We start from the raw sequence: 144,179 nt of genomic DNA, 5'->3' as shown, positions 1-144,179 counted from the left end.
AAGATATCCTTGCCAAATTTTTACCAATTATAAACAGGACTGTAAAGATTGCAACTAACTAAGGGATTTCAGTTGTGATATGTTGATTTGCCACAGGCAGTGATCAAATTTTGCTAAATTGTCTAAACCAGACCCCCCTCCAATTAGATTGGCAATTTTGTCATAAATGAAAAAATGTTTGACAGTTCATTGCATAGAGTAACTATCACTTATCATTTTATCAAATTACAAAGGAATAACTGCTTATCTACTGTCATCAGTTGCTGTCACAAAATGTTTATACTTTCAGTGAGGACATGAAGGATTTGATTAATTGGTAATTTTTCTGTGTAAGCCCTCCTTTTGTGATAAAAAATGCTATATTAGCAAGATATTTTATTCTGAACTTTTAATGGTAGCTAGATATTACACAACTCTTAGAGTGACCTTAACAATAACATTGAACTCTTGAAAACACCCTGTTTCTAAAGCCCACTAAAATGTGCACCATGTAACGTGCTGAATCCCACCATATCCTCTTTAAGTTACTTATTCTATTTTAATATTGTATATGCATTTTAAATGTTATAAAGATCTAACTCCAAAACGTATTCTTCAGAAACAATGCTAAACTAAATAACTTCTGAATGCCGATGTCGTGATTTCAATACCTACTATTAAAGTGGTTTGAAAGGGAAAGTTCATTTTCATTTATTTATAGTGTGGCAATCTATAAGTAAACCTTTTTGAGCTTTTCAGGTCCATCTACTGTTACATTGCATTTGTTCCTCTAGTTATTCTGAAATTATCATCGAATAAATAAAACATTAAGTAGCAATGCTGACATTTCCTAGCATCCAAACATCAACATGGTGTCTTCCATGCACAATTTTTCAAATGGGTTCAGAGACAAATTCTTTTCCAATGGATTTGTTGAGAAGCAATTGATATACCAATTCAAAAGATCTCCATAAATACATCTAGTGTCAAATTATGCTTCTATCTGGACTTTTCTAGAAAGTGTAAGATCTACTAAAATTTTAATTTGAAAACGCCGCCATTTCTTTACGTAAAACACCAACATGATGACTTTCATGCACAATTGGATTGAAAGGGAAACAATGGATTGATTTATTTTTCTATTGATTTATTTACACCACTCAAAAGATGTTCTTCTGTCTATCTGGTGTCTCAGGCATTCATCTCACATGAGAAAATTCAGGTGGGTCTGAAACTCAGTTAATGAGTGCATATGTAAAAAATCAACTAACAGCAACAACTAACAACAAAATGCTTCTTGCCAATCCATCAGTTGTGTTTCATGAAAATTTGAGCTGTTCAAATGAGAAATACAGTGTTGTTTGAATTTAGCTATTTTACCTGACTTGTCATTGTCGAATGAAACAATACTCTTCCAGAGGCCTTGTGAGTTGAATTGTTGTTCATTGTTTGTTTTTTCATAATACTAATCTTCCTATTTTGAATATGCCAGCTAATTTTTTGATAGTTGGTATCTGTTATGTTACAAACAGTCACTCGCTTGGCCAATCTCTTGGAACAAAGTCAACTGCCAATACACAAGTTGGATCACAAATTTCTGAAAGTGAAATCAGTGTTGACAGACAGATGATCAGATGATTGATTAATTGACCCAACTTAGAGTCATTTCAAAAGAGCTCTACCCTGCAACTAACACAAGCACACAGATCCCAGTTTATTGGCGTTTATTTCGAAAACTTAAGTCTAAAGGAGCCCAATCAAATACTAGATCATGGTCAAGAGGTAAAACATAAATTTGAAATTATTTGAAATATCTTTTTTCTAATTGAAGGTTGTTTTTGGATACTTTTGGGGTCTCGGAAAATCTTGAAAATAGAATTTGAGCCACAGGCTGAACTAGAAGCAGCAAAAATATCCAAAAATATCAAATGCTCTTAGTAAGTAGAACTCTATAAAGAGACCATTTTTAGGAACGTCAGCTACAATCAAAATTTTCATGGTTTTATCCACTGTATTTCTATTCTAGGTACCAAGACAGAACACAGGACAAAAGATGCATGCATTCAAGTGAACGACAGCCTCCTGTCAAATTTACTACCAGTTTCTAGCCCTGTATCTGCTTTGAGTACCAATTTGAGTCCAGAAGCAGGCACTCAGAGAATTTCATCTTGCAATGCAATGAGTGGGTACCACCTGAATCTTCAGCATCAGAAGAGGAAGAATATGTTGAGGCTATAAATACTACGCCCGTTGAATGGAATGAGCGAACATTAATAGTTTTTTGAATCATGTCTAATGCAGTTTGCTGTTTGTAGTTTGTGTCTTGCACCTGTTATTTTGATAAACAAATTTTTATCTTGGTCCATGTTGCAAATTCGTTCAGAGTGCCTAAATGGGCATGAAACAAAGTGGATGTCACAACTGCTTCATAATCAGATGGGTCTTGGTAATCTGTTTATTGATGCTTCATGTCTCTTTTCAGGATCCCATTGTTTCAAGCTGCTTTGTTTTTTCCACCATCTAAATATACAATCAATTGCAATCCGTAGATACAGTGACATACAACCTGCCTACTTGATACCAAAAGTAAATGCAGTATGGGCAAAGTGTTAACAGGAACTGTTTATAGTTAGGAAAAACATGGAACTTTTACTCTGAGGGGATGCAAGGATGAACTCTCTAGTACAATCTGCAAATTATGGGTCCTATTCTCTAATGCGCCTTGGCACTGATAAGGTCATTGATTTGCAGTTGGTTCAGGTAACTATATCTGTTAATTATCTGAATACTTCCTGTTAATTATTTTCAAAATTATAGGAAATATCATGTTCAAAGGCAAAAGCAACATTCTCAATACGCTGTGTGACCTGATCTTATCACTGATTGGTTCAAATTGGTTGCTATGTGTTACAAAGTAAACAAGCCTCCTCAAGGCGAAGTATTAGTAGGAAGTTTAAACGTCTGAGAAAGTTAAAAAATGCCAAAATATTGCTGCGTTTATGGGTGTTCCTCAAGCGGATATAAAGCCAACAGATCATTTTATCCCTTTCCAAAATCAGATTTTTTGAAAAAAGAGTTGACATCAAGAATAAGAAGAGCTGACCGGTCACCTAGTTTGAGTTCAGTAAGCTGTGATTTGCATTTTGCAGAATCGGATTTTAAATCTCTGATAGCCAAGTCAGATACACCAGTGGGATTTCAGAGGAAACGTCTTTTGGCACATGATGCCGTGCCAAGCCTTAACTTGAGTCGCCAAACGGAAGCTCAAGTGAAACAAAGGAAAAGTCCTTTGTCGAAGAAAGCCATGGAGCCGCTAGAAAGCATAGGCCAACCCTCGTTTGCATCAAATTGGACTGATAGTCCTTCTACTTTAGGCATATTTACTAATGAAATGAATCTAGAACTTGAGTCTGATCCGAAAGATAAATAAATTGCGACATTAAAAGAGGAACATGATGATGCTATAAGGAAACTTAATGTTTTAACTCAAGACTATGCAGTAACGAAGATAACTAATTTCAGTGACCAAAGAATGCCTGATGAATTATTGCAGATGTATACAGGGCTTTCCAACCTATTAGCTACTACACTGATAAACGAATTACATCAGTATCACTAAAAGATCAGCTACTCTTGTGTCTTATTCAACTCAAGAAAAATCCAACTGATTTTGATTCAGCGTTTAGATTTGCATTTTCAGGGAAACAGCTCACAACATTTCCATCACTTTTCTGAATGTCTTGTATAAATTTTTGTACATAGCAATCATGAGTAGGAAAAGACCTACCCTGCAGCAAAATAAATGCAGTCTACCTGGTTCATTTGAAAAATTTTCATCATGTAGAATGACCATAGATTGCACAGAAATCAAGGTACATGTGATACAGAAGGTCTAATCTGGATGCTATTGCCGAAACCTATAGTAGACCAGGCGGAGAATGAGGTAGGGGTAACCTGGAGCCGAACTTTATAACATAATGTTTTTCTGGTGTAGAATTTTGTGCTGAATAAGAAAATCTTTCTTAAACTTACGATACCTGCTGCGTTTACCATATATGGGCATCTTTCGAACCGGGGGTATGGAAATCAATTATTTCTCGAAAACATATCTTCCTCGTGCTAAACATCATTTTATACCATTTTAAACACTGTTTGGATGCCTTTAAGAAGGCTTGTACAGTGTCATCGCTGACCATCTGTAGATTCCCCCCCCCCCCCCCCCCCCCGTCTGTCTGTGCTTCAGAAAGAGAGCCAAAAATTCAAGCAGTCTAAAGTAGGGCCACGAAGTCTCCAATGGTACACCTCCAGCACTTCCAGACTCTCAGGTTTTTCAAAACTTTTTTAAGGGCATTTGTATCTACATGAAAGAGCAAATAGACTCTAGTTAGATATTGTAGCATGTGTTTCTTCAAGAGAATCGATGAAATCACATGAAGGTTTGGAGGCATATAACCAATTTATATCCGGATGGGTTGGCAAAGTATTGCTTTACCAAAGAAGCAGTAACAGCATTTCAATTCTGCGAGCTTCTGTAATGCACTCCCAGCATCTCAATGAACAACTGTTGCAGCCATTGATTATATGCAAAGAAAGACAGATTGGTTTTTATTGAATGATCTTAATTTTTGTTAAAATATCTATTCTAGGTTGGGAGAATCTTGATCTCACATTTGAGCAATTCTTTTCAAAATAGAAGCAGCAGTGAGACTCGGCTACACAACATTAGCAAGCACAGATGTTTCTTGCAAGTGGGATGATGAATTTGTTAATAAAATAGAAGGAACTGAATTTTCAAAAATAAAACTCCATAACAGAACAGAAGTAAAGAGACCTCAAAAGAGGTGTTTTGCTAACACCTCTGATGCTGAAAGGGATGACTTTTAAGTAGCCTAGTACAATTACCTGCTAAGGAACAGCCAGTAGGCTTCAGTCTTTTTAAAAATTTCTGTTCTGCATTCATTCATGAAGCTCCAGTTCCCAGTAGGCCAACACTGCCAAGATTACTGCGCGATTATTTCTGCCCTCAAGCAATGTCATCAGAAGAAATGATTAAAAAGACTGAAGAAATTTACGCTTTGAAAATTTCCTCTGATGAAAGGAAATTTGTTGAGCACTCAACAAAGTTGCAAAGTGACTCAATTTCCTGGAAAGAAATGCGACTTGGTAGAATAACAGCTTCTGTTGCCCATGAAGTTTTATACTGCAAGAGGAAGGGCCGCCCAAATCACTGATTTTGAAAATATGCAGGTTATCTCCCCTCTCAATGTCCCAGCTGTTTCCTGGGGAAGAGAGCATGAGGCAGAGGCAATTAGATAATATGCGGGTCATCTTCAAAGCAGCCATGTTAATCTGAAGTTGGAGAACTCTGGTCTCATGCTTGATGATCAACATAATTCCCTTGATGCATCTGCTGATGCAATAGCTTCCTGTGCCTGCCATGGCAAATTTCTCGTTGAAATAAAGTGTCCCTCCAAACACAGGGATAATCAATGCATTGAAGAATGTTTCGAAGACAAAGATTTTTGCATTGACAGTTTAATGAAAATTAAAAAAACCCATGCATCTTGCACCCAGATTCAGATGCAAATGTACATATACAAGATGAAAGTAAACCACCTGGTAATATACAGACCAAATTTTTGTAGGGGGTTTAATTGCTGAATATGATGAGAATTTGCTTTCATAGGAAGTTCATTGGACCAGAGCTAATCAAAAGAAGAACAGAAAGTGAAGTCCCTGTTTCAGGGCGAAAAGATGGTCCTCAACTCTTTTGCTATTGCCAAAAGCCATATAAAGAAGGGGATAAAATGGTTGGTTGTGACAACTGTAAATATCAGTGGTTTCATTTCCAATGTGCCAAAATCAAAAGTCAGCCAAGAAGCAAATGAAAGTTATCTTCATCTGATCACATCAATATTGGTGACAATATTTTATATGCATTTTACTGAACAATAAAGCAATTTGATGTTTACTTTGTTAATGTTCGCTATAAACAATCGCTATAAAACAGGTTGTTAGATTAACTAGGGCCGCACAAACCACTACAAGTTTATCAATATTAGGTATTTCTCCAGAAACTTCATTATTTAAAGATTTAATGAACGTTATTGGCAGAGTTCCTTGTAGAATGGCAAACCTTTTCTTTATTAGACCAATCACCCTTTCCACATGAATCCTTACATTTTCAACCTTTCTTGTTGTTTCAACTTCATTAGCAGAAAGTTGTTTTGCCATTTGTAAATGCAGGAATAACGATGCTGAAAATGTGAAGTCATTCAAAAAGTGAAGCCATGGAGTCATTCAAGATCAAATCGCCTATTATGACATGGCTTGATGTGATAAATCAGTATGAATACCTTTTGGCAATTTAGTTCGCATAATTTTATCATTTCAAAACTGTAGCAGATTTCTGAATGAAAAGATAAAAAAGATAAACCTAAAAGAACGCTTTTGACAATCTTCCTTTTCTTCGTTTTAGTAGCTACGTACGGTACGCACACTGCTGCCCATTTTTTGGTTTTGCGATTGCTGCTGGCTGTTCCTGTTCTTCATTGGCATCAGAATCGATGGCATGCGAATACAAGTAAGCGTTGTTGTTCTTACGTGTTTTCGATATTACTTTTTTCAAATGATTTTGTGCTCATTTCGATGAAATTACACTAAAAACCGGCTGCCAGACCCCCGCTGCGAACGAAAACTTTTTACCTCTTCTCGTGGTTTTGTGCTTAAAGGAAACTGGATTGGCTTTATTGCAATCAAAGTATGAAGAATTGTGGTAGATTTTTCCTGCTGTTTATTCTTGATGCAAGAAAATTTGATTTTCATAGGAAACCCGTTGTAATGCGAATTGTGTAATCCCGCCAGCCCCCAACTTTTTATGCCTATCGAGAATCCTTTGCAGCAACTTTTCCTAACCGCCTTCCTTTTTTGTAGATAAACGATCGGATTCGCTGACTTTTTGGTTCAACAAGTGAGTATTTTTCTATTAAAATTTCACTTTTTGTGAGATTTTCCCACTGAGAATGAGATGGGATTTGTCTGCCTCTTGAGTGACAATTATTCTAGAAACCATTTCAAATGACTTTATGCTTATTTGGGTGAAATTACACTAAAAACCGGTTGCTAAAAGGAGTCGCTAGACCCGCCACAAACGCCTTTCTCTTAATGTTTTACCTCTTCGTAGTTTTGTCCTTCAAGGAAGATGGATTTGCTGTATTGCTCGCTTCACAAGAACAAGTTCAAATGATTTTATGCTTAGTTTGATGAAATTTCACTAAAAACAGGTCGCATAAAGGGGTGGCTATACCCTCGGGGCGAACCTTTTTTCTGAAATTTTTACAAAGCATTATGACTATGGGTTTCCTTAAAAAGTGCTTTCATTAACCATGGAATAACATCTTAATTATTTGTGATGTTCTTCATCTAGATCAAAGATCGTTTCAAGCAATAATTATGACCCAGACGTGATTCTTGACTGTGGAGAAAAGGACTAAAGTTATATAGATTAGCTGTTGTCCGTAAATTGTATTTTGTTAATTTGTTGTTGGAGTAAGAATCATTTCTGATGCACGAAAATTTGGCTGTTTTCTATCTTTCCATTTCTTAAGTGCTTTGTTGCTGCAGTGTTTCAAAAGCTTATTGTGACGAAGATATGATATGTGGACCTCAAATGTATAGAACTGCGTAATAACTTTATAACTCTTTGGGGTTTAGAAGAGGTGTTTGATTCAGAATAAACAGGGAGCTTTGAGGGTGGCCCGCAATTATGTCTAAAAACAGCATCACAAGTGAACAAAGATTGAACGAAGTGCTTTAAAATGAACATTACAGCTCTAAGAATGACTTTAGAAAATATTTAAAAACGCCCCATAAGTCGACGAGGGCTAAGAGTGTATGATTGGAAAACTTAAAAATTTGATTCTGACTAAATAGGAGAACCTCTAGGAGTAACCCATGAAAATGTGCCAACGAGCATAAGGAATTGGTGGGACTGGCAGAAGCAGGTTGCTGTCAAGTTTAAAGTAGAATTCAGAATAATAAACAAAGCTTTTAGATAAGCCTGCAAGATATTTAAACGACCATCACGATACACCGAGAGATAAAAGAAGATGGAAACTTTGAAAATTGCAATTAGAATAAGCAGGAGAATTAAAGAGGGTAACCCGTGAAAGTATTTAAACGAGGACCCCAATTAGATCGTGGCTTACAAAATGTATTGAAGAACTTTTCTGCCTTGCCTCGATATTGCAACCGTTTATGTATCAAATTGGTGTGTACATTTTAATAAACGGAAGAGTAGCTCCCAGTAAATCCCGCTCTGCGGGCACCTTAAGGACCCCGGAATGGAATAGTAAGATTAGCCTCTGAAAGTCAAGAGTGCTATTAACCTCGATTTCAAAGGGGTTCAGATGGTGATGAAAGCTATGATATTGCTAATTGGTAATCATAATAATCAAGGAACTACTTATTGGATTGATTCTATTAGGAATTTCGCAAGTATGGGTATCTGGAGCCAGCAAGTAATTAAGTTTGGGTTTACTTTTCTAAAAGGATTTACTGAATTACAATCAAGGTAATAAAGCATTATCCTCCTACACGAAAATAGCTCTTATCTCAATAGGGTTGTTGCTGCAAGTAAATAATACTTTGTCCTCATGCAATTATTTCCTGCTCTTGCCAATAGTACATGCTACTCACAGTAGGCATGACTATGGATTAGATTAATTATGTTTGCCTTTTGTCACGTTTAAAGTATCCTTGCCTGCTTGCTGTATGATATTACACTTTTTGCTTGCATTCCTTATTAAATTGAAAGAATGTAGGAGGACATTGTGTTTTTATTCTGATTTTCAAGATAGATTCAACTTTAATTTGATTTGTCAGAGGAGTAAACAGATAAGTAAGGTTGGGAAGTCTTAACATGAAATCTTATGGAAAATTAAAACAGGAGACTTAGGGGGTAACACATTAAAATATTTAAACGAGGAACACGAATAGACCAGGGCTGCAAATATTTTGAAGCAACTTTCAGTTAACGGAAGACTAGCTCCCCTACGAAGCCCCTAGGAAGGGGGGAGCCTCTACCCCTTCTCTATTTCAGGCGACCCCCTGACTAGCGATAGTCACAGAAGTGCGAGTAATTTTTTTATCACGTGACCTGTGCGGAGCCAATTTTTTTCAAATCGAGTTTGATACACCTCTTGTCTTTTCCGAGGCTAATCTGCATACTCATTGGGGGCTTCGAAAGAATTCTTGTCTTTACCGAGGCTAATTTTATTATCATTCACAGGGGGTTTTAAGAAAATTCTTGTCTTTTCCGAGGCTAATCTATGTACTCTACCGTAGGGTCACTGGCAAGCCCGCGTAGCGGGCTTCGTAGGGGAGCTATTAGAGTCTAATTGTCTCATTAAAGCATCTATGTTATCTTGGAATTTATTTGGATTCATGGATTTAATTTGTTTAGTTGATCAAAATTTGCTGAAGGTTGTCTTTTTAAAATATTTCCTGACAATTTCCCACTGGGAATTTTCTATTGGTAAGTGAGGGGTGGGGTTAACACAATTGGGTTCCGTCAACAAAATGTGTTTGGTGTACATTCCCTTGCCTAAGTGGAGTGGTCTATTTTGAAGCTGTTTTTGAGAAAACTTGGCAAGGTATGACTTAACAAAGTTTTATTTTTGAATCTTTCATAAATATGCTGAGAACGATCCCATTTTTCTTACTAAAAGGGAGTTAATCTAGGGCTCAATTTTTAGGAAAGTATACCTTAAAAATCAACTAAAACTTGAATTTTACTCTTATTTTTCTGCCAGAAAAAATTGTTATTTTTTCCAACAGCAAGGAAAATATTGAAATGTCAATATACCCGTTTTCAGTTTGATTTCCTCTTCTTTGGTATGGTCTACCAATTCTATCTTTCAAAAGTGGTGCAACCATCTTTAAATCCGTCTGGTTTGTGAGAGCACTGTAAGCAGGGTGGTTAGTGACACATTTTATTTCATCTATGGTGCCATCAAAAGTAAGTTTTCCGACTGCCTCTGCAATGTCCCAGCAGCAGCGAAACTCTCTTCCACCAATTAAAAGATCCACTTTGCACTCATTACAGCTACACCAACAGGTTTTAAAAACTTTCAAATACAATTTCTGTAGACTGAAATGCTTACTTTATCAGGGAGTAACCTGTTCTTACTTAGAAAACACTTCACAGTGTAAGACTGAGAAAATATAAGGAGAACAATGGTATTTGCCACTACATGGAAAGATACAACACATGCAGGACAGCAACAGCCCTTCTCCAAATAATAAAGGTCGTAAAGTGCAAATTTTCAATATATTCTGTGTATTTAGAGAGATAATTATGCAAAAATTTATGATTTTACTGTAAATAAAGCACCCAGCTAAGGTAATCCGCACAAAAAAAATTTCTTGAGTATTTTACCGCAGACCCCCTTTTTGCCCCCCCCCCCCTAAAATAATTATTCCTCTCGTAACAACACGGTTTTGAAAGGTTTAACCTCAAATTTAACACGTTGATCTCAGTTTGCTTAGGCCCACTGTTGTAAACTTGCATTACCAACTGTTTCTTTTCTAACGCCAGATTTAGGCAGAGGCCTAAATTACTGTGTGGCAAATTATATTTCGTATACAATTGCTTACCATGAATCAACAGCTTCGGTTCGCCGGAATCTTTTCTCTAACGTTGTGTAGAGGATTCCATCTTCGTCTGCTTCAATATTTTCGTCACTAGCATCATCATCTGAGGAGGAAGCTAATGGCTCCCCATCATATGGATCGACTATCGTTAATATTTCCCCAATATCCTCTCTATCTGATGATTCATGACTTGAATCAGATGCTGATGTGTCTTGTTCACTTGCTGACATCTTTTTTGACTATGTCCCTCAAAGTTTCGCGAATTTATTCTTTTTGCACTTCGACAACTTGCTCAACCCCGTACAACCGTACAACCACAATGTATAGTGACTGTTGTTGTTCTGAACTGCAAACCTTTCAACGTCACTAGTGCTCAGATCCCTAAAAGCCTAGGTCGCCAAGAGCTGCCGACATTGCAAGGCTAAATGCCGATAATGCAGACGGAAGATCGCAAAACAAACTATACCATGTGATAGAGCAAGGTTTAAACCTTAGGTTTTGCACAAAAAAATATTATCAAAAATTTTGTTGCATTGGAGCTTTAACATGGATGTAAAAATGCCGAAATTTTCCAAAATGAAAGTTTATAAAAAAGTTTGTTTTGGTTGCGGACGATTCAGGATGTTTCCCTCCATGATATAAAACTATAGCATCGATGCGAGATCATTAAGCGCCAACTTGATTGTCATTGCGGGTCGTTAAAAAAATGCCGTTGTTTAAGGCCAAAAAACTCTAGCTAAGGAACAACCTTCACTCAATGAATGAAATCCGCCCATACCAGATTTCCCAATTAAATATAACAATTTTACCACAACTAGATTAGACAAGAAATCACATTTGTTAATCATGCAAAGAACCATCAGTAATTCGCCAAGTAGGGAAATCTTGACTCCTCTTAATGATAATGATGAAGAAAAATGAAACCTGGCAGCAATATTTCCCTCATCACTACTCTATAAATGAAACCTGCCCATACGAGATTTCCCAATTAAAGCCAATGATTTTGCCACAACTAGATTACACAAGAAATCATATTTGTTAATCATATAGCAAAAGATCAAGTAGCGAAACCCTGACCCCTGTTAATACTAATGATCAACAAAAAATAAACTTCAGAGCAATATTTGGGTCATCATTCTCACGGAAGAATATAAAAGGGGAAAACTGAACAAAGATTTCACTTCTTCTTGAACACAGCTTCTAAGACGTTGATACAAACTGAACTCGGTAAGTATCTTTAAATATATACTTTTAAGTTCCTTTTCAATCATATTCATCTTTATCTCAAGATTAATCTTTATTGAGTTGTTTCCTTCACAACACATTGATTTCGCCACCTCGTAATTTACCATATAAATTTACCTCTGATTCCTATTTTTAACACCAGATTATTGTGCTTCTTGTACTATACTAACGTTCACAACAGACGCCTTAAAATTCGAACCCTTTTCGCGTAAGTAACTTTTTCTTCCTACCAAAATCCTATTCTCAATGCATTTTGGTATAGACGAATGAATCTGACTCTTTCCTTCACAATACATTGATTTCGTCACCTTTAAAATAACTCAAAGGATAATGTGGCTAGGACCAGATTAAGATGTCATAAACCAGTTTGCTTATAAGATTTGCAACCCTTAGCAAACAATTAGAATTTGTATTTGTATGTATGCAAAGATTTCTCAGCAATTTGGGCCTAACTAAAACCTACAGCCTATGATATTAAAGGGTTGAATCGAAAACGACCTATCGGAGGTAAGAATAGTAAAAGCCCTTAAACAATTACACAGAAATGTCGCGCTAGTGCAGGCTGGGGATTTGTCAAAGTTCGGAACTAGAAAATACTTACAAAAATCACTCGTCAAAAGTGGGCGTCTTCTTTCGAAAATCACTCGGCAAAAGGGGGCGTGAAATGGTCTCAATGAAACGAAAGTGCACACTGCGACCGTAATCCGCCTCGTATTGAAACTTAGTGGAAAAGAACTGTGAACAATAGAAAGGTACAAATCAGTTCAGGGAACAAACCCATTCACGACACCGGTAACAAAGTTCTCCTTTTCACCAAAATCCTATTCCCAATGCATTTTCGCATATATGAATGAATTTGGCTGTTCGCTTCCTGGCTCTAGACGATTAACTTTCTCCTTGTGTTCTTATCACAACCAACACAACCGAAATTTTCTCAAACACCGCCATGCAAATAAACAGTCTCAAACTCATGATCAAATGCTTAAACCAGGACCTGAGAGAACAAATAAAAAATATGGAGAAACAACAAAAAGAAATAACCAAAATGAAAGGCCACATCATGTCTGCGGAGGCGAGAATCACCGCTGTAGAGAAATCTTTAAAAATCTTAAAAAAGGAATTCGAAACAGAAGAGGCGATGCTCTCCGATCAAGGTGACACCAGTAAAAATGAGGAGCTTTTATTTATGGCAGAAATGGAGGAGTCAGAGGAACCTCGCCCCGGCCCTTCTTCAGCAACCGAATAGCTCCCTTGCTACTTAACAGATCAATTCCCAATAACTTCTCCATGAAAATGTATCTGGTTTTCTGCTGTCCTTGCTTTTCCCATTAACATCAGCTCCTCTACCTTTATTTTGCCTCCCAGATCTGTGAGCATCTCCAACCCTCCTACCATCATTTTGTGCGCACTATTGTTAAATTCATCTTTAAAGTGTAACTTTTTATGCTACTTATAAATTCCTCCTTAAATAACTTGTATATTTAGTCTAGTTTTTCCCACTATCTTTAAATTCCTGCTTAAATAACTTCCTTTATTCTCTATATAGTAACACTCCTTTGACTAAGATATCTCGCGACAGACCATAAAACTATGAAATACTTGCACCAGTTATCAATTCGTCTTTAAATAATTTGTATATTTAGTCTCATTTTGGCACTATCTTTAAATTCGTGCTTAAATAACTTCCTTTTTTCTTGATATAGTAACAGTTCTGTTCTTATAAATGTACCCATTCACAAACATTTATTTCCTTACAACAATCTCTCACCACAGTCCATTTAACTATGAAATGCTTAATGAATGGAAAAAGCCATGAATAGCCGACTTCAATTTCTGAGACGGGATATGCTGTATTTATTCAAAATGTGAAACATAATCCAAAAAACCAGCACTCAACCTTAAATCGAGACCCAAACAAGTGTGAAATCACTCAGCTTAAAAAAAGAGAATGCAACACACTTTATCAAAACGAACACGATCTTAGACCATGTAGAATTATCTCAATTATTATCTCTAAAAATAGTCTCATCCAGGAAAATCCTCCACGTTACCAAAAGTGTGATTACTTCCAAATTGCTATTATTTGGCAAATTAATAACTTCATTTAATCTCCGCATTTACACACCCACTATCCGTACAGTAACCAGATTCCAAGATTAAAGTGGATAATTTCCCTAAGCCTACGAACACTGTATTCGAATCCCAAAGCTGTCAAGTTTTCCGAATCCAAAAAGTGGGTACCATTTTCAAATTTTTACATATTTTTATCAACAAGACAGCCAATCTTATCAGCAGAGTGATGATCTATTTCTGAATCTCCTTTCACTTTTTCCACATACTTTAAATTATTTCAATCTTTAAAAACAAGATTTACTTCCTCATGAAATCTATTTTAATACTCCTCCTTTAGCACATCTTCAAACGTCTACTATTGCTACTACAATTATCATATCACACTCCCAAGAAAAACTCAAACTGAAACTTTCATTTTAACCCCTTTCTAGATATGGCAGAATACATTACCATCGTCCTTGGCTACAACTCAAAGGTTTGTATACAGTAACCCTTTCCTTTCATTCACAAAACCTTTATTGAGCATCGAAATTCACCCTTCCATCACATCTTTACCTTTTTTCCTATTTCAAAAAACCAAAATTGTTCCAATTATTGATGATAACCATATATTCCTCCAACATCATTTTTTTAACCTTTAATTCACAGCCAACATTTCCTTATTTTAGAAAGTTATTTGGAAGCCTGAACCAATGGCTTCATTGAAAAGAAGAGTGTCGCGGCTTTTAAATTTTAGCAGAACAACAGCATTCTATCTCGCCGACAGCGAAAGCAAACCCCTACATAACATCAGGTAATATGAGTTAATGTTAACGCACAACTTTTTATTCATCGACTATCATTGTAACCAACGGAAAACAACTATTGTTTCCCTTCTTCCACCCCCTGCGCATACAAAATTCTCAATTCATTTTCACCATCTTTTTCATAGACCGGGAACAACCGTTTACATCTGTCTGAAAACGAAACAGATAAGAAAAGTCGAAACAGGCAAAAAAACAGAAAAAGCAAAAGGACCCACCATATCAATAAACTGTAACCAAGGGAATATTTATTTTTAAGTGTTACTATATAGATATATTTCTATTCTTAGCCTCGAATAAATGACAAACAAAGTTGTAACCCATTGTCTATTTTCATTAATCATTCCAAGTATTTTCCCATAATTACAATCTGGAACAATATTTCTCACAGAACTATTATATAAGAACAATAAGGGAGTACCAAGCATATTAATTCCGCATATTTTCATGAATAAGTATCGACACAACTACCCAATTAGAAAGATATATACGTTATACATTAATACTTCCTCAATCATCTACAGCCACCATTCCGAAACACATTTAATCACAATATCAATAAATCTCAAAGCAGCTAATTAAACAAAGCATACAACCTATATCTATCTTATTTTGCAATTAACAACGAAAATAAACCTAAATGTTTACCCCATCACCTACAACCACGCTGCAAGGTAAGAATATATAGAGTTGCCAGCACCAAACTGATTCATTCCTGATCGAGAACATTCAAACTCACACTCAAAGTGTCACAAAACACAACCAGGTAAGTTTTTAATTTAATACTTACTTGTATACCTTTAAATATTTCTTTCTTTAAATTTAATGCCTTTGCAGTTTGATATTTACTCTTATTCCCAGTAAACATTTTTCTATATATTTTCCTTCAACTTCATCGCATATTTCCAGAATTGACATTCTTAGAATTGACATTACTTTTTTCGCCCCATATTCGCATGTTCCCTTAGTTTTTGCTACCTACACTTACCCCATAATTCGCAAACACAAAGTTGATACCCACTTATTCCCCTGTTTTCTTAACCAGATAATCGCTATTGGATATACAAATCGAAATTCGCATAACCTACCAAATTGGACTCTTATTCCCAGTAAGCATTCTTTCATATATTTGCCTTCAATGCCTGAAAACATATCTCAGATCAACCATGGGCCAAGAACGGCTGAGCAATTTGGCACTACTTAGCATCGAGAGGAAGTTTTCAAACAAAGTTTTGAAAAGTGACATGAATGCGATGATTGATACATTTGGACATAGAAAGGGTCGGCACTCACATTTCTTTTGACTGTAGTCGAATTCAAGATTTAATAATAGTATTTTAAGTGATATTAAGTAAAATATTGGAAAATATTATACATTGCTGCCCTTATCTATGAGAAACTTAGATCAAACTTTTAGATCTGAACTGTAGACATTATAGAAGAATCGATAAGGTTTGCTCTACTCTCAACTGACTATTTTTACTTTAGATATTTCGGTGATAAAGAACTCGTAATGTAAATACTCCTATGTCAAGTATACTCGGGCAAAAATCCTACTGCCCCCCTGTAAAAATTCCACCGTACGCTTATGGTGAGGATGATATCATGTCACTGTATAAAGCATTTAGTAAATGTAAAGTAAAGCCTGCAGCACTGAGTCGTGTACACCCATATGCCAATTCATTTATATGGAATAGCAGTGGCATTGCAACAATTGCCGAACTTTTTGAATAGAAGTACCTTTCCTTTCAGTACCATGATCTCATACAAGCCTACTTAGACATCCATGTTACGATCTCAAGTGAAGATGCAATGCAAATTGAGTTGGATACAAGAAACCAGGCCAAGGGCAGTGGATTTTACCATCATAGAGCAGGAAGAATTGGTGCATCCATGAGTAAGTCAGCAAGTCACTCAGGTCCCAGCCAGCCATCTCAATCACCGATAAAGTCAATTTGCTATCTAGAAATTTTCAAGTTCACAAATGCTTACACTGAATATGGATGTCAACATGAGAAGTCAACAATTAAGCTTTTTGACATTGACATGAAGAAGAAGTATGTTAATTACAAAGCAATTCAATGTGGCATGTTTATCATCAAACACAGCCCTTTCATTTACGCAACACCTGATTTTTTATTGACATGTGATTGCTGTGAAATTGGATGTAGGGAAGTGAAATGTCCATATTGTATTGAAAGTATTGATTTTGACGGATACTTCGAAAATCCAAGCAGCTGTTTAAGATATCGGTGATAAAGTGATCCTGAAAAGAAGCCATCAATATCTTTCCTAAGTGCAACAGCAGATGTTCACCACAGAGCTTCATTTTTGTGATTTCATTGTCTTTGGCTTTGAAGTATCACAATCTGCTTTAATTCATGAAAGAAAACCCGTGACCAAAATCACTGGGGCAGAGCTTTACCAAGACTGTCTCAGTTTTGGCAATATTGTGTTGTGTACTCCCAGAAATTCTTGGTTGGTGGTACACACGAAAGTGCTACTTGTTGAAACTACAACTGATTAGTGGAACAAAGATATGTTTTTGTGGTGAAGAGACTGGGGAGGCTACAGTAAAATGTCAGAATATGGACTTTTCAATCTCATTATATTATCCTTTGTGTCTTAGAATGACAGAGTTTTTCAATAACTGGCATTGTTCCCACTGTCAAAGATTACCTGACTACAAAAGACAGCCCAAAGCAAAAGACATTGCCACAACAAAAATTGAATTGAACCTAAGAAGGATAATTTCTACAGCCATCTAGACCTCAAAGTCCAAAGGCAATTTGTCCCCACCCGCCTCTCAACTGCTCTGCTGTTATGTACAGGTTGCTAAGAAAACTGGAATTTTACCACAAGCTTATAATTTACAGACATACTATGAACAAGAACATATTTTTGTTTCTTGTTTTAAGTATTTTTCTTCAATGTTCCTTTGGTTTTTTACTGAATTGCTCAAACAGTCAAATTCACATAAGCTAGATTTGCCAATAGTTGATTATTGCAAATAAAGAACGAGATGTTGTCACAAAACCCCTAACTTGTTTAGGCTTGACGGTCTTGAGCTATTTTAAAACTTGTTGAGAAATATATATTTGGCATGCACTAGTGCAGATTACAAAATCTCGCTTAGCCTTAGGGCAAACCTTCTGCTGGATGGATTATTTTCTTAGTTCTAAGAGATCAGACTTATGTGTTTGGCTGTTTTGTCTAGTCAAATGGCACAATTGAAGGACAAAGATTTGTTAAAGTAGCTGTCACACATAAGATTTTGTAAATGAGAGGGCTTTGACTTTCGCTTGAACAAATAGATAGTCAATTGGGAGTGTACTGTGAAGGATTGTGTATTTTCTGCGCAACAGTCGTATCACTTGTTCTACATGTCTCCTCGCATTTGCAATACCCCTAGTTTTCTCAACATCAATAGGGTCAAGCTGATCTTAACCTCGTCTAAATGCTGGGATAGACAATTCTGCTTGATAAAACAACAAACTTTCTTGTATCATGAAGCCCCTGCCTGCCATCACCAAGTCTGCTGGATAAAGAAAGTAGCTTTAGAATCCCACAATTATCTGTCAGAAACTTGTCTGAAGTCCGTCCAACCCAAAACTTATTGTACCCTGTGGAGTAGTACCAATTAGCACTTTGACAGTATTTTGGCTCTTGTAATTAGAGTATGTCTGTGCTGTTACACTTTTGCCAAAAGAAAACTGGAAACACTTGGGCATAGTGCGCCACAAGTCTTCTCTCTCAGGCCATGAAATAATCGCATTTGGTTTCTTATCAAGAATGTTTATCAATTTCTTTACTATTCTTGAAATTGTTGGCACAGATACACCAAATCTGTAGGCAAGATCCTGATGGGGGTACATTCAACCTCAATTTCATCAAAACTAATATGAACTGCTGGAAGCTCTGCAATTTTGCTGATTTTCCATCATCAACAACAGGCTTTACAAAATCAAAAGTTGTCTGCAGAATATCATGTGATGGCAGTCCAGTGTAAAACCTGACCTTGGAATCATCATCAATGAAGCACTCTTGTGTAAAAGGTTCTGTTTTGATGGCTAGGCCTGGGAACAAATAATTGAGCTCATCAGTATTTGTTCCAGCATCACATCTAGTTTCTTCAGCTGGTTGAATACATTGGCCAGAATCAACAGCAACTCCCATGTTGTTGCTTCATTGGATGCGATTTCTCCCTTTCTTGGCATTGGTTCCTTTTGGATAATAAAAATGCTGGCCAGTAACAGGCCATTATCTTCCCTTATTCTCTTCACTTTCACACTTACAATTATCATTCGAGAATCCAGATTTGGCTTCCTTTCTCCCAGTCTCCCTTTTTAAAATTATCTTCCTGTTTCTCCCTTTAAATTTTCTCCCTGTAGATTTTCTCCCTGAAGAAGTTTCTCCTGATAATTTAATGCCATTAACTGTTTGTTCAGCACAACATTTCACAGCTTTGATGTTTATAGAATTTAACAAATGCTAGTGATCTCCTGTTTTTGACAAAATTCCCTTCATTCTCCCTTAGACAAAATCTGAAATTCCAAGGTTTTGGGAAATTTAGGTAAACAGGTCTGAAAGTGTAAAGAAGTGACTGTAGTAGGCAAAAACATATAATTCATTATTTCAGAATGAAAATTTGAAATTAGGTTGGCAATGTTTTTCTCCTGCATCAAAAGCATCTTTAGACTAGGGCTTAACCATGTAACTTTTATGAAACTTAACCCTCCATAGGCTGGAGTGTTATCATTACGAATGAGAACCTAACTGGCAGCCTATCTAGGGTATCTTTATGTTCTGCATTTCAACAAAAAAAGCCTAATAAGGAAAGCTTCTTTGTGCGCATAGAGAGGGAGATAATTTTTTGACCAATTACAATACATTGTTAGAATATTTGAAAAATCATATCTTGTAGTTACAGGACAATTCCTTCCATGAATCCTTGGTTAGATCCATGAAATTTTGTCTTCCTTATGGCCTAGCTTGGGTACAATTTTTTGCACAACTTGCACAAAATATTCCTGTTTTTGTGCTCTGTTGATTCAATGCCATGCATCCAAAATTGTTTTTTAAGATTAGTCATTATTCTATTTTTGTATTCAACCTTGCAACCGTAGCTGCTCGGCTTAGGTTTCCTTTTTTATGGAATCCTTTGCTTCCATTACAAATAGTCAATATGTTGTGCTAAATCTGAGTGTACCCTTTGTCAGAAGTTTTAGAACATTCTAGAGAAGCTTACCTTTGATATTTGCTGACTGATTATGACATTTAAATCTTTATGTAAACACGTATATAACAAAGATTATCCTATCCGTCATTTAAGCCAACCTTAATTTAATCGAACTTCCTAGTCAACCTTGTTTTCATATTTAGCCTCGTAATAGTTGTTCTAGCTCTTTCGGGAGGTTTCTAGCTGTAGTAAATTTAGATTCTTATGTAATAGGTTGCTAACGTCATCATGACAGAGCTTTCAGGTAAATTCTAATTATAGTTTTGTGGACTCATGCTTATAATATAGGTTCTAGAACTTTCCATTAGAATCGTATATATACCTGTAAACTTTCGGTAGGACTTGCTTACGAATTAGGAATCATCATTGAGAGTTTAACAAAATTGTGCCAGACCCTGCCAGGACATTGAACAAGAAAACAAGCTGGAAAAACACTAGTACAACAAAATGGCAGTCCAGAACAATTTTCAAAGATAATTTTTACTGAAACAAATACTTCTGGAAGAAATCTCGGAGAATTTACAGTCACAGGACATCGAGGAAGTGCAGTTATCGTTGGAAAGAGTGACTCAAGCAATAAAAGAACTAGAAACCGGCAAGGACAAAGCAATGAACTGCATTATGGAAACGGAAGATCTAACCATTGAAGCACTATGAGAATGGTCTCAAAAACAAAAGAAAGAAATCAACCCATTCAAAGAGATGAGAACTCAACTGAGAGAGAGAATAAACGTGATACAGAAAAGGGAAAATGAACACAAGCTCCAGGAAGATCTCGAAAAACAGCGACAGATGATGGAACAAGCAGCAAGGCTTACAAAACAGCAACAACAACAACAGGAAGAGGCAGGCGAGAAGCAAATACAAATGGAAGAAAATTGGATGCGCAGAAAACTACAAATGGAGCAAGAAAACGCCAAATCACACAATATGGAACTAGCCCAGAAACAGCCAACAGTGAAATTGCAGAAATACACAATAACACCATTTCAAGGGGATTTCAAGGATTGGCTTTGCTTCTGGAACCAGTTTACAGTAGAAGTGGACGGATCAGGAATAGCGGAGATTAGCAAATTCAACTATTTGATGGAGCTAGTGCAAGGAAAGCCCCGTGATGACATTCTTGGATTGCCGCACACGCCTGACGGATACGAGGAAGCGAAGAGGATACTGGAGACCAATTATGGAAAAGACATCAAAGTCAGAAAAGCGCTGATTCAAGAACTTGTAGGCCTGGGGCAAATCGTTAACGTCAACCAAACAAGAGATATACATGAGTTCTACAACAAACTGGCGAGGATTGTACGAACCTTGGCGACAATGAAGAAACTACAGACAGCACAAAGTCATGTCTACACCGTTAAAAGAGGCTTGGGCCGGTAAAAGAGGCCTTGGTTTCTAAAGACGATGACTGGGAGGAATGGGACTTAGAGCAACTCGTAGAGAACCTGATAAAATACGTGGACAGACATCCAGTAACAGCAGAATCCAGTTTGTTAGCGAGCAGGAGGTCAGCAGAGCCTAAGAGAGACTTTAAGGGCAGTGACAGGGTGATGTTGGCCAGCGCATCGCAGAAGAACTTCCGAACTATCTGTGTTTACTGTGGAAAAAACAATCACCGTAGCAAGGACTGCTTCAAGGTTTTAGATGTAGCACATAGAAAGGAATTGCTGAAGTCAAAGAACCTATGCTTCAACTGTACAAGTGCGGGTCACGTGGCATCAAAGTGCAGATCAAGAGGGTGTATTAAATGCGGAGGACCACATCATACATCAGTTTGTGACAGCAGCAGCCCATTCGGAGAAGAACAGGCCAGTAGTTCAGCATCATATCTTGCCAATGAGAAGGGAAAGAGAGCAATGGAGGAAACCACGACGATCCATGCAACACTGATGGCCAAAGTAAATGGCATAGATGCAAGGATAATGCTCGATAGTGGCGCTGGAAGCTCTTACATCTGCACAAATCTAATTCGACAACTTAACATACGCCCTTCAAAACCGAAAGAAGAGCAATCGAGCAGATGTATGGCACGGTAGTCAAACAGGTGGAACTGTATCAAGTGACAGTAGCATCCAACGCAGTAGAAGGTTTCACTATGGATCTGAAGTGCATCAATGGAGAAAAGGATGTGTTGACATTCCTGACAAATCCCGGCATCAGTGAACTCAAGAAGAAGTCAACTGGGAATTCTATTCGAGCACAGGGCTATCTACGCAGAATTCCCCACAATGTGTCTGTTAAAATTTTCATGATAAGTGCAAAAAACTATTATTATTTCTTTCTCTGTTACATATTTTTTGATTAATTTTATACTTTTCATTTTAGTCGATGAAGAAGAGAGTATTCAGTCTGATGCAGGAAACTCTATGCACTCTTTGTCCTCTGCTTCTCTCTCTTTCAGGATTTGCATACTTCTTCTCGAAACTTGGAAATTATTTTCAAGGTTGTAAACCCTCCTTTTGATCCATTGAAAAGCTTGTCTTTTCAGGGATCTATGAGCAAATATCTTTATTTCATGCTCATGAAATTTCTCCTTCTCTTCTCCAAACATGAAAGACATGTTTTTGACCTTGCAGCGAAATCTTTTTCCTCACAGCAAAAGAGGCTTTGAAACAATTCATTGCCAAAAATGCTAGAAACCTCTTTTTTGGTCGTAATAGAGACAAGCCAGTTTATTCTTTGAAGACTAATTCTTTATTCTGAATAAATATGATGATCTACCAATAATTGTACATCATTCTTTCTCAAAATTTTCTAAGGCTTTAATAGGATCTAAAGACCTTGTTTATGATGAAATTCTTCCAAGAATTTTAGAGGATCTCTACTTCACTAAGATCAATGGCAATACTTCTTGTGTTCCTGGTGGCATCAATGCTATGAGCAAAATTTCAATGATAATTTCTTTTATAAGGGTGTGTTTCGAGAAATTCGGACTTTTCTGAAAAATTGCAAGTCTTGCAAAACAAACACTCCTTTACCAATGACTCAAGGATCACCTCCAGTACCAATAAGATCATTCTTCCCTCATCAAAGAACACAGTATGATTTGATTGACATGGCAGCAAGAAGAAAAGATTATTTATGGCAGATAACAAATGGGGGTTCCGGTATATTCTTAGCATTAAGTGCTGTTTCATTAAATTTTGCTGGCTCTTTCCTCTTCAACACAAGACAGCTCTCAGTGTGAATAAGCTTGCAAAATTTCTTTTTGATGTTGAAGGACCCCCGAAGGTTGTTCAATCAGATAATGGAAAAGAATTTGTTAATCACCTTATTACTAAACTAAGCAAAGATTATGGCTTTGCTTCGGTCAGGGGTAAACCTTATACTCCTAGACATCAAGGCCAAGTTGAAAATTTAAACAAAACTGTCAAGTCATATCTTCGCAAACTTTTACAAAATTTTCAGCAAGATGAACAAGAACAAGTTTGGCCACTATTTCTTCCTGGTATTGGTGATAAGATTAACAAATCGATGATATCCCTTTTCGAATCTACAGAAATAGATATGTGGATTCCATCGGCTACACAATAGTGCCTGATGACATTTCCATTTCCTCTCAGATGAGTCCAGCAATGGACTTTAAAACTCTTGATTCTGGTAATGAAGAGGTATCCTCATCTGACGATTGTTATAATGAGGATTATGATTATGATGATGATGAGAAAGATATCAATAAAAATGGAAAATCTTTCTCTGATGATTCCCTCTCCACTGAGGATGTAATGCAATCTTGTTTAGGATCTTTCCTGTCAAAGTCTTGCTTTGACGGCCAATTATTAATGTTTCCGTTGCATACACTGAGGATAATGTTCATGTAGAAAAGGAGTTTAGTTCCATTTCTTTTCAACAGTCCTTATTTTCTATTGCAACAAATAACTGCATCCGGAAACTTCACACATTAAATTCGTTAAACGTTGTTGGAGAGGTAGTTGAGGTTTTGCCAGGAGGCATGTATAGATTAACCTTATCAAATGGAGCTGATTTCTATCAAAAAAATATTTTTGAAGGGGAAATGGTTTTGTTCAAGAAAGCAGCGCTCTTGTCAAATGATGCAGCCAAAAATTATGTGGTGAAATCTAAAAAAAGCTCTTCTTGACTCGATTTCTGACTTTTCTTTACAAGTGAGACGTGCTATGTATCGAAAAAAGTTCAAAAGGTCAAAGTCTCACATTCCAAATTGTCATTCTCTCTTCCAAAAATACTTCGAAATTCTCGACTATGGGGTTCTCGCAGAGCATTACAAAAACAGTGACCAATCGAAACATAAATATATGCATGAGCTGTACACATCTGGGTTGTTGGAACTTCAAAAAATTAGCTTTCCTTATTTTCTTTATGGTTCTGTTGCCTGGGAACGAAAAAGGAAAGTTTGGTTGAGTGATCAACTGATGGAATTTCTTGGTTGCGATTCAACCCATAGCTGTCTTTCTTGTTTTGAAGATCTGTCTTCGATTTGCAGTCATCCTTGTTGTCAGCAAAGGGCTCTTAACTTTGCTGAAAGATGTAATTTCCAACTTCATTCTTTGAAAAACGGAGATGCACCAAGAAATTCTCAAATAGGTAGCAAACGAAAGGCAAAGCGAGAAACATCTTCGACAAAAAAGGCCAAATTTGACAAAAAGGTTGAGCCTGTGAACATGAAGTCATCAGTTGATTCAAATGATCTGTCCTCTCTGTCTAACCAGTCTAGTTTTTCACTGCCTCAAAATATAAGAATGGCTGTTTCTAATTGTTCTCGTAAGGTTTGTGACATGCTAGCTTCAAAAAGTACAAGTGATGAATTGCAATTGCTGCTTGAAGCTTTTAAACAGAAACTTATTGCCATCAGCCAGCTGCAAGTGTCAGATTATGACACTGTTCGCCAAAACTTGGATTATTTCCAGAAAGTTGCTTTCACTAGTTCTTAGTGTTGGAGAGGGCAACTTGAAAAAATATCCTTATCTGTCAACGGATTTCTTTTAGAAATCCAAATGCAAGGCAACACAAATATGTGTGGCTTGTGCGCATTAAACAACAGTATTCTAGGCACTTTTGTTAGTCGAGAAACTTTAAATTATGTTGCTGACCTTACCTGGCTTCAACAGGCACTAAATTCTGGTCTTTCAATTCAACTTGAAAAACAAAGATCTACTCTGGGTGATTGTAATTTCGACTCAATGCAAATAGCAGCACAGAGATCAGGTTTTGCATGTAGACGGGTTGATAATCAGTTGGCATCATTTTTCAATAGTGCAGACCCAGTTGATATTGCCAATAATCCTGAAAATTTATACAAACAGATGATGGCAGCTATTTGTGTTACTTCTGGTGATCGTGTTTTGATGAGTGATACATTAGATCATTATGTATCTGTGCTTTTTCAAGAGAAGTACTTTGTTGTATTGGATAGCATGAAAGGGCCTTTGTTGTACAACACTGAAGACGCTGTAACTTATCTTTGGCAACTTGTTTATGACAACAAGTTCGGCATGTTCAAGTTCTTTCCGAATGTCATAACTATTTCAGATGATGAGGAGGAAGATATTGAGACATCTAAAAAGTCTTATACCATACCCGAAATAATGTCTAGAACATCCACAGTTGACAGCAGTGAAGAGATTTCGGAGGTTTTCAAACATGTTACAGCTCATGACTTGCGTTCGTTGACCGAACCAAACTTTGTCAATGATGGCGTTGTTGCTGCCATTTGCCAGGCAATAAATGATCATTATTGTGATGTTATTTCTATTGATCCTCTCTTGGGTTCTAAACTCTTATCATCAGAGCCACAAAAAAATTCATTTAGCAACAAGATGAAAATTGATTTTGCTGCTCATACTCATTCCACTAAATAAAGATATGCATTGGTGGGTTGCAGCAATAGACCTCTCCTCGGAAACTTTCTCTGTTTTGGACTCTCTAGGCATTGACCATGGCAAGGAGTTAAAAACAATTTTGAAAAGTCTAGCCCATCTAGGTTTTGAATCAGCCCTCTCATTTTCGGAAAAAAAGCTCCCCAATCCGAATCAAGGCAGCAATAGAACGCAATGTGGTTTATTTTGTGTATGTGCTCTTGTTTCTTTAGCAGCAGGCCAGCAACCAAATTATACTCTTTTTGATATGCACAGCATCAGACAGCGAATAGCATGGTGCATTTTACATGGCCAGGAAAACACTCTTACCAGTGTTTCATTATGGGAAGGTAGTTATTGTTTTGAGTCACTTTTTTATAATATAAAGATTCACAATTTTGATAAACATTTTTACGTATTACACATTTTACATACAACTTGGATGTGTACTCTTTGTGGTATAATTTTGAGGTAATCTTTTTCATATAAAGCCCTTATTTTTAAAATTCTTTGGCTCTTTAGACCTTATTTGTTTTAGAAGACTTAAAATAACTCAAATATTGAAAACAAATAAGTTTTCAGCCATAAAGCTAAAACCCTTATCTTAAATCATAGATGATTTGAAAGATGATGCCATGAAGACATATTTTCAAGCTTGCACCCGGACTTTGTTGAAATAGATGTAAGTATTTCACTCTACTTATCCTTATTAGTACTGTAGCCTTGTTAGATGTAAGTATACCTTGACTATTAGAACTATTCAAAATGCCATTCTAAATGATCCTTGTTATCTTAACTTCCCTAATGATTGATTTTTAGGAAGAGAATCTTCTACGAATCCATGGTGTTTCAATTATTCTTCTGCATCTGAATACTGATGTGAAGAGGTATATTTATTTAAAGAAGAAAGAGGGAAAGTCATTTAAGGAGGGCCATCATTTCTTGGCATGTAACCAAAAAGAACTCAGGGAATTTCAGGACTGGCGTGACAGGATTCTGACAATTTCAAGACAATTTCAGAACTGGCGTCTTGTCTGTTGAAAAATTGGAAAACATTGCAAGATTCGTAAAAATTATATGGAAACTGCCCCCTTTCGACGAATTTTGACATTCAAGAGGACTTTCTAGCAAAATGCCCGTCTTGTCTGTTGAATAATTGGAAAACATTGCAAGATTCGTAAAAATTATATGCAAACGACCCCCCTTTTGACGAATTTTGACATTCAGGAAGATTTTCTAGCAAAATGCCAGTCTTGTCTGTTGAAAAATTGGAAAACATTGCAAGATTCGTAAAAATTATATGCAAACATTTCAGTAGAATGGCTGTCTTCACTTTTTCGACGAATTTTGAGACTCAGAAATATTTTCAGTAGAATGACTCTCTTCACTTTCTCTATTGAAAAATTTGAAAACATTGCAAGCAAGCTTTGAAGAAATTATTTGCAAACGCCGTCTTCTCATTTGAAAATTTGTAAAATGTTACAAGTTTGTTGGGAATTATTTGCAAACGGCCCTTTTTTGGTCGAAATTTTACACTTTGCCTTTCTTGTTTGTTTAAAATTTCAAATTCCTTGCAAGACCGGTTGGAATGTAATTTAATCTGGTCAGATTTTACCGAAAAATGATACTTGAACAGATATTTCAGTAAGTGGCTTTGTTTCTTTTTAATTACTATTCCCTTGACTATTTGGGAGCTTGATTTTTAAAAAGAATGTTTTCTATTTAAAAATGCTCTGGATGCCTGGTCCTAAATGAAGTTCTTTCGAATGAAGTAATGGTAAACAAAGTAGAACTTCCCTTACAAAGCATTACTTTTACACCCCCGTCGCTTAGACAATAGCTGTTATGATAAAGCTCCGTCAGTAGCCTCGTGACCTTCGGAGGAGCCTGGCCCTAGGTCAGGAATGGTTTAAAAGTATTATGACGAAGGCTGTCAGCTTTGCCACGCTGGTCAGACCTGCCATGGCACAGACAACGATATGCCAGGGAAAGTGAAATAAAAGTTGGTGATCATGTACCAGTAAAACAAGATTGAAAGAACAAGTTTTCCTCAAGATTCAACAATGTGCCAGATGTCAAAATTTCATGCGATGGTACCAAAGAGATAGCAGAAAACGCCAACCAGCATCAGATTACTAGAAATGTTTCGCATTTCAAGAGATTTGTAGCAGGATAATACAGGCCAGATGTGGACAACAACTATGACAGTGACAGCTACAAGAGAACACAAAATCGGAGCAATGTATGTCATGCAGAGCCAGATCAAGAAAACCAAACCCAGAATAATCAAAGAAATCAATGTCTTCCAAGAGTCTCAGACAGATTCGGTAATCCAATACTGTCAGAACTTATAACACTAACAATCCAATACTGTCAGAACTGTTAAGACAACAATTCAAAAAGAGGGAGTGATGTTATAAAGTTAACCTTTATCATTATTATGTATATGCTGAAACCTTGCTTTGGTTGACCTGTGCACTATCGTTTTGTAATGCTTTATTGTGTGTTATGTAATTGGAGTGAGTTACGTTTTGGATTGGAAGATAGCAAGAAAAAAGTGCCTTCTATATGATTTGGCCTACTGAATGCCACACTGTTAATGTGACGATTCAGAGCAGAACTACCTCCCATGCAAACACATGTTTGCGGCTATGATTCATACCCCGAAACACCCAGTTGACAGCATTTGCACAGATTTTCGCTCTATTTCACACTTGACAAAAAATTTTTTGCTGATACTCAGATACAAGAGGAGGGGGCAACAAACCATCAAGAAGGAGAAGACATCTTGTCACCATTTTAAAAACACAAATCATCCCAAGATGAGCAAGAAGAGGGAGTAAAATGAAAATTCTGCAGACCAATCCAACACTGAACTAAATGCATCTAAAACCACTGAAGGGGTCTCATTTAAGTATCGCTTCAAACTGCAGATGCTTCACCAGATAAAGGGTCTTACGTATCTAATTACAAATGTTAATGCAATGTCAGCATTGGAGGATAGTTTGAAAAAGATACTTGAAGAGCTGACAGAAAGTGCAGGAGAAAGGATTTGAGAAATAGAGGTACAAAAAGCGATTGTGACAAGGTGCCAAATGTCACGATTTTTGTCAAAATCACCAGTTCAACCAAAAAGACAACAAAAATGAAGATACAGAGAAAGATACGAAACCTGGTTAGAGTCGAAAACCCTGGATGTATAAGAAGAAGGAGAGAAATTTTGTAAGCAAAACAATTTAGGCAGCCCTTGGATTAAACACAACTTTGCATTTGATCTATTGTGCTCACTGATCTATAAAAAAGACTGGATCGAGCTACTTATTGTTTTCTGAGACAAAGTTTTGAAGCCAATCAAAATCCCGGCAGCCATCTTAACTCGGTCCCAAAAAAAAGCGGGAACCAGTTTGCCTGATAAACATGGAGAAACAACGAGGTACGCAGTGCTGTGCATATGGATGTACTAAACGGAAGAAGACAAAGGGTGCTACGTGTAACGACCGAAGCGATAGCGAGGGGAGCTCAGACGAAGAAACAGAAATAAAACGGCAATATTCACGGACATTTCACACGTGAGTTGCACTGATGCACTGCCTATTTCGAAATTTAGGCCATACTAAATTATACGAAGAAAAGTCACCTATACTTAGCACAACAGACAAACTCAAACCCTATCTTTGAACGCGCTTTAAATATTTCTTATTACTGAAAGCTGGATAAAATGCTACTGTTTATCATGGTTATAATGTTAAGGTTTGGAGAGATTTTAGGCTAAGTTTTCGCCAAATACGGAGACTGTCATTAATTCGTTTAGATTTCTATTTGTCATGCCTTCTGGGAGCCTAGCCATCAATTCTCATTGAAGATTTAAGAACCGAAAGTGTTTATACCGATTTATTCAAATATGCAAAACTTAAATTCAGGTTTCCTCGGGACCCTGAAAGAAAGAAGAGATGGCTCAATGGAATGCACCGAGAAGATTGGACGCCGTCTTCACACTCGCTGATATGTTCAGATCACTTCCGCAGACGAAAAAGCTTTAAGTATGTTGTAAAATGTTTGCTTTTTTTCAAAGCCATTTTCAAATTCTGTACCGCAAAAAAATTGTTCGAATATAATTGTATAAGGCAGACACCTTTAATACAAAATCATAACCTGGAATTCATTCATCCTCAAGGGGGGTGGTATGAATTTGCCATGGGTAGGAATAATAGTTGTCCTCACAAAATTCAAGGATCCAAAAGTCTGTCTATGATCAAATATAAAAAATAGACTGTTTTTGAACTAGTGCTGAAAGATCTTCAATAATTAATTTCATCACATTCGCAGCTGTATGGAGTTGTATGATATTGTTATTTTTGTTATTATGATTGTCATTATTACTTCTTTGGCATATTCAAACAGTAGTTATCTTTCAGTCAAACCTATGTTAGAATACACAGAGACTCTAGCGAAATGACAATTTTTACTTTTCAGATCAAAATCATGTTTTCATATTTTAAGTTGCAAGATTCACAAAAAACAAAAAACAATTCTTTTAAGGTCTCCAAGGAGCTCCGACCACCTATGAAAAGAACATTACCTGAAAGTGGCAGCATTGACAGTAATGCTCTTGGAGATTCTCCCCTTGACATAAAAGTTGGTGTTTCAGTTTCTCCTCCAACAAAAAGGCCAAAGTTACATCTATTCCATGATCATATCTATCAAATCACAGAATCACCAAGGTCTCTTAAAAAGAAGCTCAATAGAAGTCTCAATGATCTTAAGCTGGCTAAGAAGAAGCTTAAATGTTCACAACAAAGGTCCCGCAGATTGAAAAATAAAGTCATGTCCCTTAAATCAGTTGTCAAAGATCTCAAGAAAAAGGGTATGATTTCTGAAACTTGCTTGAATCAGCTCCAACACTCTTTAGCAGGGATTCCTCTGGAAATGATGAAACGACTAACATCACAGAAAAAAACAGGAAAAGGAGTTAAATATTCTCCTGAAATTAAATCGTTTGCCTTGACTCTACAGTTCTATTCTGCAAAGGCTTACGAGTTTGTTAGAAGGACATTTAACTATGCTCTTCCACATCAAGCTCAAATACGCAGATGGTACAGTAAGATTCCTGCAGAAGCAGGTTTCACTGAGCCATCTTTTTTAGCTATCAAACGTAAAGTTGAGTCATCAAATGAAAAAGTTGTATTGAGCTTGATGCTGGATGAGATGTCAATAAGAAAACACATTGCCTGGGATGGCACTAAGTTCAGAGGCTATGTGGATTTGGGGTGTGGCAATGAGAGCGATGACTCATCTTCTGTTGCAAAAGAAGTCCTTGTCTTTATGGCAGTTTCTGTCAATGGGGCATGGAAAATACCCTTAGCCTACTTTTTCATTGATGGCTTAAGTGGTGCAGAGCGGGCCAATCTTATCAATGTCTGTTTACAGAGAATATGGGATACAGGGGCAAAGGTAGTATCTGTGACATGCGATGGACCTTCATGCCATTTTTCTATGATGTCAGAGTTGGGTGCAAAGTTAGATCCTAAAAGTTAGCTTTCCACACCCTTGTGATAATACTCAGAGTATATTTGTGCTACTGGATATCTGTCACATGCTTAAACTTGTCAGAAACACTTTAGGGGAGTATGGTTTATTGGTTGACAATGAAGGCCAGAAGATCCAGTGGCAGTACATTAATGAGTTACATAAACTCCAGGAGAAAGAGGGGCTTAGATTAGGCAATAAGCTTAAAGCAGCACACATTGAGTGGCGTCAGCAAAAAATGAAAGTTAACATAGCAGCACAAACATTCAGTTCTAGTGTAGCTGATGCCATTGAGTACTGTGCAACCCATCTAAAGCTTAAGCAGTTTCAGGGAGCTGAAGCAACCATAAAATTCATTAGAATCTTTGACAGGCTCTTTGATATGCTGAATTCAAGGAATCCGCTAGCCAAAGGTTTCAAGTCTCCTCTTAGAATTGGAACTTGGGATTCTTTTTTCAATGTTGCATTTAGTTACATCTTGGGGCTAAAAGATTCAACTGGAAATCAGATGCATAAATCACGTCGAAAAACTGGCTTTATTGGATTCTTAGTTGGCATCAAAAGTACGCAGGGACTTTTTGAATCTCTTGTTGCACATAGGCAAGCGCCACTCAAATATCTCCTGATGTACAAATTTAGTCAGGACCATCTTGAGTTGTTTTTTGGGGCAGTTAGGTCAGCAGGAGGTTTTAATAACAACCCAACAACAGGCCAGTTTACAGCTGCATATAAAAGACTTTTGCTGAGAAGCACCATTAAAGGAGGGAATGGTAACTGTGTGAAGCTGGATCCACTGGATAGTCTGCTAACAATCGATAATGTGACTAGGACTGATGTAGATACCTCTTTATCCAGTGTTTTGATGGCAAGGAAATATGATCTTTTTGTGAGGAAAGAGCCAACAACAAATGAACATGATTATGCAGATGCGCCAAACCTTTCATCCCTTACTGAATACAAACAAGCATCAATATCATACATTGCTGGCTATGTTGTTAAAATGGTCATGAAGCATATTCTTTGCTTTCATTGTTCTCAGGCTCTTGGGTCTAAGAATCAAGCATACACATCCAGCTTTTTCAAATTAAAAGACCGCGGAGGTTTAATAAAGCCAAGTAGAAGTGTTGTGATGGTATGTGAAGAAACAGAAAAATCATTGAAGCGAATGCTTCTTGCAACAGGTGGAGAGTTACCTCGCTCTTCTGGTATTCCAGATGCTATTGCTTTGTCGGTATTGCAAAACATAGACACTTGTAAGGTCTTCCAGAAGCTTGAAAGCCACATGTTCGACAGTGAAATTGAAGACAACCATATTTTCAGCCTTATCAAAGTCATTGCCAAGAGCTATTGTAAAATCAAGCTGCATCACCTTGGAAAGGAATATACTCAAAAACTGACAGGCACCCGTATTCGAAAAAAGCTGAGCAAGATTGTTCTTTTTAGTCATCAATGAACTTGTGTCATCCATTTATGTTTGAACAGCCAATATTTTCTTGTAGATAGGTTACTTTTCCTTGTATAGAAATATAAATCTCTTCTCTTTGATAACACCCTGTGTGCAACTTTGTTTTCCAAAAATATTTCACAACATAGATACAGCTCTCTAAAATTAAAAGAAAGATATGATTGTCTGCATGTTCTTTGTAATTTTTAATAGCAAATAATGTTGGGAATTAAATAATGGTCCCTAAATGAAGAGTTTAGCTAGGTATGAAAATCAACAGAAGTGTAAAACTCAATCGACTCAATCGACTCAATCGTATAAGGTCTGCTGTCTCAGATTCAATCCTTATTCTGCGTTATATTTTGCATCAACATTTCCAGTCTGTAAACTGCAACCCAGAACCTGATTTTTAAAAAAACTGGTAAATCATATCGACACTTACCTTACCAATTCAAATCCAACAACAGCAAACAAACCCAAACTTTGCGTACGGTGTAGGCCTATATCGCGTTGACATTTTCTGTTCTAAAGAATAAGATACTTCATAACAATAGTTTATAATAGTAATTTCATTCACTAGAACTCTTCGCCGCTTTTGAATATTCTACACAGCTCCCTTCCAACATGCTATCCCAAGAGGCTGTAACACTCTTCTCAGGCTGCAATGGGACCGAGTTAATATGGCCGCCAATTATTTGAGAGTCTTCAGGTCTCTAACAATAGAAGCTCGATCCAGTCTTTTTTATAGATCAGTGATTGTGCTAAGCCAAAAGAAAATGGATTGAAGCACTTTAGGTATCATTAAGTTTTTGCAGGACAGAAAAATCATAACCTTTCTGGATACTGAAATGTTATTGTACTAAAATGGTGTATTCTGTTTCACCATTAACGAGTGTAATTCATGCACAACTAGTGACATTTTTCAATAATTATTATATGTTATTTATTTACATATAATGCTATGTTATTAAGTGAATCATTCCAGATTTTATTCTATGATACATTAGTTGCTAGTGCTAGAACCATATACTTAATAACATATTGATTTTAATGACATTTAATCAACAGCAAAGAAACGAAAAATACAAAGCAGCAAAGGATTGCCAGATAGAAAAAAAGTAAGAGATGTATTGTATTGTATTGTATTGTATTGTATTGTATTGTATTGTATTGTATTGTATTGTATTGTATTGTATTGTATTGTTTTGTAATGCATGACGCATTTTAAACATTGAAGGTAGCTCAGTGAAGAGATGTATTAACCCTTTGGCTGCCAAGGGGTCCTATAATGGACCCCTTTATGTAAATTGCGTTTTTGAGCTCTTTGTTCTGGCCTCGAGGCTGAGAATTTCAAAATCAAGGCTTGATGTAGGGTCATTCCATCTCAGAATGAAACAAAAATTGTAATTTTTTAACCCACCACCTCAGGTTTGGATGATTTTTGGTAGACATGTTGAAAACCATGACATGAACATAAACTGAAAATTTCATCTTCATATCTTTTACTATTAAAAAGTTAGATGGGTTTGAAATTTTAATAATTTTGGCACATTTTTCAACGATCCGCCATTTTGAATTTTTGCTATTATTTAGTTAAATTAGAACCGATGAAGAAATGACACATTTGAAATGAAAATAAACCAGACAAGCTAATCAACTATGTAGATGTCAAAAACATGATCAAAAATTTCCAGTCACAAACAAAAGTCATTCTAAATATAGAAAAAGAAGGGGAAGTTGTTGCCATGGCAACGGCCGGTGAGGATAATGGTGTGAATTTCATCATGTTGCTTAAGTTGGAATGATTTGAGTTTTTAAATTTGATTAGAGTACTAAAGGAACAAGGAAGATAGAAAAAACTGTTAGGGTGTTTTCTTCCTTTATTGAAATATGGCATGTTAAAAATTGCCCAAAATTAGCATTTTCATGCAACAATCGAAGTAAGATATTCTCTCTCTTTTAAGCAAAGAGTGTTCCGTAAATCTAAAGAAAACAGTGTTGTGCATCTTTTAAAGCTCTGACTTCAACATCTTACAAATATATGATTCAAAAAGGTCATATTCACTGAGTGTCAATTGATATCAATGCAACAAACTTTCAATTATTTGACAAATTATGTACATCAAAATCTACAAAATGCTCAATTATATACATATTGTCTACAGTTCTATTTCAAGAGCATCTTTTGGTTCAAAGGTGTATTGCCTTCCAGTCATCGTTGATGGTTTTGGTGGTTGTACCTTTTTCAGAATGTTTGATGTTGGCACCCAACATACAACATCACGCCTTGGCCACATAAATGATACACATGGCAAATGTGGATGCAAAAATTTTATGGCAACATCTTTATTCTCACTACTGACTTCAATAGTCACTCCAACTCAGCAATGTGTATCATACCTGCACACAAGGTAATCTCCGATTTCAATATCGTCATGAGGTTCAATGACAGCTAGATTGAAATCAAATTTGACATCAAATTCAGGGGTTTCTGATATTGTTTTTGCTCCAATCAATGCTTTGGATTGCGGTACAAATTGATGGAACCCCCTAGTTCCTGGAATCGTTTTTGCAGCTGTCAGGCGTTTCTCAAGATCTTTTCTTGTCAAGTTGTTTTCCTCCTTTGTAATGTAATAGAAGTTGATTCCTTTGACTTCTGTTTTACAAAATTGAAATAATGCCTCAACAGAAATAATTTGGTTTTTCATTGGTCGTTGCAGGCTGACTTGAGCAGCTAAACGCTTAACTGTACCTCCAATCCCATCACATGGGGATTTACCATGGCTGGTGGCGAAGAAATTCCACTCACAACTAATTGTAAAGTCTTCCTTATGGTGGCACAAGTTTAAAAAATTCTTGCAGTTCTTATACTGGCCTGCACAACCATCAGAAAAGTAATGGACAACCTTTATGTCCATTGATATCATTTCCCTGATATGATGTGCAGTGCCTTTCAACACATTATACACGAAATGCACATCATGTTCCAGGTCATCGGATAAAAAGCATAATGATGTTGATCCAATGACTCCATCATTTCCTTTGTAGTAAATGACTACCGGATGTAATGAGCATTGCTTCTGGTTCCAGTGATAGCCCTGGACCTCATCTTGGATCACAAATTTAAAGTTTTCTGCAAAGTCCAGTAAAACAATGACTTCGTCCTTATTCAAAGTTTCTTTTAACCTCTTCAAATAAGAAGCTTGTGACTTTGCAATAAACGAATGGCTGGTTATTTGATCTAGCTGGCAACACAGCTTATCAATAAAATCAGGAACTGGGAGAGTTTGGGAAACCAGTTCAGCTCTGTCCACAGTTCTCCACTGCTGGAAAGTGACTATATCTTCAGTAAAATCATTAACATCTTCAACCTCCTCGCCTTCTTCAAATGTTGTTGATTCTGTGAAGATATTGCGTAAGCAATCTTCAACATTTTCAATTCCAGGACATCGTGCACATCTGTGAATCATGCATCCTCTGGAAGTACTGTCACAGACTACCATATCAATCAGGTCATGGTACTGGTGTCCTAAATTTGCAGCATCAAGAAGAAGCTTCAGATTCTGATGAGAAGTGCAGACACACACAGAATGTATCCCCTTGGGACCAACTGGGATGCACCATTTTGGCCTCAAGCTTGCAAACTTGGAAAACCCAATACAGAAAGCAGGATTATCAGCCTTGAACAAGGAATATAGCTCTTTTATGTTGCATAAAAGAAGTCGCTTTTGCATATGTCTTTTTTGTCCAAGGCTCACAAAATCTTTCTTTCCTTGAAGTTGTCGGCTGTTTTCATCGCTGCAATAAAAAGATTGAACAGCATTTAACAACACCTCTTTAATTTTCTTGCCAGTCACTTTGTCTGGCATACCAAGAATCCCTTTCTCTTCTCTAATTTCTCTTGCCTTCCTGACCATGCAAACAGGTACTTGAAATATGTTTGAAGCCTTCCGTACTGACCAAGAATTAGGAATCAGTGTTAGAATTTGGATTTTCTCCTGTCGACATGAAACCTCCAATTTTTCTTTCATGAGACTGACCAAAAAGTCTAAGTCGCTGGCTTTCTGGATAAATTCCTCTATCTGCTCTTTCCCTTCATCTGACTCCTCTAAATCATCTGGTTCCACATTTAGTATTGCTGCAACCTTCTTTGAAGCGGCTTCATTTATCTGTCGCAACTTTCTTTTCCCTCGCTTAAGTTTTGATGATTTTGGCAGAGAATGCACTTTCATCGGTGAAACATCAAGAGTAGTCAGCTTTTCATGCAAAAACTTCCTCTCGTTTTCAAAAGATGTGTCTTTTCTAACTTTTCAATCAACTTGTTGTCCTCTGCCATTGGTGAATTCTGCTTTTCCTCTACTTCCAGTTTCAGGTCATTAATTTCAGGGCGGGAAGGGCCATATGGCCCAAAACAATACAGCTTTGGAAATTTTTTCTCTTGTAACGCCTATTTCATAAAAGGCTGCAAGGGCCATACGGCCCACCTTTGTTCTTCAAATCATTTGAATTTGGTGTCATTTACACGAAGGACTTTCATTGCATAATGACATTTTTGAGTAGCGGTCGAGCGACTCCCGACGTGCGATTTTCAAGTTCACTTTACAGGTAAGGAATTGCGTTTTTAAACCTCAATAAAATTCTTTTGGCTTTATTAGCCTTATGCTTTCTTTTTTATTCGTATATATTTGCCAAAAAGTGAAGGAAATATTCAAAACCGTTTGGATTTTGCAGCTGGGCCATATGGCCCTTTCAGCCATTAGAGGAACTGAATGGGCCTAAGTTGGTGTAAGCGAAACCAATGTTTAGTGTTGTATTCTAAGCAGTTCTCGCAAATAATGCTCAGCATTTTACTCAGAAATTTGTATTTGTTTCTGTTTCTCAACAAGCATTTTAAATTTTTTTTAGTCCTTATGGCAGAAAGATTTTTATTGGGAAATTGTTATTGACCCAGAGTTTGGGCTTAATTCCGAACAGGAAACTGACTCAAGTGACGACGAGGCACAAATAGACGATTCAGATGATGATGTGCCACTTGCAGATTTAATTCCTTTGTCTGAAGTAGCAAAGAACGATGTTGCAGAGCATGTTTATCGCTGGAGAGCAGATAGAACACCACCTCCTCAGATGAGTGGTGAATTCAAAGGAAACTTAGAGGTTGATGAAGGGGATTTACACAATCCTATCGATTATTTTAAATCCTTTATGGATGATGAAATGATCCAGCTGATTGCAGATCAAACAAATCTGTATTCAGTACAATGTGATGTTGCCAAAGGGAGCATTGCAACTACAAAAACAGAGGTAGAACGGCTCCTCTCAGTCTTTCTCAAGATGTGCATTGTCCAAATGCCAAGATATTCGATGTATTGGGAAGCTGAAACAAGGTACAGCCCAATTGCTAGCTTGATGAGCAGGGATCGCTTTAAGAAATTGAAGGGGTTCCTGCACTTCAATGACAATTCAAAAGCACCCAGCAAAACTGAAAATATGTATGATAAGCTGTACAAGATAAGGCCACTGCTGCAAATGCTAAGAAAAAATTGTTTGGCTGTGCCACCTGAAGAAATCAATTCTGTTGATGAGCAGATGATTCCTTTCAAAGGGAAAAGTAGCCTACGAAGGTATCTCTCAAAGAAGCCAAAGAAATGGGGCTTCAAAGTTTTTTCCAGAAATGGTCAAAGTGGATTCTGCTATGATTTTCAGGTAGAAGGTGCCCCAGACCCACAACAAGAAAACAGAGTCAATCCAGTTGACCTAATTGGAAAAAGTTCTGGAGATGCGGTTTTGAGAATGTGCAGTTATTTGCCAAAGAACCAGAACTATAAGGTTTATTTTGACAATTACTTTACATTCCCAGAGCTTTTGAGTAAACTGAAACAATGGGGCATCTGTGCTGTTGGCACAATACGCCAAGATCGCCTAAGATGATGCTCTGAGGTGATGAAAAGCGAAAAGGAGCTGAAGAAGGAGGGGAGAGGATCATTCTGTGGGGCAGTAGATTTGAATACTGGCACTACTGTCGTCCGCTGGTATGATAAGAAGCTGGTTCAGCTAGCATCAAATTATGCTTATACCCACCCAACTGATGTGGTTCAGAGGTGGTCCAAGACAGATAATAAATATGTTGAGGTACCAAGACCTCAAATTGTTGTAACATACAATGCAGGAATGGGAGGTGTTGACCTGTTTGATATGTTTCAAGCTCTTTACCGTCTGCATCATAAATGTCGGAAAGGATACATGCGTTTCTTTTTTTGGATTCTGGCCACAGCTGTCATAAATGCATGGTGCTTATACCGCAGAATGATGAAGCAAAAAGGTGTGCCCATTGCCAAGCAGCTTGACCTTTTGAAATTCACATGCTCAGTGTCACACTCACTTGCAGAGGCTACAATACGAAGAAAGGGAAGAGGGAGGCCAAGCATCGAGGCACCATCTGTACCCACAGATAAGCTGCCCCGCAAAGCACCCGAAATGGCACCACCGACAGATATTCGCACTGATTCTGTCAACCATTGGCCTCTTCATAGGCCAGATCGTCCTCGCTGCTTTCACTGTGGGGAAAAAACCAGAATGGGGTGCGAAAAATGCAAAAAAGGCTTGTGTTTGACAGAGAAGAGGAACTGCTTCAAAGACTACCATAAATAGACTGGAATACTGAAATATTTTGCATGACTTTGTACTCTTTTGTTTATGCTATTTATATGCAGTTTTACATGAGTTTTTTTTATTGATTCGGAAAACTATCGTTCCTTGAATAGCTGGAAGGGCCATATGGCCCAGCCCCAAGATTTACCCCAAAATTAGTTTTTTTCATAAAATTATTCTGAAATTCAACTTCTCCTTGTCTGTTTACCTAAAAAACATGTTTATTTATTTTTTATTTCAAATGAACCTAAATTCAGCCTTGAAAGGGTTAAACAAGAGGGACATAGTTTGTCTCCAGGAACAATCATAAAACCAATTGTGACCATGTACTGTGCCAGTGACAATTTTACTTCTTTCAATCCACCTAAGAATAAAAAATGCATTTTGAAATAAATATACAAGCTTCAGTTTCGAAAATTTTTATTTATACATAAATAAAATATATATATTTAAGAAAAATTATTAGCCTGATCCAGTCATCAAACAAAAATCTTCACAAAAACTACACCACATTTGTAACTCATTAAAACCATTATTTAACGAAATTTTAGCAGTATTTTAAAAGAGATTATGTACAGCAGGATTTTTTATTAAAATTAAAAAAATTGAATGTGAATTTGAAATATTTCTACAAACCTTTCACAGGCTTTCTGTGTTTTTTGAATGGGTCAGCGCAACGAGTAAAGTTCATTTGGAATCTTGTAGTCAGCATATATTCATGGTGGTAGCATATATTTGCATTAACATTCAAAATGGACAATTCGGACCTCCAAAATATCAGTTCTCTGACATTTTCCGGCAGAGATTCAATGGTTTTAAGACCAGTTGTTCTACTGTAGGTTAACAAATGACAGGCATCTCCCAATGAGTTTCCAATTGAACAAGAGTTACCAATATGAGTTGCCATAAGGAGCAGTAGTCTAACAGGGCAATAGTAAACTGAAAAATGACCAACATCCCTCTCATTGGGTTTTTTAACTTGTTTTCTTCACAATGATAATTATGATGTAATTCCTGTGTCTTTGAAACTATTTTAAATTCTTGTGAAATGCTTACATAAATAATTCAAAGAGGTGACAATTGATAAAAAAAGCATTGCAATGAAACTATTTTAAATTCTTGTGAAATGCTTACTTAAATAATTCAAAGAGGTGACAATTAATAAAAAAAAGCATTGCAAACATTAACACTGGACTTTTCAATTTCACATTGTAGTTGCAGGATCTTTAAAAGGAAAACTTTTTGTATTGCAGACAATGTAGTTTTGACACACCCTAGAAAGGTGTGAAAATTACAAAATAGATCTTAAGAGGATTATCAAGGAGCAACAATAGCTGTCTTAGCAATACAATCTCTAAGGAATTTCACTTGAATTGAATCCAATAGCAGACCAATGAAAAATAAAAGAATTTCCTAAAAATTATAGACAGTTTTATAGCTAATATAAATTCTTTGAATTAGATTTGAAAGAGAAAATTAGCAAAATCAAAAGGAACGCATAGAAAATGTCATCAAATCAAGGGCAAAATTTTTTTAACTACACCTGACTTGACGAGCTCAAACAATTAATATACATCATCACTATATCATGTAAATCAGTGCAATATGTATCTTTTCCTATCCAAGACTGGCAAATCTCTATCAGCGTTAGCAAAACGTAAACTTGAAGCTAAATAATGAAAGTATATTAAAAGCAAGCTGAATTAAAGATAGAAAAACAAAACAAGCATACAGAAGATTTCCAAACAGAGAATTTCAATATTGATTTAGATTTAGTGAATTATCATTGCTTAAAAGAGAGAGAATATCTTACTTCGATTGTTGCATGAAAATGCTAATTTTGGGCAATTTTTAACATGCCATATTTCAATAAAGGAAGAAAACACCCTAACAGTTTTTTCTATCTTGCTTGTTCCTTTAGTACTCTAATCAAATTTAAAAACTCAAATCATTCCAACTTAAGCAACATGATGAAATTCACACCATTATCCTCACCGGCCATTGCCATGGCAACAACTTCCCCTTCTTTTTCTATATTTAGAATGACTTTTGTTTGTGACTGGAAATTTTTGATCATGTTTTTGACATTTACAAAGTTGATTAGCTTGTCTGGTTTACTTTCATTTCAAATGTGTCATTTCTTCATCGGTTCTAATTTAAGTAAATAATAGCAAAAATTCAAAATGGCAGATCATTGAAAAATGTGCCAAAATTATTAAAATTTCAAACCCGTCTAACTTTTTAATAGTAAAAGATATGAAGATGAAATTTTCAGTTTATGTTCATGTCATGGTTTTCAACATGTCTACCAAAAATCATCCAAATCTGAGGTAGTGGGTTATGTGACTGTTTCACATTGACATGGAATGACCCTGTAGCTATCATTCAGGAATTGTGGTATTTTATTGGTTGACTTGCTATTTTGGGGCGTGCTGCTAATGTAAATGTGCGAGACTGCTCACTTCAAAACAAACTGTCATGGTGGAATTACCTTCGGCTTCGGATGGTACAAGGCACCGCTATATGACAGCAGAAGAGGTCTTGGCAGCAATTTTGGACTCTAATGATGAAAATAATGAATCTTTGCTTTCTTCTGATGAAGAAAGTTCTATGTACATTGATACAGATGCGGAAAAATTACCGGATCCATGTTTCCGAGAAAGTCAATTACAAGAGCAGGTGAGAATACCTTGCAAAATTCGCAGTCTTACAGTTTTTATTACTTGCTGTTGCCATTATCCAAATGTAGGATTGGCCTAACGTTTGAATATCCATCATGCATTTTCAAAATCGATTCTAGAAAATTTATGGAGACTTTTTTATTGCAGGATAATTCTTCCGATGAAAGTGGTGATCAGATTGATGAAATAAAAGCTAATAGAAAAGGGAAAAACACCAAAATGTCTGTGAGAGGAAAATCACGTCCAAGCAAAAAACCAAGACAAGTGGATGGAGATCCTGCTTGGGAGGACATTGATGAAACATTTCAGAATCCAAATAAAGATGCTCCTTTTTTGGATCACACAGGGATCAACAGGCCAGCAGCTAATGCAGAGTCTGTGCTGGACCATTTTTTACTTTTCTTTCCTTTACATGTTGTTGATAAAATTGTCGATGAGACCAATACATACTATCAACAACTTAGGTCAGAAAAGCAGTTGTCAGGAGAACCATTCGAGATGACAAGAGAAGAGCTTCTGGCATTTCTTGGCATAAATATAGCTATGGGTTTGGCAAAACTCCCAACAATAGAGGATTACTGGAGAAAATGTATCACCCACATGCCTTGGTTTCGCTCTGTTATGCCCAGGAGAAAATTTCAACAAATACTCAGGTTTTTGCATTTGGCAGACAACAGCAAACAGCTTCCAAGATCTGACCCAAACTACAATAAGCTCTATAAGTTAGGGGACTTGATGGCTTGCTTCAATAAATGCTTCAAAGAAATGTATGCTCCCAGGCAGAATCTTTCTATTGATGAGCAGATGATCGGTACCAAGTTAAGGATAGGCTACCTTCAGTACATGCTGAAAAAACCAAAAAAGTTTGGCATAAAGGTATGGGTCTTGTGCAAAGCAAAAACTGGATATTGCTTGCAGTTCCATCTACTGATTTTGCTAAAAATACTGATTTTGCTGGAAGACGAGGGTCCCATAAGCTTTTTCGTGAAGTACTTGTTCATCAACTTGTTCAACCATATCTTGACAAAATTGCTAATGAGGAAATGACAAGTAAGAGAATGATTGAAGTAGCGGTAAAGCAACGTAGAGTCGATGATGATGTTAGGCTTATTGGGAAGCACTACGTGACAAAAAAAAAAGAAACAAGAAGAAAGTGCAGCAACTGTGCTTATAAGATCAACCAAGAGACTGGAAAAAGAAAAAACACTAGAACACATTTTTGCGAAAAGTGCAGAAAATACATTTGCGGCAAGTGCTTCAAATACTTCCACACTGCAAGCAATCTTGCATAGACTGTTTGTGACGATCTTACATTTATTTTTCTTGCATCCATTGTAACAAAGAAGGCAATATGTAGATGTTGCAGAGCATGTTTATCGCTGGAGAGCAGATAGAACACCACCTCCTCAGATGAGTGGTGAATTCAAAGGAAACTTAGAGGTTGATGAAGGGGATTTACACAATCCTATCGATTATTTTAAATCCTTTATGGATGATGAAATGATCCAGCTGATTGCAGATCAAACAAATCTGTATTCAGTACAATGTGATGTTGCCAAAGGGAGCATTGCAACTACAAAAACAGAGGTAGAACGGCTCCTCTCAGTCTTTCTCAAGATGTGCATTGTCCAAATGCCAAGATATTCGAAGTATTGGGAAGCTGAAACAAGGTACAGCCCAATTGCTAGCTTGATGAGCAGGGATCGCTTTAAGAAATTGAAGGGGTTCCTGCACTTCAATGACAATTCAAAAGCACCCAGCAAAACTGAAAATATGTATGATAAGCTGTACAAGATAAGGCCACTGCTGCAAATGCTAAGAAAAAATTGTTTGGCTGTGCCACCTGAAGAAATCAATTCTGTTGATGAGCAGATGATTCCTTTCAAAGGGAAAAGTAGCCTACGAAGGTATCTCCCAAAGAAGCCAAAGAAATGGGGCTTCAAAGTTTTTTCCAGAAATGGTCAAAGTGGATTCTGCTATGATTTTGAGGTAGAAGGTGCCCCAGACCCACAACAAGAAAACAGAGTCAATCCAGTTGACCTAATTGGAAAAAGTTCTGGAGATGTGGTTTTGAGAATGTGCAGTTATTTGCCAAAGAACCAGAACTATAAGGTTTATTTTGACAATTACTTTACATTCCCAGAGCTTTTGAGTAAACTGAAACAATGGGGCATCTGTGCTGTTGGCACAATACGCCAAGATCGCCTAAGAGGATGCTCTGAGGTGATGAAAAGCGAAAAGGAGCTGAAGAAGGAGGGGAGAGGATCATTCTGTGGGGCAGTAGATTTGAATACTGGCACTACTGTCGTCCGCTGGTATGATAAGAAGCTGGTTCAGCTAGCATCAAATTATGCTTATACCCACCCAACTGATGTGGTTCAGAGGTGGTCCAAGACAGATAATAAATATGTTGAGGTACCAAGACCTCAAATTGTTGTAACATACAATGCAGGAATGGGAGGTGTTGACCTGTTTGATATGTTTCAAGCTCTTTACCGTCTGCATCATAAATATCGGAAAGGATACATGCGTTTCTTTTTTTGGATTCTGGGCACAGCTGTCATAAATGCATGGTGCTTATACCGCAGAATGATGAAGCAAAAAGGTGTGCCCATTGCCAAGCAGCTTGACCTTTTGAAATTCACATGCTCAGTGTCACACTCACTTGCAGAGGGTACAATACGAAGAAAGGGAAGAGGGAGGCCAAGCATCGAGGCACCATCTGTACCCACAGATAAGCTGCCCCGCAAAGCACCCGAAATGGCACCACCGACAGATATTCGCACTGATTCTGTCAACCATTGGCCTCTTCATAGGCCAGATCGTCCTCGCTGCTTTCACTGTGGGGAAAAAACCAGAATGGGGTGCAAAAAATGCAAAAAAGGCTTGTGTTTGACAGAGAAGAGGAACTGCTTCAAAGACTACCATAAATAGACTGGAATACTGAAAAATGTAATTCCAAGAAGGCAATATGTAATTCCTTTCTATAAAGATTAATTAATTTTTACTCCTTGCAGTTTTATTGCTTGTCATTTAATGCTAATTTTTCTCTAGAGCCAAACAAAAAGTTGGAATGAAAGAATACTTTAACAAGTTTTCGGAACACAAAAACTGTTTATCACATAGGATGCTTCTATTAGCCAAAAAATTTTGCTAAAATACAATATCTGTTATTTTCTTCAAATTTTCCATTGCTCTCTACATTTACAACATAAAATTAACAAGTTTTTGCAAGTTTATAGTGTATTTCATGACAAAAAGCTTCAAAAAATTGCAAAAATTTTACTTTTCGTAAATAATTTTGCAATATTGTTCTTATTTTCATTGTTTGTCTGCTATCATGACAACAAATATTAAAAAAATTTTTACAAAAAATGATTGCCCATTCAATAAGCTTTCAGGAAATGTATACCTTTCCATAAATGGTTTGCATTTCACTTATAGAAAATTAAAAGAATATTAAACAGTAGTTTTTTTGTGGTTTTTCGCATTTACGTCAAAACATTGAAGGTAGCTCAGTGAAGAGATGTATTAAACATGAAGTTTTTATACCAATTATTTTGAAATGGTACATTACAGCTCTAAAATAATGCAGACTACAGAAAAAGATAATATCTAAAATATTAAAAAAGCTGCGCTACTACAACAACAACAAAGTTACTGTTTACAGTTGCAGTTATAGAAAAGACAGGACGATTTCACAGATGGTGTTTTCAGGTTTCAGGACATATTACATTACATAAACAAACACAATGAACACAAGGTGAGATCCCAACACGTGCATTGGAGGAATCTGCCTATAAGAGCAGATTCATTACAGTCAGTAGTGTAATTTGATTGGTTAGACACACAACGGGTCAACCACTTGGATATTTTGATGGTACAGAATATTTTTGGCACATACTACTGATCAATTAGGCAATTCCATTTACATATGTTTAAATAATGTTATATCAATAAAATGTTCTTCTTGATAGGAATTACTTGAAACTGACATTCTCATCCAAAAATTAGAAGAGCATCCTATAGACAGCACAGCAAATGCATATCAGCTCATTGAAAGTAGCGATGAAGATGATTCTATCAATGAAAACTGGATCTCTATTAGTTCACTACAATTAACCAAAGAAGACAAAGAAATTATGCAGTTCTCTGATATGTGGTTAAATGACAGGATCATAAATGCAGTACAGTTTATTTTGAAGAAGCAGTTTCCACTCATTGAAGGATTCAAAGATACACCTATTCAAAAAGCATCATTCAAAGTAATGTCTGGGGAGTTCGTGCAGATCATCAATAAATCAGGAAACCATTGGATGACACTGTCTGCCCTTGGGACAAACCATCAGAGCAGCATCAAGATTTTTGACAGCATGAATTCCAAAGTGCTAAATCACAATATTGCTTCTGTCATCATGACAAAAAATCGAGCCTTCCATGTCAAAGTGGAAAATGTACAACAACAGCCAGATTCCTATAATTGTGGTTTGTTTGCCATCGCATTTGCCACTCATTTATGCTTCCAGCAAAACCCAAGGTTCCTTCACATGTAACATATGCAGTGAAAAGTTCCACAGGTACAGTCAGCATGCTGTAAAAGAGCAATGGCATAGTGACTTGTGGTATTGCAACGAGTGCTGGATACTTGTTTGAAACGACTGTAGACTTCCTAAAATCTGTTGAGGGAATAGAGCAACAGCAAGAATCAAAATGGTATGTCTGTTTCATTTGCCAAGTGGCAACGCAAGAAAGTCTAGTTTGTCCTGCACCAAACAGCAGACAACTAGATAAATCGTTTGGTTATCGAAGCATTACAGAGCAATTAAAGAAGTTCGAGGAGATTGGAGAGTTGCCCCGTACTATCCAGCAGAGGACTCACTTTTTAAGTCAAAGAAATCTGGCTGAAAAGCTTTTGGAAAACGATGCCAAGTTTCATAAGCAATGCAAGAATAGATACGATGATAAGATGCGTTAGTGCAGCATACAAGAAGGGCTTTGTACCAAGGCGGGTAAGGATTACCATTTAGCTTTTATTAAATGTTGTATGTGCAAACTATTACAAGGCGCCACTTACATGAATAATTCATTGCCCTGAACCAGTTTTTGAACTTTTTATTGTACTGTATCCAACGACCAAACATCTATATAGGCTTAAGTTTTGTATATATTTATAGGCGAATACAATTGAGGTGAGAGACAAAAATGTACTTCATCCTGTAATGAATCCCAAAAAAGTTCTTGCTATAATAATTATATTATTAATTCTTGCTTAAAAGGCTGAGCAATAAAATTTCAGGAATCCACAAATCTATTTGCCTACACATTTTCAGACGATACAAACTTACGCTTTGCTTTTTAGAATTATTTGGGGCCAATCTCTTAACCGATGGCAAACTGTACCCAACTTTGTTGATTATGGATGGCGAATGACAGATGGCGAAGGACAGATGGCGAAGGACAGATGGCGAAGGACAGATGGCGAACGACAGATGGCGAACGACAGATGGCGAACGACAGATGGCGAACGACAGATGGCGAACGACAGATGGCGAACGACAGATGGCGAACGACAGATGGCGAACGACAGATGGCGAACGACAGATGGCGAACGACAGATGGCGAACGACAGATGGCGAACGACAGATGGCGAACGACAGATGGCGAACGACAGATGGCGAACGACAGATGGCGAACGACAGATGGAGAACGATTTTTCAGCTTGGATCTGTTTCGCATTATTTTCTACGGCTCAAACTACATAAGTTCTGGAGTTTCCATCCTGGTATCATTTTTTGCATGCTTGTTGTGCTTTCAGAAATATCAAGCGATGAACTTTGTTTTGAATTAGGCCATGTTTGTTGAGCGAAAGAAGCATGGCCACGAGTGACTGTAGTGCATTGAGTGATAGTAGCGATTCCTCTCCTGCCAATATCAGAGATTTTAGTAACAAATGTATTGATAAATTCTACAATGTTTTTGGAGATTCGGGTGATGAAGAAGAGGAGTTTGAGGTATTCCGTTTCGAAATGCAGAGATGCCGGTTGGGAGGAAATGTGTGAAGACAATCAGCTGATTCTGAAACTGTAGATGAAAAGTGGAAACCTGCAGAGGTAGCAAATCTTTTGTTGGATGTAAAGCCAATCAAATATTTACAATTATTTTAATTGGACGAACTACTGGAAAATGTTGTAGACTGGACCATTATAAACACATTAAAAAAATTGGGTGAAACCAAAGGAGAACGCCAGACTTTAATCTTGGATACATATTTATGTGTTGTACTTATTGCAAACAGTTTGCTAACAATATCCAGAAATGAAAGATACTATAGCAGACGAAAATAAATGGACTTTCATACAAAAATATGCAAGGTCTTTTCAAAGAACAGATTTAGAGAAAGAGAGATTTCTGGCAATTATAGCATGAAAAAGGACTTGTGGGGATGTGAAAAAATTCCTCTTGAATGTCTTCCTAAAGGTTATCAAAGCAAGTTTCCTCCCCAATGAAATAAGTTGTGTGACCTCCCAGGTTGTAATAGTGGAGATGTTATTTGTTGGAAACGGTTTGATGGATGTACATATGCATTCCATAAAAGATGTTTGACAAATGAAGATGTATGCCCTATATGTCAAACATTTCTCAAAAAAGAGCTTGAGCGGCTGGCAAAAATTGCAAAAAATGCAGTTTTATCACAGGAAGTTAGAGATGATATCAATGATAATATATCTAATGAAACAAATAAGGAAGTTGATGATGACCCATGTGTAGAAGACATTACAAAGGCAGAGGTAATAAACAAAATTGGGGAACTAACTGAAGAATCATACAGTCTCTCACCTCCTTCTTATTTAATTTCTGAAGGACTCTCTTCTAGTGACTGTATTTCAAGTAATGATAATCGTCGCCCACATTGTAGAATCTGTCAGCATGAAATGAAAGGGCATAAAAAGATATCTGACGATAAAAGCACGGTCCAATTTGCCCAGGAAGTATTTGTTCTGCTTCAGGACTTTGCATTCCATGTACTTGTGATTTTCATTCATCCCAGCAGGAAGTGAGTACCCATGAAGAATGTTTAATTCTCTCTTCACATTTCTTTGTCAGAGATCACATCAGTAAATGCATTTTCCCTTCTCAGATATCAAAGGAGCAGATGGCAAGATCATTCTGGTGCAATGCTTGTACAGTAATTTCTTTGTATACAGGAATTTCCTTTGTAGACAAAACTTTACATCTTTCCTCGGGGGACATTACTGAAGAATTAGCCATGCAATATAAGGCCTGCATCCAGCTTGGAGTATCAGTGTATGAGAACATCCTTAACCCACCTGATAACCAACCAAATCTTTCTGTTACTGATGTCTTGTCCCAAGTTCGACTGCCACTTAGGGACCCTGGTAATTTTAAGGGCATTATGATTGATGATACAAGTGAAACCTCCTTTGAGGTTGTTGTTGCAAATGCTTCTAGTAGACCTGGCAGGAAATGTCTGCTGTTTATTTTAAAGCCTGATCATTCAATTGTTTTTTGTATGAATCATGACACAATAGCAGCCTTTGACAGTCATCCTAGAAATCCTAGAAATGATCGTAGACCAGAAACATCATTGGGTGCAGGCATCTTCAAAACAACATCAACCTTAGGACCTTTTGCTATCCCTTTGCTGGGCAACAGATGTTCCAGGTACTCGACGTATGATTGAGCGAATGAGCACTTTTTGAAACGACAACATAGTCCCCTCTCACTCAGTTGCTTAAACAACCTTTTTAAGTTTGTTCTTCTGCAGTTGAACCACTGACCAGTATGTCATCCAGATAAACTGCAAAAGACAGATAAGAACAAATCAATATGTCTTAATAAATACAATAACAAATTTCATCGTATCTACATTATTTAAAAAAAAGAGTACAGCAGAATTGAAAATGTAGTATAGGCAACTTGATTCACACATAAAAGAGATTATCCTTTTGAGCGATGAGCAAAGCTTTTATCAAATTAATACAAATAGGATGTAACCTTTAATTATACTTCTGGCTTCGCTCAAGTTTGCAATGAATGTCTGGAGGGAGGATGCATCTCAAGCTCGTTGTAATACTTCTCTAAAGACTCAACAATGGTCGTTGAACTGCGTTGCTGGAGAGACACTAGAACACAGTCAAAATCCAAATAATTAGATCAAAATAGGGCATCATCCAATTAGCACTATGAGAGTTTCTGCAAATCCCTCATTTTAAAGAAACGTAAAAAATATTTTAATTCCCATCCTTACCACAGACATTTCTTTGCAACTCTCTTTACCAGTCTTGAATTCAGGCCTCTTCTATATTGACGCTAAATTCAACTTGCAATGAATTCATTCCAATTCATTTCGTTCAAGTTTCTTTAAAACAAATAGTTGTAGGTTTGGATATTAAGAATTTATTATATTTTTATGTAATACAGATTTGTAAAGGAAAGAATTAGATTAAATAGAGAGAAGAAGATAAAAAGAATGAAGAAACTTAAAAAAAATTAAAATGAAACTTTTGTGTATTGCTTTGACAATGGAAATGCGAAGTTATCAATTTTTCTTTTGTTCCAGAACACCATGTGCTCTGTTAGCGAATCTATTCGAGCTGAAATAAGAAACATACAGTAGATGACCTTCACTTTCATTTAAATTACAAGTACTCGAAGAAAGTATATCAACGAAAATGTTTAATAAATTTGAAAATTAAACAAAACTCGATGTTTTGTATTCCTTCAAGACTTTGGATTTTGCATACTTTCATAGTGAATGTATGAAGCATGAGAGTGGGCTGATCAGATGAGAACTTTTTAAACACGCTTATTGATTGGTCAATTGTCATTGCCAGGTGGCTTACGCCATTACAGTTGCCACGAGCTTCACCCCCCGCTGCCATCCTCCGTCCCTTATCCTCCCATGGTTTGCCCTTTCATGCCCACACACGCAGTTTGCATTATTTCCCCCTCCTCACAAACCCCCGCCTATCTTCTACGACCCTCCTCCCTTTTATTCTTCCCACCGTCCCCCCTCTTTTTTTATATATTATATAATTTTTTCATTTATTCTTCCACACTTTTGTTGATTAGTTGCTATCCCCTACGCCCGTGCCAACCGTAGCCATCACCGGCCACAACCACCGTCAACGTTGCGTAATTTTCGTATCGGTAAATATCGTAATTTACTAGCTGATACCTTGTTCTACTATTTTATATCTCGTCTATGACCTATATACACACATAGGCCTCCTTTCGTATCCCGTTACCCTACCCATTGTGTCATCCATTCTTCGACCTCCTCTCTCTTTATCCAAACCCCATAAACGTCCACCGCCTCCTACTTTTAGTGCTCTGCAGATCTGGTATCCCGAACATGGCAACCAGCACAATTGCCTTCGCCACCATGGTGACGTCACTGGTGTCGTCAGCCACCACCAAACTGAACGACCTGATGGACATTGACCTGACCCCCGTGCGATCTTCCCCAAAAAAACCTGCCCAGCAGGATTACACCAGAACAAAATCCGACAAAGGCCTCTCACTGGGATTAAAAAAGAAAAAAGTCAAGTCTGTGAACCCATCCCACCCTAACCCACCAAGCCCCACCCCTGGCCCCTCCCGAATCCCTACCGACTACTCCAAAACGACCCGCAAGGCCTTCCAATGTCCAGGCCCCTGGCCACACCCTCCCTTTACCACACCCACCGCCACTATGTCCACCCGGTCTGCACCTCTCGCCTCCACAGCAACCTTTCCTACTTCTGTACAAACCCACTCCAATTCTGCCCCCACCACCACCGCCCCCCTCCCCGTCCCAACATTCCCTATTAATTTACCTGAACTCCACCCACCACAGGCCCTCTTAGAAACCCTCCCCCTGCCCCCACCCCAAACCTTCGTCAACAACCTTGCCAGACATCTGTGCTCAAAAATATCCCACGAAAACAAGCATGAATATTTCTCCCGGAGTGCAGAGTCTGGCCATTTCCCTACCTTCACCAAACCCTCGTTCACATCAGACTTCACCTGGCCCCTGTCACACCCAAACGCAACCCGGCTAAACGAGGCCATTGCGAACCTCCGCAGAGACATCTGCCACATAATGGCATCCCACCACCTGGATCTAATTTCATCACATTCGCAGCTGTATGGAGTTGTATGATATTGTTATTTTTGTTATTATGATTGTCATTATTACTTCTTTGGCATATTCAAACAGTAGTTATCTTTCAGTCAAACCTATGTTAGAATACACAGAGACTCTAGTGAAATGATAATTTTTACTCTTCAGATCAAAATCATGTTTTCATATTCTAAATTGCAAGATTCACAAAAAACAAAAAACAATTCTTTTAAGGTCTCCAAGGAGCGCCGACCACCTATGAAAAGAACATTACCTGAAAGTGGCAGCTTTGACAGTAATGCTCTTGGAGATTCTCCCCTTGACATAAAAGTTGGTGTTTCAGTTTCTCCTCCAACAAAAAGGCCAAAGTTACATCTATTCCATGATCATATCTATCAAATCACAGAATCACCAAGGTCTCTTAAAAAGAAGCTCGATAGAAGTCTCAATGATCTTAAGCTGGCTAAGAAGAAGCTTAAATGTTCACAACAAAGGTCCCGCAGATTGAAAAATAAAGTCATGTCCCTTAAATCAGTTGTCAAAGATCTCAAGAAAAAGGGTATGATTTCTGAAGCTTGCTTGAATCAGCTCCAACACTCTTTAGCAGGGATTCCTCTGGAAATGATGAAACGACTAACATCACAGAAAAAAACAGGAAAAGGAGTTAAATATTCTCCTGAAATTAAGTCGTTTGCCTTGACTCTACAGTTCTATTCTGCAAAGGCTTACGAGTTTGTTAGAAGGACATTTAACTATGCTCTTCCACATCAAGCTCAAATACGCAGATGGTACAGTAAGATTCCTGCAGAAGCAGGTTTCACTGAGCCATCTTTTTTAGCTATCAAACGTAAAGTTGAGTCATCAAATGAAAAAGTTGTATTGAGCTTGATGCTGGATGAGATGTCAATAAGAAAACACATTGCCTGGGATGGCACTAAGTTCAGAGGCTATGTGGATTTGGGGTGTGGCAATGAGAGCGATGACTCATCTTCTGTTGCAAAAGAAGTCCTTGTCTTTATGGCAGTTTCTGTCAATGGGGCATGGAAAATACCCTTAGCCTACTTTTTCATTGATGGCTTAAGTGGTGCAGAGCGGGCCAATCTTATCAATGTCTGTTTACAGAGAATATGGGATACAGGGGCAAAGGTAGTATCTGTGACATGCGATGGACCTTCATGCCATTTTTCTATGATGTCAGAGTTGGGTGCAAAGTTAGATCCTAAAAGTTAGCTTTCCACACCCTTGTGATAATACTCAGAGTATATTTGTGCTACTGGATATCTGTCACATGCTTAAACTTGTCAGAAACACTTTAGGGGAGTATGGTTTATTGGTTGACAATGAAGGCCAGAAGATCCAGTGGCAGTACATTAATGAGTTACATAAACTCCAGGAGAAAGAGGGGCTTAGATTAGGCAATAAGCTTAAAGCAGCACACATTGAGTGGCGTCAGCAAAAAATGAAAGTTAACATAGCAGCACAAACATTCAGTTCTAGTGTAGCTGATGCCATTGAGTACTGTGCAACCCATCTAAAGCTTAAGCAGTTTCAGGGAGCTGAAGCAACCATAAAATTCATTAGAATCTTTGACAGGCTCTTTGATATGCTGAATTCAAGGAATCCGCTAGCCAAAGGTTTCAAGTCTCCTCTTAGAATTGGAACTTGGGATTCTTTTTTCAATGTTGCATTTAGTTACATCTTGGGGCTAAAAGATTCAACTGGAAATCAGATGCATAAATCACGTCGAAAAACTGGCTTTATTGGATTCTTAGTTGGCATCAAAAGTACGCAGGGACTTTTTGAATCTCTTGTTGCACATAGGCAAGCGCCACTCAAATATCTCCTGATGTACAAATTTAGTCAGGACCATCTTGAGTTGTTTTTTGGGGCAGTTAGGTCAGCAGGAGGTTTTAATAACAACCCAACAACAGGCCAGTTTACAGCTGCATATAAAAGACTTTTGCTGAGAAGCACCATTAAAGGAGGGAATGGTAACTGTGTGAAGCTGGATCCACTGGATAGTCTGCTAACAATCGATAATGTGACTAGGACTGATGTAGATACCTCTTTATCCAGTGTTTTGATGGCAAGGAAATATGATCTTTTTGTGAGGAAAGAGCCAACAACAAATGAACATGATTATGCAGATGCGCCAAACCTTTCATCCCTTACTGAATACAAACAAGCATCAATATCATACATTGCTGGCTATGTTGTTAAAATGGTCATGAAGCATATTCTTTGCTTTCATTGTTCTCAGGCTCTTGGGTCTAAGAATCAAGCATACACATCCAGCTTTTTCAAATTAAAAGACCGCGGAGGTTTAATAAAGCCAAGTAGAAGTGTTGTGATGGTATGTGAAGAAACAGAAAAATCATTCCAGCGAATGCTTCTTGCAACAGGTGGAGAGTTACCTCGCTCTTCTGGTATTCCAGATGCTATTGCTTTGTCGGTATTGCAAAACATAGACACTTGTAAGGTCTTCCAGAAGCTTGAAAGCCACATGTTCGACAGTGAAATTGAAGACAACCATATTTTCAGCCTTATCAAAGTCATTGCCAAGAGCTATTGTAAAATCAAGCTGCATCACCTTGGAAAGGAATATACTCAAAAACTGACAGGCACCCGTATTCGAAAAAAGCTGAGCAAGATTGTTCTTTTTAGTCATCAATGAACTTGTGTCATCCATTTATGTTTGAACAGCCAAGATTTTCTTGTAGATAGGTTACTTTTCCTTGTATAGAAATATAAATCTCTTCTCTTTGATAACACCCTGTGTGCAACTTTGTTTTCCAAAAATATTTCACAACATAGATACAGCTCTCTAAAATTAAAAGAAAGATATGATTGTCTGCATGTTCATTTGTAATTTTTAATAGCAAATAATGTTGGGAATTAAATAATGGTCCCTAAATGAAGAGTTTAGCTAGGTATGAAAATCAACAGAAGTGTAAAACTCAATCGACTCAATCGTATAAGGTCTGCTGTCTCAGATTCAATCCTTATTCTGCTTTATATTTTGCATCAACATTTCCAGTCTGTAAACTGCAACCCAGAACCTGATTTTAAAAAAACTGGTAAATCATATCGACACTTACCTTACCGATTCAAATCCAACAACAGCAAACAAACCCAAACTTTGCGTACGGTGTAGGCCTATATCGCGTTGACATTTTCTGTTCTAAAGAATAAGATACTTCATGACAATAGTTTATCATAGTAATTTCATTCACTAGAACTCTTCGCTGCTTTTGAATATTCTACACAGCTCCCTTCCAACATGCTATCTCAAGAGGCTGTAACACTCTTCTCAGGCTGCAATGGGACGGAGTTAATATGGCCGCCAATTATTTGAGAGTCTTCAGGTCTCTAACAATAGAAGCTCGATCCAGTCTTTTTTATAGATCAGTGATTGTGCTAAGCCAAAAGAAAATGGATTGAAGCACTTTAGGTATCATTAAGTTTTTGCAGGACAGGAAAATCATAACCTTTCTGGATACTGAAATGTTATTGTACTAAAATGGTGTATTCTGTTTCACCATTAACGAGTGTAATTCATGCACAACTAGTGACATTTTTCAATAATTAATATATGTTATTTATTTACATATAATGCTATGTTATTAAGTGAATCATTCCAGATTTTATTCTATGATACATTAGTTGCTAGTGCTAGAACCATATACTTAATAACATATTGATTTTAATGACATTTAATCAACAGCAAAGAAACGAAAAATACAAAGCAGCAAAGGATTGCCAGATAGAAAAAAAGTAAGAGATGTATTGTATTGTATTGTATTGTATTGTATTGTATTGTATTGTATTGTATTGTATTGTATTGTATTGTAATGCATGACGCATTTTAAACATTGAAGGTAGCTCAGTGAAGAGATGTATTAACCCTTTGGCTGCCAAGGGGTCCTAAAATCGACCCCTTTATGTAAATTGCGTTTTTGAGCTCTTTGTTCTGGCCTCGAGGCTGAGAATTTCAAAATCAAGGCTTGATCGTTCCATCTCAGAATGAAACAAAAATTGTAATTTTTTAACCCACCACCTCAGGTTTGGATGATTTTTGGTAGACATGTTGAAAACCATGACATGAACATAAACTGAAAATTTAATCTTCATATCTTTTACTATTAAAAAGTTAGACGGGTTTGAAATTTTAATAATTTTGGCACATTTTTCAATGATCCGCCATTTTGAATTTTTGCTATTATTTACTTAAATTAGAACCGATGAAGAAATGACACATTTGAAATGAAAATAAACCAGACAAGCTAATCAACTATGTAGATGTCAAAAACATGATCAAAAATTTCCAGTCACAAACCAAAGTCATTCTAAATATAGAAAAAGAAGGGGAAGTTGTTGCCATGGCAACGGCCGGTGAGGATAATGGTTGGAATTTCATCATGTTGCTTAAGTTGGAATGATTTGAGTTTTTAAATTTGATTAGAGTACTAAGGGAACAAGCAAGATAGAACAAACTGTTAGGGTGTTTTCTTCCTTTATTGAAATATGGCATGTTAAAAATTGCCCAAAATTAGCATTTTCATGCAACAATTGAAGTAAGATATTCTCTCTCTTTTAAGCAAAGAGTGTTCCGTAAATCTAAAGAAAACAGTGTTGTGCATCTTTTAAAGCTCTGACTTCAACATCTTACAAATATATGATTCAAAAAGGTCATATTCACTGAGTGTCAATTGATATCAATGCAACAAACTTTCAATTATTTGACAAATTATGTACATTAAAATCTACAAAATGCTCAATTATATACATATTGTCTACAGTTCTATTTCAAGAGCATCTTTTGGTTCAAAGGTGTATTGCCTTCCAGTCATCGTTGATGGTTTTGGTGGTTGTACCTTTTTCAGAATGTTTGATGTTGGCACCCAACATACATCATCACGCCTTGGCCACATAAATGATACACATGGCAAATGTGGATGCAAAAATTTTATGGCAACATCTTTATTCTCACTACTGACTTCAATAGTCACTCCAACCCAGCAATGTGTATCATACCTGCACACAAGGTAATCTCCGATTTCAATATCGTCATGAGGTTCAATGACAGCTAGATTGAAATCAAACTTGACATCAAATTCAGGGGTTTCTGATATTGTTTTTGCTCCAATCAATGCTTTGGATTGCGGTACAAATTGATGGAACCCCCTAGTTCCTGGAATCGTTTTTGCAGCTGTCAGGCGTTTCTCAAGATATTTTCTTGTCAAGTTGTTTTCCTCCTTTGTAATGTAATAGAAGTTGATTCCTTTGACTTCTGTTTTACAAAATTGAAATAATGCCTCAACAGAAATAATTTGGTTTTTCATTGGTCGTTGCAGGCTGACTTGAGCAGCTAAACGCTTAACTGTACCTCCAATCCCATCACATGGGGATTTACCATGGCTGGTGGCGAAGAAATTCCACTCACAACTAATTGTAAAGTCTTCCTTATGGTGGCACAAGTTTAAAAAATTCTTGCAGTTCTTATACTGGCCTGCACAACCATCAGAAAAGTAATGGACAACCTTTATGTCCATTGATATCATTTCCCTGATATGATGTGCAGTGCCTTTCAACACATTATACACGAAATGCACATCATGTTCCAGGTCATCGGATAAAAAGCATAATGATGTTAATCCAATGACTCCATCATTTCCTTTGTAGTAAATGACTACCGGATGTAATGAGCATTGCTTCTGGTTCCAGTGATAGCCCTGGACCTCATCTTGGATCACAAATTTAAAGTTTTCTGCAAAGTCCAGTAAAACAATGACTTCGTCCTTATTCAAAGTTTCTTTTAACCTCTTCAAATAAGAAGCTTGCGACTTTGCAATAAACGAATGGCTGGTTATTTGATCTAGCTGGCAACACAACTTATCAATAAAATCAGGAACTGGGAGAGTTTGGGAAACCAGTTCAGCTCTGTCCTCAGTTGTCAACTGCTGGAAAGTGACTATATCTTCAGTAAAATCATTACCATCTTCAACCTCCTCGCCTTCTTCAAATGTTGTTGATTCTGTGAAGATATTGCGTAAGCAATCTTCAACATTTTCAATTCCAGGACATCGTGCACATCTGTGAATCATGCATCCTCTGGAAGTACTGTCACAGACTACCATATCAATCAGGTCATGGTACTGGTGTCCTAAATTTGCAGCATCAAGAAGAAGCTTCAGATTGCTGCAACCTTCTTTGAAGCGGCTTCATTTATCTGTCGCAACTTTCTTTTCCCTCGCTTAAGTTTTGACGATTTTGGCAGAGAATGCACTTTCATCGATGAAACATCAAGAGTAGTCAGCTTTTCATGCAAAAACTTCCTCTCGTTTTCAAAAGATGTGTCTTTTCTAACTTTTCAATCAACTTGTTGTCCTCTGCCATTGGTGAATTCTGCTTTTCCTCTACTTCCAGTTTCAGGTCATTAATTTCCTTTAAACAAGAGGGACATAGTTTGTCTCCAGGAACAATCATAAAACCAATTGTGACCATGTACTGTGCCAGTGACAACTTTACTTCTTTCAATCCACCTAAGAATAAAAAATGCATTTTGAAATAAATATACAAGCTTCAGTTTTGAAAATTTTTATTTATACATAAATAAAATATATATATTTAAGAAAAATTATTAGCCTGATCCAGTCATAAATCTTCACAAAAACTACACCACATTTGTAACTCATTAAAACCATTATTTAACGAAATTTTAGTAGTATTTTAAAAGAGATTATGTACAGCAGGATTTTTTATTAAAAATAAAAAAATTGAATGTGAATTTGAAATATTTCTAAAAACCTTTCACAGGCTTTCTGTGTTTTTTGAATGGGTCAGCGCAACGAGTAAAGTTCATTTGGAATCTTGTAGTCAGCATATATTCATGGTGGTAGCATATATTTGCATTAACATTCAAAATGGACAATTCGGACCTCCAAAATATCAGTTCGCTGACATTTTCCGGCAGAGATTCAATGGTTTTATGACCAGTTGTTCTACTGTAGGTTAACAAATGACAGGCATCTCCCAATGAGTTTCCAATTGAACAAGAGTTACCAATATGAGTTGCCATAAGGAGCAGTAGTCTAACAGGGCAATAGTAAACTGAAAAATGACCAACATCCCTCTCATTGGGTTTTTTAACTTGTTTTCTTCACAATGATAATCATGATGTAATTCCTGTGTCTTTGAAACTATTTTAAATTCTTGTGAAATGCTTACTTAAATAATTCAAAGAGGTGACAATTAATAAAAAAAAGCATTGCAAACATTAACACTGGACTTTTCAATTTCACATTGTAGTTGCAGGATCTTTAAAAGGAAAACTTTTTGTATTGCAGACAATGTAGTTTTGACACACCCTAGAAAGGTGTGAAAATTACAAAATAGATCTTAAGAGGATTATCAAGGAGCAACAATAGCTGTCTTAGCAATACAATCTCTAAGGAATTTCACTTGAATTGAATCCAATAGCAGACCAATGAAAAATAAAAGAATTTCCTAAAAATTATAGACAGTTTTATAGCTAATATAAATTCTTTGAATTAGATTTGAAAGAGAAAATTAGCAAAATCAAAAGGAACGCATAGGAAATGTCATCAAATCAAGGGCAAAAATTTTTTAACTACACCTGACTTGACGAGCTCAAACAATTAATATACATCATCACTATATCATGTAAATCAGTGCAATATGTATCTTTTCCTATCCAAGACTGGCAAATCTCTATCAGCGTTAGCAAAACGTAAACTTGAAGCTAAATAATGAAAGTATATTAAAAGCAAGCTGAATTAAAGATAGAAAAACAAAACAAGCATACAGAAGATTTCCAAACAGAGAATTTCAGTATTGATTTAGATTTAGTGATGGTCAAAATGCTAATTTTGGGCAATTTTTAACATGCCATATTTCAATAAAGGAAGAAAACACCCTAACAGTTTTTTCTATCTTGCTTGTTCCTTTAGTACTCTAATCAAATTTAAAAACTCAAATCATTCCAACTTAAGCAACATGATGAAATTCACACCATTATCCTCACCGGCCATTGCCATGGCAACAACTTCCCCTTCTTTTTCTATATTTAGAATGACTTTTGTTTGTGACTGGAAATTTTTGATCATGTTTTTGACATCTACATAGTTGATTAGCTTGTCTGGTTTATTTTCATTTCAAATGTGTCATTTCTTCATCGGTTCTAATTTAAGTAAATAATAGCAAAAATTCAAAATGGCAGATCATTGAAAAATGTGCCAAAATTATTAAAATTTCAAACCCGTCTAACTTTTTAATAGTAAAAGATATGAAGATTAAATTTTCAGTTTATGTTCATGTCATGGTTTTCAACATGTCTACCAAAAATCATCCAAATCTGAGGTAGTGGGTTATGTGACTGTTTCACATTGACATGGAATGACCCTGTAGCTATCATTCAGGAATTGTGGTATTTTATTGGTTGACTTGCTATTTTGGGGCGTGCTGCTAATGTAAATGTGCGAGACTGCTCACTTCAAAACAAACTGTCATGGTGGAATTACCTTCGGCTTCGCATGGTACAAGGCACCGCTATATGACAGCAGAAGAGGTCTTGGCAGCAATTTTGGACTCTAATGATGAAAATAATGAATCTTTGCTTTCTTCTGATGAAGAAAGTTCTATGTACATTGATACAGATGCGGAAAACGTACCGGATCCATGTTTCCGAGAAAGTCAATTACAAGAGCAGGTGAGAATACCTTGCAAAATTCGCAGTCTTACAGTTTTTATTACTTGCTGTAGCCATTATCCAAATGTAGGATTGGCCTAACGTTTGAATATCCATCATGCATTTTCAAAATCGATTCTAGAAAATTTATGGAGACTTTTTTATTGCAGGATAATTCTTCCGATGAAAGTGCTGATAAGATTGATGAAATAAAAGCTAATAAAAAAGGGAAAAACACCAAAATGTCTGTGAGAGGAAAATCACGTCCAAGCAAAAAACCAAGACAAGTGGATGGAGATCCTGCTTGGGAGGACATTGATGAAACATTTCAGAATCCAAATAAAGATGCTCCTTTTTTGGAGTACACAGGGATCAACAGGCCAGCAGCTAATGCAGAGTCAGTGCTGGACCATTTTTTACTTTTCTTTCCTTTACATGTTGTTGATAAAATTGTCGATGAGACCAATACATACTATCAACAACTTAGGTCAGAAAAGCAGTTATCAGGAGAACCATTCGAGATGACAAGAGAAGAGCTTCTGGCATTTCTTGGCATAAATATAGCTATGGGTTTGGCAAAATTCCCAACAATAGAGGATTACTGGAGAAAAGGTATCACCCACATGCCTTGGTTTCGCTCTGTTATGCCCAGGAGAAAATTTCAACAAGTACTCAGGTTTTTGCATTTGGCAGACAACAGCAAACAGCTACCAAGATCTGACCCAAACTACAATAAGCGCTATAAGTTAGGGGACTTGATGGCTTGCTTCAATAAATGCTTCAAAGAAATGTATGCTCCCAGGCAGAATCTTTCTATTGATGAGCAGATGATCGGTACCAAGTTAAGGATAGGCTACCTTCAGTACATGCTGAAAAAACCAAAAAAGTTTGGCATAAAGGTATGGGTCTTGTGCGAAGCAAAATCTGGATATTGCTTGCAGTTCCATCTACTGATTTTGCTAAAAATACTGATTTTGCTGGAAGACGAGGGTCCCATAAGCTTTTTCGTGAAGTACTTGTTTATCAACTTGTTCAACCATATCTTGACAAAATTGCTAATGAGGAAATGACAAGTAAGAGAATGATTGAAGTAGCGGTAAAGCAACGTAGAGTCGATGATGATGTTAGGCTTATTGGGAAGCACTACACGACAAAAAAAAAGAAACAAGAAGAAAATGCAGCAATTGTGCTTATAAGATCAACCAAGAGACTGGAAAAAGAAAAAACACTAGAACACATTTTTGTGAAAAGTGCAGAAAATACATTTGCGGCAAGTGCTTCAAATACTTCCACACTGCAAGCAATCTTGCATAGACTGTTTGTGACGATCCTACATTTATTTTTCTTGCATCCATTGTAAGAAAGAAGGCAATATGTAATTCCTTTCTATAAAGATTAATTAATTTTTACTCCTTGCAGTTTTATTGCTTGTCATTTAATGCTAATTTTTCTCTAGAGCCAAAAAAAAGTTGGAATGAAAGAATACTCTAACAAGTTTTCGGAACACAAAAACTGTTTATCACATAGGATGCTTCTATTAGCCAAAAAATTTTGCTAAAATACAATATCTGTTATTTTCTTCAAATTTTCCATTGCTCTCTACATTTACAACATAAAATTAACAAGTTTTTGCAAGTTTATAGTGTATTTCAGGACAAAAAGCTTCAAAAAATTGCAAAAATTTTACTTTTCGTAAATAATTTTGCAATATTGTTCTTATTTTCATTGTTTGTCTGCTATCATGACAACAAATATTAAAAAAATTTTACAAAAAATGATTTCCCATTCAATAAGCTTTCAGGAAATGTATACCTTTCCATAAATGGTTTGCATTTCACTTATAGAAAATTAAAAGAATATTAAACAGTAGTTTTTTTGTGGTTTTTCGCATTTACGTCAAAACATTGAAGGTAGCTCAGTGAAGAGATGTATTAAACATGAAGTTTTTATACCAATTATTTTGAAATGGTACATTACAGCTCTAAAATAATGCAGACTACAGAAAAAGATAATATCTAAAATATTAAAAAAGCTGCGCTACTGTATTACTACAACAACAAAGTTACTGTTTACAGTTGCAGTTATAGAAAAGACAGGACGATTTCACAGATGGTGTTTTCAGGTTTCAGGACATATTACATTACATAAATAAACACAATGAACACAAGGTGAGATCCCAACACGTGCATTGGAGGAATCTGCCTAGAAGAGCAGATTCATTACAGTCAGTAGTGTAATTTGATTGGTTAGACACACAACGGGTCAACCACTTGGATATTTTGATGGTACAGAATATTTTTGGCACATACTACTGATCAATTAGGCAATTCCATTTACATATGTTTAAATAATGTTATATCAATAAAATGTTCTTCTTGATAGGAATTACTTGAAACTGACATTCTCATCCAAAAATTAGAAGAGCATCCTATAGACAGCACAGCAAATGCATATCAGCTCATTGAGAGTAGCGATGAAGATGATACTATCAATGAAAACTGGATCTCTATTAGTTCACTACAATTAACCAAAGAAGACAAAGAAATTATGCAGTTCTCTGATATGTGGTTAAATGACAGGATCATAAATGCAGTACAGTTTATTTTGAAGAAGCAGTTTCCACTCATTGAAGGATTCCAAGATACACCTATTCAAAAAGCATCATTCAAAGTAATGTCTGGGGAGTTCGTGCAGATCATCAATAAATCAGGAAACCATTGGATGACACTGTCTGCCCTTGGGACAAACCATCAGAGCAGCATCAAGATTTTTGACAGCATGAATTCCAAAGTGCCGAATCACAATATTGCTTCTGTCATCATGACAAAAAATCGAGCCTTCCATGTCAAAGTGGAGAATGTACAACAACAGCCAGATTCCTATAATTGTGGTTTGTTTGCCATCGCATTTGCCACTCATTTATGCTTCCAGCAAAACCCAAGGTTCCTTCACATGTAACATATGCAGTGAAAAGTTCCACAGGTACAGTCAGCATGCTGTAAAAGAGCAATGGCATAGTGACTTGTGGTATTGCAACGAGTGCTGGATACTTGTTTGAAACGACTGTAGACTTCCTAAAATCTGTTGAGGGAATAGAGCAACAGCAAGAATCAAAATGGTATGTCTGTTTCATTTGCCAAGTGGCAACGCAAGAAAGTCTAGTTTGTCCTGCAACAAACAGCAGACAACTAGATAAATCGTTTGGTTATCGAAGCATTACAGAGCAATTAAAGAAGTTCGAGGAGATTGGAGAGTTGCCCGGTACTATCCAGCAGAGGACTCACTTTTTAAGTCAAAGAAATCTGGCTGAAAAGCTTTTGGAAAACGATGCCAAGTTTCATAAGCAATGCAAGAATAGATACGATGATAAGATGCGTTAGTGCAGCATACAAGAAGGGCTTTGTACCAAGACGGGTAAGGATTACCATTTAGCTTTTATTAAATGTTGCATGTGCAAACTATTACAAGGCGCCACTTACATGAATAATTCATTGCCCTGAACCAGTTTTTGAACTTGTTATTGTACTGTATCCAACGACCAAAGATCTATATAGGCTTAAGTTTTGTATATATTTATAGGCGAAGACAAAAATGTACTTCATCCTGTAATGAATCCCAAAAAAGTTCTTGCTATAATAATTATATTAATAATTCTTGCTTAAAAGGCTGAGCAATAAAATTTCAGGAATCCACAAATCTATTTGCCTACACATTTTCAGACGATACAAACTTACGCTTTGCTTTTTAGAATTATTTGGGGCCAATCTCTTAACCAATGGCAAACTGTACCCAACTTTGTTGATTATGGATGGCGAATGACAGATGGCGAATGACAGATGGCGAATTACAGATGGCGAATGACAGATGGCGAATGACAGATGGCGAATGACAGATGGCGAGTGACAGATGGCGAATGACAGATGGCGAATGACAGATGGCGAATGACAGATGGCGAATGACAGATGGCAAATGACAGATGGCAAATGACAGATGGCGAGTGACAGATGGCGAGTGACAGATGGCGAGTGACAGATGGCGAGTGACAGATGGCGAGTGACAGATGGCGAGTGACAGATGGCGAGTGACAGATGGCGAGTGACAGATGGCGAGTGACAGATGGCGAGTGACAGATGACGAGTGACAGATGGCGAGTGACAGATGGCGAGTGACAGATGGCGAGTGACAGATGGCGAGTGACAGATGGCGAGTGACAGATGGCGAGTGACAGATGGCGAGTGACAGATGGCGAATGACAGATGGCGAATGACAGATGGCGAATGACAGATGGCAAATGACAGATGGCAAATGACAGATGGCGAATGACAGATGGCGAATGACAGATGGCGAATTACAGATGGCGAATGACAGATGGCGAATGACAGATGGCAAATGACAGATGGCAAATGACAGATGGCAAATGACAGATGGCGAATTACGGATAGTGACACCAATATGGACACTGATCCCTGAAGCATCACAGGCCTGTCATGAGCTTGTAAAATGCGGTTTCAAGGGAAATTGTTCCCCTAGATGCAAGTGCAAGCGTTATGGACTAGAGTGCACAGAACTATGTCAATGTGGTGGACAATATATTGATCTTGAAATATAAATAGTTTAAATATCATATTAGAAATTTGAAATTTAGAGCCAAGTGCCCCCTTCTAAAAACTGATCTAAGGTAATTAAGTGCTAGATTTTGCGAAATACGTTTTTAAGTACTAAAATAAATGTTTCTGTTTTACGCGATTGGTAATGGAACTTTCGTTGGTTGCATTTTATTGTCAATTACAGGGTAAGAGACCGAGCTAACATTTCTCAAAATAGAAAATGGGGTCTTATTATGGTCGTAGTCTTCATGGCTTTGTATCATATTTCACGAATCAAATCTATGATCTATGATCAATTTTTGTGCAGATACACTCACTATGTCGCTTGCAAATCACTTTAATTATTTTGAGGACTGGGACCAAGTTCAATGTTCTCAAAATATAAAATGAGATACTTAATGGGCTCTATTTGCTTTGAATAAAATAATATCTAATTGACTGTAGATAAATAACAAATTTTGTGGAAATATAATTGTTACATCGCTCGCAACTGACTCTTTTCATTTTGAGGAATGGGACCAAGTTCAATTTTCTAAAAAAAGCTTTTAAAGGAATTTTTCAGTTTGGATCTGTTTCGCATTATTTTCTACGGCTCAAACTACATAAGTTCTGAAGTTTCCATCCTGGTATCATTTTTTGCATGCTTGTTGTGCTTTCAGAAATATCAAGCGATGAACTTTGTTTTGAGTTAGGCCATGTTTGTTGAGCGAAAGAAGCATGGCCTCGAGTGACTGTAGTGCATTGAGTGATAGTAGCGATTCCTCTCCTGCCGATATCGGAGATTTTAGTAACAAATGTATTGATAAATTCTACAATATTTTTGGAGATTCGGATGATGAAGAAGAGGAGTTTGAGGTATTCCGTTTCGAAATGCCGAGATGCCGGTTGGGAGGAAATGTGTGAAGACAATCAGCTGATTCTGAAACTGTAGATGAAAGGTGGAAACCTGCAGAGGTAGCAAATCTTTTGTTGGCAGCAAAGCCAATCAAATATTTACAATTATTTTAATTGGACGAACTACTGGAAAATGTTGTAGACTGGACCATTATAAACACATTAAAAAAATTGGGTGAAACCAAAGGAGAACGCCAGACTTTAATCTTGGATACATATTTATGTGTTGTACTTATTGCAAACAGTTTGCTAACAATATCCAGAAATGAAAGATACTATAGCAGACGAAAATAAATGGACTTTCATACAAAAATATGCAAGGTCTTTTCAAAGAACAGATTTATAGAAAGAGAGATTTCTGGCAATTAAAGCATTAAAAAGGACTTGTGGGGATGTGAAAAAATTCCTCTTGAATGTCTTCCTATAGGTTACCAAAGCAAGTTTCCTCCCCAAGGAAATAAGTTGTGTGACCTCCCAGGTTGTAATAGTGGAGATGTTATTTGTTGGAAACGGTTTGATGGATGTACACATGCATTCCATAAAAGATGTTTGACAAATGAAGATGTATGCCCTTTATGTCAAACATTTCTCAAAAAAGAGCTTGAGCGGCTGGCAAAAATGGCAAAAAATGATATCAATGAAGTTAGAGATGATATCAATGAAAATATATCTAATGAAACAAATAAGGAAGTTGATGATGACCCATGTGTAGAAGATATTACAGAGGCAGAGGTAATAAACAAAATTGGGGAACTAACTGAAGAATTATATAGTCTTTCACCTCCTTCTTATTTAATTTCTGAAGGACTCTCTTTTAGTAACTGTATTTCAAGTAATGATAATCGTCCCCTCATTGTAGAATCTGTCAGCATGAAATAAAAGGGCATTAAAAGATATCTGAAAATAAAAGCACTGTCCAATTTGTCCAGGAAGTATTTGTTCTGCTTCAGCACTTTGCATTCCATGTACTTGTGATTTTCATTCATCCCAGCAGGAAGTGAGTACCCATGAAGAAAGTTTAATTCTCTCTTCATATTTCTTTGTCAGAGATTACATCAGTAAACGCTTTTTCCCTTCTCAGATATCACAAGAGCAGATGGCAAGTTCATTTGGGTGCAATGCTTGTACAGTAACTTCTTTGTATACAGGCATTTCATTTCTAGACAAAACTTTACATCTTTCCTCGGGGGACATCACTGAAGAATTAGCCATGCAATATAAGGCCTGCATCCAGCTTGGAGTATCAGTGTATGAGAACATCCTTAACCCACCTGATAACCAACCAAATCTTTCTGTTACTGATGTCTTGTCCCAAGTTCGACTGCCACTTAGGGACCCTGGTAATTTTAAGGGCATTATGATTGATGATACAAGTGAAACCTCCTTTGAGGTTGTTGTTGCAAATGCTTCTAGTAGACCTGGCAGGAAATGTCTTCTGTTTATTTTACAGCCTGATCGTTCAATTGTTTTTTGTATGAATAATGACACAATAGCAGCCTTTGACAGTCATCCTAGAAATCCTAGAAATGATCGTAGACCAGAAACATCATTGGGTGCAGGCATCTTCAAAACAACATCAACCTTAGGACCTTTTGCTATCCCTTTGCTGGGCAACAGATGTTCCAGGTACTCGACGTATGATTGAGCGAATGAGCACTTTTTGAAACGACAACATAGTCCCCTCTCACTCAGGCGCTTAAACAACCTTTTTAAGTTTGTTCTTCTGCAGTTGAACCACTGACCAGTATGTCATCCAGATAAACTGCAAAAGACAGATAAGAACAAATCAATATGTCTCAATAAATACAATAACAAATTTCATCGTATCTACATTATATAAAAATAATACAGTACAGCAGAATTGAAAATGTAGTAAAGGCAACATGATTCACACATAAAAGAGATTATCCTTTTGAGCGATGAGCAAAGCTTTTATCAAATTAATACAAATAGGATGTAACCTTTAATTATACTTCTGGCTTCGCTCAAGTTTGCAATGAATGTCTGGAGGGAGGATGCATCTCAAGCTCGTTGTAATACTTCTCTAAAGACTCAACAATGGTCGTTGAACTGCGTTGCTGGAGAGACACTAGAACACAGTCAAAATCCAAATAATTAGATCAAAATAGGGCATCATCCAATTAGCACTATGAGAGTTTCTGCAAATCCCTCATTTTAAAGAAACGTAAAAATATTTTAATTCCCATCCTTACCACAGACATTTCTTTGCAACTCTCTTTACCAGTCTTGAATTCAGGCCTCTTCTATATTGACGCTAAATTCAACTTGCAATGAATTCATTCCAATTCATTTCGTTCAAGTTTCTTTAAAACAAATAGTTGTAGGTTTGGATATTAAGAATTTATTATATTTTTATGTAATACAGATTTGTAAAGGAAAGAATTAGATTAAATAGAGAGAAGAAGATAAAAAGAATGAAGAAACTTAAAAAAAATTAAAATGAAACTTTTGTGTATTGCTTTGACAATGGAAATGCGAAGTTATCAATTTTTCTTTTGTTCCAGAACACCATGTGCTCTGTTAGCGAATCTATTCGAGCTGAAATAAGAAACATACAGTAGATGACCTTCACTTTCATTTAAATTACAAGTACTCGAAGAAAGTATATCAACGAAAATGTTTAATAAATTTGAAAATTAAACAAAACTCGATGTTTTGTATTCCTTCAAGACTTTGGATTTTGCATACTTTCATAGTGAATGTATGAAGCATGAGAGTGGGCTGATCAGATGAGAACTTTTTAAACACGCTTATTGATTGGTCAATTGTCATTGCCAGGTGGCTTACGCCATTACAGTTGCCACGAGCTTCACCCCCCGCTGCCATCCTCCGTCCCTTATCCTCCCATGGTTTGCCCTTTCATGCCCACACACGCAGTTTGCATTATTTCCCCCTCCTCACAAACCCCCGCCTATCTTCTACGACCCTCCTCCCTTTTATTCTTCCCACCGTCCCCCCTCTTTTTTTATATATTATATAATTTTTTCATTTATTCTTCCACACTTTTGTTGATTAGTTGCTATCCCCTACGCCCGTGCCAACCGTAGCCATCACCGGCCACAACCACCGTCAACGTTGCGTAATTTTCGTATCGGTAAATATCGTAATTTACTAGCTGATACCTTGTTCTACTATTTTATATCTCGTCTATGACCTATACACACACATAGGCCTCCTTTCGTATCCCGTTACCCTACCCATTGTGTCATCCATTCTTCGACCTCCTCTCTCTTTATCCAAACCCCATAAACGTCCACCGCCTCCTACTTTTAGTGCTCTGCAGATCTGGTATCCCGAACATGGCAACCAGCACAATTGCCTTCGCCACCATGGTGACGTCACTGGTGTCGTCAGCCACCACCAAACTGAACGACCTGATGGACATTGACCTGACCCCCGTGCGATCTTCCCCAAAAAAACCTGCCCAGCAGGATTACACCAGAACAAAATCCGACAAAGGCCTCTCACTGGGATTAAAAAAGAAAAAAGTCAAGTCTGTGAACCCATCCCACCCTAACCCACCAAGCCCCACCCCTGGCCCCTCCCGAATCCCTACCGACTACTCCAAAACGACCCGCAAGGCCTTCCAATGTCCAGGCCCCTGGCCACACCCTCCCTTTACCACACCCACCGCCACTATGTCCACCCGGTCTGCACCTCTCGCCTCCACAGCAACCTTTCCTACTTCTGTACAAACCCACTCCAATTCTGCCCCCACCACCACCGCCCCCCTCCCCGTCCCAACATTCCCTATTAATTTACCTGAACTCCACCCACCACAGGCCCTCTTAGAAACCCTCCCCCTGCCCCCACCCCAAACCTTCGTCAACAACCTTGCCAGACATCTGTGCTCAAAAATATCCCACGAAAACAAGCATGAATATTTCTCCCGGAGTGCAGAGTCTGGCCATTTCCCTACCTTCACCAAACCCTCGTTCACATCAGACTTCACCTGGCCCCTGTCACACCCAAACGCAACCCGGCTAAACGAGGCCATTGCGAACCTCCGCAGAGACATCTGCCACATAATGGCATCCCACCACCTGGATCTGGCCAGAGAGGAGGAGGCCAAAGCCACACAAGTCCGGTCAGAGATGGAAGAGCATTATAATCCGGACATAATTAGAATAGTAAACTGCAATGCCAAGAGACAGGCAGCGTCCGCCCCTGGGAACAGGGAGAGACACACACAGCACCCGCGAAGACGGCCCAGGAGGCAACACCAGTACTCCACCTTTTGACATTGTTTCCTCTCCCCCCCCCTTATTTTCTTTCTGTATTTTTGCCGCTTAACTTTAATATAATAAAACATTTTTTTGCTGCTTAATTATGGTATAACAAACATGCTCAGCTGTATTTTTTTATTTTAATTCCTTTTCATCAACAATATTAAACTCTGTCTACCTATAAACGATGTTGCTTTATTCGTACTCATTATTCTGCTATCTAGATTGCAATATGTACACGGCCAATCCTAGCACAGCGTCCAAACGCACCATACTCAGGAAAACCATTGGCACCAAGCGAAGAAAACATACCAATAAACTAACTAAAAATGCACACAAAAAGCTGCTCAAAAAGGCCATCCTGGCCACTAAACCAATCAATAACATTGTCAATCTATCCTCAGCTCACATTTCAACAAGTGAGATATCTCTGCTGAACAGGGGACTATCGTTTGTACCTGCCCCCGGTCCGGTTGACAATGATCTCATCTTACAAGGACTCAATGACTCCATAGGTCGAATGTGACTGCAATACTTTTTCCACTCCCATTCCCCCAGGATGGAACCTGAACCCTTTAGAAAGAAATCATTTTAGGTCCCCCTGATGATGTCTGCCCTAAATTACAACAATATTTTGATAAAATCTCCGTCGACGTCAACAAGATCATAAGGTCAGCTGCTAACCCTACACCCCATAACCTCACCCCAATAGAAACTGAGAGCATTAAAACTTTATGCACCCGCAAGGACATAACCATCAAACCTGCGGACAAAGGAGGAGCCATTGTCTTATGGTCTATAGAGGCTTACCTTAAGGAAGCTAACAATCAGCTGTCCAACCCCCTCCACTACCGTAAACTAGAATCTGATGGAATACAGCTGCTATCCACCCAGATCACAACGTTCTTAACACATCTACTAGGTCGGAATCTTCTCACACAACAATGTTATGAGTTCCTTGAACCAAGCCGCCACACCCGCACCCCCAAATTTTTACCTTTTACCAAAAATACAAAAACCAAAGATTAACGACCTCATACCGGGCAGACCAATAATCTCGGGGTGTGGCTCACCCACTGAGAAACTCTCCAAATTTCTGGACCATTTTTTAAAACCGATTGTTAAAACTATACCCTCATACATCAAGGACACCAATCATTTTCTCCAAATTATATTTAGAGAGAGACACAATTTTCCACCAGGTATCATCCTGTGTACCCTGGATGTTAAATCCCTCTATACTAATATACCACAGGATGAGGGTATTCTACACTGCATGATGGCGTTAATTGATTTTTATGCCACTGGACTACCTCTACCAGCCACACACCTACAACAAATGTTTGAGTTTATATTAAAAGGGAATTATTTCTCCTTCAATGGACAGCCATATCTACAGACACATGGCACTGCCATGGGTACCCCTTTTGCCCCAAACTTTGCAAACATTTTTATGTCTGTTATTGAACAATATATCCTCTCCACAGCCCCCGAGGGGAATAAACCTCTACTCTGGAAACGATTTATCGATGATATATTCATGATATGGCAATATGATGAAGCTTCCCTCACTGAATTCCTTGCCCATACCAACAATGTGCACAACACGATTAAATTTGAAGCACAACAATCTAGAGCAAAAATAAATTTCCTTGACACCACAATTTATCTTAATAACAACAGTGGTCTCCTGGAAAGCACCCTATTCGTGAAACCCACTGATATATGCACCCTTTTACATGCTAAATCGTTCCACCCACCTTCGTGTAAAAAAAGTGTTATTTACAGCCAAGCACTTTGCTTCAGACGTTTGATCACATACAACAATAAACTCCACAAACACCTCAAAGCACTCCAAAAAAACCTAATCATAAGAGGTTATGAATCTCAAGATATCACCACCGAATTTAGTAAACTGACATATGTCACCCAATACGAGCTCCTCTTCCCAGGAAACCCCGCCAACAATGAAACCACCCCTCAGCACCTCAACTTCGAGCCCCCTCCACCAAAACCACAAGTCCTACCTTTTGTTGTCGAATTCGACATAAAAACTATAAATATAGGTTCCGTCCTTACTAAACATTGGCACTTGATCTCAGCTGATGCTTATCTTAAACAAATATGGAATGACACCAGACCGGTTCTAGCCCTCACCAGAAGGCCTAACCTCAAGGAATCGATTGGTACACTCTAAAATAGGCCATCAATACAAAGCCGCTTCTCGAAGCATCATGCGCCCTTAAAATTGACAATATGTAAATATTACACTAGAGGCACAGTTACACCTAAGGTACGGCATTCACTGATTATTAATTTTCATTTTTATTTGCGTATATATTTATTTTGCAACCGTGATCCTGTACGCAGGATTGCGAGGGGCGCCCACGAGAAAGGGACATACCGAATTAAAGCCCCGAAATGTCCCTCGTGGGTTTCTGGCTGATGAGTTGCTTTTTTATTATTTTCTGCCCACTTACAAGCTAATTGTTTTAAAGTGCCTATCTAGCCCAATTTAAATATGATCATAAATGTTGCAAAATGCTCAGTTGATTATGATTTTGATTTAATTTTTCGAAAATCCTTTCCTCTTCAAGAGAAATGCAGTCTTTTAACCGCGGCTTTGGACCAAATTTTCAAAAATTCGCGCTTTTGCTAAAAGGCATGGGGCGAGCTCTTGTGACGTACATTCCGGGAAGCCGCAAAGTAAACACTTCCCGGTAATTGCAGTAGTGTGGTCTATCCTATACACGAATTAGCAAAATGCCGGACAGGTGTGTCGTTTATGGGTGCTCCAATGAAAATTCTAAGGTAAAGGGCATCTCATTACATAGAATTCCATATTGGCAGGATGAAAATCCAGCAGCTTGTCGCCGAAGAAAGCTGTGGGTCAACTTTATTAGGACCAAAAGAGCGAATTTTCAGCCATCAAAGTATTCTTCCGTATGCTCCGTTCACTTTAAGCCGGAAGACTTTGAAAGGCAGAATTTTGCAATTCAAGGTTTTACTAGCAATTTAAAAAGGAGCCTTGTTAGAGATGATTTAGGGGTAAGTGCGGTTCCTTCGATATTCGCGACAAGCATGGAAGTGGAGACGGGCGAAACAGACGGAGATCAGGATGGGCCTAGCACTTCGGCACCAGCCAAAGGAGGAAAGAGTGCTGCAAATAAAGGAGTCAAGAGGCCAAGGACCTCACGCCAGCATCGAATGGTTTGTTTGACAGATTCTCTCTTTTCATTTATTTAATTTCATACTCGCTACCTTTCAAAATGGGTAGGGGTGGGGGTTAGGTTCATGCCAATATTTGAAGTCCGTTGAATATTTAAAGTTAACATAAGTACTCTGAAGCTATTCTTAGTGTGTTTCAGTTGCAAAATTGTTTTTTTGAGATCTGTGAATATGAAAAGGATCTGGCAGATCCTCCCCCATTGGCATCCCACCAGGGGGGTGAACCTAATTTTTGATAGTATTGCAAAAGATACAGCTACAAATTTTGTGAAACTTCAAAGAATTTTGCTAAATTCATGTTCTGCTTGAGTATAAATTTATTTCGTTGGCAAGGTTCAATAAATCCTTAACATTAGCAAAGTCAGCATGCTACTTTCTAGACCCTAGTGTGACCCCCTTGCTGAATTACTTCTAGTTTTGAAGTAATCCTTCATTTGAATCTCTTGCAGTTCATTAGAAATGCAATGAAAGAAACCCACAAGGAACAAGAAGAGGACTTTGATGGTGATGACGAGGACGATGATACACAAGATGAAGACTACATAGAAAATGATAGTCAAATATATCTAGCACAGGATGAAAATAGCACCAAGGTGGATATTTTATTGTTGAGAATTTATCCTACCAGCATCAGAGCACTAGCATTAGCATGTTAGCTCTCTTTATTTGCCTTAGCATGACCTGAGTTAGCAAACAAAGAACTATAAATATATATGTGTGTATGCATGCATGTTTGAATGAATTGCCAGAGTTGATGTGTAATGATATTATGACTTGCTTTGCTTTTTATGTGACTTTCTAGACTGAAATGCTTTCACCAGAAGCCCTAATGGCGATATATGCGAATCACAATTATTATTGTATTTACATGAAGCTTTCCTATTTTTATAGATGGAGGATTTTGCAAGTCAGACACCTGGTTGTCTAAATTGTAAATGGCTTTTGAGCAGACACCGTAGAACACGCAACATGTGGATAGCAAAGAAGTCTGAAGTTCTTAAACTTAAGGAAGAAATTAAGGCTAAAAATGGTAAGTTAAGACAAACTAATATAAATACATTCAAAATGCCCCAGAATGTAACATTTGAATTGAGTGAGATATACTATAATTGATAAGCTACTGCCATGATAAAAAGTAATAGAATTACTCGCTCTGATAAAGATATTATACATCCGCAAAAATTATAGACCTTTTTTGCATTAACAAATTAGGAAAATCTTTGTTGCCTTGTTTCAACAATTGACTGGAATTTTTCATTTTTAGAAATATTATCAAAGTTGGAGTGGTCAGAAATGCAGGCAGATCTTAATGCGTCTTTTGCCAATGTAGAGTCACCAGTAGATGAAGCTGAATCAATGGACAATATCTCTGAATCAGAGGACTATTTTGACATTGAGGAAGAAACAGAGTTGCAAGCAGTTGGAAGTGATGATGACATAAGGTTATAAAATGATATGAATTTTATTTGAATCAGGCCTTTAAAGAGTTTGAAAGGCAAAACATCAAGATTATTCAAAATCTTAAAGTCTGGGGGAATTTATTAAATTCTACTCTAAACATTGTGTTATATAGGTAAGGTAGTTTTGTTCTGAAATTATCAGAGTCAATGTTGCAATGTAACCATTTCCCACTCTTCAGCTCAACTTGATTTTGTTTCATTTTTCAGTGAGGAGAAATCTGATCATAAAAAAGAACCCAAATTTATTGTCTTCTTGTCGCAGCTTCTTCTTCTGTTCAGATTCTGCTCTCTGTGCAAATCAGATGACCCAAAAATTACCATGCGGAGAGTTGGAACCATGATTGAGGTCAAGACTGTTTGTCAGAATGAAGACTGTATAAGAAATGAAAACAAATGGCAAAGTCAACCCCTTTTTCCTGGCACAAAGATTCCTGCTGCAAACCTCCTTTTGTCCTTTGCAATACTTGTTGGTGGTAGTTCAGCTACTAAGGTTTCACACATCTTTAATCATATGGGTCTTGCTTGCATCTCATTATCAACATTTTTCAAACATCAAAAGGTGAACAGTATTTACATTTTGACATGCTCACTGCTTATATTTACCATCACTGTAGAAACAAAATGCAATAACTTGCTTGAGTGAGGTGGTCCAAGATGTAATCAATGTCCCTCCTTCACTTTTTAGGAAAAGCTTTTCCCAGCTGTCTACCAATACTGGATAAATACCCAAAATAGAATGATTTCATCATTAACAGAATCTGGAGAACAACTGGTGGTTTCTGGGGATGGGAGGCATGACAGTATGGGCCATAGTGCCAAGTTTGGAGCTTACAGCCTATTCTGCTGCAATACATCACAAATCATACACTTTTCTCTTGTTCAGGTATCTTTCTTTTCCTTGACTCTAACAAATGGTGTTCACAGAAAACTTTGACTATATGGTTTAATGACTATAAACTATTCTGTGAGTATAAGGTAATTCAAATTTTAAATTTTGTGGTATATTTTTATATTTCATCACTAATACATTCACTGATTCAGTTTTCTCTTTGATAACAACAAAATACATCACAGATCCTAATAACATTTAAGGTTAAAAGCTAGTTTTAGTTTCTGGTGTTTTCTTGTATTCACAATATTGTTATTACCTTTTATACTCAATGAAAGCGCAATGAGATTGGAAGTAGTACTGCCATGGAGTTTGAGGGTTTCAAGCGCAGCTTACAGTTTCTGGAGAACAATGGACTTAATGTGACAACATTCATCTCTGACAGACACTTGTCCATCGCTAAATACTTCAGAGAGGAGCGAAAAGATGTATTGCACTATTTTGATCTTTGGCATTTGAAGAAAAGTAGGTGTTGTTTACCTTATTTGCAGATTGGTCACTAAAGTCCAACACTCCTTGAAATAATGGTCCCAGTACTAGAATTTATTTTTCCAGCTCCAGTTGCTTGATGATCATTCTTAATTCCATTGCCAAAAAAGCTAATCTCACTCCCCAGTTAACCCTCAGTTAGTCCACTTAATGCAAAAGAAAATATTAATTGTAGTTCAGCGACCCTAACTTAAGGAATCTTCTTGTTTTATTTTCAGAAATTCGAAAGATTCTTCTGAGCATTTCAAATACCAAAGATTGTGGAGACTTGTCTGAATGGATCAAGGCTTGTGAAAGGCATTTGTACTGGAGTGCCACATCAACACCTGATGGCAATGGAGATATTATCTGGGCAAAATTTGTTTCCTTCCTTTGGCACATTTTGGATGAGCATACTGGTTTTGAAGATCCACTTTTTGACCACTGCGCACACGGAGAAGACATTGAAGAAAGAAAATGGCTAGAAAAAGGTAAATGTTTGATTTGGTCTTGTTTGGTCTCCCTAGAAAAATTATACCGAAACTTGTCAAAAATGGTTTCTGTTTAGTGTTCCTTCTTTTCTCTTAGAGGAATATAATACAGACACTAGGCTCTTCCCTATGAGAAACTAAAAAAAATACTTTGACTGTTTGGAAAATCTTCCTATAGTATTTTAGATAGCATACTTATATTGATAAATTGTTTTTCTGTTAGATTATAAAAAAATTGGACACATCTGTACATATTTTATTTTAATGCGCTACCTTTTTTACTGAACAGATACAACTGTATACGAAAAGCTGAGGCAGGCCTTGACCAAGAAGAGCCTTCAAAATGGGATCAAACAGGCATCTCCACTTTCCCAGACCAGTGCATTAGAAGGTTTCCACTCTGTATTGAACCATTTTGCTCCGAAAATGATTGCTTTCAGTTATACAGGAATGTTGATTAGGTAGGTTGTATTAAGCATATTTTTATCCTTGTCATATATCACTTTTCAAGAATTTGTTAAGATTGTAAAAGTGGCATGATCATTGTTGTTGCATAAATATTCCTTTCTTTTTAAGACATATTTTGGCAATTGTTCACTTCAATTTAAACTTGCACCGTGATGTACAAACAACACAGGATGGATCTGGTACACCCCAAGTTAAGGTCACCTACCCAAAATTCAAGAACGGAGAAGCAACTGTCAAGGAAGTCAAAGTAAAACAGAGATTTGGTATGGGCATTTGAAGATCACTAGCATATAATTTAGTATATTCATTTGTTTAATTGTCTGCGATATTGAATAAACTCAAACAATAGAAAGAATCAACATTGAAAATATGTAACACAATAAGTGCAGTACTGACATTGTATTCCCAAACATAGATTACGTTCCTGATATCTATGAGACATTGGTGGATGCCATAGCTGCTAACAACCTGAATGCTACAGTTGAACATTTAAATAAACTCGCTCCTTGTCCAATGTCTTCAGCAATAGAAAAGGAAGATAGGTTTGCTGCCATTGAAAAGCATTTTGCCCGTAAATCAGCAGTTACTGTTCCAGTTCCTCCATCAACATCAGGTACCAAATTTTCTTTATTTGAACCATAGTTTTACCATTTTACCATGATAATCAAGGGAGGCTTTAAATATATGAGTGGTTCTTTTTCTATCTTTTCAGTTGATGAAGTAGTGAGCAGGAAACAACAGCAAAATCGACGTGCACCCCCTCAATGTTCTATCTGTCATAACTCAATGAAAGGTCACAAAAACATTTTGACATGCCCGAAAAACCAATAAATAAATCCCTTAGCTGAGTCAAAAAAGCTTCTTTTTGCTAAAACTATCTTAGAAGTGGTTTGCTTTTTTGCTTTCAAGTTTGCCTCTATGAGGAACTCAATTCTACATTTTGTATTGACCCAAAATCATCGGAAAGTGTTGAAGCAGCTTACTTTGTCTGAATGATATTACAGACCTTTATCATATAAAACAAACTTTGATTAAAATGTAAAATAACATTGTGAGCTACTCAGTCACTATCGGACTCATAGCCAGTCATCTCTTCAGAAGGAAATTTCTGCCTGATTTTGTTGTAAGCACAGGCTGGGAGAGGGATTCTTTTGTTTCCTATTCTGCCATGCACCAGCCTTGTAAATTCTCTATAAGAGATAGCGCGAAGGAATCTAGAAAAGATTCAAAATAATAAACTATGAGTATATGTCCAGAAATCAACAATTTTAGAAATATTGCATGAACACAAACTGATTTCTTGTGCTTTACATGCACATATTCACAATAAATAAGTACTGAATTGGAAAACGTTTAGAAAGCTTTGTGAAGCTAAATTCTGTACAAATTGCCAAGATAGATTTAATAGATAAACCTTACATTTAAATTTTGTTCAGTTTGTGATATAATAACTGATGTCCACAAGTATGCAAATATAATAAGTATCCAACAAATGTTGTACATACTTATTTTCATCACCAGTGTTTTTATAATGGCTTTTTTCTCTTGTCCTGTATCGATCTGCTGCCTGCCTCAGTGACCATTTTCCAAGAATTACTGGCTCAAATGCTGGGTGCTCAGTTACACATTTGGGTACATCATTGAGATCTGCCAGAATTCTTTTGTCTGAAAGACAAACATTGACAGCCTCAAGATCACTGCAACAGCAACACTCTTTTGGTTTTGCAAGTTTAGTCAAATTGCAATTACCACACTTGCACCTAAGGTATAGGAAAAAGTGAAGAAAATGAAAATATAGGAAAAAGTGAAAAGTTAAGAATAAAGTATTATAAAAATGATGGTTCTGACAGAAAAAGTGTTAATGGTGTCTACCCTTGCTTCTTTTTGTTTGTTTTTTACAATTGAGATGTGGAAACAAAAAATTGACAAAGCTTAATTTCTGGAGATTGATCTCTTGAAATGACAAAGCTTAGATATTTCCTTTGCCAGTCACCAAAAAGTATCCAATTTAAGTGCAAACAAAAAGGCAGAAACATATAATAATATTTTCAAATGCACCCCTGTAAATAAGCCCCATCCAATCAGCCCCTACTGTGGATGTGAAAAACCGCTACCCCTACATGCTTATTTTTGCAATGCATTATTTAGCCAATTATAAAGAAAACAGATAAACAAGAAACAAAAACAAACGAAGCATTTTCACGACAACACAACATTTATGATGATCTACAAGAATTTAATTCCTGCAAAATATTTTTATGGCCACTTTCATATTATATATATATATGTATATAAATAAATATATACTTTATAAGCCACCCCTGTAAAAAGCCTTGTACTAGAATAAATCCTCACACCAAAAAACGTTGCAAATTAATAAGCCTCATAGGCCTAATTCAATGATTCGAGGTACCTCCCATGGTTTGTATGAATTTTAAGTCACGCTTAATGAATTTTTAGTCAGTATAGTTAACCTCAGTCTGATTTATTATACAACATGATCTGCTGCAAGTGTGTCGTAACTTTACGATAGCCCGTAGCCTCTAGGCCCATATCAAGTTTCTTCAATAATCCGTTGCAAACAAAGGGCTATTAGTCATGAAAACACTCATACAAATTGAATGAATGAAACTAGCTACATTCATATTATTTTTGAAAGACAAATCCTTACCATTGCTCTATTGGGGTTGTGCCATTTAGTCGCAACCCCAATAGAGCAATGAAATCTTCAACAAGTCCCTCGCTTCTCTTTCTCCACACTCGTCTGTTGGGGGCCAGAGCCTGGTCTTTGGGATTTTGTTTGTATACAAAACTAACTCTGTCAAGATAAAAGTTTATGTTCTTACACCAAAAATCTTTAGGTTTTTCCTTCAATATCCATTTTGCAAATTTCAGTCTTAATTTCATCTGGTAATTATCCTCCTATCCTTTCCATCAGTCTTTCTATTGTCCAGTTTGGATTCTGAGAACAGACACATTTCACAAGTCGGAGAAGTCGCCTTTTGTGTCTTACAGATAGTTTAGATGGTCTCCCCTCAATTTATCTCTTCTTGTTTTTTCAGCTAGTTTTCAAACTCTCACTCCATATTTGATAAATATGAGCTCTACAAATTCCAGTGTTTGCAATCAATTTGGCTACTTTTCTGGTCCTGTTTAGTTTGATATAAGCTCTTGTTTTTGGAGAAATGATTCTTGGATGTACCATCGTTAATAATTTGCATTCATTGAGTGCTTCAGAACAGCCTTAACCCTTATTCGATATTAAGTCAAATGGCCCGTTTCGTCAAATAATCAAGATAATAGCTATACCCCCTGAAAGGTGCAAATGACGCTTTATTGTGACCCTTCAGTAAAAGGGACATATTGTAACAAAAACTTGTAAAACAATTGTTATATCAATAACACACAATAACTTCCAAACACAGACAATCATCAAGAAAAGTTAGGAGACATTTGCTTTTATAATCATTTATTGCAGAAGCACCCAACCGCATGCCCCCAATATAAATGTTGATGTTGATATTTTAGGATTTCTGGCTTCCACAATCAACTGCCATTACCCACCACCAACATTTACATTGGGGGGAGGGGCATACCACTGGTTTTGAGGGCAATTACGCAGAAAATCACTTAAAAAGTAATTGTCTCATAACCTTTTGTCCAGGATTGTAGTCATGCTGTACATGCTTTTGCAAGAAAAGGATCAGCTACCTGATAATTTGGAATACGTATGTGATGCTGATGTCGTTGTTCCTTTGAAAATTGCAGTGCTTCCACTGAAGCTATGCGCCAAAAGACATGCAGTACTTCAGAAAAAGTATGTCAAGCTAAATGAAAAATTCGCCAGTAGCCAGATCATTATCCACAATGGCCTAGATAATACGTACAAGAAGGTATTTTTGTTGCACCAACATCATCTGGAAGTTACAGCCTTTAGGATAATTCATTTGACCAACTCTCCTTGTAGAATTGCAGGTTTGTAATTTTTTACATTCTTGTTGAGCTATAATTTGGAATACCTATGTGATGCTGAAGCCTTTGTTCCTTTGAAAATTGCAGTGCTTCCACTGAAGCTATTCGCCAAAAGACATGCAGCACTTCAGAAAAAGTATGTCAAGCTAAATGAAAAATTCGCCAGTAGCCAGATCATTATCCACAATGGCCTAGATAATACGTACAAGAAGGTATTTTTGTTGCACCAACATCATCTGGAAGTTACAGTCTATACGATAATTCATTTGACCAACTCTCTTTGTAGAATTGCAGGTTTGTAATTTTTTACATTCTTGTTGAGCCATAATTTGGAATATGTATGTGATGCTGAAGCCGTTGTTCCTTTGAAAATTGCAGTGCTTCCACTGAAGCTATTCGCCAAAAGACATGCAGCAATTCAGAAAAAGTATGTCAAGCTAAATGAAAAATTCGCCAGTAGCCAGATCATTATCCACAATGGCCTAGATAATAAGTACAAGAAGGTATTTTTGTTGCACCAACATCATCTGGAAGTTACAGTCTATACGATAATTCATTTGACCAACTCTCTTAGTAGAATTGCAGGTTTGTAATTTTTTACATTCTTGTTGAGCCATAATTTGGAATATGTATGTGATGCTGAAGCCGTTGTTCCTTTGAAAATTGCAGTGCTTCCACTGAAGCTATTCGCCAAAAGACATGCAGCAATTCAGAAAAAGTATGTCAAGCTAAATGAAAAATTCGCCAGTAGCCAGATCATTATCCACAATGGCCTAGATAATACGTACAAGAAGGTATTTTTGTTGCACCAACATCATCTGGAAGTTACAGCCTTTACGTTAATTCATTTGACCAACTCTCTTTGTAGAATTGCAGGTTTGTAATTATTTACATTCTTGTTGAGCCATAATTTGGAATACGTATGTGATGCTGAAGCCGTTGTTCCTTTGAAAATTGCAGTGCTTCCACTGAAGCTATGCGCCAAAAGACATGCAGTACTTCAGAAAAAGTATGTCAAGCTAAATGAAAAATTCGCCAGTAGCCAGATCCTTATCCACAATGGCCTAGATAATACGTACAAGAAGGTATTTTTGTTGCACCAACATCATCTGGAAGTTACAGTCTATATGATAATTCATTTGACCAACTCTCTTTGTAGAATTGCAGGTTTGTAATTTTTTACATTCTTGTTGAGCCATAATTTGGAATATGTATGTGATGCTGAAGCCGTTGTTCCTTTGAAAATTGCAGTGCTTCCACTGAAGCTATTCGCCAAAAGACATGCAGCACTTCAGAAAAAGTATGTCAAGCTAAATGAAAAATTCGCCAGTAGCCAGATCATTATCCACAATGGCCTAGATAATACGTACAAGAAGGTATTTTTGTTGCACCAACATCATCTGGAAGTTACAGTCTATATGATAATTCATTTGACCAACTCTCTTTGTAGAATTGCAGGTTTGTAATTTTTTACATTCTTGTTGAGCCATAATTTGGAATATGTATGTGATGCTGAAGCCGTTGTTCCTTTGAAAATTGCAGTGCTTCCACTTAAGCTATTCGCCAAAAGACATGCAGCAATTCAGAAAAAGTATGTCAAGCTAAATGAAAAATTCGCCAGTAGCCAGATCATTATCCACAATGGCCTAGATAATACGTACAAGAAGGTATTTTTGTTGCACCAACATCATCTGGAAGTTACAGTCTATACGATAATTCATTTGACCAACTCTCTTAGTAGAACAATTTTTTTGCGGTACAGAATTTGAAAATGACTTTGAAAAAAGCCAACATTTTACAACATACTTAAAGCTTTTTCGTCTGACACTCCTCAGGGCATAAAACGTCAGAATAGGTTCCGAAAAAACACGTTTGAAAAATATATACCCAGTTGTGGATCGAAATAAGCCAATCAGAAAAACGCAAGCACAACACCAGTATAGTTGACCAATCAGTGCCGCGAGCCTAAAGAAAAATTACCAATGGAGTCCAAGAGAGAAAACGAACTCCTTTTGTCTACACAATGGCGGCTTTTTCGTTTTTATGTAGATTGACTCCAAAACTGCTAGATGGAAGGACGACCGGGCTCTGCCAATTATCCGAAACATGTCGTCATTATAGAGTTTTGCACAATCTGGGTTGTCTAAAAGATGTTGACCAATGGCAGAATCACTTGTTCTAACAGTGTTTCTAGACCTACAAGATCGAGGAGGCTGTTCTCTTTGAGGGGCAATTTTGTTTCGTATGTTGGAAGGAACATGCTGTTTTATCCTATCCCCCAATCTTTGGGTTGTGCGCCCTACGTAGCCAGAATCACATTGGCACGTAAATTCATAAATGACGGAACTTTTTTGTTTGGTAGGGACGCAATCCTTTTGAATGGATGGAAGGGCTCTCCTAGTGCTGTAAACAATCCGAGGATTGACAGCAAAGAAACAATTGGTTATGGCTTGCCTAATTTGACTCTCGAATCGCAAGGAAGTGTTACCAATCCATGGTAGTTTCAAATAAACTGGGCACTTTTGCGGACCAAACTTTTGAACAGCCGAAAAACTTGCGATCTTCTCCTTAGTATAAGATAAAATGACGTCTTCAGGATAGCCGTTGTCCAAGAAGATCGTTTTGAGTTTTTCCAGTTCAGCGTGCAGTTTAGATTTCTCTTAGTAGAATTGCAGGTTTGTAATTTTTTACATTCTTGTTGAGCTATAATTTGGAATACGTATGTGATGCTGAAGCCGTTGTTCCTTTGAAAATTGCAGTGCTTCCACTGAAGCTATTCGCCAAAAGACATGCAGCACTTCAGAAAAAGTATGTCAAGCTAAATGAAAAATTCGCCAGTAGCCAGATCATTATCCACAATGGCCTAGATAATACGTACAAGAAGGTATTTTTGTTGCACCAACATCATCTGGAAGTTACAGTCTATACGATAATTCATTTGACCAACTCTCTTTGTAGAATTGCAGGTTTGTAATTTTTTACATTCTTGTTGAGCCATTATTGTTTTCATTTGTTCTCACTAAAATCATCATCTGCGTCTTTTATTAGTGAAGGCTGCCGTTTGATGATAAGCCATAGACCACTTGATGTCATATAGAAAGAGCTGTACAGCTGCTTCAGAAAGGGAGCCAAAAATTCAAGCAGTCTAAAGTACGGCCACGAAGGCTCCAATGGTACACCTCCAGCACTTCCAGACTCTCAGGTTTTTGAAAACTTTTTTAAGGGCATTTGTATCTACATGAAAGAGCAAATAGACTCGAGTTAAATATTGTAGCATAAAAACTTTTCATAGGCTGGGTTGTTCTTAATTTGTTCATCAAGAAATCTACACATGAACAATATACCACTGATGAAAACATTTGGTGGCTCGTGTTCTTATAAAGTACTCTTATCAAAAGAGTTTAAACTTCAATCTTATCCGACGTTTTTCATTCAAAATATCACGCTTGTCATGTAAAGTCATGCTTACAATTCAGGACTATTTTTGTGTTCCCCTTGAGATACGAAAAATTCAATGAAAGAATCAGGAATTATTTGAAAGGTGCCAAGTTATCCTACATTAAAAAAAATTACCTGTTCCCATTCTGCTTTAATTGTAGAATCGACATTCCTTCTTTGATAAATCGAGAACATGCATGATATTTCATAACAGGAATGCAAAAGATTTAGGACACATACCTTCAATGAGTTCTTTTTCGTTTTGGTACGTCTTCTCAAGTACTTCATTGCAAACATTTCGCCAAGCGTTCTCCCTAATTGACTCGTCTTTATACTCCTTTTTCGTCGTATCGTACAAACAAGAGTATCTTCTCACTGCTTTGATTAAACGTTCCTTGTCGAAGATAGCCGCCGCCATTATCAAAATTTGAACTTGTCTGCAAGGCTTGCACTATTGTTCTGACGCGGCGTGTCATGGCAAAGTTGGATTTATCCAACTTTGCCGCATTATGAAGCATTGCTAAAAAAAACGTGATGCGCACGCAATGCCTCTAAAAACGCTAACCTTATATGGGCAGTGGCAAAAAAACGCCTCTAGTGTGAATTCAGCTCAACTGGGCTAAAGATCAACAGGTAGACGTTTACACACTGTTGTCTTTAAACATGAGTTCCGACTCTGAGACCAACCAAGCCGTTCTGAAAACACGAGTTAAAGTAACTTTGAGGAAGAAGATGAGGAACCTGAATTTGTTGTAAGGAAAGGAAGGGCACATAGCAACGATGATGATATCGATAGGCCTTATACCGGAGAGCCTATGGTGGACGCGAACTGGGTGCCACAGTATTATAACGGGAGAGAAGAGGAGAGACAGAGAAACGAAATTCTTTTGATGCGACTTAGCTGTTATTTAACAATTCAGTCATGGTGAGTAGCATATTATAATCTGTAAATCTTTGGCTAATTAGGCCTCACTTGCCAACGTTGCAACCGTGAGGTTGATTATTGTAGTTAGGTGACGCATTTATAATTATATCTTTTAGTTATAAATACACAAATAAATTTGATATTAAATAGACTATATCATCAATTCCAACTGTTTAAGGGCACAGAGGGCAAAGTTCGTTATTAGTGGCTTCAAATTTTTCTACCCTCGAGGATTGTTTTTACATGGCATTAACACGAACCATATACAATTTCGCTTGAATTTTTTTAATTGAAAATAACTAAAAGTATGTTTATTCCTTTATGTTAAGGGTGTTGATGTTAAGACCTTCTTGCAATGTTTCACACGAAATAGCCTGCTATTCTCTATTTTTATCTATCTGTTTTTTGATTTTGTTTTTCATCTTATACCAAATTGATACCTTTTTGAACATCTAGGTGTACATGTGGCCACTGCCATATAGAAAAGCTTTCAACTGCAAAGGAGTGCTGCAGAGAGCTAGAAGCTGTTGCCACGAGTTTGAGTGATGAAAGGGTGTTTGATGATGTTGATGAAGTCCCTCGATGCATCATTCAACATCCAGGATTTTCAGAACTTTGTCTGGCAAAATGTTCATTAAGACACTTGGCAGACAAATATAGAACAAAAGAAAATGTCAAATACAGGAAAACTGGCACAGAGAAAGGGTGGGTTTATTGATCACTTTCTTTATCTTGGACAAATCTTATATTGTTCAATTTGCTATTGGATTAAGATTTAAAATTTACCAAAACACTTGCTGCTAATTTAGAAAAAAACTATAAAATCATATGCAGTGTCCTGTTTTTGCATAAATGCTATTGTTGTTTAGATACCGGTGCTTAGATACAAATCACCAAAAATGTTTGCCCTTTAGAACTAGACAAGTGACTTTATCTGGAATTTTCTGTTCTTTCTGTAGGTTCTTCAGAGCAGTTGCCTACAGGGTTGCCAATTTGGCAATTTAGTTGCCAAAATTGCCAATTTTGGCACTTTTTCATGTTGTTTGGCAACTAAAAATTTAGATTTGGCAACTGTCTAAAGTTTGGCAATTTTTTGGCACTTTTCGAACATTTTCTCTTCACGAGTTTGTGACATTTTCTTAGTATCTTTTCGTGACAAATTCGATAATATTCCGTTATTGACACCCTGTGCCTCCCCCTGACACCCTGTGCCTCCCTCGAAGTTTCATTCTCTTGACTTGGGTGACCGGAACAAAGTACTTACATCTTCGCGTGACCCTGTGATGTCTAATGTTAAGGTGTGGTGTCGGTGATAGGAAACAATTTGTAAATATGTTCACATGTCGAATGTCGTCATTTCTGTTGATGATTTCGATTGGATGACATCGAAGGTACGTATTTTTCGATTCCCAATGCTGATTGGACAATATATTTGTATTTCCTTTTCAAAATATATAATAATGCGAGATTTTACAATAGAAATTAAAACATCTATTCACTGGTGTGCAATTTGTTATCATTCTGCTTCTACTAATACTAATATGCGGATATGCAAATTTCTTCTATTCTCCTCGAACAACAAAAGCCAAACACAATGCTCCAGCGGATCCCTGGGTCAAAATCGCATAGCGGTTCAAACGACACCGCCTGATCTTGGAGACGCTTACCAGCCAAAACCGCTCGGCTGATTTTCCAAATTCTTTTTTCCACTTCGTCCTCAAACTTATGCTCATGGGGTTTCTTTTTTTCGTTTTTCCTCCCTTTTTTATAGATATTTGTACGTTTTCTCCCAGGTTCGTTCCAAAATCACTCCAATCCTCTCGATCTCGATTAGTGCTCTCCGAGGTCTTTGTCCCGCCTTTCTAAAGGTCCTTTCTCTCTCATTTCTCTTGCTCTCTACAAAAGATTTCAAAACTTCTTCCTCCAGCAACCCTTCAATTTGAACGGAGGCTTTTCAAATCCGTTTCGTTTTTAACACAACGGTGATTTGATTGATTTGGAATTGGATGATAAATCTACGTGCACTGCTGGTTGGCATTCCTTTTCGAACTCGAAGCGGTTGTCGATGGTCGTGTTCTGTGCTACAGTACTACAGTGCTACAGCTACAGGTGAGTCTCGCTAGATTTTTATTATAAACATTCTTGCTAGCTATTTTTCTTTCCTTTTTATCGATCGATAGATTGAAACCCCGTTTGTTTTTATTTCGTTTGCAAGAGCCATATAATTCGTGGTTTTGACGATCTTCCTTTTCTTCGTTTTAGTAGCTACGTACGGTACGCACGCTGCTGCCCGCTTTTTGGGTTCTGCGATGGCTGCTGGCTGTTCCCCTTCTTCACTGGCATCAGAATTGATGGCATGCGAATACAAGTAAGCGTTGTTGTTCTTACAGGTTTTCGAAATTTATTATTTGACACGATTTTCTGCTCATTTGGATGAAATTGCACTAAAAAGCGGCTGCTAGACCCCCGCCGTGAACGAAAAATTTTTACCTCTTCGCGTGGTTTTGTGCTAAAAGGAAACTGGATCGGCTTTATTGCAATCAAAGAATGAAGAATTGTGGTATTTATACTTGATGCAAGAAGATTGATTTTCATAGGAAACCCGTTGTCATGTGAATTATGCAATCCCGCCAGCCCCCAACCATATATGCCTATAGAGAATCCTTTGCAGCAACTTTTCCTAACCACCTTCTTTTTTTGTAGATAAACGATCGGATTTTTTGACTTTTTGGTACAACAAGTGAGTATTTTTCGATTAAAATTTCACTTTTTGTGCGATTTTCCCGCTGAGACTGAGATGGGATTTGCCTGCCTCTCGAGTGAAAATTATTTCTAGCTTTTTGAGAGCATTTTTTCGGAATTATCAATAAATCATTCTAGAAACCATGTCAAATGACTTTTTGCTTATTTGGGTGAAATTACACTAAAAACCGGTTGCCAAAGGGGTCCCTAGACCCGCCACGAACGTGTTTCTCTTAATGTTTTACCTCTTCGCAGTTTTGTCCTTCAAGGAAAATGGATTTGCTGTATTGCTCGCTTAACAAGAACAAATTCAAATGATTTTATGCATAATTTGATGAAATTACACTAAAAACCGGTCGCTTACTGCTAGCCCCCGCCGCAAACGGCAAATTTCCACCTCTTTTCATGGTTTTGTACTGAAAGAAAGCTGGATTGCTACGGTAGATTGTGCCTGCATCATTTTGGGAATTGAAAATTTATCATTCTAGAAACCATTTCAAATGACTTTATGCTTATTTGGGTGAAATTACACTAAAAACCGGTTGCTGAAAGGAGTCGCTAGACCCGCCATGAACGTGTTTCTCTGAATTTTTTACCTCTTGCGTAGTTTTGTGCTTAAAAGAATATGGATTGGCTGTATATCGATTTCTTTAAAACGTGCTTTCATTAACCATGGAATAACATTTTCATTATTTTGTTTGTTCTTCATCTAGATCAAAGATCGTTTCAAGCAATAGTTATGTCGCAGACGTGATTCTCGGACCTTCGAAACGAAATTCATGGCATTGATGCTGTCGTTAAATCAAACAAAGAAACAAGAAAAAACCATGACTATGGAGAAGAGGACTTAAGTTATATAGATAGCTGTTGTCTGTAAATTGTATTTTGTTAATTTGTTGTTGGAGTAAGATTTCTTACTGATGCTCTAAATTTTGGCTGTTTTCTATCGCTCAATTTCTTGCGTTCTTTGTTGCTGCATTGTTTTAAAGACTCATCATCACGAATAGTTCATTTTTTTGATATTTTCACAACGAGCATCATGGACCAACGACGGCTAACAGAAATTTATTGTTAGATTAAACACGAGAGCTCTAACTAAGGCCCTAGAAAATATAAAGAAGATTCCCATAAGTCAACGAGGGCTAAAAGTGTATGGTTAAAGAACTCAAAATTTTTTTCTTAATAAGTAAGCCCCCTGTTTTTCCTCTTTCTGCAACTCTCCCTCGCCGCCTTAAGTGTTTGCGATTTTTCCACTGACAAATTTTTGTGAAGAAGGCCTTTTACAGGATATACACTGTCCTCGAAGTTAAACTAAATGAATTTACGAAAAAGCATGTTGGCTATAGATTTCCTTTAGTGTGCTTTTTGTTTGTTATAAAGTAGTTTCACATTCCTGGGTTTATTTGACAAGATATAAACATGGGACAAAAGTAAGATCTGATAATGTTTTTCTAAGAGTTGTTGTAAAAGCATGTTGAAGTTTGTGAAAAATCAGACAAAAAAAATTATGCATCAATCTTGTACAAAGAATGCATCTCGATAAAGGGGACTAAATCTGCAAATTACCAGCCTAAAGAAAAATTAAAGATAGTTAATCAGTTGATATTGCGAGATATCAAATTAATTACTAGGTACACTGTCTTCCAGAGACAATGAGGAGAAAATCCACCTTGCTATTTTACTAAGAAGTCCCATCTTGAGTTTCTCTGGACTTGCAAGCACCTTTGTTGAAGCTAGCAACAATAAATTTAAAAAATATATAACTTGGCAGGCTGACGTGCCAAAAAGTTTGAATCTTGGCACGGTGAACTAAATGCTGGGATTTTGAAACCATCTTCTTGTGGCGACTCCATCTCGGGTTTTTTCTTGCAAACACATTTGAAGAAGGGTAGCGATGCGCACCATAATTTATACTTGCCGCTTTAAATTGGGGTGAACTTTTTATATTTGCTTGATATGTTAAATGCCAGCAATTTTAAACTGTCTTTCATGTCAAGAAAGGGGGGTACAGCCCGCCATGTTGTTTTTATTCTTATCATGGATCCTGAGTTTCTTTCGGCTTCCAAACATTCTAACCGAAGGTAGTAGTAATACACAATATGAATTATACCTGACTCCATTAACTGGGGGTAAACTTTTAACTTTGTTTTTTGAAATTTTGAACAGCCCTCTCTCACGGCAAGTGCTATCAGGAAAGAGAAACATATTTCGTGAATTTGATATTTAAGGAAAACCCCCTCTCAAAAGGGTCTTGCTTTCAAATCATTAATGAAATAAATTTGAAGTGCCCGCAAATTTCGCTCTTTGATTGTAAAAATTTGATGCAAGGATGCAACATCTAAAGCTAATTCATAAAACATGTCATTTTCGTTTTCTCTACTTGTTCAAGATGACAGTTTCAGATATGCTGTTTGTATTACCGACTTTGTACAGCTAAAACGTTTTAAATCTGAGTTTGATTAAAAATAAGCAGTGGCAACAAAACCTATATTAGCCATTTTGTTAATGCATATTATAGTCAGTGTAACTGTGTGTGAATGACACGTTCTTTATATAGATTAACTTTACTTTTTTTCATGAAGCACAGACATGCTTTATCTTGCATGATTGCGATGGGAGCTATGATATTGCTAATGGTAATAATAATGATAATGAATTTCTCAAGTATCAAGAGTCAACAAGTAATTAAGCCAGGGTTTAATTTTCTAGAAGGATTTACTGAATTACAATCAATGTAATAGAACATTCCCGTCCCACACGAAAATAGCTCATATCTTAATAGGATTCTTGCTGCAAGTAAATACTTTTTCCTCTGTCAATACTAAATGCTACTCACAATGCGTGACTATTAATTGGATTAATCATGTTTGGCTGACGCCACATTGAAAGTACGCTTGCATGCTTGCTGTATGATATTACATTTGGTGCAGATCCCTTATGAAATTGTAAGCGTGTAGGAGGGCATTATTTATAGGAACTTTTTTTATTTTTAAAAAGAACCAATTTTGATTTGATTTGTCAAGTCAGGAGAGTAAACAGGTTAATAATGTGGGGCAATCTTAACATGAAAGGCACAATATCCAACAATTACAAGTATTTACTAAAAATACAAAGGCTGATCAATCTAATTTGAAGAATAGATGGTTTTGGCATTTCGGTTTCCTTGAAACAAAAAAACAAAAAAACAAAATTCGGTTTCCTTGATCGTCATCGGCGTCCCGTAAGAGAATTAAGGTACCTTCCCTCGGATCTTTTCGTCTTATTACATTTATTCTTTAGCTGTTTCCTTGACTTTATTTTCTCTATTTTTAACAAATGTTCAATTAAAAGTTACATCATTGATATTTCAAGACAGGTTTCCTTAAACAAATTTTTTTTTCGCAGGAGCGGGGATGAGGTATTCCTGCATCTCTACAGGAAACCAAGAAACAAAAGGGGCGGTAAAGTTAGAGAAACAGTAACTTTCAATTTTTCATTTTCATAACTACCTTTTAATTTCAATCTTCCTGTTCAGTTTCCTAATCTTAACGCTTTTTAAATTAAAGGTATAATTTTAATTAGTAGATTGGCTGATTAGTTAATTTTGTCAATTAATCATCGTTTCCCAATAATTATCCCTGTATGTAATTGAAAACCCCAAATAAAGGCAAGTGTCCTTCCATAATCACATAGTCTAAATATGGGCAAGCGTCTTTCAATGATCACATGACCATTTCGCCTCATAAAACTTGGCTGTTGAATGACAACCATTTGCACTTCGACTTCAATGCATTCAAAATTATAAGTACCTTTAATTCAATGATTTGCAACTCCATCTTATATTCAAATTTCGTATCCAAAGTCATCAAAATTATGTCATATATAGTAACCTGAGGCAGCGAATGTTGCTATGTCCAATATTTTACAAATGTTATGCAAAATTAAAACATCCCTTTCATCAAGATTTTACCGTTGATATTGCATATGATCGTTTTTAAGGTTTTAGTTTCTTTATTGATGCAATTTCATATAAACTTCATAATTTTCTTGCGTTTCCTCTATGTATTTATCAATGGCGTAACGAAAGACTGCATAGGTGCGAAACCACCCCTCCCCTACTAAGAATCATTGACTCAACAGTGAAGTTCAGCAAAAGCATTTATAAGAATGCCTTACTTTCATCTTAATACAGTGCAAATCTAATAGATCTAATAAGGATTAAGCAAGGGTCTAACAAAGAATGAGTAAATCACGTTGGTTCAGTAACACTATCTTAGTTTTCTTATTTTACCTTGATTTAACTAGATCATTCTGGTCATCTGCTAAAACACAAGTACAAGGCCCACCTTCTGCACTTACATTTTCTGAATCTTCCTGTCAATCATAAAGAGGATAAAACTTAACTCAAGCTCCAAAAGCTCTCTGTAGTTTCCCTTGCTCAAACTGGCACTAGATTTGTCCTTTCTCCTGAATGCTCATTCTTGTTTGCTAAGATAAGCTCAACTTCAGAAATAATATTTGCCATACTCCTATTCTGTTTTACTTTCTCGTTAAAATGCTCCACTCCCTCTATTTTTTTCTAAAGAGAAATGTCAACTGTCTCAAAAACATCAAAAGTTTTCCACATTTTATAGGCCACTTTAAGAGCTGCCTTTCTCATGCTCCTAAAAATCTGACAGGAAACCCTGTATGTTATTGCAGCCTGTCACAGTCCATGCTGTTAAGTGTTCTTAGATTGAGTTAAATGTTCTTACCTTTCAACCACAGAACCAGTTTTTCATATTTCATTTTTAAAACAGTGAAGGTAAAAATATATATTGCCTAAATATAAATATTTCAATTGGGTAAAACTTGTTAGAATGACAATAAGATTTTCCTAACTACGGTATTAAAGAAAAACAAAATGATTAACATGCAATGTAAAGGCTTTGATTGTCTTTCAATATTTATCACCATTCATCGTTTTTGTATCTACAATTGTCACGACTTTGACACTGAATAAAAAGTTTTGCATGCTATTAGTGGTTTCCAAGAAAAATAGGGACACATCTATTTCTCCCATCCCAATATATAAATGTTGGTATTGTATGAGAGCTAAATGTCCCAGCATATTGAATAAGAAATGGATTGGATTTGGGAAGCTTGCCAGTCATTCCAGAATATCCTCTGGAAAGTGAAAGATTTCTCTGTTGCAATCAAGGTTTGATGAAAATCCCAATTCCTATTTTCATTTGAGAAGTTATTGGATACAGGATTCTCTGAACAAATATTTCGACCCTCATTTTTATTATATTCTTAGAAATATTGTTAATTTTAAGATTGAAGAATATTATATTTTTCTGGAGAGGTGTGATGAGCAATATCCTGATGACATTATTCGCGGCAGTCTGCTCCTACTTCCTCTCAAACGACGATTTCAATTTCCATATGCATGCATTGTGTTTATCAACTGATGGCAATTGGAAGCAACATCAATGCAATGACCTTAATCCAAAAAATTGCTCCAATTATATTTAATACTCTGGCGACAATTCAATTGTCACCATTACTAAATGTTTGGAAGGAATTGTTTCTTCTCTTCTGGGAGAATATCGAAAAAATTATGCAATAAAGAGCCCCATATACTGCCGGAAGCCAGAGTTGCTGAAATAGAGCACTTATTTTCAAAACTGTCTGGTACAATGCTCTCGTGACAGTTATTACCAGAACAAGTCAAAGAAAAACGAAGGTCCACACTACAAAAAGGACAAAAAGAAAACTATCCGCTGCGGCCCCAATTACAAGCACCATTTATTGGGGCACAACTAACAACAGAGCAGCAGCTGTGAGACAAGAGAATGAGCTCAGTAAGAGTTAGCGTTGAATGGCTCTTTGGAGACATCATAAACTATTTTCGTTTGATTGACTTTAAAAGAAATTTAAAGTACAATTAAGTTCTCTTGGCAAAATGTACAGAGTATGCACACTGCTTAAAAACGCAAGATGCTGCTTATATGGAAGTATTTTGTTTAAGATCCTCCTAAAATTGAGGACTGCTTTGATATTCCTTGAACAATAGATAAAATTTTCACAGACAACGGTTTTTTTCTGACATAATCTAGTTAAATTTTGAAGAATTTTGGCATAGATATGACAGTGAAACTGAATACAGAATATAGAATGAATATTAAAACTTTTGATTAACAACTGTAGATAGCTAAAAATGACACGACACAATAATTATCATTACAAACATTAAAACCATTGACAGAACTGTTACTCACACAAGGTTCAGCTAGCACTGTCGCGTTATGCATTTCTTGCCCTTCCATTTTCCTTAAAGTCCTTCCATTTTCCTTAAAGTCCTTCCATTTTCCAAATAGTACAAGGCGATTCATGCGCACACACAGAACTTATATCTATAGTGACTTGCTTGTTCATGATTAAGCAAATTTTGTTGCAATTCTTAACTCAAGATGTAAAAGATCTCTTTATTATTATTATTTTTATTATAAAATTATTTCCTGTTGGTGCCATACATAGGTTGAAGAGCTAATTCATACCAACTATTTACATTTCTACAAAATTACAAAATTAGATCATAATCAGAAAAGAGAAATAATAGAAATTTTTTTCTCTTTCGGAAAGTTCTACAGCAACTTGTTGTAGAGATGGGAGCTATTGAGGAAGGAAGTGCCAGTTATATGAAAACCTTGTGCACTCAATTTCACACCCTGAAATGCCAATTGCACGTTTTAATTGCAATGCCTGACCCTGATGAAAACAAATGTTAGGTAATGTGTCACATCCTTACAGATGTTTTGTAAAATCTGGATGGACAGAGATGTCCTCAGGCTTCAAATATTAGCAAGGTGTGATCTTAAAGCTGAACCAATGGAATTCACTACAAATTCGTTGAGAAAAGCTGCCTATCAGCAATATGCACTTTGGGAATATGGGAAACTCGGTTGTTTGAACAGAAGGATATTGCCCTTAATATATTGGATTTAAACTAAACTAAGATCTCTATATGAAAATAAAGAATCCTGTCATTGACACATTTCATCATATAAAGTTCATTTTAATTCATATATTTTGGCATTAAATGAATCCTATTGTTGAAATTATATCTGCAAGTCTCTTGGAGTTGAAGAATTTTGACATTTTGTGTTTCAATATGCTCATTTTCATTTTCTCCTTCACCAAAATGGGTCTGTTACCTTCATCGTTTCACAGTTTTTCCTTGGATTTCAACATTGAAAATGCGCATATGGGACAAATAAAAGAATACAAAGTATAGCTGGCAAAATTTTTGATGATGGGTGGTCAAAACTACAAGATACAAGGCTAGTCTACTTTTTGTCGTGTTCCATTACAAGCAAATCTTTTGTTGGTGGTAAAACCATAGGATCTATTAACTCTTTACTGTCCACAGTTGCCATATGGCAACTAAATAATCATTGGTTGTTCTGTACAGGTAGTCTGTGTTTTAGCTTACCAAATCTTTTTGTGATGTTGCTATGGATATCTCTTTTATTGAATTGAATGTTTTGATTGGTTTGTTTTGTTGTTGGGAGGGAGAAGTGGCGGTTTGAGCAGCGACAGTTCATCACAGTTTTCAGTGGCTTTCATCGGTTGGAAATTTTATCGCTAAAAGTTTCGCAAATATATTGCTTATTACTGGATAGTCTATTCTCAAAGATCATATTTTGATGTGGAAGACGACATTTATTTATCGACAGGTTGGTTCTTACATTTATTTGCTTCTAACAATTTGGTTGTCATTTGGCAACTATGGTCATTCATGGTCGAATTTGTTAAATGGGCCTAAGTATGTTTACAGTCGTCTTCTCGACGAATTTACAGAAACTCAATGGTGATTTTTGCATTGTTGGACTGTTCCTTGATTTTTAAACTTTATATTTCAATTTCAGTTTATAAGTGATGGAGACAAGATGCAAAGTTAGATACAATCTTGAGGAAGCTTTGCAGTACGTGGTAACACCCGGGTCTGACTCGGAGATTTCCGATCTAGAAGATGATGATGGTGAAGATCTAGATAAAATACAGTTAGAAAGAGAACCATGCCAAGAAGCCTCTGTCATGTCTGATATTATGTGAAATTATCAAGGATGGAATTGAAGATGCAAGCCAAAGTGATGAGGTCAACAGCGGAAAATAAGGAAACAGTAGTGCAGCAACAAAAAAGCACTCTTATCGTTGGAGTAGCCGTAAGCCACCAGTGACAGATGCTACTTTTAGCGGCCCACAGTTTAGCTTACCTCCTGACAATTTTGATCAGCTTACTCCACTATGGTATTTTAACCAGTTCTGGGATGATACCATGACCAATCAGCTGGTAGAGCAAACAAACTTGTATAGTGTCCAAAAGACTGGTACAAATATACTGACCCACAAAAATGAAATTGAGCAGCTAATAGGGATCCAGTTGAAAATGGGCATAGTAAAAATGCCAAAATACAATAGTTATTGGGCAGGTGAGACAAAATACTCTCCTATTGCTGATGTTATGGCGTTAAACAGATACAGAAAGCTAAGACAGTTTCTTCATGCAAATGATAACTCTGAGAAGGACAATCCAGAGAGTAGAGGCAACAAGCTGTACAAGATTGATCAAATTCTTCAATCTTTGCGTGAAAATTGCCAAAAAATTGAGCAGGAAGAGTTCCAATCCATCGACGAGCAGATTGTCCCTGCCAAGACAAAGTATAGTGGGATAAGACAATACAATCCTAAAAAACCCCACAAATGGGGCTTCAAGAATTTTGTGAGAGCAGGTCAGAGTGGCATGATTTATGACTTTTTCTTTTATACTGGAGCTGCTAGTGCTGGAGGTGAAAAAACCTCTGCAAAAAATGTTGTCTTAAAGCTCTGTGAGAATGTCTTGACTGGTTGCAATTATAAAGTTTTTTTTGACAATTGGTTTGCAACGTTAGATCTTTGCCTGGTTCTCAAGGAAAGGGGCATTTTAACGACAGCCACTATCAGAAATAATCGTCTTGCTGGTTGTACTCTGAAAAGTGAAAAAGAGATGAAAAAGGATGGAAGAGGCAGCTTTGGGTTCCAAACAGACCAGAATACTGGGATGGTTGTCTTGCGCTGGTTTGACAACAAGTGTGTTACACTTGTGTCAACATACCTCAATGTTGATGAAACAGTAAATGTTAAAAGATGGAATTCATCTAGTAAAACACATGTAGATGTTACCTGCCCAATGATTGTCAAGGCATACAACACATCAATGAGGGGTGTGGACCTGGCAGATATGCTGATAGCATTGTATAGATGCAAGATAAAAACCAAACGATGGTATCTTGTAATTCTTTTTTATGCAGTTGACATTGCAAAAGTGAATGGCTGGTTACTCTACAGAAGATTTTGCTCTCAAATGAAAGTACCTTCAAAAAAACAATTGCCCCCTCTGACTTTCACAGCCTAAATTGCTGAAAGCTTGACAAAAGCAGGAAAGGCAATGACCAAACCATCAGTGGGCAGACCAAAAAGGAGTTCATCCCAAATGTTTGATGAACATCAACCGAAAAAGGGGAGAGCTCCAAAAACTGTCCTTCCAGATCCTGATTCAAGATATGACCAGCTGGGTCACTGGCCTTACTATGATGAGAAGAAAAATAAATGCAGGCTTTGCAAAACGGGCTACAGTCGTGCATACTGTGAAAAATGTAAAGTGTGCTTGTGTCTCACTTCTAATAAAAACTGTTTTCGCGACTTTCACAATTTGTAATAGAGTCAATTTAGAACACTTTAGAACAGTACTATTTAGTGGATTTTAGCTCTGATTTACTGCTTTTGTATGGATGTATGATGTTTATAATGTTCTGTTGATTTTATGAAACATATCTATTTTTGTGTTTTCACCTTTGATGTCCATAGTTGCCATACGGCAACCATTAAAAGACAATAGAATATAATGAAATTTTTGGAAAAAAAAACAATTTTCATTTTTAGATATGCATTTAGAGTGTAAATTACCAGAAGAATAATTTTTTCAAATGAATTTTGAATAATTGGACAGTAAAGGGGCTATCTTCTTAGGATCTTTCTCACTACAAATGTTTCTGGTCAATACAGAAGCAGTGGTTTCCTTGTGACAGTGCAAAATTTTTGACAGCAAGTTTGAAATGTATGTATATTCTTTTTTGACCTTCACAGGCTCGTCATATGGTGTGGCTTTGTCATTTTGCTGTATTTCACCTTGAAAATTCCCTTCCCATGTCTTGTGTAGATGCAAGTTGTGGTCTACTGCAGCTAAAGCCATGCGGCAAACAAAATATATATATTCAAAAGCAATTTTTTGGTGTGTATTTTGTGAGCATCCTATTAAAATTTTTAACTGACCCAGCGTGCCTGAAACTTGTGTACTTTTCCAAGTTGCTAAGAAATTTTGTGTCAAAGACAACAGCAGGCAAGGCTTTGGCTGGCTTTAATTAACTTTCAAGCACCTGCTTGGGCTCTGATCTAGTACTGGGCCATGAAGACAGGCTGAGCCAGACCATGTTTGTTCCCCACAAGCAATCCTTCAACTTTTGTGTGTCTCCATTCACAATTTGCCAGGAGTACCAGAAGTGGTTGATATGCTAGGTCTCCATGGCTTGAGTGCTGCTGCTTCCTTATCTTTTGCAGCTTTCTGGAGCATATTACTGAAACTTATAGCCTTATGCCAAACATCCAAACTGTGTTGCAGTTCTTGAAGCCTTAAATACTTTCCTAAAATATGAAATTTATTTCTAGAATTGCTAATAAAATTTCTAAAAGCAAAATTTGGGGCCACAGCTACCAGAATGATAAGAGTATTAATTAGCAAAGATGTTGATGGTTATACATTAGGTAACAGATACCTGTAGTCAAATGAAATAAATCTAAGAGCCAATTTTTCAAATTTACTCAGGTCAGAAAATCAGGTTGATAGGGTTGTAGACAGAAGTAAACAAAATTAAGTTTAGATTGCTGTATGCTGTAATTGAAGAAGTAAAGAAGACCTAGTTGAGTTTGCAACCTTTTTATGGTGCCAGGTTCTACCTAAAATCAAGCTATGTTACTGAACAGTTCTGGTTATTAATGCTAGGGGCACACAAGAGATTTTAGCTGAGCTAAATGACACGAGTAACATTTGCCTTACTTTGTGGCAGTACTTTTGTGTGAATTTTGCCCACGTGCCAAATTTTTAAAAATCAAACCAGTTTGACATTTTTTGTCACTCGTGGCAGTTTGCGCACCGTGTGCGGGGGTCTGAGCATTTTGCTCATGATCTCAGCAATACTACGCGTGCGCTTTCCAAGGAAAACTTTGTAGACACTCTGTTGCATTGAATCTACATAGCCATAACTTTAATTAAATCATTGTTAAGTCATGTTCATCAAATCATGCTCAAGCAAGCCCTTGCAATTTATAATAGAGGATGGGGTTTTTATCACTGCTCTGCCATTCTTGTATCCAAGTTAACACACTTGTCATGCGTTTGGATGCTGCTCTACTTCGTCAATTTCAAATGCCCTTCTAATGCTTGACAAATCCTGTTTATTGATTAAATCATCCCTAGAAAAAATTGCACCAATGTTTTCTCGGATCCCATCCAACACTTTTTCTTTTGATACTCCTTGCTTCAATTTCGCTGCGATTTTTTCTTTCTTTTCTTTGACAGCCAAAGGCACTGCACAGATCTGTGATGACCGAAGTGAGATAAGCAGAACTCAACAATTACGTGTTTTGATGGATCTTCTATTGCTCTCATCGTACAGGTGCAGTTTCTGTCCATTCTATTAGAACCTTAAAGTTGAAACAAATCTTGAGAACCTCAGCTTAAAATTTTGCATTTACGTCGTAAAGGGTATGCTTTACTGAACATTGATATATTTAATGAAAACGTTTAGTGAACACAATATCATTAGAACTGATGATTCCAAAAGCAATTGAATTGGTCACTTTACCTTCTGCCTTTGAATTTCTGCCCCTCTTCTCCTTGTCGACTTGCGATTTGAAAACTCCAGAACGATTACACTGGAAGTATTTGACCGTCTGGCCTAGCTTGTTCTTTGCACGTCTGTATGCTCTGAGCTATATCTGTTCCTCTTCTTCCTCTTCTTCTTTTTCGGATTTCCACTCATGGAATTCTTAGGTAAAAATATCAAAATATCAATCTACACACTTCTACAGTACCGTTTTGCTAAAAGAATCGAGTACAGACATTAATGCTGTTATACAATGAAATATTACCGATCAGAAATCCTCAGTTGATATGGGTTGAAGGTAAAAGCATAGACATTCTTGTATAGCACTGACCTAGGAATCGAGATGTGTACCCAACAAAAATTCTCAATGAAGATTGAACAGAAAAGGTAGAATTCAAAAATAGACAACCAGAAAAATGACACAAAAGTGAATACTTTCTTACCTTCGAATGACTGAAACTATTTTATTGTTATTCTGAAAGTGAAGCCATTTTTTTCTGCTAAGTGTGTACAAAGATCTTTTATCAGAAAATGTCCACACTCTAAGCAAAGGCAGGCACCATTCTCAACTGATCTGACTGCTGCTTCACCGTGTTTCCTGTGCACATGTCTTCTAAGGTTACCCCGCCTGTTGGTTTAAAACATTCAAAGTCTACATTCTACTTTGGCTTGGGAATTGCCACTTTTTGATGCTTCTCTTTTACTCACGTGTAAACTTGACTTAATTGCAGCTGCCAATAGATTTGCCATTGGTAGGAAAGACGATTGGTCTGTCGGACTGTCTGAGTTAAATCTGTCTGATGCAAAGAAAGCTGTCAAAAGAAATGCCACATCTCCATCTACCTTTGCACCCCCTCCTGCAAAAACCATGAAGTCTGCCAAAGAGAAGGCTGATCTTACACTCGCTGCAGATACAATGCTAATACAAACGTTACAAAGCTTGGAAATAACGAATGAGGAAAAAACTGAAGAAACAGACGGATATAATTGTTTTTGTCAAGGTCTTTTTCCAATTTTAAAAGGACTTGAAAAAATAGATGTGCTAAAATGAAAATACAGCAATTGCTTTTTGAAATAGAATTTGATGATTCGATGTAAGCTTATCCTCATGGAAAAAATACAGTTAATCTCAATTATCTTGTCTTAATTTAGTTTCTTATAACTTAAGTTTGGCAGGAACATTTCAAAAGAACTTTGGAGAGGGTAAAGCTTGTTATCAGTTATTATGTTAATGCAAGCTAACTCAAGCTTTCATTTGAAAGAACACGTTTTAATATAAGCTGTTGTAACAGTAAATCACTCTAGTACTAACACTTGGCTTCTCCACATGCAACTGACACTTGGTGGCTCGTGTGCTATCTCATGTGACTTCTATGCTGCGTGGACCAATCACGAATAGAACTCTAGATTTAATGCATCAGCTTAAGGGAATTTGAAGGTAATTTAAACACAGGTTTTACATATTTGTATCAATAAATTAGGGAAATGATTGCTTAAGATTGACTATCTGGGATTAGGAAAACAGGAAGGGTTGGTATGAGAAAATATTGCAAAAAATACGAGTCAGGCTCTAATAGCATATACCGAAAAAATCAAGGAAAGGCGTAAACGATCACGAAAAAGAGGTTGATAATTAGTAATAGGAAGAGGGTTCACTATTCAAAGGGATTAAGTAAACAGTGATGATAAATAGCAATCAAGATGGAATGGAAATAGCATCGTGTGAAAGTATAGATATAACTTTATTGAAAGTTGATCACAAAAGCTGATTTATTTGCATTATTCTTCACCAGGATTTGAAACATGATTAACTAAATCAATTTGCCCAGTAACACTGCCTCCGCCAAATTTAAAACAGTTGTTAAATCGGTTTCCTATTTCCTTCGCACTGATTCATAGGTAACATTCCCTAACTGTCTGAGTCTTTCCTCCATTCACATTACTTGAATTTACCTTTTACCTCTTGATAGACATAGTCATAGGGACAGTAATTGTATGGTTCTTCTTGTACTCTATTAGCTATTAAAAATCTGTGAAGAGCCTTCGTTATCGCTTTAACGGTGAAAACTTTGTCTATAATTGTCCTGCGAAAAAAATCTGAACCTCGCAGCTGCAATGCCAAAAGGTGCTCAATTATTGTCCGAGCCCTTGAAAGTCTATAGTTGAAGATTCGTTCTTGGATTGGCAAGTTTTGCTCGGGGTATGGCTTCAAAAGATTTGATTCTAGGACAAAGGCATCATCACTTAGAAACACGTAGGGGGGGGGGGGTACTTCTTTAAAATTGGTTACCTTCTCGGTGGAGGGAAAGTTTAGAATATTATTATCAATATAGTAGCCAATTCTTCTGTTGTTGTAAACGCTTCAATCGTTTGCCTCCCAGAATCAACGATGTCAACCAGGTTGAATCCATACTTTCCATTACAGACTCCCAAAAAAGCAATGCTGTTTTTAGTAATTAAAGAGGTCCGACCCCCCTTTAGCAGGACACTGCATCACAATGTGTTTGTCATCAATGGCATCAAGGGCATGAGGAAAATTCCACTTCTCTTCAAAGACCTTCGCAACCTTTTTCCATTCTTCAATGGTATTTGGGACTCGTAGGAAGTCTCTGTTTTAAAGTCCATTCCATAGAATCCTGCATGTTTCGTTAATGGCACGACTAACCACAACAGCACTTATTTTATAACTTGTGGCAGTACTTCTTTGTGTATTGCCAGTTGCAAGGTACTTTAAAATCAAACAAAGTCTTTCACTAGCCCCAATAGACTTCAAAATATTTGTGTCTTGCTTAGTGAAAAAAGGCCCTACCCAGGAAAGCAATTTCTTGTGGGTACAAGGACCCATCCAAAAATACTTAAAGAAAAACAAGTGATCAATCAGTCTGAGATCTTTCACCAGCAAATGAAACTGTTCTTTTTCATTACACTCCTGGTTTATTTATCCCGCCGAAAACGACCTTTTACATTTACGTCATCTTCTCTGAAATCGTTGCTGTAATATTTGAATGATTATAAACTTTTTCAGCAGAAAACGAATATTGTGAGCCGCAATCTTGAAGTAATTCGATTTGCCTTTCGCGCACAAAACACAAGCGCAGTGGAAATGGTTTCAGTATTCTGGTCACAAAATTTTGAGCAGAATTTTGAAGTTGGAGCGAAAAATTTTCACTTGTGGAAATCTGCCTTCAGACTCTTTGGCAGTTTCTACTGCTCGTTTGGCTTATGCTTTAATCTTCAGTGATCTCCTCAATAACTCTGTCACTCAGTATCAGGGGCGCGAATGCAAACTCTCTTTAGGGAGTGTTTTTTGAAGGAATCGAGTTTTCGCCACAACAGACCAATTTTTGCGAAAAAGATGTCAGGGCAGCTATAAACCCCTTTCACAGCCAGAGGATACAAATATGGGCACGCCAACCGAGAGGCAAAATATTCAGCCTGTTTATGTTGTTATGTCGACAGTGATCACAGTTCTTGAACTTATTTTTACAAACGGAGAATGGCATCTGCTAACAATGAAAAGTAAGTGAACTAGGCCCTAGACAAAATAAGTATCATTCTTTTGTATTTCTTAATCCGAAACAACTATTTTTACCAGCATACACAAGGAAGATCTAGATATACAGAAATCTTAAAAAAATGGTGTGGCAGTGATACAGATAGTGCTGACAGTGATGCTGAGTGTCCTAATAACTTTCTTCCAGATTGTGCTAATAACTTTCTTCCAGAGCCACTAGTGAATCTTTCCACTAGTGAGATATGATTATGATGCTTTTCATTTTCAGCTTTTCATTCAAATTTTTTTTGCACGCAATTTGAAGGTATGTTTATTTTTTCTAATAAATTTGTTCTCTGAGCTATTATAGAGCATTCATTTTATTCCTACTTTGGAAAGGTGTGTTGTAACTAAATCTAAAAGATTTATATTGTCTTTTTTGACGGAACTTTGCATTTTCTCATACTTTTAAATGGCTTTGGCCACCATTTTATTGTTACTTTTTAAAAAATTTGTTTCGGGCGAATTCGCAATTGCAAAAAATGTTTTATAACTTTTGAGTTCTTTGTGTGCAAAGTTGTATATATATTTGAAAAATATGACTTCTTGTAATACATTGTAGCAAAATGTCTGAGACTGAAGAAATGCAAGAAATCATCCAAGAGAGAATAACCGTGTCTTACATAAATGGAAAAAGGTTATTATTTTGCTTACTTCATGAACTCAACAATTTCAATTAAACTCAGTATTTCCTTTAAGAATTTTTGTAACTTAAAATATAATTTATAAATTGTAAATTATATTTCAAATTTTACAGTATTTATTAGATAAAAAAATTTTTACTGTTGCATTGTAAAACTTAATAGTCAGATTCTTATTCTCTTAGGAAATACCATTCGAAAACTAATTTTCAAACATGAGAAGAACTGTGGTGAAAGATTTTGATATAAAAGATATTAAGGGAATTCTATTCTTGAATAAAGAGAAAAAGAAGCTCAAGGAACTTAGGTATTTATCTTATCACAATTGTAAATCCTACTGTTGCACAGTAAAAATTTGTTCATTTTTCAATTTATACACTGCGAATAAATCATTCTTTAAATTATTGGTATATTTCATTTCTGATTGTTAAGAAATCTTTTAATACTTTAATATAATGTACAGGCCAATATATTCAATTTTTATTTCTCTAATTCTCTTTCAGACCAGGGATGACTATTTTAATCAAAATAATCAACAAGAAAAGAAAAGAGCAGCAGAGGAGGGAATTTCCTTTTTATAGAAAGGAATTTCCCTCCTTTTGTAATAATTTTTATTCAGGAACTTTTCCTAATATGACAGTGAATAATAATAAGTAGTTTTATTGTGTTCAAATATGTTCTGTTGTTTTTAGTAGTTTTGTTGTTTTTAAATATGTTCCGCTGTTTGTTTGTTTAATATCATATTTTAAATTATGAAATTTCAAAATGAAAGAAAAAATCAAAAATTTTAATTTCAAACATTTATATTGATAGAATGGAAAAAACTTTAAATTTTTGTTTTCTTTCAAATTATATGACCAACATTCCTTCATATTCTGCATGTTAGTTTTATTCAATCTTCATAGTTGCATATCAGTATAAATTTAGGGTTTATTTTTGGCTGTTTGAGATGTTGATAGAATGGAAAAAACAAAAACATTACCTGCCTGTTTATGCTCAAAATATAACTTATCTGACAAAAAGTTCTTGATTATTTGAATATTAATTTCACTTACTCTTCATAGATGTCTGTAGCAGTTTGAATTTAATGTTTATATTTATATGTTATATTTCTGTTTAGACTTTTTGTACCTTGAAATTTTGAATTGTTGTGTGTAAACAATTATAGAGAATTTTAAACCAATCCTTTTTTGTTCTTTCTGTATCTAACTTCTTACACACAATATAATTCAACTTTGGGTCCTGATTAGAATTCAGTTCTTCTTGCAGCTATTTATAAAGGTGATAAAAATACAAAAAATTTCAATTTTAAGTTACACAGATAATGAAATAGAAGATTGTTCAAAGTTTCCAGTACAAAAGTAGGTGGCTGCAAAAATCATTGCGGTCCATTTTGCATTTTAATTTTTAAGGTTTATTGTCATAACTCACAAATACTATAAAGTAGCTTTGGGGCCAAAGGCTCATTTTCAAGGGTTTTGAAAGGGGCATCTACTGGTGTGGTTTTTATCAAGATTTGGTTTGGCTGTTAGGTCATAGTGACGTCACTGTTCATTATTTTGTTGATTTAGTTCTTATTAGTAAACAAAAGCATTGTTTACATCGAAATGAATGACACCAAATGAAAGATCTTGCTGATGCTGCAGAGAAAACGATTCAAGCACAGCAATCTACTGCCATTGTAGTTGGAAAAAATCCCATCTACAAGAAGCTGACAAATGATGCCATTTTAAATGGATGCCTTGGCGGCTACACGCAAAATAGTTATGAGGCAACAAATCATTTGATTCGGTCAAGGTGTACAAAAACTTCCCACTCAGGGGGAGATGACCTGGATGCTGCTGTAGTAGTGGCATTCAATGATGGTAGCAGTGGCCTCCCACATGCTTTCTCTCATGGTGAAATCAACCCTGGGGCAACATGCTTTTAGGACACTCAGCAAGGAACCGTGCAAGGGGAAAAGGGAGAGTGGCATTAATGCTAGTATTGTGGTCAAACAGATTAGATAGTCCAGGAGGAGAAAGAAAAAAAAAGTATCGAAGACAGTATGATTGACAAGGAGGGAGTTTTGTATGAGGCAGGGGCCTTCTAAGGACGATTTTAGACATTTTATGTCTGTTTCTTTTCACTTGTGTTGAAAGCTGTTTTTATGGGAACAACAATTCCATGTTTGAACGATCTTGTGACACCTCTTAAAATTTCATTTTTTAAGATATCCTTGCCAAATTTTTACCAATTATAAACAGGACTGTAAAGATTGCAACTAACTAAGGGATTTCAGTTGTGATATGTTGATTTGCCACAGGCAGTGATCAAATTTTGCTAAATTGTCTAAACCAGACCCCCCTCCAATTAGATTGGCAATTTTGTCATAAATGAAAAAATGTTTGACAGTTCATTGCATAGAGTAACTATCACTTATCATTTTATCAAATTACAAAGGAATAACTGCTTATCTACTGTCATCAGTTGCTGTCACAAAATGTTTATACTTTCAGTGAGGACATGAAGGATTTGATTAATTGGTAATTTTTCTGTGTAAGCCCTCCTTTTGTGATAAAAAATGCTATATTAGCAAGATATTTTATTCTGAACTTTTAATGGTAGCTAGATATTACATAACTCTTAGAGTGACCTTAACAATAACATTGAACTCTTGAAAACACCCTGTTTCTAAAGCCCACTAATATGTGCACCATGTTACGTGCTGAATCCCACCATATCCTCTCTAAGTTACTTATTCTATTTTAATATTGTATATGCATTTTAAATGTTATAAAGATCTAACTCCAAAACGTATTCTTCAGAAACAATGCTAAACTAAATAACTTCTGAATGCCGATGTCGTGATTTCAATACCTACTATTAAAGTGGTTTGAAAGGGAAAGTTTATCTTCGTTTATTTATAGTGTGGCAATCTATAAGTAAACCTTTTTGAGCTTTTCAGGTCCATCTACTGTTACATTGCATTTGTTCCTCTAGTTATTCTGAAATTATCATCGAATAAATAAAACATTAAGTAGCAATGCTGACATTTCCTAGCATCCGAACATCAACATGGTGTCTTCCATGCACAATTTTTCAAATGGGTTCAAAGACAAATTCTTTTTCAATGGATTTGCTGAGAAGCAATTGATATACCAATTCAAAAGATCTCCATAAATACATCTAGTGTCAAATTATGCTTCTATCTAGACTTTTCTAGAAAGTGAAAGATCTACTAAAATTTTAATTTAAAAATGCCGCCATTTCTTTACGTAGAACACCAACATAATGACTTTCATGCACAATTGGATTGAAAGGGAAACAATGGATTGATTTATTTTTCTATTGATTTATTTACACCATTCAAAAGATGTCCTTCTGTCTATCTGGTGTCTCAGGCATTCATCTCACATGAGAAAATTCAGGTGGGTCTGAAACTCAGTTAGTGGGTGCATGTGTAAAAAATCGCAGCAACAACTAACAACAAAATGCTTCTTGCCAATTCATCAGTTGTGTTTCATGAAAATTTGAGCTGTTCAAATGAGAAATACAGTGTTGTTTAAATTTAGCTATTTTACCTGACTTGTCATTGTCGAATGAAACAATACTCTTCCAGAGGCCTTGTGAGTTGAATTGTTGTTCATTTTTTGTTTTTTCATAATACTAATCTTCCTATTTTGAATATGCCAGCTAATTTTTTGATAGTTGGTATCTGTTATGTTACAAACAGTCACTCGCTTGGCCAATCTCTTGGAACAAAGTCAACTGCCAATACACAAGTTGGATCACAAATTTCTGAAAGTGAAATCAGTGTTGACAGACAGATGATCAGATGATTGATTAATTGACCCAACCTAGAGTCATTTCAAAAGAGCTCTACCCTGCAACTAACGTGAGAACACAGATCCCAGTTTATTGGCGCCCAATCTAAAGGAGCCCAATCAAATACTAGATCATGGTCAAGAGGTAAAACATAAATTTGAAATTATTTGAAATATCTTTTTTATAGTTGAAGGTTGTTTTTGAATACTTTTGGGGTCTCGGAAAATCTTGAAAATAGAATTTGATCCACAGGCTAAGCTAGAAGCAATCAATTGCAATCCGTAGATACAGTGACATACAACCTGCCTACTTGATACCAAAAGTAAATGCAGTATGGGCAAAGTGTTAACAGGAACTGTTTATGGTTAGGTAAAACATGGAACTTTTACTCTGAGTGGATGCAAGGATGAACTCTCTAGTACAATCTGCAAATTATGGGTCCTATTCTCTAATGTGCCTTGGCACTGATAAGGTCATTGATTTGCAGTTGGTTCAGGTAACTATATCTGTTAATTATCTGAATACTTCCTGTTAATTATTTTCAAAATTATAGGAAATATCATGTTCAAAGGCAAAAGCAACATTCTCAATACGCTGTGTGACCTGATCTTATCACTGATTGGTTCGAATTGGTTGCTATGCGTTACAAAGTAAACAAGCCTCCTCAAGGCGAAGTATTAGTAGGAAGTTTAAACGTCTGAGAAAGTTAAAAAATGCCAAAATATTGCTGCGTTTATGGGTGTTCCTCAAGCGGATATAAAGCCAACAGAACATTTTATCCCTTTCCAAAATCAGATTTTTTGAAAAAAGAGTTGACATCAAGAATAAGAAGAGCTGACCGGTCACCTAGTTTGAGTTCAGTAAGCTGTGATTTGCATTTTGCAGAATCGGATTTTAAATCTCTGATAGCCAAGTCAGATACACCGGTGGGATTTCAGAGGAAACGTCTTTTGGCACATGATGCCGTGCCAAGCCTTAACTTGAGCGGTCAAACGGAAGCTCAAGTGAAACAAAGGAAAAGTCCTTTGTCGAAGAAAACCATGGAGCCGCTAGAAAGCATAGGCCAACCCTCGTTTGCATCAAATTGGACTGATAGTCCTTCTACTTTAGGCATATTTACTAATGAAATGAATCTAGAACTTGAGTCTGATCCGAAAGATAAATAAATTGCAACATTAAAAGAGGAACATGATGATGCTATAAGGAAACTTAATGTTTTAACTCAAGACTATGCAGTAACGAAGATAACTAATTTCAGTGACCAAAGAATGCCTGATGAATTATTGCAGATGTATACAGGGCTTTCCAACCTATTAGCTACTACACTGATAAAAGAATTACATCAGTATCACTAAAAGATCAGCTACTCTTGTGTCTTATTAAACTCAAGAAAAATCCAACTGATTTTGATTTAGCGTTTAGATTTGCATTTTCAGGGAAACAGCTCACAACATTTCCATCACTTTTCTGAATGTCTTGTATAAATTTTTGTACATAGCAATCATGAGTAGGAAAAGACCTACCCTGCAGCAAAATAAATGCAGTCTACCTGGTTCATTTGAAAAATTTTCATCATGTAGAATGACCATAGATTGCACAGAAATCAAGATACATGTGATACAGAAGGTCTAATCTGGATGCTATTGCCCAAACCTATAGTAGACCAGACATAAAATGAGGTAGGGGTAACCTGGAGCTGAACTTTATAACATAATGTTTTTCCGGTGTAGAATTTTGTGCTGAATAAGAAAATCTTTGTTAAACTTACGATACCTGCTGCGTTTACCATATATGGGCATCTTTCGAACCGGGGGTATGGAAATCAATTATTTCTCGAAAACATATCTTTCTCGTGCTAAACATCATTTTATACCATTTTAAATACTGTTTTGATGCCTTTAAGAAGGCTTGTACAGTGTCATAGCTGACCATCTGTAGATTTTTCCCGTCTGTCTGTGCTTCAGAAAGAGAGCCAAAAATTCAAGCAGTCTAAAGTAGGGCCACGAAGTCTCCAATGGTACACCTCCAGCACTTCCAGACTCTCAGGTTTTTGAAAACTTTTTTAAGGGCATTTGTATCTACATGAAAGAGCAAATAGACTCTAGTTAGATATTGTAGCATGTGTTTCTTCAAGAGAATCGATGAAATCACATGAAGGTTTGGAGGCATATAACCAATTTATATCCGGATTGGTTGGCAAAGTATTGCTTTACCAAAGAAGCAGTAACAGCATTTCAATTCTGCGAGCTTCTGTAATGCACTCCCAGCATCTCAATGAACAACTGTTGCAGCCATTGATTATATGCAAAGAAAGACAGATCAATTCAACTGCATGGCAGGGTAAATAACTGCTTTTTTTAGGTATTTTTATAAAAACATATTTGAAATCAATTTTAAAACTCATTGTGAAATTTTGAAACTTCCAAACCATATGTCTTATTATTGCTTCAATAGGATGTTTTTCAAAACGTTATAGTTTGTTTTAAAATGAATAAACAAATTGAACAACTTGGATATTAGTAAATTTTTGATTGAAAATCCCATGGGGCTGGTGTCCTTTTCTCTTCACTTTTCTGATGTATAATTATGCATCTAAGAAAACTTTAACAAGATGTAAGATCCTCATTATAATTTTGTTTAAAAAATCACAACAATATCTTTGCTCTGTCATTATTATGTAGATAAAAACTTGGTTTTTATTGAATGATCTTAATTTTTGTTAAAATATCTGTTCTAGGTTGGGAGAATCTTGATCTCACATTTGAGCAATTCTTTTCAAAATAGAAGCAGCAGTGAGACTCGGCTACACAACATTAGCAAGCACAGATGTTTCTTGCAAGTGGGATGATGAATTTGTTAATAAAATAGAAGGAACTGAATTTTCCAAAATAAAACTCCATAACAGAACAGAAGTAAAGAGACCTCAAAAGAGGTGTTTTGCTAACACCTCTGATGCTGAAAGGGATGACTTTTAGATAGCCTAGTACAATTACCTGCTAAGGAACAGCCAGTAGGCTTCAGTCTTTTTAAAAATTTCTGTTCTGTTTTCATTCATGAAGCTCCAGTTCCCAGTAGGCCAACCCTGCCAAGATTACTGCGCAATTATTTCTGCCCTCAAGCAATGTCATCAGAAGAAATGATTAAAAAGACTGAAGAAATTTACGCTTTGAAAATTTCCTCTGATGAAAGGAAATTTGTTGAGTGACTCAATTTCCTGGAAAGAAATGCGACTTGGTAGAATAACAGCTTCTGTTGCCCATGAAGTTTTATACTGCAAGAGGAAGGGCCGTCCAAATCACTGATTTTGAAAATATGCAGGTTATCTCCCCTCTCAATGTCCCAGCTGTTTCCTGGGGAAGAGAGCATGAGGCAGAGGCAATTAGATAATACGAGGGTCATCTTCAAAGCAGCCATGTTAATCTGAAGTTGGAGAACTCTGGTCTCATGCTTGATGATCAACATAATTCCCTTGGTGCATCTGCTGATGCAATAGCTTCCTGTGCCTGCCATGGCAAATTTCTCGTTGAAATAAAGTGTCCCTCCAAACACAGGGATAAGCAATGTATTGAAGAATGTTTCGAAGACAAAGATTTTTGCATTGACAGTTTAATGAAAATTAAAAAAACCCATGCATCTTGCACCCAGATTCAGATGCAAATACAGACCAAATTTTTGTAGGGGGTTTAATTGCTGAATATGATGAGAATTTTTCTGCCAGTATTGACACACTAATTTGCTTTCATAGGAAGTTCATTGGACCAGAGCTAATCAAAAGAAGAACAGAAAGTGAAGTCCCTGTTTCAGAGCGAAAAGATGGTCCTCAACTCTTTTGCTATTGCCAAAAGCCATATAAAGAAGGGGATAAAATGGTTGGTTGTGACAACTGTAAATATCAGTGGTTTCATTTCCAATGTGCCAAAATCAAAAGTCAGCCAAGAAGCAAATGAAAGTTATCTTCATCTGATCACATCAATATTGGTGACAATATTTTATATGCATTTTACTGAACAATAAAGCAATTTGATGTTTACTTTGTTAATGTTCGCTATAAACAATCGCTATAAAACAGGTTGTTAGATTTACTAGGGCCGCACAAACCACTACAAGTTTATCAATATTAGGTATTTCTCCAGAAACTTCATTATTTAAAGATTTAATGAACGTTATTGGCAGAGTTCCTTGTAGAATGGCAAATCTTTTCTTTATTAGACCAATCACCCTTTCCACATGAATCCTTACATTTTCAACCTTTCTTGTTGTTTCAACTTCATTAGCAGAAAGTTCTTTTGCCATTTGTAAATGCAGGAATAACGATGCTGAAAATGTGAAGTCATTCAAAAAGTGAAGCCATGGAGTCATTCAAGATCAAATCGCCTATTATGACATGGCTTGATGTGAAAAATCAATATGAATACCTTTTGGCAATTTAGTTCGCATAATTTTATCATTTCAAAACTGTAGCAGATTTCTGAATGAATAGATAAAAAAGATAAACCTAAAAGAACGTTTTTGAAAGAAAGAGCAAAAGTTGCAAAGTGAGAGGTCATACGGAATGCGTTCATAGAAAGTTTACTACTTTTTAATCACGGAAGCTGCTGACAATATCATCCTTTCTGAAGCAACAATTTATGTCAGGTATGTTAATATCTCTTGAGATCTTTCATTTTTCATTTTAAAACTAGAGCTATAGCTAATGCCACAGGAGCACCTTCTGTGTCGCCTTCCATTTTTAAAAATAATGGAAAATAATACTAGATCATCATATTTTACTGTTCATTTAAATGGGTAGATTGATTAGTAAGAAACTTACGAAGAAACTTGTGTGGTTGAAAGTGATCAGTAAAAACTGATTGCGTAGTTAAGCCTTTATAGATTAAATATGAATGTATGATACCACCAATCTTTCATAGTAACTTTGCCCTGCCTGTATCCCACATCAGGCAAGTAGGAGAGAGATTTACCCCACTTCTGTTAAGGACCTTAGAGTATCATTAATTTATCATTAAAATCACAAGGTAGGTTGTTAGAACATTGGTTGTGATTTATTAAATAGCACTTCAAGCCACACGCATTCAATACCATCCTCGAGATCAAATATGCGGTGATAGGTTAGTGTTTCTTTTATGTAAACTGCAACCCCCCCACCTGCTCCATTTTTATGGTCATTTCTGTTTAGATGAAAACCTGGTATTTCAATTTCACTGTCATAAATATCATGGTGTAGGTGTGTCTCACTTATTCCAATAATATGAGCTTGCCCCAGATTTGATCGGGAGAGAAACTCATCCAGGCCAACTTTATGGCATACCAGACCACAGATGTTTTGATGCAGTACTTTCAACCCTCGAGTCTGCAGATCTTCGCAATTTCTTGAAGCAACATTGGCCCTGGTATCCAAATTAACAGGGCCAGGATTTAGAGAAACATCACCACTGAGAAGGATTATCATGACAGATATATACTGCCTGAGACTACATTGGTGGTGGAATGATCTTGTCTTCTTCCGCCTGGCTAACCTGCTTTGCGCTGAGAATAGGCCCTTCGATATTCCTTCCCAAACTGCTGCTCTACCAAAGAATTTTCCTTCGGAAATGTTGCGATAAGATGTAAAGCCGAGGTGATTTCGATTATCGAAAACCTCCATCATGTTTGGCCAACAGAGCTTCATAAAACAAGTGCCATTTACTATAAATACCAGGCACAAATACGGTGAGGTCAGAATCCCTGTGAACGCCATACTTTCACACTTTTCACACATCTTTGCGTTCACTGTCTCTAGATATTATCAAAATCTATATAACCCTTTCTTTTTCATATACGCATATTTTCATACTTCTTCCAACCTTTTTTTGTTTTTGAATTGTATAGTCACACACCTCCTTTTCGAATCATTTCATATACTACCCCCTTTGATCATATTCATTTCAGTGTGTATTTCTTTCAACAATTGAAAAGCCTCTTCAATCTTGCTACCTTCCTACCATATTTCTCATTCACATTATTTTCTTTTATCTTTCCAACTTTGTAGATTGTGAAAACATGCCACGGCGACATCCCCGACCCCTTACTTATCGAGAAATGATAAGCCAGAGACGGCAACAACATCAACATCTTGAAAATCAAAATCTCTTGCAACAACCCGACGCCCAAGCTCTGCAAGAGCTTCACCAGTTGGAACCAGTGCCTCCTGCAACACAACACTACCATGCTCAAATCCCATTCGAAAATATTCCACAACAAATTCCACTACAACCACAACCTCCTTTTCAGCTAGCACCTCCTCTTCACACACCACCACCTCGTGTTCACGAAGAACCTCCTGTTCAGGTAACACCTCCAATTCACCCACCACATCCACTTCTGCCACCACCTCCATTTCACCCACAACACCAACTTCAGGCACCACCTCAAATTCAGGCACCACCTCCACTTCAGGCAAAACAACCTTCACACTGAACCTCTCCAACCACCACCTATTCTTCAAGGGCCACCTCCAGCTCACCCACCACCTCAAAATCAGCCACCACCTCCAGTTCAGACCCGACCCCCTTTTCAAGCACCACACCCTATCCAAGCACCACCTCATCATCAACCACCACCACCTGCTCTTCAACCACCACCACTTGGTCACCTACAAATGCAACACCACATGCGATTGATGAATCATATTTGCAACTATTGTGGAGCAAAATTCTTTCAACAAGAAAGGAACACAAATGGCGTTTACACAAAATGCTGCTTCGCAGGAAGAATCTACCTACCACCAATTGCTCCCCCATCACAGAACATAATTCAACTATTCAGCGGTGAATCGCCCACTTCCCGCCATTTTATTGAGAATCTCCGCCACTACAACTGCGCATTTGCAATGGCTTCATGGAACGCTCCCATCAACCACCCTGGAAGAGGTCCTAAAGTGATTACCATTCACGGCCAAGCCTACCATCTTACCAGTGCTGGTGAACCACTCTCTGGTGAACGCCCACAATATAATCAGCTCTACATACTAGATACCAATCAAGCCATCCACGAACGCATAGCCGAACCCAGAAATGTTAACTTGAGCTACTGGAGCTCCTCCAACATGAACTTATGGCTGTTAATCCTTTCGCAAGACAGTACAAAAACATGGCAGAAGTCATCCGACAGCAACGAGCCCTTGCAGCCCAAAACAATCAACCAGTTTTACCCATATGGATGATCATTGTACATTGTGCACTCCAAGATTGACGCTATAATGAACCATTGATTTCCGAAATAGCAGCTGTGTTTGTTGGAGATCAAGGAGATCTGTCATTCTCACGTAAGTATATAAAAGGGGAAAACTGAACAAAGATTTCAATCCTTCTTGAACACAGCTTCTAAGACGTTGATACAAACTGAACTCGGTAAATATCTTTAAATATATACTTTTTTTCTTCGAACCCCTTTTCGCGTAAGTAACTTTTTCTTCCTACCAAAATCCTATTCTCAATGCATTTTGGTATAGACGAATGAATCTGACTCTTTTTTTTCACAATACATTGATTTCGTCACCTTTTAAAATTCGAACCATTTTCCGGTAACAAAGTTCTCCTTTTCACCAAAATCCTATTCCCAATGCATTTTCGCATATATGAATAAATTTGGCTGTTCGCTTCCTGGCTCTAGACGATTAATTTTCTCCTTGTGTTCTTATCACGCCAGGATGGAAACCAACACAACCGAAATTTTCTCAAACACCGCCATGCAAATAAACAGTCTCAAACTCATGATCAAATGCTTAAACCAGGACCTGAGAGAACAAATAAAAAATATGGAGAAACAACAAAAAGAAATAACCAAAATGAAAGGCCACATCATGTCTGCGGAGGCGAGAATCACCGCTGTAGAGAAATCTTTACAAATCTTAAAAAAGGAATTCGAAACAGAAGAGGCGATGCTCTCCAATCTAGGTGACACCAGTAAAAATGAGGAGCTTCTGTTTATGGCGGAAATGGAGGAGTCAGAAGAACCTCGCCCCAGCCCCTCTTCAGCAACTGAATAGCTCGGTTGCTACTTAACGGATCAATTCCCAATAACTTCTCCATGAAAATGTATCTGGTTTTCTGCTGTCCTTGCTTTTCCCATTAACATCAGCTCCTCTACCTTTATTTTGCCTCCCAGATCTGTGAGCATCTCCAACCCTCCTACCATCATTTTGTGCGCAATATTGTTAAATTCATCTTTAAAGAGTAACTTTTCATGCTACTTATAAATTCCTCCTTAAATAACTTGTATATTTAGTCTAATTTTTCCCACTATCTTTAAATTCCTGCTTAAATAACTTCCTTTATTCTCTATATAGTAACACTCCTTGGACTAAGATATTTTTCGTTGCAAGAATCTCGCACGACAGACCATATAACTATGAAGTATTTGCACCAGTTATAAATTCGTCTTTAAATAATTTGTATATTTAGTCTCATTTTGGCACTATCTTTAAATTCGTGCTTAAATAACTCCCTTTTCTCTTGATATAGTAACAGTTCTGTTCTTATAAATGTACCCATTCACAAACATTTATTTCCTTACAACAATCTCTCACCACAGTCCATTTAACTATGAAATGCTTAATGAAATGGAAAAAGCCATGAATAGCCTACTTCAATTTCCGAGACGGGATACGCTGTATTTATTCAAAATGTGAAACATAATCCAAAAAACCAGCAGTCAACCTTAAATCGAGACCCAAACAAGTGTGAAATCACTCAGCTTAAAAAAAGAGAATGCAACACATTTTATCAAAACGAACACGATCTTACACAATGTAGAATTATCTCAATTATTATCTCTAAAAATAGTCTCATCCAGGAAAATCTTCCACATTAACAAAAGTCTGATCACTTCCAAATTGCTATTATTTGGCAAATTAATAACTTCATTTAATCTCCGCATTTACACACCCACTATCTGTACAGTAAACAGATTCCAAGATTAAAGTGGATAATTTCCCTGAGCCCACGTACACTGTATTCGAATCCCAAAGCTGTCAAGTTTTCCGAATCCAAAAAGTGGGTACCAAAGAGAGAGAGAGAGAGAGGGAGAGAGAGAGAGAGAGAGAGAGAGAGGGAGAGAGAGAGAGAGAGAGAGAGAGAGAGAGAGAGAGAGAGAGAGAGAGAGATTTACCCCACTTCTGTTAAGGACCTTAGAGTATTCCAGCGAATGTATTTCAAAACAGTCAAGTTTTCGCTTCCCTAGTTCCTGAGAGGAATAAAAGCTCCTTCTCTGAGATTGAGGGACCTCTCCCAAAACGTACAAGATCCCTAGCTTGAGGACTGCTGTTCCCCTGCCTCGATTCCTTTATTGTAGCTTCTTTGAAAGCAAACAATGTAGCATCCACGAGTGTTAATAATGTGGCAGTCACAAATGCAAATACGTTAGCATCAACAAATGCGACCACTTCTGCTGCTCAATCAGCATATAGGCCATCTGATGAGGATGCAATGAGCCTTTACGGGGTCTTGATTTTGATGCAAATTAGGATGAAGGTGTGAACGTTGACAACAATGCCTTGCTTTCGGTGATAGGTGAAGCCCTTGTGCCATAATAGGTAAAGGGTCTCCAATTTCAAATTATATTCCATTCAATGTGAACACAAAATTTTCTGCAGACTTTGACCTTGAAAAGTAAAGAAATTCTTAGTAAGTGCAAGGTCCCAAAATACTGCAAATCGTTGTTTGTACCCAAAGTCAACCCAGAAATTTGCGGAAAATTGAGCTCTTTCTAAGTAGAAAAGATAAATACTTTTTTTTATTAAAAAGGTATCTAGGCCAAGATGGCCTCTAACCTGATTACAACATAAAATAACAATAAAAGTTGATAGTATTACCTCTACAGCAATTTGTCAAACGTTAATATCAACTCAATTTTGAAAAGTACAATTTTTTAATTACAAACGCACAAAAGAATTAAATATACGCAATATCAAAAAGCTATTTTACAGCGAAAAATCTATACAATCAACTAATAATTAGAATCTGGGGTTTTAACATCTTGGGAATCAGTATTGTTCTACTGTTCTTTCAATCTTGTTTCAAAGCATTTGTATAGAAATGTGGCAACTAAGTTGAGACATGTTAAGTCTTCTTGACTTAATATCCAGATAAATTGATTCCAACTTGTTAGCTGCTTTAACCCTTTCCTGCCTGAATTTTGCGCACCAAAATCTCACCGTGGGACTGGCCGTTTTCAGGCCTATGCAGCAGTAGCATAGTACTGCAAAAAAAATACGTGCGCAGTAGAAATTATGTTTATTTAACTACCAAAAAACTTTTACATTTGTTTTGCAATATCTCAAAGTGTCATACTTTCAAAAATTTTCTGCAAAATAACCTTCGATATTTTCTTCAAGCGGTAGAATCAAGCGAAAACAAAAGACAGGTCAACGTTTTTCATCATAAATCCCAAATAAACAAACTTTATAACAAACAAAATGACAATTAGTAGCACACTGTTAGAAGGTAAATGTTCTGGTTAGTAAAAAAGTGTTTGTTAGGAATGGTACTCTAAAAAGCAATTGTCTTTGCAGAGAGGGATGTCACAGTGGCTGCATTTCCAGGATGTCTCCCTCGGCCTTCTCTTCGGTGTTTTCCTGCCGAGGCGTTTGCATTGAATGCACTCTTTTTTTCTGCCTTCAATTTTACAAATAAAGGGCCATATTTTGCCTCTTCCCTTATTGTTCCTGGGTCGCATCTGTTGTAGGCTATGTTCTTTTTCATTGCACTTTTCCTTCCACAATAGCCTCCGACCATCTGCATCGCAAGAGATTGGCGAAATTGGTTGTGAAAAAATATAACACTTCATCATGTATCTATGTATTGGTTACCTATTTATGATTTTAATCAACTTGTTCAATAAATCGAACTCCTTATTTTTGTGGGAATTTCACAAATAAAGTACAACCCAAGCACTAAGGATCTATCGACATAATAAATATACAAAGGCTTTCTCTTTTGACTATGATGCAACAAACTCCTGACAAAAAATAAAGAGTGGTTCCTTTCTCTGGAAACATTCTATTTTTTCTGTCAGACTTTGGACCTTTAGATATCATTAGCAACGGTTGAAAAGCGATGCTCTTCTCATAATTTCAGGTATGCCATCATGAACCTGGAGTACTCCTCCTCATTTCGTTTGTATTCTAAAGCTGTTCCTGCCTATTTGCACAATCGACCACGTTCATTTATCCTGCACTGCATGGAAAGACTTGAATCAGCTAAAAGTATTCCAGAAAGCTACATCAAGGAAAAGTCAAAAGGATATCTGGAAGTCAAGAGCAGTCGAAAACCAGAAGCTCAAAAGTACAAGGTTACATTACATGAAAAAGTAATGCCACACTGCGAATGTGATGATTGGCAGCAGAATTACCTCCCATGCAAACACATGTTTTCGGCTATGATTCATCCCCCGAAATACCCATTTGAGAGCATTTGCACAGATTATCGTGACTCGCCCTATTCACACTTGACGAAGAATTTTTTGCTGATACTCAGAAACAAGAGGAAGGGGCAAAAAACCATAAAGAAGGAGAAGACATCTTGCCACCATCTAGAGTACACAAACCATCCCAAGATGAGAAAGAAGAGGGAGCAAAAGCAAATTCTGCAGACCAATACACCACTGAACTAGATGCATCTAACACCACTGAACTACCTCTGAATGACGCATTTTAAACCCACAAGGTAGCTCAGTGAAGAGGTGTATTAAACATGAAGTTTTAATTTCAATTCATTTGAAATGGTACATTTCAACCCTAAAACAATGCAAGCTACAGAAAAAGATAATATCTAAAATATAAAAAATGCTGCACTACTGTATTACTACAACAACAAAGTTACTGTTTACTGTTGCAGTTATAGAAAAGACAGAACGATTTTACAGATGGTGTTTTCAGGTTTCAGGACATATTACGTTACATAAATAAACACAATGAACACAAGGCAAGATAGCATGTATTGGAGGAATCTGCTTATAAGAGCATGCAGATTCATTACAGGCAGTAGTGTAATTTGATGGGCTAGACACACAATGGGACAACTAATTAGATATTTTGATAGTACAGAATATTTTTGGCACATACAAATGATCAATTAGGCAATTCCATTTACAAATCTCTAAATAATGTTATATCCATAAAATGTTCTTCTTGATAGGAATTACTTGAAACTGAAATTGTCATCCAAGAATTAGAAGAGCATCCTGTAGACAGCACAGCAAATGCATATCAGCTCATTGAAAGTAGTGATGAAGATGATAAAATCAATGAAAACTGGATCTCTATTGGTTCACTACAATTAACCCCAGAAGACAGAGAAATTCTGCAGTTCCCTGATATGTGGCTAAATGACAAGATTATAAATGCAGCACAGCTTATTTTGAAGAAGCAGTTTCCACTCATTGAAGGATTCCAAGATACACTTCTTCAAAAAAAGCATCAATTCAAAGTAATGTCTGGGGAGTTTGTGCAGATTATCAATAAATCGGGAAACTATTGGATGACACTGTCTACCCTTGGGATAAACCATCAGGGCAGCAACAAAAAATCGAGTCATCCATGTCAAAGTGGAAAATGTACAACAACAGCCAGATTCCTATAATTGTGGTTTGTTTGCCATCGCATTTGCCACTCATTTATGCTTTCACCAAAACCCAAGGTGCCTTCAATTTGATGTTTCAAAAATGAAAAATCATCTATTCAAGTGTCTTGAAGCTAAAAGACTGGAGCCCTTCCCTTTGTCTGGCATACACAAAAATGAGCACCTTGGCAGTCTCCATGTATTCAGAGTATACTGCATATGTCGCATGCCTATTGACAATGAAGACATAATGCAGACATGTAACGTATGCAGTGAAAAGTTCCACAGGTACTGTCAGCATGCTGTAAAAGAGCAATGTCATAATGACTTGTGGTATTGCAGTGAGTGCTGGAAACTTTTACAGCAGTGAGTGTTTTAAGAATATAGGTACTCAGGCTGGATAATTAAACTTTAACTAAGAAAAAGTATTTATTTGGGATAATAGAGAAGGAAGACTTGAAATTGCAAGACCAGAAACAATCAAACCTAAGACTGTGAAATCTATGTACAACTCAGAAAACACTAATACCTAAGGAACAAGGACTACAAAACCTAATACCCTGAAATGAGAACCAATGCGAACATTTTTGAGATAACTGGAACTTTCACTTAGTTGGGGGTAAAATTTTTCAAAGATCCCACAAATTTGCCAACCAAAGTTTACACAAAAAGCTCTTTTGCCAAGAATAGTGGAGCATATTTATAGATTTTCATCTTACTATTCTTTTATTAGTATTTTTAGTAGATTCTTATCTTATTATTCTTGTTGTCTGTCAAAAGTATCATTGTAAGTTCCACTAGTTTCTGGTTAAAAGTTTTAAATTAGAAGAGTAGGCATAAGGCCCAATATAATATAAAATATTGTTTTCTAGCTGGTTAGTTTGTTTGCTTTCTAGCTTCTTAAGCATGATCTGATAAAGCCCATCATGAGACCTCATACCTAGAGCTGAAATTTAGTTATTAGATTTAACCATACATCTTTGTGACTGCAAGCCGAATCAACATGAATGTATCTGATATTATTAAATTCTATTGTTATGTTCAAATTTTAACAAACTAGTATTTCAAAAAAATTCTTTGTGGTTCAATACAGCCTTCTTTAAATAAAAAAAGCATTTCTGCCATTTCTGGATTGTAGACCTTTTTGGTATAAAGTGTGACGAAATTCTTTGTTGGATCTGTTATAATAATTCTGGCATCAAATACTAGAAAATTTTGAAAAACATAATGTAAAAAAAAATTCTGGACAGGTATGGGAGTCAAATTGCTGCCAAATACCATGAATTTTGCTTTAACATGCACTCATGCATTTCTAAAATGATCACACGACTGATCCAAAAGCTGATTGCAATGCTAAGAATGCGATCGCATTGTTTAAACTAGGCGCTCATGGTTATCATGCTCGATTTTAGCTGTATGCGTTCTATCACGTGTTTGTTTTGCCATCTTCTTGATGTGTCTTTGTTTACGTGTTGAACTCAAAAAAATAAATGTCAAACCGCCAAAAAACTCTGTGATTTTCAAAAGGGCTCCGTGATTTAAATGAAAAGCAAATTAATGGACATTTTAGCATCGACAAGAGCACCGTAAACGATAAACTTAGCAAAAATCCTGTCCGTGTGGGGGTACGAGCCCCGCCACCTCCGAATAGACAGCAAAGGAATGGTCGCTCGCAAAAAATTACAAGAAACACCTATTCGCATGGACTCAGCACAAAAAGTCACTGAGGATTTCAAAATATACGTTTGAAGTTAACACGGACGTAAAAATGCCGAAATTTTCCACAATGAAAGTTTAGAAAAAAGTTTGTTTTGGTTGCGGACGATTCAGGATGTTTCCCTTCATGATATAAAACTATAGCATCAATGCGAGATCATTAAGCGCCAACTTGATTGTCATTGCGGGTCGTTAAAAAAATGCCGTTGTTTTAGGCCAAAAAATTCTAGCTAAGGGACAACCTTCACTCAATGAATGAAATCCGCCCATACCAGATTTCCCAATTAAATATAACAATTTTACCACAACTAGATTAGACAAGAAATCACATTTGTTAATCATGCAAAAAACCATGAGCAATTCACCAAGTAGGGAAATCTTGACTCCTCTTAATGATAATGATGAAGAAAAATAAAACCTGGCAGCAATATTTCCCTCATCACTACTTTATAAATGAAACCTGCCAATACGAGAATTCCCAATTAAAGCCAAGGATTTCGCCACAAATAGATTACACAAGAAATCATATTTGTTAATCATATAGCAAAAGATCAAGAAGCGAAACCCTGACCCTGTTAATACTAATGATCAACAAAAAATAAACTTCAGAGCAATATTTGGGTCGTCATTCTCACGTAAGTATATAAAAGGGGAAAACTGAACAAAGATTTCAATTCTTCATGAACACAGCTTCTAAGACGTTGATACAAACTGAACTCGGTAAGTATCTTTAAATATATACTTTTAAGTTCCTTTTTAATCATATTCATCTTTATCTCAAGATTCATCTTTATTGAGTTGTTTCCTTCACAACACATTGATTTCGCCACCTCGTATTTTACAATATAAATTTACCTCTGATTCCTATTTTTACACCAGATTATCGTGCTTCTTGTACTATACTAACGTTCACAACAGACGCCTTAAAATTCGAACCCCTTTTCGCGTAAGTAACTTTTTCTTCCTACCAAAATCCTATTCTCAATGCATTTTGGTATAGACAAATGAATCTGACTCTTTTTTTTCACAATACATTGATTTCGTCACCTTTTAAAATTCGAACCATTTTCCGGTAACAAAGTTCTCCTTTTCACCAAAATCCTATTCCCAATGCATTTTCGCATATATGAATAAATTTGGCTGTTCGCTTCCTGACTCTAGACGATTAATTTTCTCCTTGTGTTCTTATCACGCCAGGATGGAAACCAACACAACCGAAATTTTCTCAAACACCGCCATGCAAATAAACAGTCTCAAACTCATGATCAAATGCTTAAACCAGGACCTGAGAGAACAAATAAAAAATATGGAGAAACAACAAAAAGAAATAACCAAAATGAAAGGCCACATCATGTCTGCGGAGGCGAGAATCACCGCTGTAGAGAAATCTTTAAAAATTTTAAAAAAGGAATTCGAAACAGAAGAGGCGATGCTCTCTGATCTAGGTAGCCTGTGCCGCAGACCCAATCCTCCAAAGAGAATAGGGTCTGCGAACAATTGACCCGAAGCTTGTTCTTGCATAAATTACTTCCATGAATCTGCGGAAGTAATTTATGCATTGAAACCATGGAAATAATAACAAGTTTTAATTTATGACTCAAGTACTCAAGGCATCGCTGCTGACCGACAATCTTTCAAAATGTCCGCCTCCTTTACTGACAAGAAATTTGAGGAGGCTTTAGAACTGGCATGTAGAAGGTACATGTCAATCGAAAACTTGTAGGAAAATTTACATCAGGAGCAGAGAGAGGCAATGCGAAAACTACTTGGAGGAAATGATATATTTTATCAGTGCTCCTACGGGCTTTGGAAAATCATTGATTTTTCAGATTTTACCGATAATGACTGACATCATATTGGATCAGCTCCCAGGAACAAGCACAGTTATTGTGATATCACCGTTAAAATCGCTGATGATCGACCAAGTTTCCTTTTTAAATAAAGAGACAGGAATTACGGCCATCGCATTGACAGACACAAATGAGATGGAAAGCGATGAATTATTTGAACATATTACTGAAGATTGCATATCATTGATTTACGCATCACCTGAAACTTTGCTTTCAATTAAACGTTGGAGAACCATTGCATCATCGCCTGCATTTAGAAAAAACTGTGGTAGCTTGATTATTGATGAAGCACACTGTCTTATTCACTGGTAAGTGGGAATTTTTCCGTCACACAATATATAGGCCTAAGGGATAGAATCATGATGGTGGGCTCGAGACGAGATGCTCTTTTAAACTTGTTGCTTCGAAATCTGGCAAATACAAAACCCAATAAATTAACTAAAAATGAAAACATTTTTATCATTTCAAAATATATAAATATACAATTTTCCTAGTATCAAGCCAGTTACATTTTTAAAAATCCGATTACATTTATGGAACACCAATATTATTCTATTTCAGGGCAACTTCATTAGATTCAAATGCACCATTTCGACATTGGTATGGAAAGCTTGTGGAATTAAAATCACTTATATTAGAGAAAACACCAGTAGGAGTTTTCACAGCAACTGCAACGAAAGAAACAAAGTTGTTGATTTTTGAAATGCTTCAATTGCATGCTGCAAAAACTTTTTGTGTAGAGAAGAATCTAGTTCGACCCAATATAATGTACATATTTGAATATGTCAATAAGAATAAAGGCTTAGATGAGATATTTCAGCCAATCATTGATGAGGTTTTACACTGTAAGACACATATGAAAAGGACAATTATATTTTGCCAAACAAGAAAACAGTGCTCTATTTTATTTAGAGCATTTTCAATTTCATTGGGGGAAAAAATTTTTGCCAGTAGTGAATTATTGCCAAGTAACCGATTAGTGGACATGTTTCATGCAGGAACCCCAGAAAATGTGAAATCACACGTTATTAATCAGATGGCCAAATCAGAAAGTTGTTTGAGAGTACTCATTTGCACAGTTGCATTTGGGATGGGCATAAATTGTAGAGGTTTGTACAGAAGTATTCATCTGGGTCCTCCAAAGTCAATGGAAGCATTATTGCAGGAGACAGGCCGGCTTGGAAGGGATGGAAGTTCAGCAACATCTTATGTGCTATACAATGGTATCCTAAGTACACGTTGCAATATCAAAATGAAAATTCTCCTACAGCATGAAATGTGCAGAAGAAGAGAAATTGGAAAACATTTCAATGCATTTTCTTCATTGGAGATGCCAAAACAATGTATGTGTTGCGATAACTGTGCCATGGATTGCAACTGCAGTGATCAATGTCTTAAAGGTGACAGCAAGTTTACCTTGTTCTCTAAACAAATGGAAACTGAACTACCATTACCAAAAAGAAAACGAAATGTCACAAAAGAACAAAAAGAAGAACTGACCGAAAAAACTTTACAATTTAAAGATGGAAATAGAAGCTGAGTTAGCAACTGTAAAACCTGTTGGAACCACAAGTGTCAAATTTGAATTTTGCAATTTTCAAGTGCACCAGATAATAGCTGAGCGTATGCACATCTTTTCTATTGAAGACATATTTCTGTATGTAGAAATCTGGCGACGAAATCATGCAGTACAGGTCTTACACCTTTTGTATGAGACTTTTCAAGATTTTGAAATAAATCTACAAGATATCAGTTGTAGTGATGAAGAATCATCTGGTGAGCAAATGGAAATAATTCATGAGGATTGGGGAATTTTGCAACATGCAAACACTTTTAATACCACAACATCCAGTCTACTTGCTTTAGATGAAAGTGATAATGTAGGGTTAGCAAGTGACAATGATGGCAGCTGCAGTATATCAGGCTTTTTGTCATCAGCCATTGAGAAAATACATGAAGAAGAGGACATTGAAATGGAGAACTGAACTTTGCTGTGAAGCGAATAAAATGATCTAAATGTAACATTTGATGTGATTTGCTTGGTAAAACATGTTTTTTATTTGTTATGTAAAACAACTAAAAAATGCTTTAATTACTTATTAACATAACTGGTGCACTAAAGGGCTGTCTAAAAAGTATGTATGCTCTAAATACCCCAATTTTGGACACCCTGTTCCATTTTACATCAATTTGCAGTACCTACTCCTCCAAGCCTTCATATGGTTTAAGCCATCACCCCCCTCCAAAAAAATTTGAATTAAACGTTAAAGGTACCTCGATACTATTTTGTTTCAGAGGGTTTGCATGTAGGCCGGGTCTTTATTGTTAAGCAAAAGTTGGCAATATCACAAGCATTCAGGCACATTGCATGTGTGGTGATGGTTGTGTTATTTGCATTATTTTTCAATACTTTTTTATTCTAACAGGTGGTGGCTGGCTAATGGAAAATAGGGAAAAATTTTAAGATATGCAAAAATATTTATGAAGATGAGCCTCCCTTGCCCTACAGCTCCATAACACCTTGCAATTAGTAAGATCAACCCTAAATGCAAACAAATTTGTTAAATAAACCAAAACAGATACAAATTATGCAACATGTTCTCTTGTTTTATATATATAATATAATTATCTTGGACACTTTTTTTGCAAAACTTTCTTTTGTGCTCATCCATGCGAACATGGCATGCATGTCAAATCCATCCAAGATATTGTCATTAACATTACAAAAGTGCTTGTATTTTCGGCCATTCTTATGTGTCAATGCATCATAGTCAACAAGCTCATTAACAACTTTGTGCAAATCTGCTTTTTCACAGCGGCGCTTATGTTCTCCTGATCGCTTTTTGAAAAATATTTGCTGGTCAAACTGTCAAGCACATCTTTGTTGACCCTTAATGCCTTTATATATCTATTCAGACATTGCTGATTGGTTGCATTTGGGCCTAGGTTTTGCATCAGTGTTTTTATCAGCTTGTTGTGATGTTCAAGTGCAAGGTCCAAGGGTATGTTTCCACCTGGTCCATTTTTGTTTTCAAAAAATCTGTTCCATTTAAGCTCGTGTGCAGCCTTTGGAGTCAGAAGTGCATTCACCTGACATAGCAAATGAAATGCCTCAAGTGCATATTTGGTGCTTCCTTGCCCATCAAAACGTAAATATGGTAGAAAGAACTTCCAGCATCTGACAATTCTTTCCCCGTCACCTTCAGAAATGGCATCAAAGAAATTTTGGATCAGCATCCCAACCTCCAACAAAGCCAGCTGATAGTTAAGCATATCATCTCTGTTCTCATCTACTGCCCCTGAACTTTTGGAGGGTTGCACAGAATGTGTCATTCCATGAGTAGCTTCATGCTCCCTTCTTGCCTTGCCATCATATTTAAAAACTTTGCCATATCCAGAAAAACGACACTGGAAATGCTTCTGTGCTTTTTGCTTCTCATGTTCATTTTCAGCCTCAACTTTATTCAAGATGTGTTCCACCTTTTCAGTTCTCAAAATAAACTTGTCAACTATTTCTGACGCCAAAGAGTGAAGATTATTCCTTTTTTCTTCTGTAGTTGACCTTTCATTGGCTTGCATCATATGCTGCAGGGGCAAATCATCAACAGATCTTAGATCCAACAGTTTTAATGCTCCAGCAATCACACGTGCCTTGACTGCCAAATTAAGAAACTTCTTTGATTGGTTTACTCGATGTTTAACATCTGTTGACACATTTCTTCTATCAACTAGGTTTCTGTCACAATATAATGTGCATTTATCACTTGCTGATTGTGGATGATAGAATGCCTCATATATGAGCTGCAGAAAAATTCAACACAAATTTTAATAAATAGATATTTCAGGAACTAAATTATACATCATATGAGAAGCTCTTTCCAAACCTGAAAGAGACTATTAAGGTTTATGTAGCATGATTTTGAGCCTGGCTGAATTTCAAGGTCATTTTGTAAGATTGAAAATACAGAATGCAGATTTCAATAACTAAATATATCAAAAGAAAGGTCTTAAGGAACATATATATATATATAGGAATATATATATTTATTAATTATCATATTGCTGTCTAGAGTGCTCAACTTACCGGAGCGATTAGATAGACTAAAATAAGAACTCCATAAGTATTTGTCTCACCCTATTTTAATCCATTCTGATGGTTTCAACATAAAACTCTAATTACCAATAATCACCTCTAAGAACTTTATTCCACCATGAAAGTCAGCAATCTCAAAATGAAGACCTTCTCTACGCTCCTCAGATGTGAATCCATTTGAGACATCCATCAAACCATTTACTCCTCTCTCTACCGTCAATTGATCACCCACAATTGCCTGGCTGCTAAAATGCTTCTCTCCTTGAAATTCATAACATGGCACATATTGGTGTACAGTCTCAAGAATTTTCCCCATTCCATCACAAGTGTTCTCGTTTGCATAAATTATTCCAAGGTAGGTCTTGAAAAATTAAAAATCAATGAACAATAATTAAGGTCATACAACCCTCTAAATGTGTCAATTTTGGTCCCTCCCTTTCTCAAGCATACATACTAAGCAGGCCTTGCTCTAAGCAAAATGAAGGTGCTCCATAAAAAGAGCCCCTTAGAAACTCTAGGCGCTCTATTTCGCACCTTTAAAAAAAATATCCTTGAGAGCAACTTTCAAGAGCTTTGGAAGATAGAGGGCTACATATTGAAAGCTTTGGAAGAGTGTTAAATAAGAAATTCAATGGTGATACCAAAAGCACCATAATATTAAATAACAAAACGTGCAGCGAACACTTTGTTAATACAAATATAGAAATATAGGAAAACGCATGGCTTTAAGTCGAACATTAACTTTGTTTCCCTTTTTGTGCTATCCATTCTATAAGACACACTAGAACATCAACTACTTGGGAAAGCGAATGAAAACTGAAAAGCAATGCGGTAATTTAGACGGAAATGTGATCTCTGATTTGCAAAAATGATTTTAAATTATTAAGAAAAAACAGAAAATAATACTTCAACAGAAAATTAACGCTTGCTCGAAAATCAAAGAAATCTGCAGGAGAATACTCTTGATGGCCTGTGTCCTTGGTGGTAATTAGAGGGCTATTAGATTAAAAACGGTATCGAAAACCCAACGTTGAATTTGCTGAATTTTTCTCAAGGGGTAATCTTACGCAAATCATAATATTGCGGTCTATTGGGTAGATTGTTTATGCTTGATCAAGTTTATTAGACAAAGGCCAAGAAATTATTTTGCTCCGTGGTAATATTGTTTTTACATTTTAAGGGGCTCTATAAATCGCTCTCCAAGGCTTCTTTTGGGTGCGCTCTAGGTGATACTAAGCCATCACCCCCTCTAAGTAACATTGGAATTTAATTTTCTTTGGTAATGATAGTTAAGGACAAGTATTGGGGGAGGCTAGGAACAAAAAAACCTAACTTTCTATAATTTTATCACTTTTAAAATACATATGTGCCTTCTGGCATGTACATGAATATTTAGTTGAAACTGTATCTATTTGACACTGCATTGTATTTGCTTTTAAAGGTATCAGCAGAAAAGACATTATCAAATATTTTATTCACATACCGTATTTGTTTTTTGTTTGGTCTTCTCTGTATATCTATGTGGTATATTTCTTGTAACAACACATTGCAAGAACTCCAAACATTTTATTTCATCTGTGATATACCGAGATACCAATGTAATGTAGTTCTCTCTCTGACTTTGGTGTTCACATTTGCTTGGGCTGAATATGCCATTTTCCAATGACATTAAATCCCCTCTAGGTTTTGTATCGTCAAGATGACAACCTGTAATTCTATTTTCAGTTGCCATGTGGCTGCAATAATGCACATCATTATCTTTATGCTCTTCAGTCATATCATGGGTAACTTGATGATAATCAATGTTATCCAGAACAATTTTTCTTCCTGTGTCACATCTTATATTTAAAGGTTCTTTGACAACATTAGTTTTCAGCACTACTTCACTTGCTTTTTCCGAAACAATGACTTCTGGTTCACTAATTACTGGGATAGTTTTTAACCTTAATGCCTTGTGTTTGGCAAATGCACTAATTGGTGGCTCAAATCAGCCATTATCGTTCCCGTCTTCAATTGTCTGCAATGACTCTCTTATTCTTTTCACTGCCTTAATTTTATTTTCATTATCGTTTTCTTCTTTTTGTGACAATTTGTGTTTTTCAATACGGCTTACTGTGCTCTTATTTTTCTCTTCTAAGCTGGAACCTTCTCTCATAGTTGTACTTTCTAATCTCTCTGATTCATTTCTAATGATGTCTTTCAGTATTTTGTCATGGACTTTTCCATAAGCCTGAAGTTTTCGATAAAACTGAGTATGTGATGGCAAAAGTCTCAGTATCTGAAGTCTGCCCATTATACCCTGGAATAAAGAAATGTACATTATAATAAAAATGGAAACATTTCATTTTCAATTCAACTTAAACTACAATTAAAAATCTCACTATTACAAGGTAATTTGCAATTGGCTAGCCTGGTTTTACAAGAAAAAACTAATTTAGATTTAGTGATGGTCAAAATGCTAATTTTGGGCAATTTTTAACATGCCATATTTCAATAACGGAAGAAAACACCCTAACAGTTTTTTCTATCTTGCTTGTTCCTTTAGTACTCTAATCAAATTTAAAAACTCAAATCATTCCAACTTAAGCAACATGATGAAATTCACACCATTATCCTCACCGGCCGTTGCCATGGCAACAACTTCCCCTTCTTTTTCTATATTTAGAATGACTTTTGTTTGTGACTGGAAATTTTTGATCATGTTTTTGACATCTACATAGTTGATTAGCTTGTCTGGTTTATTTTCATTTCAAATGTGTCATTTCTTCATCGGTTCTAATTTAAGTAAATAATAGCAAAAATTCAAAATGGCAGATGATTGAAAAATGTGCCAAAATTATTAAAATTTCAAACCCGTCTAACTTTTTAATAGTAAAAGATATGAAGATGAAATTTTCAGTTTATGTTCATGTCATGGTTTTCAACATGTCTACCAAAAATCATCCAAATCTGAGGTAGTGGGTTATGTGACTGTTTCACATTGACATAGCTATCATTCAGGAATTGTGGTATTTTATTGGTTGACTTGCTATTTTGGGGCGTGCTGCTAATGTAAATGTGCGAGACTGCTCACTTCAAAACAAACTGTCATGGTGGAATTACCTTCGGCTTCGCATGGTACAAGGCACCCCTATATGACAGCAGAAGAGGTCTTGGCAGCAATTTTGGACTCTAATGATGAAAATAATGAATCTTTGCTTTCTTCTGATGAAGAAAGTTCTATGTACATTGATACAGATGCGGAAAACGTACCGGATCCATGTTTCCGAGAGAGTCAATTACAAGAGCAGGTGAGAATACCTTGCAAAATTCGCAGTCTTACAGTTTTTATTACTTGCTGTTGCCATTATCCAAATGTAGGATTGGCCTAACGTTTGAATATCCATCATGCATTTTCAAAATCGATTCTAGAAAATTTATGGAGACTTTTTTATTGCAGGATAATTCTTCCGATGAAAGTGCTGATAAGATTGATGAAATAAAAGCTAATAAAAAAGGGAAAAACACCAAAATGTCTGTGAGAGGAAAATCACGTCCAAGCAAAAAACCAAGACAAGTGGATGGAGATCCTGCTTGGGAGGACATTGATGAAACATTTCAGAATCCAAATAAAGATGCTCCTTTTTTGGAGTACACAGGGATCAACAGGCCAGCAGCTAATGCAGAGTCAGTGCTGGACCATTTTTTACTTTTCTTTCCTTTACATGTTGTTGATAAAATTGTCGATGAGACCAATACATACTATCAACAACTTAGGTCAGAAAAGCAGTTGTCAGGAGAACCATTCGAGATGACAAGAGAAGAGCTTCTGGCATTTCTTGGCATAAATATAGCTATGGGTTTGGCAAAACTCCCAACAATAGAGGATTACTGGAGAAAAGGTATCACCCACATGCCTTGGTCATGTGAAGACAATCAGCTGATTCTGAAACTGTAGATGAAAGGTGGAAACCTGCAGAGGTAGCAAATGTTGGATGCAAAGCCAATCAAATATTTACAATTATTTTAATTGGACGAACTACTGCAAAATGTTGTAGACTGGACCATTATAAACACATTAAAAAAATTGGGTGAAACCAAAGGAGAACGCCAGACTTTAATCTTGGATACATATTTATGTGTTGTACTTATTGCAAACAGTTTGCTAACAATATCCAGAAATGAAAGATACTATAGCAGACGAAAATAAATGGACTTTCATACAAAAATATGCAAGGTCTTTTCAAAGAACAAATTTAGAGAAAGAGAGATTTCTGGCAATTATAGCATGAAAAAGGACTTGTGGGGATGTGAAAAAATTCCTCTTGAATGTCTTCCTAAAGGTTATCAAAGCAAGTTTCCTCCCCAATGAAATAAGTTGTGTGACCTCCCAGGTTGTAATAGTGGAGATGTTATTTGTTGGAAACGGTTTGGTGGATGTACACATGCATTCCATAAAAGATGTTTGACAAATGAAGATGTATGCCCTATATGTCAAACATTTCTCAAAAAAGAGCTTGAGCGGCTGGCAAAAATTGCAGAAAATGCAGTTTTATCACAGGAAGTTACAGATGATATCAATGATAATATATCTAATGAAACAAATAAGGAAGTTGATGATGACCCATGTGTAGAAGATATTACAAAGGCAGAGGTAATAAACAAAATTGGGGAACTAACTGAAGAATCATACAGTCTCTCACCTCTTTCTTATTTAATTTCTGAAGGACTCTCTTCTAGTGACTGTATTTCAAGTAATTATAATCGTTGCCCACATTGTAGAATCTGTCAGCATGAAATGAAAGGGCAAAAAAAGATATCTGACGATAAAAGCACGGTCCAATTTGCCCAGGAAGTATTTATTCTGCTTCAGGACTTTGCATTCCATGTACTTGTGATTTTCATTCATCCCAGCAGGAAGTGAGTACCCATGAAGTATGTTTAATTCTCTCTTCACATTTCTTTGTCAGAGATCACATCAGTAAATGCATTTTCCCTTCTCAGATATCAAAGGAGCAGATGGCAAGATCATTCTGGTGCAATGCTTGTACAGTAATTTCTTTGTATACAGGCATTTCCTTTCTAGACAAAACTTTACATCTTTCCTCGGGGGACATCACTGAAGAATTAGCCATGTAATATAAGGCCTGCATCCAGCTTGGAGTATCAGTGTATGAGAACATCCATAACCCACCTGATAACCAACCAAATCTTTCTGTTACTGATGTCTTGTCCCAAGTTCGACTGCCACTTAGGGACCCTGGTAATTTAAAGGGGCATTATGATTGATGATACAAGTGAAACCTCCTTTGAGGTTGTTGTTGCAAATGCTTGTAGTAGACCTGGCAGGAAATGTCTTCTGTTTATTTTACAGCCTGATCATTCAATTGTTTTTTGTATGAATAATGACACAATAGCAGCCTTTGACAGTCATCCTAGAAATCCTAGAAATGATCGTAGACCAGAAACATCATTGGGTGCAGGCATCTTCAAAACAACATCAACCTTAGGACCTTTTGCTATCCCTTTGCTGGGCAACAGATGTTCCAGGTACTCGACGTATGATTGAGCGAATGAGCACTTTTTGAAACGACAACATAGTCCCCTCTCACTCAACCTGTTTAAACAACCTGTTTAAGTTTGTAAGGTGCTCTTCTGCAGTTGAACCACTGACCAGTATGTCATCCAGATAAACTGCAAAAGACAGATAAGAACAAATCAATATGTCTCAATAAATACAATAACAAATTTCATCAGATCTACATTATATAAAAATAATACAGTACAGCAGAATTGAAAATGTAGTATAGGCAACATGATTCACACATAAAAGAGATTATCCTTTTGAGCGATGAGCAAAGCTTTTATCAAATTAATACAAATAGGATGTAACCTTTAATTATACTTCTGGCTTCGCTCAAGTTTGCAATGAATGTCTGGAGGGAGGATGCATCTCAAGCTCGTTGTAATACTCCTCTAAAGACTCAACAATGGTCGTTGAACTGCGTTGCTGGAGAGACACTAGAACACAGTCAAAATCCAAATAATTAGATCAAAATAGGGCATCATCTAATTAGCACTATGAGAGTTTCTGCAAATCCCTCATTTTAAAGAAACGTAAGAAATATTTTAATTCCTTACCACAGACATCCAAATCCTTACCACAGACATTTCTTTGCAACTCTCTTTACCAGTCTTGAATTCAGGCCTCTTCTATATTGACGCTAAATTCAACTTGCAATGAATTCATTCCAATTCATTTCGTTCAAGTTTCTTTAAAACAAATAGTTGTGGGTTTGGATATTAAGAATTTATTATATTTTTATGTAATACAGATTTGTAAAGGAAAGAATGAGATTAAAAGGAGAGAAGAAGATAAAAAGAATGAAGAAACTCAAAAAAAATTAAAATGACACTTTTGTGTATTGCTTTGACAATGGAAATGCCAAGTTATCAATTTTTCTTTTGTTCCAAAACATCATGTGCTCTGTTAGCTAATCTATTCGAGCTGAAATAAGAAACATACAGTAGATGACCTTCACTTTCATTTAAATTACAAGTACTCGAAGAAAGTACATCAACGAAAATGTTTAATAAATTTGAAAATTAAACAAAACTCGATGTTTTGTATTCCTTCAAGACATTTTCCATAACTTTGGTTTAACTTCGTCTAGATAAGTATTTTTAAAAAATTAGATACCAGCTGCATTCATGTTCTTGGTAGTTAACTGCTAAATGGAGAAAAACTGCTCCATGGACTCGCCAGTTGACAAAGCTGCTTTTTCCTGGTACAAGCCTTCCCAGACAATCTAAAAAAATGTTATTTTACAATAAAGACATTGTAGGTAGAGAAAAACATAATTAAACTCGAAAGCAATTTTGAAAGACTCTTTGCATTAACAGAGTGTTGCATTAACAAAAACTCTTTTGACATATTTCACTCACGTGGACAGAAGGCCTGCAGCATGCCAGCACAGCGGGCATAACTGGGGCTATTATTCCTATAAAACACGAGGCTTTGTGTTCTAAAATAAGCGTCTAATTTATCATTATCATTAGATTAGACAAGTTACCTGACAGTCAAGTGAATGGGCTTTAGCATGCATAACAGATAATGCTGTGGACATGGACAACAGGTGTGACAATTCTGGCGTTCTTGTGCTGACTTTCTCAAGCCATGGCCAGTATTTGCCCATGATATCTTGCCATAAAAACTGGATGTTGAAATTCGACATTAGCTCCTTGTGCAGATACAGAGCATACCCATACTGTTATCCTGCAAACATATTTACAGCTTTCAAAGCAATAACATGGCGACAGCCGGCTACTACAAGTCCTGTCTCATCCAGAGTTTCAAAACCAGTTTTGGCTTTGGAGCGGGCTGCTTGCCAGTAAGAGGGGCCACACATTTGACCTTATTTATAATCCTGTAAGGAATAGTTCCTTAAATTAATTTCTTTATTATAAACTGTTCAATTTCTAACAATATCATAAATACAAAATAAGGTCAATTCATAAACTTAGGCATTTTAAGACTCGCTGATATTCTCTGAGAAAGGATGTGGTATTATACTTTACCTGGCTACCCATTTTGTCGTAAACAGCTTTCATATGCTGTGCAACTTCGGCATCATTTGCGATAAACGTGTTATCATATAATGGTTCTTCTACCCCACTGAAATGGTAAAAGAAGAGAAATATTTATGGATACTTCTTTCATGAAAGATAGCTTTACCTAGGGCAGTCTAAGGGTCAAAACAAAGTCAATCTTTAGAATATTCGCTGAAAATACTTCTGTATCATGGTTACAAAGAATATGGTTCAGTTTTAACATGAAACCATGGGCTTTACATATCCCAGGTAATATTTACGTTGCAGCAAAGGTCTTGTTCATAGTTTATCTGTTTTTTCAAACTTTAGATAATGTCAGACGGGGCTTTATTGAAAATTTGGTGAGTGGCTTACCGTGGTACTTTCTTGAAACGATATGTTTTACGGTGTCCGTCAACTTGAATTGAATGGCATTTATTCATGCATACAGGGCATGCAAAAGAGTCTTCGATGAAATGACTTGCAACCAAATGTTGGCTGTATTTCCATTCCCGGAATGATTTTGCGAAAGAAGTCGCATTCATTTGACTTTGCTGTAAAAAAACCTATTGTCAAAAATGCTTACATTTCTATAAAATAAAAGGCATAATAGCATAAAAAATAAAACAAAATTTAATAACTGTAATGAATTTCAAATAATCATCGTTACTGCATACATCACGTTGTATGTAAACTACATAGGAGCAACTTCACGTTACTTTAGAAAATTTTCTTAGAAAATTATCCAATACAGCATTTGCATACCTTCCCAGCGTTGGCAGAAATACAATTTATACTTTTGACGAAGGATGACAACGATGTTCCTGGAGACTAGCAACTGATTGTGTTCCACTGCTCAAATAGATCAATCGTATAGTATGTCAGCCCAAGTTGAGGTGTTGCCGGCCAATAACCAGACAGGACCATATTCTGCTGACTACCACCGATAACACAATGCAGGCAGTTTCAACAGTGGTACAGTGTATCAATGAATTCAAATCGTCCTTCAAAACGAGTTGTATTTTGTTTAAAGCTCCGTGGAAATACAGAGACAATACTTTTTAGTTTCTAGAAGTCTATTGGCTCTCCTCTTCACATTAATTCCTAATTACCTAGTTTTTGAAATAACCAATTCGTCTTATAAAAAAGTAAAATATCCTGTAGAATTTTAGAAATATCAGTTATATAGCAAAAAAAACCAAGCAAAAACTATAAGGGTAAGAATGAAATACACACCTCTTCCTGTTACTATGGTAATAACTGAGTCGACACACCTGTATTTAAAGGACGCAGTAGCACTACATTGTGGGCAGGTTTGTGGTGAATAGACCGGCAGGGGCATTTCTGCAAGAGCATAAAATTTGAAAAAAAACCTTTTAGGACTGTAAAACATCAAACAGCATGGAAACTAGAAGCATATCACAGTATAAATTGGCGAAAATAACAATTCAGTATTTGTAATAGTTCACTATCAAACTTTTTGCATCATATGGCCGCTAAACTTGCAGTTCAAGCGGCTGCTCACTAGAAAACATCAAATAATGAAGTTTCAAAATATTTTAACATTCAGCTTTTTATTTATTTGATTAATATTGTTCCTATAAACAATAAATTTAACTTTAACGCAAATGGCACCTTCAGAAAGAGTTTCCCGATTTGAAATTCTCTCAGAGAAACCATTTTTCCAAATCTCACGTTCGTGAAATGGCTGTTTTTCATGTATTTCACCATGACATGATGCACATAGGATCTTTCTACATGATGCACAACGTAATTCTGCATTATTGTCACAAAATCCACATTTAGACCCATCAAGTGGCATAATTTCTTTCATGACAGACCAGGCATGTAGCTTTTCTTTCATACCTGTCCAGTTCTCATCTAAGGCACGCTTTCTTCTCATCCACTCCTTCTCTCCACCCTCCATTGATCCAAAAGTTTCAAGTTTCAAATCTGAAAGAAACTTGACAAAGGATTCCAGAGCAGAATCATCTGTAACAGCTATGTCATCTGAAAAAAACAAAATCATCAAAATTTTACAAGATGCAGATTTTATGATTTATCAAAAAACAAGTTAAGCAGTACAATTGCAATTTCAAAAAGAGGCTGTGTAGTCTGATAGAGTTGTGGACATGAGGAGGGAGATGACCAAACTTACCATTTTCTGTGATGTCATCATTAGTATCAAATGTTGTAAATGGTGACATTGCTGATGCTGCTGATGATTCTGATGATTTACCAGAATGAGCTAAAAATGAAGCACTTTTCTTTGAGCATCCTGATGACAATCAAAAACAATGTTAAACCAGAAGAAAAATTTATTATTTAATTTAAATTCATGTGATTCATCAACCTTCACAATTTAATTACAATATAATTAAACTAATCAAAATATTAAATGTTGAAGTTGCCCAGGACACTGGGAGAACCTTTTGAGCCCAGTGCCCTGAAAGACAGCCTAGCCAGCGATTGACAAGAAAGGCAGCTTTACTAAATTTTATTTTGAATATTCAAACAGAATGAATAATAAGCTTTTATCAGCAACTGATATTAAACAAATTACTCTTTAGCAGCAGTCCTTTGCTTGGCTGTTTTATTGCGATGCTCTTTTTTCCCAAATCAGTTTTCATTTCCAATATGTTAGAACCTAATGTGTTAGAGTAATTCAGGGTACCTTCATTTAATGAAAATGTAACTCAATCTAAAATAAAGTTTTACAGTTTTTCTAGCAACTTGCTCTATTTCCTGTGTTCATGAATTTAACTTACCTTTTTATTCGTGCAATCATCCAGATACAAGGAAAACATAATTTTTTAAGGTTCTTGTTGTGAATTTCTTTATTAGCAACTCACTGCTCTTCTTACATGTACTAGCTTGTTTCTTGCGTTCATAGATTTTTCTTGGTTTTGTAATCAGCTGGCCTGTTTTAGAATCCTTTTGAATTTGCACAAAAACTTTCTTTTGGTTTCCCTCTGGGACAAAAGCTCATCCATTGATACATGAAATTCTTTGATGGCCCCTTCAGCTGACTGAGTTTTCTTTTTCCTTTTATTCGCAGCTACCTAAAATTAATTTGAAAATTTCTTTCAAATTATATATATGTTAAATTATTTGGGCTAGACCTAGTATGGGCTGACTTATCACCACAACGAGAAGGATTAAACTAGCTAGAGGTCAAGCAAGTTAAAGCCTTGTATATAAATAAAAAACCAGTGGCTGAAAAGATTCTGACTTTGTAGCTAGCATAATTTGTAAAATGTAATTTATAAATGCCACTTAAATATCAATTTTCAGTTATTATTTCAGTAATCAAGTTTGTTTATCTGCATTGAATCACCATCCTTTCAGATTTTGAAATTTTGAGGATTTTGAAAGAGAGTAAGTGAAACTAAATATTCCTTAACAAGAAAAATTTCTAACCACTCTGCTGGGCCATTAATGCTAACGTTTTTTGAAATTAATCGTTTGATATTTGCCAGTGGAACCTCTGAAATACCTTTGTTTAGTCTTTCCTCACAATTTGAAGAAATCATATTCTTGTTGTGCAAGGCTTTAACAACACTTTTCAATGATTTAATGTTGTTTTTTAGACAACATGACTTTTGATTGGATCATTTTAACTTTTTCTTCAGTAAATTAATGTGACTCTTGCAGCTGCTTAACTTTTTTGCGAGAGAGTTGAATGTCTCAGTTGAACTGTAGGTGTGATCTGCCTTGACACACTCAAGAATTCTCCTTTTGGTAGGTGGCTCATAGCATTCTGGCTTTTCCATGTCTGTTAATGGAGAAACTTGCATGCTTCGTTCAGCTGGCCCCTTCCTCTCTTTTGTTGTCTAAAAAGAAATTTTTAATTATGTCTTTTTTATCAACCATATCTCTATTACTAAGTTAAATAGTGGTTTCTTTTTATATAGCTCTTTTTCATTGGGGGAAATTACATTAAAAAAGTAAAATCATTCAACAACCACGATATCTGAAGAAATAAGAGCTCAGTCCAGAATACACTAATTTAAAGAGTTCAATAAAATGCATGTTTGCATCTTTATAAAATTTCGCTACATTGTTGCATAATTTTTTTATTTTGTGCTTCTCTCATAGAAGATATTATTTGCTATATTGTAAAATGTATAGTGTATAGTGGTTATATTATCATGTAAAATGTATAGTGGTTATATTATCAGCATCAAGTCTAACCTTTTTAAGATATTTTGGGAATTGTTTAAATCTTGTCGGTACTGCATCATCTTTCAATTTTGCCTTTCTACCAACTCGCTGAATACTGGATTCTTTGAAATGGTCTGAACAGATCCTTGAGTATTGACTTGGACTCCAGTCTTGACGATGCATGTTTGCCAAACAGATCTTTTCTGAGGATCAGATGGGAACCTGAAAGTAATTTGAAAGTAATGGGTCATTCCATATGAAATTTTGTAGAATATATGAGTTTTGACACCATATATCTCAGAATTACATGAAATTTGGTGATCATGTTGCAACTATGGCTAAAAGACTTGCTACAAATTTTTTTCTCAAAATTCCCATCCGTTCAGGTTTTATGGGCATTAGAAAAGTCTTTGAGCCCCGCCCAATTTAGGGGCAAATATCAGAGCCGCAGTTTTGCATGGGTTTAATTGTTTGTAGTATCCAATGGTTTATTGCTGTGCTACGCAAATTTGGCCTTATTAGGTTTTCAAGCATGTAGATTCCATAAAACACATATAAATCTCACTTCCACCTTTTCTTTAGGAGATATGGCTCAATCTTCAGGTACAGCTGCAAACTTCTCACAACCACCAGTGTTTATATTGCCCTTCCCCCCTTGAAAGGCCCAGGTAGCACCACAAATATTGTTAACTTTTTTCAAAAACAAATGTTGTGTGCACCAGCTTGAAAAGTTTCATTGTGGTACTACCTGGTTAAGTTCACTAAATAAGGTGGTCATAAAACTGCTTGTACGTGCCACTTTGAGCAAGGACAAAATACAATCTAAAACTGCATTTACAATGTTAATTCATGATTTCAATAAATTTAGACACTATAAATTTGAAATCCTTTTTTGACAAGTTGTACTGTCTCCCAGTGGAAGTTGTTGGAGGGTCTATGATGCTCAAAATATGGGTAACTGGAACCAGACAAATGTCTTCACTGTTAGGCCATGAAAATGACCGTGCTGGCCCATGAGGATGCATAAATTTGATAAGCGCATCTCCTTCTTCATCATTGACCTCATGGAAAAACCCAATCCACCATTTGCTGTCATATGTACAGGCTACAAAGTCGCATGCATGTAGCTCATGTACTGGTGTAGCCCAGGAGGCAACACCAGTACTCCACCTTTTGACATTGTTTCCTCTTTCCTCTTCCCCCCCCCTTATTTTCTTTCTGTATTTTTGCCGCTTAACTTTAATATAATAAAACATTTTTTTGCTGCTTAATTATGGTATAACAAACATGCTCAGCTGTATATTTTTATTTTAATTCCTTTTCATCAACAATATTAAACTCTGTCTACCTATAAACGATGTTGCTTTATTCGTACTCATTATTCTGCTATCTAGATTGCAATATGTACACGGCCAATCCTAGCACAGCGTCCAAACGCACCATACTCAGGAAAACCATTGGCACCAAGCGAAGAAAACATATCAATAAACTAACTAAAAATGCACACAAAAAGCTGCTCAAAAAGGCCATCCTGGCCACTAAACCAATCAATAACATTGTCAATCTATCCTCAGCTCACATTTCAACAAGTGAGATATCTCTGCTGAACAGGGGACTATCGTTTGTCCCTGCCCCCGGTCTGGTTGACAATGATCTCATTTTACAAGGACTCGATGACTTCATACGTCGAATGCGACTGCAATATTTTTTCCACTCCCATCCCCCCAGGACGGTACCTGAACCCTTTAGAAGGAAATCATTTTGGGCCCCCCCCCTTTATGATGTCTGTCCTCAATTACAACAATATTTTGATAAAATCTCCGTCCACGTCAACAAGATCATAAGGTCAGCTGCTAACCCTACATCCCATAACCTCACCCCAATAGAAACTGAGAGTATTAAAACTTTATGCATCCGCAAGGACATAACCATCAAACCCGCGGACAAAGGAGGAGCCATTGTCTTATGGTCTATAGAGGCTTACCTTAAGGAAGCTAACAATCAGCTGTCTAACCCCCTCCACTACCGTAAACTAGAATCTGATGGAATACAGCTGATATCCACCCAGATCACAACGTTCTTAACACATCTACTAGGTCGGAATTTTCTCACACAACAATGTTATGAGTTCCTTGAACCAAGCCCCCACCCCCGCACCCCCAATTCTACCTTTTACCAAAAATACACAAACCAAAGATTAACAACCTCATACCGGGCAGACCAATAATCTCGGGGTGTGGCTCACCCACTGAGAAACTCTCCAAATTTCTGGACCATTTTTTAAAACCGATTGTTAAAACTATACCCTCATACATCAAGGACACCAATCATTTTCTCCAAATTATATTTAGAGAGAGACATAATTTTCCACCAGGTATCATCCTGTGTACCCTGGATGTTAAATCCCTCTATACTAATATACCACAGGATGAGGGTATTCTACACTGCATGATGGCGCTAATTGATTTTTATGCCACTGGACTACCTCTACCAGCCACACACCTACAACAAATGTTTGAGTTTATATTAAAAGGGAATTATTTCTCCTTCAATGGACAGCCATATCTACAGACACATGGCACTGCCATGGGTACCCCTTTTGCCCCAAACTTTGCAAACATTTTTATGTCTGTTATTGAACAATATATCCTCTCCACAGCCCCCGAGGGGAAGAAACCTCTACTCTGGAAACGATTTATCGATGATATATTCATGATATGGCAATATGATGAAGCTTCCCTCACTGAATTCCTTGCCCATACCAACAATGTGCACAACACGATTAAATTTGAAGCACAACAATCTAGAGCAAAAATAAATTTCCTTGACACCACAATTTATCTTAATAACAACAGTGGTCTCCTGGAAAGCACCCTATTTGTGAAACCCACTGATATATGCACCCTTTTACATGCTAAATCTTTCCACCCACCTTCGTGTAAAAAAAGTGTTATTTACAGCCAAGCACTTCGCTTCAGACGTTTGATCACAGACAACAATGAACTCCACAAACACCTCAAAGCACTCCAAAAAAACCTAATCATAAGAGGTTATGAATCTCAAGATATCACCACCGAATTTAGTAAACTGACATATGTCACCCAATACGAGCTCCTCTTCCCAGGAAACCCCGCCAACGATGAAACCACCCTTCAGCACCTCAACTTCGAGCCCCCTCCACCAAAACCACAAGTCCTACCTTTTGTTGTCCCATTCGACATAAAAACTATAAATATAGGTTCCGTCCTTACTAAACATTGGCACTTGATCTCAGCTGATGCTCATCTTAAACAAATATGGAATGACACCAGACCGGTTCTAGCCCTCACCAGAAGGCCTAACCTCAAGGATCGATTGGTACACTCTAAAATAGGCCATCAATACAAAGCCGCTTCTCGAAGCATCATGCGCCCTTAACTTTTACAATATGTAAATATTACACTAGAGGCACAGTA

The 144,179-nt window shown here is 36.6% G+C and overlaps 4 protein-coding genes, 1 long non-coding RNA gene and 4 pseudogenes across 6 annotated transcripts; 4 read left to right on the top strand and 5 right to left on the bottom strand.

The window, feature by feature from the left end:
• Positions 1–17,966: 17,966 nt before the first annotated feature.
• On the bottom strand, positions 17,967–18,929 carry LOC148959630 (uncharacterized; annotated as a pseudogene).
• A 16,029-nt stretch (positions 18,930–34,958) lies between these two features.
• Positions 34,959–37,031, bottom strand: LOC148959629 (uncharacterized; annotated as a pseudogene).
• Positions 37,032–56,596: 19,565 nt separating this feature from the next.
• Positions 56,597–58,917, bottom strand: LOC148959628 (uncharacterized). The gene has a single exon (XM_089110194.1). It carries the CDS (start codon positions 58,389–58,391, stop codon positions 57,048–57,050), a length of 1,344 nt encoding a protein of 447 aa, XP_088966320.1. The 5' UTR covers positions 58,392–58,917; the 3' UTR covers positions 56,597–57,047.
• Positions 58,918–73,188: 14,271 nt separating this feature from the next.
• On the top strand, positions 73,189–80,407 carry LOC148959627 (uncharacterized). Its single transcript, XM_089110177.1, has 12 exons — positions 73,189–73,919; positions 74,387–74,530; positions 74,829–74,967; positions 75,202–75,379; positions 75,605–75,956; positions 76,083–76,280; positions 76,565–76,751; positions 76,994–77,245; positions 77,535–77,706; positions 77,822–77,976; positions 78,129–78,326; positions 78,426–80,407. The coding sequence occupies exons 1-12, from the start codon at positions 73,473–73,475 to the stop codon at positions 78,542–78,544; spliced, it is 2,541 nt and encodes an 846-aa protein (XP_088966303.1). The 5' UTR covers positions 73,189–73,472; the 3' UTR covers positions 78,545–80,407.
• A 4,423-nt stretch (positions 80,408–84,830) lies between these two features.
• On the bottom strand, positions 84,831–85,541 carry LOC135688677 (uncharacterized). Its single transcript, XR_016144074.1, has 2 exons — positions 85,364–85,541; positions 84,831–84,919 (listed from the first exon to the last, which is right to left on the bottom strand). It is a non-coding gene; the product is annotated as an uncharacterized LOC135688677 (long non-coding RNA).
• Positions 85,542–85,919: 378 nt separating this feature from the next.
• Positions 85,920–98,620, top strand: LOC135692159 (uncharacterized). Its single transcript, XM_089110260.1, has 4 exons — positions 85,920–86,048; positions 86,505–86,753; positions 92,175–96,490; positions 96,683–98,620. The coding sequence occupies exons 1-3, from the start codon at positions 85,939–85,941 to the stop codon at positions 92,272–92,274; spliced, it is 459 nt and encodes a 152-aa protein (XP_088966386.1). The 5' UTR covers positions 85,920–85,938; the 3' UTR covers positions 92,275–96,490; positions 96,683–98,620.
• Positions 98,621–117,811: 19,191 nt separating this feature from the next.
• On the top strand, positions 117,812–121,492 carry LOC135687817 (uncharacterized). Its single transcript, XM_089110142.1, has 2 exons — positions 117,812–120,379; positions 120,910–121,492. The coding sequence occupies exons 1-2, from the start codon at positions 119,861–119,863 to the stop codon at positions 121,351–121,353; spliced, it is 963 nt and encodes a 320-aa protein (XP_088966268.1). The 5' UTR covers positions 117,812–119,860; the 3' UTR covers positions 121,354–121,492.
• Positions 121,493–124,354: 2,862 nt separating this feature from the next.
• Positions 124,355–137,201, top strand: LOC135694586 (uncharacterized; annotated as a pseudogene).
• LOC135693901 (uncharacterized) lies at positions 126,873–130,768 on the bottom strand (annotated as a pseudogene). Its single transcript, XR_016144053.1, has 3 exons — positions 130,475–130,768; positions 129,089–129,352; positions 126,873–128,699 (listed from the first exon to the last, which is right to left on the bottom strand). The product of XR_016144053.1 is annotated as an uncharacterized LOC135693901 (transcript).
• Positions 137,202–144,179: the final 6,978 nt, after the last annotated feature.

The sequence above is a fragment of the Rhopilema esculentum genome, chromosome 9 (genome assembly GCF_057945365.1).
Source record: "Rhopilema esculentum isolate cy_ngs chromosome 9, ASM5794536v1, whole genome shotgun sequence".
Taxonomy (NCBI): domain Eukaryota; kingdom Metazoa; phylum Cnidaria; class Scyphozoa; order Rhizostomeae; family Rhizostomatidae; genus Rhopilema; species Rhopilema esculentum.
Note: the sequence above shows the minus strand (reverse complement) of the source record. Positions and strands in the feature narration are given on the sequence as shown.

What these genes read in the sequence shown, in the direction of transcription:
- LOC148959628 (XM_089110194.1), bottom strand. Translation starts at nt 58,391, where the DNA reads ATGGTAGTCTGTGACAGTACTTCCAGAGGATGCATGATTCACAGATGT.
- LOC148959627 (XM_089110177.1), top strand. Translation starts at nt 73,473, where the DNA reads ATGCCGGACAGGTGTGTCGTTTATGGGTGCTCCAATGAAAATTCTAAG. An exon ending in AGGATGAAAATAGCACCAAG is followed by an intron (nt 74,531 to 74,828) that starts GTGGATATTTTA and finishes CTATTTTTATAG; the next exon opens with ATGGAGGATTTTGCAAGTCA. An exon ending in GGAAGTGATGATGACATAAG is followed by an intron (nt 75,380 to 75,604) that starts GTTATAAAATGA and finishes TTCATTTTTCAG; the next exon opens with TGAGGAGAAATCTGATCATA.
- LOC135687817 (XM_089110142.1), top strand. Translation starts at nt 119,861, where the DNA reads ATGAACCTGGAGTACTCCTCCTCATTTCGTTTGTATTCTAAAGCTGTT. An exon ending in TGCAGACCAATACACCACTG is followed by an intron (nt 120,380 to 120,909) that starts AACTAGATGCAT and finishes TCTTCTTGATAG; the next exon opens with GAATTACTTGAAACTGAAAT.
- LOC135692159 (XM_089110260.1), top strand. Translation starts at nt 85,939, where the DNA reads ATGGTGGACGCGAACTGGGTGCCACAGTATTATAACGGGAGAGAAGAG. An exon ending in TATTTAACAATTCAGTCATG is followed by an intron (nt 86,049 to 86,504) that starts GTGAGTAGCATA and finishes TTGAACATCTAG; the next exon opens with GTGTACATGTGGCCACTGCC. An exon ending in AAAACTGGCACAGAGAAAGG is followed by an intron (nt 86,754 to 92,174) that starts GTGGGTTTATTG and finishes TTTTTTTCGCAG; the next exon opens with GAGCGGGGATGAGGTATTCC.